The 133,979-nt window shown below is 44.8% G+C and overlaps 2 protein-coding genes across 4 annotated transcripts; one reads left to right on the plus strand and one right to left on the minus strand.

Moving 5' to 3' along the window:
- Nucleotides 1-23,912: 23,912 nt before the first annotated feature.
- Nucleotides 23,913-81,214, plus strand: fam118b (family with sequence similarity 118 member B). Of its 3 annotated transcripts, none has more exons than XM_084327588.1 (8): nucleotides 23,913-24,253; nucleotides 24,921-25,010; nucleotides 25,296-25,548; nucleotides 43,575-43,802; nucleotides 46,431-46,559; nucleotides 48,687-48,984; nucleotides 66,270-66,335; nucleotides 80,463-81,214. In XM_084327588.1, exons 2-8 carry the CDS (start codon nucleotides 24,928-24,930, stop codon nucleotides 80,480-80,482), a joined length of 1,077 nt encoding a protein of 358 aa, XP_084183714.1. In that variant the 5' UTR covers nucleotides 23,913-24,253; nucleotides 24,921-24,927; the 3' UTR covers nucleotides 80,483-81,214. The 3 variants fall into 3 exon arrangements, with proteins under 3 accessions (XP_084183714.1, XP_084183712.1, XP_084183713.1); XM_084327586.1 differs by having other exon boundaries at nucleotides 25,239-25,548; nucleotides 80,463-81,209; XM_084327587.1 differs by lacking the exon at nucleotides 80,463-81,214 and adding an exon at nucleotides 71,360-73,762 and having other exon boundaries at nucleotides 25,239-25,548.
- srpra (SRP receptor subunit alpha) lies at nucleotides 73,864-113,029 on the minus strand. The gene is made up of 15 exons (XM_084327575.1): nucleotides 112,944-113,029; nucleotides 112,678-112,815; nucleotides 110,395-110,478; nucleotides 110,136-110,299; nucleotides 100,085-100,245; nucleotides 99,821-99,983; nucleotides 94,997-95,150; nucleotides 91,880-92,013; nucleotides 91,304-91,425; nucleotides 91,116-91,202; nucleotides 86,224-86,396; nucleotides 85,734-85,947; nucleotides 84,777-84,940; nucleotides 75,554-75,652; nucleotides 73,864-75,153 (listed from the first exon to the last, which is right to left on the minus strand). Exons 2-15 carry the CDS (start codon nucleotides 112,798-112,800, stop codon nucleotides 75,025-75,027), a joined length of 1,971 nt encoding a protein of 656 aa, XP_084183701.1. The 5' UTR covers nucleotides 112,801-112,815; nucleotides 112,944-113,029; the 3' UTR covers nucleotides 73,864-75,024.
- Between the last annotated feature and the right edge of the window lie 20,950 nt (nucleotides 113,030-133,979).

The raw sequence follows: 133,979 nt of genomic DNA on the forward strand, positions 1-133,979 counted from the left end.
ATAACTAACTTGAACTAACTTAATAGGATTGAAGTGATATTTGGCTTAAAAAATCGGTCGCCTGGCAAAAAAAAAAAGAAAAAAAAGCCTGACGATGTGCATTGGGCCGCGGCTCTCTGACGCCTTATTTTCTGGGCCCTGGCCTGAAAAGTTTGGGAACCCCTGGGTTAGCGCAAACTCATCAGCTAATACAGCAGCCTGCTGCAGAGTGGACACTTTCTGCTCACTCAGGTAAATGACAATACGCTCTGGCAAACGATTCTTAAACTCTTCTAATAGAATGAGTTCTCTGAGAGAGTTAAGATCTGAGGCCTTGCTTGCTGCACACCACTTATCAAAGAGAGTTCCCTTCTCTCTAGCAAACTCTACAAAGGTCTGGTTGACAGCTCTCTTGTGACTGCGAAACCTCTGCCTATAAGCTTCGGGCACAAGCTCATATGCACGAAGGATGGCAGCCTTCACAGTATCATACAATAGACTATCTTCTAGGGAAAGTGTTGAACAAACCTCTTGGGCTTTACCAGTCAATTTGCATTGAAGCAACAAAGGCCAGACCTCTCTTGGCCAGCGCAATGAAGCAGCATTACGCTCAAACACATTCAAATAAGTATCAACTTCTGTCTCCCGGAACAGAGGCACCAAAGCAATGTGTTTACTTATATCAAAAGTGTGTGATGAATAAGCTGTGGAGGAGGACATACCAGAGCCTTGTGGAGGAGTCAACAGCGTAGCAGAGTTGGATTCATTCTTTTGGACTCCCAGCTCCAACTCCCGCAGTCTGAGCTCTTTTTCCACCTCAAGCTCCAACCTACGAATGTTAACAGCCCTTTCATTTTCTGCCTCAAGCTCCATTCTACGAAGCCGATACTCCGCCTCACGTGCTTGTGCCTTCTCCTGAGCCTCCATCTGGAGACGTGCTATTCTAACCTTGACCTGGGCCCCTTCTCGAGACCCAGTTGACACAGGAGAGGCCAAGTGAAAAAGTGGCAATGTGACTTTCACACCCGCCTTCTCAGCACTTTCACCATGAGCTTGCTCCTCAGATACAGAAGGCTGTGCTTCAGTAGGTTCACCAGGAGGACTTGCATGTTCATCAGAGACCACAGGTAAAACAAGCGTCCCCTGCTCCAACAGCTTACCTACCACAAGACACCTGATATCATGCTTAAGATGCTTTTGAACCGAGAGTTTAAAATGTGTGGCAATCTCCACTAAGTCTGCCTTGCGGCAGCTATCCAGCTCTTCCCAAGTAGGATTGCTCAAGAATTCCCCCAGATTAAAAGTACTAACTGCCATCTTAAACACAAATTATTTACCATACAAGTGTAAACAAACACAGTTCACCAAATCCATCAACCAACAATGAACACGGGTTACAGAATCCCCTGTGGGTCTAAGGGTAAAGGGCTGTAACATAACAGTTAGTTGACAGAAATGATGGACCACGTTTGTAAACAACAATGATATTTATTGAGAGATGCAAAGGAAGCACACGTAGCTCAAGGGTGAGCCCAGGCCAAAACAACAAACAAACACCACTATACTCCAAATAAACCAATCTAATCTATGGTAAAAGAAATTACATTACCTAAACTACCCTTACCTAACCAAAACAGGAGAAAACAATATCCAAAGGAAATGGCAGCTCACCCCATCTGTGCTTCCTGAGAAAGAGAGACAAAAACACATTAACACTTTGATCGCCATGGTTCAAATTCATAATTTACCATCCCTAGCCAGCTCTATTTGTCTATGGAGAAGTTCCCCTTCTTTGCAGGGCTATAACTTTTTAAATTCTATTGCTAAATTGCCATTATTATGACCCATTCAATGTCCTATATCCATTGTTCAGGGTGTAGCAACGATATACTTTTTCATTCACATATTCATACTAAAATATGGTCTAAAGTATAAGTATGTTTTTATCGTTTTCTGCAGATTTCTCCAGAACTTGATTTATAGCTCCAAATGCATTATATTGATGATCAAATACAGTTTGGTAGCGATCGTTGCCAGATGAAAAATTTCAACTGGACGTGGTTCTAGAAGTTACTACGTATCATCTGATATTGACCGGATGGGCGAGGGGGCGTTTATAATTCCGTGGGCAACGTTATACCATTCGTCTAGTGTGGGTCATATGGTCATCAGAGCAGTTTATATGGAATACGTTAGAATATGTTTATTGAGTTAGGGCGAGCGATTGATTATCCAGTGTGTTGAGATGGGGTCCGGCTACCGATCGCGAGTGCCCGGACGGATTATGGATGAGCACTTCCTGTTTGGCGCGCCCCTCCCTCTTGGCCGATCTGCCGATCGGCCACCGGATGGCGCTCTTGAACCGTTAGACAGTTGAGTGGAGCTCACCAGTACATCTCATGTCTCCGGAGGAGAAATATGATTTCGATCACAGATTTTTGAATTATTGATATCAAAGACGAGTTACGGCGTCTTCGGCAGAATGAGCATGGCTAGGAATGACGTCTAAACACGTCATCGGCGATTAAAGTGTTAATGATACATACAACAAAATGGGAACATAGAACAAAACAATCTATAGGTGACAATGCTCTCTCTGCAGCCATACAATCACAAAGGCACTTTCACTATTACAAAGGCCTATAAACAAAAAGGGATATTATCAAAGTACAATGCCACAAAATAACACTAGGCCTAGCCTCATGCCAGAGAGAGAGAGTGACTGAAGTGAGAAGCCATGTTTTAACAGGTGTGTGGTGATCCATGATTGGGTGGTGGGTGATGGGTGTTGATTGAGTGTTGGAGTCTGGAAAACCATCCACCAATCGGTGCTGTGCTGCTATAATGGAAGGGCAGGCCTGGCAGGGACCAATGGTGGAGGACGGGTGGAGGGAACAATGGCTGGAGGGAGGAAACAAAATGGAGAACACACACACATGGAGACACACACTGGGGAATATATACATTGGGATGTAACACTGTTCATAATTGGCTTCATAATTCACATTGCACCAGCATGCTACTGTCCTAAGCTGTGCTGCATAATAATAGCCTTCTAAACTGGGTACTGCCATTCCTCCTTTCTCCTTTGGTAGTTGTAGAGTCGCATATCTGATCATTGGTCTTTTCCCCCCCCAAATGAATCTTGATATCTGTCTATCCCATTCCCTGAATTGTTTTTGTGGTATTAATATAGGTAAAGACTGAAATATGTATAATAACCTTGGTAATATGTTCATCTTAATGATTTCGATCCTTGAGCTGAAATCTAGGGGCATTACTGTCCTTCTTTCTAGGTCTCTCTTGATTTTCTGATTAATCTGTGTATAGTTTGCCTCGTATAGCCCCTCCACCCCTCTTGTTCACCCCTAAGTACTTGATCCTGTCCATGTCCCATTTAATTTTGTATTTTTCTTTGATCTCTATCGTTGGCGTGTAGTTCAGTGCTACTGTAAAGTCTGTGTCTTCGTCACGTTGAGTCTATCCCCTGAGTAATATCCATATTTTGTCAGTAAATCCATCAGTGTCGGAAAGCTTATGTCTGGTTGCCTCATATATACTATAACGTCGTCTGCGAACAGTCCCAATTTATGTTCTGTTCCCCTTATCTCCACCCCTTTGATGTCTTTGGTCTGTCTAATTAGTTGAGCCAGTGGTTCAATGAATACATCGAAGAGCGTCTGCAAAAGACAACAACCCTGTCTGGTAGCTCTCTCTAGTTTAATCCGGTCCGTCAGACTACCATTTACCTTAATCCTTGCCGTCAGTTCTTGATATAATGCCCTAATTGTTTTCATAGCGTTTTTGTCTAATCCAAATTTCTCCAATACTTTATATAGAAATATCCAGTTTACACTGTTGAATGCTTTTTCTGGATCTAGGCTAACTAATACTGCACTTCCTCCTTCCTTTTGTATCTCCTCTACCACCTGCACTGTCTTCCTTATGTTATCCTGTGTCTGCCTTCCTTTAATGAATCCGGTCTGGTCCTCGTCTATAATATCTGTCATAAATGTCTCAAATCTTTTGGATATTATTGATGTATACATCTTGTAATCTACATTAAGTATGGACACAGGTCTGAAACTGCTACATAGTTCTCTATCTTTCCCTTCTTTTGGAATTGTAGTAATTATGGCTTCTTTCCATGAAGGTGGCATTGTGCCTTCTTTCATCATGTGTTTGAATGCTGCTTCTAATATGGGGCTCAGTTCCTGTCTAAATGTTTTGTAGAATTCAGAGGGGAATCCGTCGATTCCCGGTGACTTACTGCTCTTTGCTTTACTGATCGCATTCCCCACTTCTTGTTCTGTAATCTCTGTGTTTAATATTTCGTTCTGTTCCTTCCCTATCGATGGTAGATATAATTTTCCTAAAAATGTCTCTATCTCCTCTTCTCCTGCCGCTATCGGTTGTGTGTATAGTTTCTTATAGTATTCTTCAAATGTCTTCTCTATTTCAGCTGGTTCTCTTAGTATTTTGTTTGTGTTCGTGTCCCTTATTGTGTGTATTGTGTTAAGTTTTTGTTGTGTCCTGATTCATCTAGCTAAAAGTCTGGTCGCTCTCGGTCCTCCTTCATAGTATGTCTGTTTCATGTAGCTTTCTTCTCTATTTCTGTCAGCAGTTCTTTGTTTATCTTTCCTCTAACTTCCTTTACTTCTCTAAGTGTCTTTTGGTTCTTTGAGCTTTGGTGTTCTTTCTCTAATTCTTTCAGTTTCTTTATCAAGTTCTGGTATGTCTCTATTCTGGCCTTCTTGAGTAATGCCGTATTTGCTATCAATTTTCCACGTATTAGCCTACTACCTTTAGTGCATCCCATAAAATGTTTGGGTCTACCTCTCCATTATCATTTTCTTCTCTGTATCTAATTATGTCTCCTTTTACTTCATTAACCAAACCTTTGTTATTTAATAGTCCTACTTGTAACAGCTGTTCGCCACGGGCACAGTTCTAGGTACGAATGAGGAGAGGAGTAATATGCACAATTGAAGAATAGTGAACCAGAGACAGAATTATAACAATGACCGGTTTATTATTAAATGCACGCTAGCTAGACATACTAAGTTGAAGTATCCCTTTTGGGTTCTTTCTGTAACCTCTCCTTTCGGGAGGGTTACTTCGATATCAAGTCCTAGATTGATTGGATCAACACATTAGGTTTGGTTCAGACGTCTCTGAGGTTATCTCTAGCTAAAAGCTACGTTCAAGGTTGGATATTGGATGTATCCTTTTATCATCCGTAAACTCTATTTCAGTTGATCATTTCAATGGGTAAATGTTTAATTAATTTAAACCTTTAAATGTGCAGGGAATGCAAATACCTTACTAGGTGAAATGCTCCTTTAAACTCTTCCTTTGAAGGTGTAACACAACAAAAGTACCAAATGGAATATTCTAGGTTATGGGAATGCAAATACCTTATTAGGTGAAATTACCCTTTAAACCTTCTTTCTTTACAGGAGAACCATCAGTGATTCAACTATAATCAATGTCATCCATCAATGAGCACACTAGAATCCCATTAACTCGTCCTCTTTACAAGAGAACATCAGTAGTTCAAATAACTTACTGGGTGTATTTACCCTTTAAGTCTCCCTTCTTGTAGGATAATTATCAGTATCCTATCAGATTAAATCAAACCAAATACAAAATACAATATCAAAATAACAAAAGGTGAACGGGGTCGAAGCCCTTGGAATGTCCTTGTGTTCAGGTCAGTTCAATCCGTGGAAGTTCTTATGATTCAAGTTCAATCAGTTCAATCCTAACGGACTGTTGAGGTAACAGGGGTTGAGCAACAGGGGTATTCAAATCAGGCTGGCATTAGCCTTGAGCTATATCAGAGGTTCAGTGGGTTGGCTCGCCATCTTGCATCGTCCGGCACACCGCCTTGTCCCCTCGTGGGCACACGTGGTGATGGGTGGTCTGGACTCCTGGAACTGCTCCCAGGGTGGAACGGGGTGCTAGAAAAACCTGGCCTGCTTGTGAGCAGGCATTCAGAAAATAAAAGCTATTTACCATATTTTATCGCTTCATAATTTTTTCATTGCTTTCAGAATGAATAATCAATCAGGCTACTTTTAGCTATGCTAAGCTAAAGTAGGCTGTCTCATCCCAGCACGTGGGATCATATGCCACATGCTAATTTAGGCTAAAGTGCGCTAGCATATGGAACATTCCCCACGTTCATATGAAACTCTCAAAAACATTCAAAATGTATATAGACCTTGTTCTTATCATACAGCATATCAATACAATTATAAGTACTTCTGAAATGGTTCCTTCCTAGTTTTCATTTAACCAAATTGAGCTTGGGCAGTTCGTGTATAACTCAGAATGAAGCTACGTTAACGTTATTAGCTTGTAGCATTAAGCTAACCATTTTTGCACTCGACAATTGAATAGCACAATTTTGATTGAAACTCACCAAAACCGCAAGCTACAGCTACTTTACTGCAACGCTTCTTCGGTTTTGCAACTGGGGGATCTTTTATAACTGTTTGATAACTGGTTTTATCATGCTATCTCATCTCGTTATCTAGCTCTGTTCAACTGCGTGTTGAATCTCCGGGGATTGTGTCTGCATCTGCGCAGTAGCAAGACTCACCTGCTGTAAAGCAAGGCGTGGCTGTCGTGACATCTATCTCACTCACGTCATCTCACGTCATGATGCAAATTAAAGGGCAATGCTGTAATTCAAAGGACTTGGTACCCAATAATATTAACTACTTATGTTCCTACATAATAGCCTTAACTATTTATGTTCTTATTCAATGGCATTAACTATTTATGTTCTTATAACTTAAATAGTTATGAATCTGAAACCTGGGTTACATGTGGATGTGAATAATGTGTGTATTCTCTATCTAGTGTGTGCATTTCTCTCCATATATTGATGATTCCTAATTCTGCCATTTGTATATTCATATATTGCTAATGTTTGTCCTCCATTTCTTTGTGCTTGTCGTGTCTATGTCATAGTTCAGTACTACATTAAAATCACCTGTATAGATTAGGACCCCTTCCCCTTCCATCTCTATGATAAGCGGCACAGTGGTGTAGTGGTTAACACTGTCGCCTCACAGCAAGAAGGTCCAGGGTTCGATTCCCGCTTGGGGACCAGGTTTCCATGATGCCAGGTACTCAGGTGGGGTATCTCCCAGGCCTTTCTGTGTGGAGTTTGCATGTTCTCCCTGTGCTTGTGTAACGGATATGTGCCGCGATAGTGTGACTACGGCACATAGAAGTAAAACTCACTCCCCAGAGGCATCCAAACTGAGCGCTTAGGAGGGAATTCCTTTCTTGGCGCAGCGGTTTGCGATGCTGGCCCCGGTGCGGACGCCCGGGGTTTGACTCCCACTCAAGGCACGGTCGAAGTAGTGGCAGTTTCAGCGTTGAACCGGCTACAGTGGTGCCGCGACCCGGATGCCTTGGGTGGTGTGAGTTTAGGGGGGGTGAATGTAACGGATATGTGCCGCGATAGTGTGACTACGGCACATAGAAGTAAAACTCACTCCCCAGAGGCATCCAAACTGAGCCCTTAGGAGGGAATTCCTTTCTTGGCGCATCGGTTTGCGATGCTGGCCCCGGTGCGGACGCCCGGGGTTCGACTCCCACTCAAGGCACGGTCGAAGTAGTGGCAGGTTCAGCATTGAACCGGCTACACTTGCAAGGGTTTCCCCCCTGATAAGATAAACCCAATGGAAAAACATGCACAACAGATCGCTAACGCTGTGGCGTCCTTGACGAAGACGGACAGGAGCACTTGGATTGGTCCCCGGGGCGTGGCTCACGTTGACGCCCTATCTGCTCCTGGCTGCCCATGGGGGGAAGGACAACGGGATGGGAAAAGTGCAGAGAGACATTTCATCAGCGACTCAGTGCATGTGTGTGTGTTCCTGTGGGTCGCCCATCTCGCGCGTGTGTGTTAAAACTGCATGACAAATAAAGACTTCTAGTCTAACAATTATTATTATATTATATGATATCAAAGATTGTTTCAAATAAATATTTCTCACTTTCTGGTGGAGCATATACATTCACTAGTGTTACCATTTGACCTTCCATTTTCCCCTTGACCATTACATATCTCCCCTCTTTATCCCTTATTTCCCTGATCATTTCAAACTTCACTGTGTTTTTAATTAGTATAGCTACTCCTCTTCTAAGGTTCTGTTTAAAAGAACTATAAAACAGATTCTCATACCCGAATCTCTTCAGCTTTTCATGCTCTTGTGATATTAGATGTGTTTCTTGTAAGAAGATAACCTGCGCCTCTTCTTTCTTAAGTTTCGTCATCACCTTACTCCTTTTAATCGGATTATTCATATTTACATTCAGCGACATAATTTTGATACCCTTAACTTGTGTCATATTTCTTTTCCAAATGTTCTCCCGTTCTACCCATGTCACATAAAATAATATTTGTGGTTGTAGCCACTGCTATCCCTGTCTGATTTACATACATATAACCATAATCAACATTAACACTTGGAACTTCCATGGTATTTGAGGGATTCAGTCATCTCCCTCTTTCCCCCGCTGGCGGGTGGGGAGTAGTGGCTCTCCTAGTGAGAGTGCTCCCCCTAGTGGCTAAGAAATGCGCACTATACATGTCCAGCTCGTTCTGTGTGCGACTTCCGAGCTCCCGGTCATAAGCTCTGCATTAGTCATTTTCATGTTCCCGTCTATTTGTATTATGTGACACGTGTAATCCTGTGGTTCTTTCATATCCGCCTCAATATATCTCTTGAATGTCCTTTTTTTATTACTTTTGGTATAATTATCTCGTATGTACTTTACCATCTTCTCATTGTATAAGTCCTTTTCATGTTTACCTTTACTTGTATTGTGTGTTTCCCATGTATACCAGTTTAATGTGTATTGTACTTATCCTTCCCTGGATCACCGTGTGTGAGGATTGGTCCGATTCCGCACGCTTCAAGGTACCAATTACCTTCGCGCACCTGAAGTGAGTTCTAATCAGCTCGGTGGAGCCCTTATATACTCTGGTGTTCCTAACGTTCTGTGTCGGGTTGTTTTGGATTACCACTGGCTGCTGCTTGTTTCCTCCCGTGTTGTCCCTCGTCTGTTTTTCTCCAGGACGTCTATTAGAAGTCGCCGCTGTTGCTATTCTCTGCCATCCGTTGGATCTCTGCCTCGTAGACCGCTTTGCGCAATTGCGCCTTGGTGAGTTTTGGAACGTACTTTTTTTGGATACTCTGTTTTTCTCGCATTTTCCTGGACTCGGGACCTTTCTGTTTTTTGTGTGTTTGGGTAACACTGAAGAGGAGCCGCTTGTTGTTGTTACTGACTCAGCTAAACAATACTGGACTGCCTTGTTATTCCGTTCGCTCGTCTTGTTGACATTATCTCTCTCTCTGTTTTCCCGAGTGGATCGTCAAGTAGCTGCAGATCCGCAGAGTCAGAGGCGCAACGCCACAGTGCCGTCTCTGCTCTGAAGACGAGCTGCAGAGCCGCAGACAACTCTGCCAAGAACATTTCTCCCCTTGTGCTTTTTGTTGTTTTCGCTCATTTCTGTTTTGTAAATAAATACGCCCTGGTTATTTCTCCTCGACCTCCCCTCCAAGTCTGTTAGCTTTTCTCTCAACATATTTTGTTGTTCGAGCGTCGCCTTTAGAATTTCTTGTATATCTGTATTCCATTCCTCCGTTTCAGCTGTCCTTCCTTCTAGCATCCTTATATCTTTCTCTTGTTCCTGTAGTTTTCCATCAATTGTCTCGAGTCTCTTATTTATTTCTTCTCTGAGCTCGTCCTGACCCTTCTTTAATTCTTCCCTGAGTCTATCGATGTCGCTCCGGATGCTCTGCGTGTTAGCTTGGTTAGCTATTGCGTTAGCTTGTTGGATAGCTAATGCGCTAGCTTGTATGCTAGTCTGTATGATAGCTTGTAGCTCCGCTACCCAGGCGGGTATCTCTGGTCTGTCGCCCTGCCTCATGCTAGCTTGAATTACCTCCTGCGCCACCTCCTTGTGTCGATAACTTTCCTCCTGTGTTTGTACTTCTTCTGGGGTTCCTTTTCTCTCGCTTTTTCTTGTGTTCATCCTTCCTTTTCTCTTATATCCTTGAATTGTCACTTTTTATTTTGTTTTCGATATTCTTTGACCGGGAGCTCTTTTCTATGGCTGCTCACTCAAACATCTCAAACCGGAAGTCCTGCTGGGACTTTTTAACATGGTGCTGGTATTGGAGTGCCAATACAGTACCCATATGCCTCAGCATTTGAAGACCAGTCGCAAGTGAACGCTGGGGAGCTGAGAGGACGACCTGGAATGATACAAACGTCAAAGTAGTGATTGGTTGAAGTTTGTTGAGGCATGCTGGGGCATATGGGTACTGTAGTAGTTACCATGGAAACAAGCTTAGTAGACCTGTCAGCAGCCTTCGACACAGTCAACCATCAGATCCTCACATCCCTCACAGGAATAGGTTCTAGGTTCTGTACTGGCATGGCTGTCATCCTACCTCGACAACCGCTCCTACCAAGTGTCATGGAGAGGCAGGCGCCCTGTCTGCCCCCCACCCCCTACAGATGGGTCTCCCCAGGGATCAGTCATTGGACCCCTCATCTTTTCTCTCTACACCAAATCTCTGGGTAACATTTTCACTTCTCATGCCTTCTCATATCACTGCTATGTCGAAGACACAGTTGCCACTCAACTCTTCCTCTCCTTTCCTCCCTCAGATACCCAGGTATTTTAACAGATCTCTGCCTGCCTGTCCAACCTTACAATCACAGTGGAGAACATAGCCGTGACTCCGTCCCTGACCACCAATAACCTAGGTGTAGTCCTTGACGACCGGCTGAACTTCTCTGCTCACATCCTCAACAACCAGAACCTGCAGGTTCTTCCTGAGTAACATTAAGGATCCGCTCCTTCCTGACAAAAGAAGCCACCCAACTCCTCCTGCAATCAACAGTCATGTCTTGCCTCAACATACTAGCTGGTTTACTGGCTTGCACCACCAACCTTCAACTCATACAGAACACAGCTGCTCGCCTGATCTCTAATCTACCAAAGTAAACTAAATTGATTGATTGATTGATTGAAAATGTTATTAATAGATTGCAGAATGGGTACAATACAGTACGGCTCAATACACACAATTGTTAAGGGGATGCAGACCAGAGAAAGTCTTTCGTCTTGTTTACATCAGGGTCCCCCATTTTCAATTCATCATAACATATATAGACTACTGTTACATCCAGACATTTATGACATACCAGATCTACAAATATACAGTACTGTTTAAGAGTACAACGCCTGTCATATAGACCCTGGCATTGGAAACTCTGATTAATAGACAGAGTTTCTAAAAAGAGATTATATACATTTGAGAGTATATACATTTGAGGGGGAAGAAACTGTACATTGGAGGAGGTTGGGTAGGTGGGGTGGGGGGACTGTACATTGGAGGGGGTTGGGTAGGTGGGGGGGGGGGAACTGTACATTGGAGGGGTTGGGTTTGGACATTTACAGGGGCCAGTTTCGAATAGCAGTCTCCCATAGGAACTAAATTACTAAATGTAATGTAAACGAGTAAATATTACGATATAAAACACAGTTAAAAGTAAAAAGATTTACCTATATTGGTTTTAACAATATAATAATTAAATAATATATACCTCAGTCCGTCAAAGATGATATATATTTTGTATGTTATTTGCTTGTTTTGATCTGTGAAATGTAAGATGTCTGACTAAGTTTGTACCGTTTGTTTTCTCAATAAAAAAAGCTTAAACATCAGGAATGTCAATTTCAATATTGTAAATTTACAATATTTTCAAAATGTTATATCAAAACAAGCCTCGTTTGTAAGTCGTAAACGATGATATATAACAACGATTATATAACAAACAATATATAACAGATCCACTGAATGACATTCCGGGTTTAAAATGTAAAAAGAGAAGACTCTAAACACGGCAAATATGTAGGGCAGTGGTTCTCAAACTTTTTACACCAAGTACCACCTGAGAACGTAGCTGGCTCTCCAAGTACCACCATATGACCGGCGTTAAAATACAGTATATTCAGCTATGCACAGTTCACACAGGAGGCAAATGTATTCCTAATAAGATTATTTATTGTTAACTTTTGTCAGACACAATGTACAAAGGGGTAGCACTAGAACTAGCAAACTCTTCCACACAACTCGTACAATGCGAGGGGCATTGAGAACATAATAACTAACATTCTCACATAGCAAGTGAGAAAATTAAGAACAACTGCATTTCAGCGGGCAAATACTGCGGCATGGTCAGTACCATTCTGATTGACAAGCTAAAAGCAATTTGTTTTGATAGTCTATCAGTGAGCTGGATGCAATCCTACCTGGAGGGGAGAGAGCAGATGGTGGAGGTAAGGTACCCTATCCCCCCCCCCCTCACAGTAAGCTGTGGTGTTCCACAAGGAAGCATACTAGTTCCGCTACTGTTCCTAATTTATGCAAATGACATGTCGTCAGCTTGTGACTGCAACTTGTTCCTGTTTGCGGACGACTCAGCCCTGCTGGTCTCTGACAAGAACAAGTTTGTTATGGTTTGAAACCGACCCCAACAGCACGGCACAGACAGGTAGTTCAGAGTTAGCCAAAGACTAGGGCGTGTTTATTTCTGAAACAGGAATGAGCGAAATAACAATAAGAACAAACAAAGGGGAGAATGTTCTTGGCAGAGTTGTCTGCGGCTCTGCAGATCGTCCCGGTATTGAGATGGAGAAGTGGCGTAGCGCCACTGCCTCTGCGGCTCTGCAGCTACTCCAGGATCCAACTCGGGGAGGAACGGAGAGAGAGAGAGTGGTCACTAACAAGCCAACGGAATACAGAGGCAGTCCAGTCCTCCTTAGCTGAGTCCAGTATAAACACACGTGACTTAATCTTCAGTGTTACCAACACACAAGTTTAGCTGAGCCCAGTACAATCCCACGTGACTTAATCTTCAGTGTTACCAACACACAAGTTTAGCTGAGTCCAGTACAAAACAAAAACGGCAAATCTTCAGTGTTATCCAAACACACAGAAAACAGAGAATCCAAAAGGTTTGTTCCAAAAACTCACCAAAGCGCAAATGCGCAAAGCGGGCAACGAGGCACAGCTCCAACGGATGATAGAGAAACACAACAGCTGCGACTTCCATAGACGTCCTGAAGAAAAACAGACGAGGTACAACAACGGGGGGAACAGGCAGCAGCAGTGGTAATCCAAAACGACCCGACAACGATTGACAGAAAGACCCGAGTATATGAAGGGCTCTGGGCGCCGATTACAAACAACCGACAGGTGCGTGACGGCAATTGGTACTTGACCTAGAAGCGTGTGGTGGCAATGAGCCAATCCTCCTCACAGTACCTTGAAGCGTGTGGCGGGAATGGGCCAATCCTCACAGTACCCCCCCCTCCACGGGAGCCACCTGGTGACCAGCCCGGCCCGGCCTGTCCGGATGGGAACGATGGAAGTCGGTGATCAGGTCGGGGTCCATGATGAGCTGGCGGGAGACCCAGCTCCGTTCCTTCGGGCCGTATCCCTCCCAGTCCACCAGGTACTGGAACCCCCGTCCCCGCCGTCGGACGTCCATAAGCCGACGGACCTGCCACTGGGGGTGTCCGTCCACCATCTCGGGAGGAGGCGGGTCCGGAGCAGGAGGCATCAGGGGACTGAGGGAGACAGGCTTAACCCGGGACACATGGAAAACGGGGTGAATGCGCATGGACGCAGGAAGCTTAAGACTCACCGCCGCAGGACTGAGCACCTTCAGAACCTCAAAAGGACCGACGAACCGGGGGTTAAGCTTCTTGGCCGAGGATCGAAGAGGAAGGTCCTTGGCGGACAGCCACACCCTCTGCCCAGGGTGGTACGTCGGCGCAGGGATCCGGCGCCGGTCAGCCCCACGACTGGCGCGCTCCGATGACCGGAGCAGTGCAGTCCTGGTGATCTCCCAGACCTGTCGGCACCGGTCGAGATGGTCCTGCACGGAGGGAACTGCCACCTCCGACTCCTGTACAGGGAAAAGAGGGGGTTGGTAGCCCAGGGATACCTCAAAAGGCGAGAGGCCGGTGGCGGAACTGACCAGGGAGTTGATGGCGTACTCGACCCAGGGGAGGAACCAGCTCCAGGAAGCGGGTCTCTCGGCAGCCACACAACGGAGAGCAGACTCCACGCTCTGGTTCATCCTCTCTGTTTGTCCGTTAGTCTGGGGATGATAACCAGAGGAAAGACTGACTGTTGCCCCCAATCCCTTGCAAAAGGCCCGCCATACCTGGGAAGTGAACTGGGGGCCCCGGTCCGAGACGACGTCCTGGGGAAAACCATGGAGGCGGAACACGTGGCTTGTCAGGAGGTCCGCTGTCTCTGCAGCCGAGGGAAGCTTGGGAAGGGCCACGAGGTGAACCCCCTTGCTGAACCGATCCACCACGGTCAGTAGGCACGTGTTCCCCTGGGACGAAGGAAGACCCGTGACGAAGTCCAACGCCACATGGGACCAAGGGCGGCTCGGAATGGGAAGCGGCTGCAATAGCCCGGAGGGTGCCTGGTGGGAGGCCTTGCTGCAGGCGCAGACCGCGCAGGCCAGAACAAACTCCTTGACGTCGTTCCTCATGGTGGGCCACCAGAATCGACGAGCCAGGAAGGAGAACGTGCGATGAACGCCCGGGTGGCAGGCGAACCGGCTGGTATGGCCCCACTGGAGGACCCGGGACCGGACTGAGTCGGAGACGAAGAGGCGATGAACGGGTACATTGCCGGGAGCGGGATGGAAGCGTAGGGCACGCCTTACCAACCCCTCGATGCCCAAGGTGACCACTCCCACCACCCTGGCCTCTGGGAGGATGGGAGTCGAATCCTCAGTGGTTGGAGCCCCCTTGGAGTGTAACCGGGACAGGGAGTCGGCCTTCTTGTTGCGGGACCCAGGGCGAAAGGTCAGCGAGAAGTCGAACCGACTGAGGAAGCTGGCCCACCTTGCCTGCCGGCCATTGAGGCGTTTGGAAGCAGGGATGTACGTCAAGTTCTTGTGGTCCGTCCAAATGGTGAATGGTTCCTCGGCCCCCTCTAGCCAATGACGCCACTCCTCCAAGGCAGCCACTACCGCCAGCAGCTCCCGATTGCCGATGTCATAGTTCCTCTCGGCAGGGAGGAAACGATGTGAGTAGAAGGCGCACGGATGTACCTTCTGGTCCGTTGCCGACCGCTGGGACAAGATAGCCCCTAGTCCAATATCCGAGGCGTCCACCTCCACAATGAACTGTCTCTTGGGGTCTGGGTGGAGCAAGACCGGGGCGGTGGTGAACCTCTTCTTGAGGGAACGGAATGCAGCGCAAGCCGCTGGGGACCAGTCGAACGGCAGGGAGGGAGAGGTTAGCCTGGTAAGTGGTTCCGCCACCTGGCTGTAGTTCCGGATGAATCTTCGGTAGAAGTTTGCGAACCCGAGGAAGCTCTGTAGCTCTTTCCGAGAGGTGGGTTCCGGCCACTCCTCCACGGCCCGGATCTTGCGAGGGTCAGCTCGGGTCAAGCCGCTCTCCACGATGAAGCCCAGGTAATCGACGGAGTCGGAGTGAAATCGGCACTTCTCTGCCTTGACGAAGAGCCGATTGTGGAGGAGGCGCTCCAGCACACGGCGGACATGCTGGACGTGTTCCTCAAGGGTCTTGGAGAAGATGAGGATGTCGTCCAGGTACACCACCACAAACTCCTCCAGCATGTCACGGAGGACGTCGTTCATGAGCGCCTAGAATACCGCCGGAGCGTTGGTGAGGCCGAAAGGCATCACCAGGTACTCGTAGTGGCCCCTGGGAGTCTTGAAGGCGGTCTTCCATTCATCGCCTTCTCGGATACGGACCAGATGGTAGGCACTCCGGAGGTCCAGCTTGGTGAAGACGGTAGCCTGGGTGAGGGGCTCGAAGGAGGAGTTCATGAGAGGAAGAGGGTACTTGTTCTTAATGGTGATCTCGTTGAGTTGGCGATAGTCGATGCAGGGTCGAAGGTCTCCATCCTTCTTCCCAACAAAAAAGAAACCGGCCGCCACCGGGGAGGAGGAAGGCCGAATGAGGCCTGCTGCCAAGGACTCAGAGATGTACTTATCCATCGCTGCCTTCTCAGGGACGGTCAGACTGTAGAGGTGGCTGCCGGGAAGGGGAGCCCCAGAGCGGAGGTCGATGGCACAGTCGTAAGGCCGGTGAGGCGGAAGGGCCTGAGCCCGGGACTTACTGAAAACCTCCTCGAGGTTGTGGTATTCGGGGGGAATAGTCAAGAGGTCCGGGGGCGGCTCACAAAGGGAACTCCGGGGCGAGGGACTGGACGCCGCCTGAAGACACTGGGCATGACAGGAGGAGCTCCACCCCCTGATGGTACCGGAGGACCAGGCGATGTGGGGCTCATGCAGCGCGAGCCAGGGCCGACCCAGGACTACAGGGACAAGAGGGGATCTGGTGATAAAAAACTGGAGTCTCTCAACGTGGTTACCAGCAATGGTGAGAAGGACTGGACAGGTGCGTTGAGTGATGTCAGCCAGGCGGTGCTGGTCCAACGCGAACACCTCCAAGGGTCTCTCGAGGTCCTCAAGTGGAATGTTGGCCTGGGTGGCAAACTCGAAATCCAGGAAACTCTCATCAGCACCCGAGTCAATGAGTGCCTCCACCGTCGCCCGTTGGTCCGCCCAGGCTAGGGTGACGCTCGTCAGACGGTTAGGTGGTGCACGGGTGTGGGAACAAGAAAAACGGCTCACCAGGATCTCCCGGGGTCCCGGCGAGCCTGGTCTTTTGGCCGGGTGGGGCAATTAGAGATACGGTGTCCATCCCGGCCGCAGTAGAGGCAAAGGCCGGACCTGAACCTGGCCTCCCGTTCAGCCTGGCTAAGGTGTGTGCGTCCCAGCTGCATGGGTTCCTCCTCGGGCACCGAACGGGAGGGGAAAGGGCCACCAGTTGCGGAGGGAGCAGGACGGGCCGCAATACCGTCACGAGTGCGGGGGGTCTGGGGAGCGTCTGGGGGTCCCAGTCGGGCTCTCTCACGCCTTCTCTCCCGGAGGCGTCCGTCGATGCGAATTGCGAGGTCGAATAGGCCCTCGAGGGAATCGGGCTCCTCACAGGTCGCGAGCTGGTCCCTTACTGCGTCGTTGAGCCCCCTCAGGAAGGTGAGACGAAGCGCTTGATCGTTCCAACCGCAATCCGTTGCGGCCAGTCTGAACTCCAGCGCGTAGTCGGTGACACTACCACTGCCCTGCCGGAAGGTGCCCAACCGAGCTCCTGGGTCCTGGCCACGAGCTGGGTGGTGGAAAACCCTGCGGAGCTCTGCCACGAAGTCTGGGTAGGAAAAACAAAAATCAGCCCTCATTGACCAGGAGGCAGTAACCCACTGTGCTGCTCGGCCTGAAAGCAGGTTAGTCATGTAAGCCACTCGGGCTCCCTCTGAAGTAAATCGGCTGGGTTGATGAAGGAAAACCAACTCACATTGCATGATGAATGTGGCACAATCCTCGAAGTTACCGTCAAACCAACGTGGTTCAAAATGGCATCCAATGTAATCAAAAAAGTCAACCAACGAACTCGATTCTTGTACCGGATCTCCTCACTGGTAAACAAGAATACCCTGAAGACTCTGGCAGGAGCACTCATTCAAGGGTACTACGACTATGCTTGCACCTCATGGTACCAAAGCACCTCAAAGGCGCTAAAAACAAAATTACAAACATCTCAAAACAAACTGGTCAGACTACTGCTTGACCTTACTCCTAGAACCCACCTCACCCCTGCCCACTTTGACAACCTAGGATGGCTTAGAGTAGACGACAGGTACAGCAACTTGCAATGGGCCTGGTCTACAAGATACACTACACCAGCGGTTCTCAACAGGGGTTCCGCGGCACACAGGGGTTCCGCGGAGAGCTGTCAGGGGTTCCGCGAGATGCCTGGCAATGTTCTTTAAAAATATAGAATGACAACAGTCTTATTTTGAAAATCCTATAGCGGGTCTCATTTATGCCCACGCGCAGCTCCAGCTATAATAACTAGGCTCCGAAAGCTAGCAACATTAAGGTCATTATGATACTCTTATTTTGAAAATCTGTGGTGTCGTGACTCATATCCGCTCCAGCACACAGCCAATAGGATGCATCTCAGGCAGGCTGAGCAGTGAGCAGTAGCGTCTCTCAGCTCAGCAGTAGTAGTAGCGTCTGGATCTGGAACGCGGACATTGAAACACAGCAAGGGTAGTGTTTTTGCGACCCAAAACAAATCCCTGCTGTTTTATTCCGCAACGGGTCAAATGCATATAACATGCTTTGCAATCCTTGCCATTCCTTTATGACCACGTTGTGTTTAAGACCGGAATTAATGTCCCGTTACCATAAGCTAACAACAAGCTAAAAGCCCTGTTCAGAGCGACAGAGAACAGCAGGGTGGGGATTTAGTTGGAAGGATGACTGGGGGGGGGGGGGGCATTCTCCCTCTATGTGTGTGCGTTTGAAAAGATGATGAAGTCAGACTACTATATTATATTGATAGTAAATGTACTGAGGGTGGACAGACAGATTATGTTGATATTTAAACATAAAAAATACAATACATAATAAATGTATCCATGATCATCATGCAACATAAAACAATTGCAGGAACGGTTTGGGAGAGGAAGGTGTTTTAGGTTGCGTGTTCCAAAAAATGTACTTAAAGTTTAAAGCTCAATATATCAAAACGTGGCACTTTATAGTGAACAGGCACTTTATAGTGAATCCAAATTCTTTTTGGATTACAGAAAATTATCCCTAAAGTGCTATCTGTTGCAGCTGCACTGTTTTCCATGAAAATACCATATTTGGATAAGTTTGACCATTTCTAAAAATCTGAAAATCATTATTTAATAAAACACAGAAAAGTATCACCAAGTTACTCTGGATAAAAAAAAACTTTACAGACAACATTGAGACAAAGCTTCCTGACACATCTCCATCCAAACTCTTGGAAGAACTCATTGAAATCTCATCTGATACCACCTGGAGAGCTAGTTTCAGAGTGTGGTGCTGAGTACCAAGTATCTCATGATGCTGCAGTTAAGGTGTTGATACCATTCAGCCCCACATATCTGTGTGAAGCTGGCTTTTCATCCATGACAGCTCTGAAAACAAAATATAGGGCCAAGTTGAGCCTTGATGATGACATGCGTGTTGCCTTGTCAAAGATCTCCCCACGTATTGACCGTATTATTAGCCAGCAGCAGCGGACCTCGCATTGAGCTAGAAATGTCCACTGAGTGAACAAGTGCTTATTTTCTGTATTTATTTATATTTTTTGAGAAATGGTAACTTGGTGATCCTTTTCTGTATTTAAAAAAAATACATGATTTTCTGTTTTTGAGAAATTGTCAAACTTATCCAAATATGCTATTTTTATGGAGAACAGTGCAGCTGCAACAGATAGCACTTTAGTGATCCTTTTCTGTATTTAAAAAAAAACTTTTGTCATCAGATTCAGACAACTTTATTGATCCTGCGTGGGGCAATTCATATTTGCTGATTCACCAACAAGCAACAAAGACAAACAAACAACAAAACATCTCAACGACAGCACGGCAAATAAAGAGTCATTGTATCATCATTGTAGCAAAAAAGACAGGACCGGGAAAGTCTTTATCGTATGTAGGGGTGCCCTGGAATATTTTATTGAACACAGGGGTGCCTTGGCAGCAGAAAGGTTGAGAACCCCTGCACTACACGACCAAGGTACCCATGTAGATGTCAAAATACTTCCCAAAGGTCAGTGAATACCACGATCACAACACCAGAGGGAGCTCCACAAATCATGTTAAGCCCAGATTCGGCTCAAACAAGGGACTAAACACGTTTTGCAATTATGCCACATCAATGTGGAACGCCCTACCCAAAGCTGTAAGTGTAAAGGAATGTGAATCACTACCAACTTTCAAAAACACTCTCAAAAAACACCTACGGGAGACTGCAATTCGAAACTGGCCCCTGTAAATGTCCTAACACAACCCCCTCCAATGTACAGTAAATTACCAAGTATGGTCTTGTCAATATTCCAATGTACAGTTTTGCTTGTACAGTTGTACAGTGTCCCCCACCCATCCCTCCTACCCAACCTCTCCCCACTCCTACCCAACCTCCCCCCAACCACCTCCAATATACAGTCCCCCCCCCCCCCCCCCCCCCCCCCCCCACCTACCCAACCTAAACAAGACGAAAGTCTTTCTCTGGTCTGCATCCCCTTAACAATTGTATGTATTGAGCTGTACTGTACTGTACCCATTCTGCAATCTGTTAATAAACGTTTCAATCAATCAATCAATCAAACACACACACACACAATTATTTTGTTACAAAAACTTAATTTCCTGCATTCTGGTGCAGGCATTTTTTTATTTTTACCCTTTAAATGCCAGTGTTTGTGATGGGCATCACAAATTATTGTAAAAAAAAACACACAAAGTAAAATATTTTCAATATATCAAATGCAAAGTAAATTTTTCTGGTGGAGATTATTACAGGCTAGGCAATGGCATGTGTCAATGATTAGCAACAACACAGATTTTGATGGATTTTTTGTAATGTCAGATTTAACCCCAACTCTTTTCAGAAAAGTGGGAGTATTTAATTTTTTATCTGACATTACAAAAAAATCTAAAAAAATAAATGGTTATGATCAGGGCTGAAGTTGACTTAAAGATTTATGACTGTTTAGACTGCATTACTCTCTGTGATCTCCTGGTTGTTCCCACTTAGGTTATCGAACTATCGCGCTGCCGCAACCAGAAACTGGCCTGGCCTGCTTCTAAGTTCAGTGGCCTGACACTGCAAAAAATAAAAAATGTATCATTTAAAAAAAATATTTTAAATGTTTTCAAGTACCACCAGCAGTACCACTAGTGGTACGCATACCACAGTTTGAGAACCACTGATGTAGGGAGTTTCACGTCTCTCCAGTGGTGCAGTCGTAATATGGGAACTGGTTACACGCCACGTGCACGCGCATACATGTTCCCTCAGTTGCGCACAGAACAGATGATTATTATGCATAACAATGGAGATCAAGCAGCCCCCCACCTTCTCGTAGGTTCCTATTATTATGCAAAGTCTAGGTGAGAAGTGCCGGCCGCCGGCCGGGTAGCTTTCTACAACGGCCGGGTACTTATCATTGCGCGCACTTCTGCCCTGAGTGACTACTAATAACACGCCATGTAACCGCGTGTGTGCACCCCTGCGTCTCTCTCTGTTCCTCCCACAGACCTCCATACCAGTCTACAGGTTTGTCCAGCACGAGAGATTGGCCGCAAAGTCCAATAGGGGATATCTGCAGAGCCGCAAGCCCAATGTCTGGGCGGGGCTTCGTGGCTTGGACTAGGTTTGAGGCGGGACTTCGTGGCTTGGACTAGGTTTGACTGTGCGTGGGCGGGGCTTCGTGGCTTGTACTCGGTTTGACTGTGCAGTAGTCAGTTTGTGCTGTTTATTTTTACAAGCAGTGAAGACTCGACAGCATTTGCATTTCTGTGTTGCAGGTTAGGGTTAGGGTTAAGGTTAGGGTTAGGGTTAAGGTTAGGGTTAGGGTTAAGGTTAGGGTTAGGGTTCAAAATAAACAGCACAAACTGACTACTTCCGGGTTTTACAGGAAACAAAACAAGGTACAAGCCACGACGCCCCGCCCGTGCACAGTCAAACCTAGTACAAGCCCCGAAGACCTGCCCGCGTGAATTTTAAAGGCAACCAACTTGCGTCTATCCACGCCCCCGCGTCATTATGCAGCGGTTATTCCCCCTCTTTTAACATCGACAACTAGCTCAACTGTTTCGCCGCCTTGCTGTGGATCCTGCGGTGCATTGGTGACAAGTTTGATTCCCTTCATATATGAATTGAAAATGGGGGACCCTGATGGAAACAAGACAAACGTCTTTCTCAGGTCTGCATCCCCTTAACAATTGTATGTATTGAGCCGTACTGTATTGTACCCATTCTGCAATCTGTTAAATAAAGTTTTCATTCATTCATTCATTCAATTTTTTTTTCTTTTTTTTTTAACATGCATTCTTTCGCCGGTTAAGTTTAGGCATTGTTTCGGAGTTGGTTAAGGTTAGGCATTGTTTCGGAGTTGGTTAAGGTTAGAAGGGTTAAGTTTAGGCGCTGTTTCGGCGTTGGTTAAGGTTAGAAGGGTTAAGTTTAGGCGCTGTTTCGGAGTTGGTTAAGGTTTGATTGATTGATTGATTGAAAACTTTATTAACAGATTGCAGAATGGGTACAATACAGTACAGCTCAATACACACAATTGTTAAGGGGATGCAGACCAGAGAAAGACTTTCGTCTTGTTTACATCAGGGTCCCCCATTTTCAATTCATCAGGACATATATGACATACATGACATACAGATAGTCAGTACTGCTACATCTATACATTTATGACATACCAGATTTGCAAATACAGTACTGTTTGTGATACAGAAGGAGTCAGGAAAAGGGAGTATATACATTTGACGTAGAAACTGTACATTGGAGGAGGTTGGGTGGGGGGGGGTTGGGTACACTGGGATATTGACAACCATACTAGGTAATCTACATTGGAGGTGGTTGGGGGGGGGGGGGGGGCACACTGTATAAACAAGCAAAACTGTACATTGAGGGGGGGGGGAGACACTGTACAAACAAACAAAATTGTACATTGGACTATTGACAAAACCATACTAGGTAAATGACTGTACATTGGCAAAACTGTACATTGAGGGGGGGGGGGAGACACTGTACAAACAAACAAAATTGTACATTGGACTATTGACAAAACCATACTAGGTAAATGACTGTACATTGGAGGGGGTTGGGTTAGGATATTTACAGGGGCCAGTGTTGAATTGCAGTCTCCCGTAGGTGTCCCTTGAGAGAGGTTTTGAAAGTGGGTAGTGATCCACATTCCTTTACAGCTTTGGGTAGGGCGTTCCACATTGATGTGGCATAATTGCGAAACGTGTTTAGTCCCTTATTTGAGCCGAATCTGGGTTTAACATGATTTGTGGAGCTCCCTCTGGTGTTGTGATCGTGGTATTCACTGACCTTTGGGAAGTATTTTGACATGTACATGGGTACCTTGGTCGTGTAGTGTATCTTGTAGACCAGGCCCATTGCAAGTTGCTGTACTCTGTCGTCTACTCTAAGCCATCCTAGGTTGTCAAAGTGGGCAGGGGTGAGGTGGGTTCTAGGAGTAAGGTCAAGCAGTAGTCTGACCAGTTTGTTTTGAGATGTTTGTAATTTTGTTTTTAGCGCCTTTGAGGTGCTTTGGTACCATGAGGTGCAAGCATAGTCGTAGTACCCCTGAATGAGTGCTCCTGCCAGAGTCTTCAGGGTATTCTTGTTTACCAGAGAGGAGATCCGGTACAAGAATCAAGTTCGTTGGTTGACTCTTTTTATTACATTGGATGCCATTTTGTCACAGGAGAGATTAGCCTCTAGGATGGAACCCAGGTAGGTAATTTCATCTTTCCTTGTGACAATATTGTCACCCACCCACTGTAACTGAGAAGCTGTCGGTCTTGCTGAGTTTGTTATTTGAACCGAAGAGAATGGACTCTGTTTTGCCCATGTGTAATGATAGTTTGTTATCAGCGAGCCATATGCAGATTCTGCCTAGTTCCGAGCTGAGGGTTTTTTCAACCTGTAACTTGTTCTTGTCAGAGACCAGCAGGGCTGGTTAGAGTTTGTCGCAGAGAATGGCAATAGAATGCAGCCTATTTCCGCACTGCAGCTCTCTCGCGCTGCCGCGGTCACATGGGCGTAGTGGCCAATCAGAGAAACGCTGAACACAATTTGGTTGCCTAAAATATTCACGCGACCCGCCACCCGCCCAGACGTTGGGCTTGCAGCTCTGCAGATATCCCCTATTGGCAAAGTCACCGGTGGTCTAGCGCGCGCATGACGTCAGAACAGCCGTCGCGTCCAGGCTGTGTGGACACAGAGGAAATCAACTGAGGACACTTTCTGGCTGAACAGATTTGCTAAGAAAACATCAAAGACACTAGTCGCTTTCTACGCTCTGGATTTGCCATGTCAAGTGAAACAACCCCAAGCACCAGCGTTTAAAACGGATAAATAACTATGCACGGTATCTGTCATTAACGACACGGTTAAAGTTAGAGAACGTAAGACTAAAGTTAAACATAAGACTAGTCTGCACGGTTGTCATTCATTCAGGTTCACCGCAACGTCACGACCAGGACCAAGGGATCTCTTCTTAACGTTACTAAACACTATTACTAACGTGAATTGGAAGTTTATCAGGGTAAGTGTCAAATAACGTCACATTTCTTGACTAACGTTGCCTACGTTAACAAACGACGACGAACTAATAAGGTTAAGAACGCAATGTAAGTTGTTGTAACACAATGTTAGCTAAGTGAGCTACTACTATGTGTGGTTGTCAGACCTGTGAGAAAACGAGCCTGGCTTTAGAAGGGGAAACTCAATATTTAACTTGCTGTGATTACAGATGTATAAACACACCCGGCAAACATAACGATAGCCTTACAATTAAATTGTTGTATTGTTGTATCGCTGTTTATTATTACATGAATCAACAATGTTGTCTGATGTAATAATAAACACGTCATTTCATATCAGACAGGCAAGGTGTGTTGCCTGGGAATAAGGATGTCTGTCTAGTAAAGATAGACTGTCTGGAAATATTACGAAAGGTCTTACATGTTTGAAATGGTTGACATGGATTCCCTGCCTTCAGTGAACCAAATCTTGTATGGTTTTGTTACAGTGTAACACATCTCTGATAAGTCAAAGTCCGTCAATTTGAGGATGTGTGAGGTGGTTTTTGGTTTCTGACCAATCCTAGTTATAACATTTTAGGTGTTACCATAGTTATTATTGTTTTATTGTTTGATTAGTTAGCTCCAACCCTAACAAATGTCATATGGTTAATTATGTTTTTGTTTTAGGAGTTGAATGGCCTCTGTTGTGGCAGTGAAAAATGAGAAGCGACCTGCAACCGATTCTCAGGATGCTGACTCAAATGCAAAAAAGCCCAGGTAATCAAATGTACTTGTGACTTGTACTTTTTTGAACCAGTTGTTTACGTGGCCTTTGTATTTTGTATTGATTTTGTCAATGACGCTGACTAAAATCTTTGTTTTTCTGACTTTTCTGAAATTACCATTCCCACGTCTTTGTCAACCAAGTTAAAGGTGCGTTTGAGTTTCAGACTGCATCCTAGTTTGCTTGAAAATACTCTGTTTAACCTTTACGCTGTCAAAAAGGATTTGGGAAGCCACATCAATGGAACCATCATCACTCAATCTCTACCTGCCCCAAAGGAAACTGCTGCCCAGCCTGAAGACTAAGCGGGCCCCCGAGCTGGTCCTGGTGATCGGCACGGGGGTGAGCTCCGCGGTCGCCCCGCAGGTCCCTGCTCTTCGCTCCTGGAAGGGTCTGATCCAGGCCCTGCTGGATGCAGCCAACGACTTTGACCTCCTGGAGGAGGAGGAGAGCCGGCGGTTCCAGAAGCACCTGCAGGAGGACAAAAACTTGGTGCATGTGGCCCATGACCTCATCCAGAAACTCTCCCCAGTAAGACTTCCGTCTGCTCTCATCCCCCCTTCCCCTTCTGGACACACACGCACACACACACAATTACAATTAGACATATGGACAGCAGACAGCCAGATCACTGTCAGGGACAAGCCAGGGACATTTATTTTAAACGGTTCTTTTTATGAGATAAGGCATCTCAACTCTTACCTAATTAAAATAAGTGGGATTTTTAGTAGTTTTTCTTCTGTATATATATATATATATATATATATATATATATATATATATATATATATATATATATATATATATATATAAAAAGAAGAGCAGGGAGTTTTCAAAGGTTTTTCTTTTTGCTGGTGATTGCTATAAAGGGCAGATTAGGCTTGTTAAATCCCATAGATTATGGAGCAGTTGTCTGGGCACTTTGCTGTTTTGATTTCCATTGACAGAACCCAGCCTGATTTGATAAGGCAAAGCCAGTGGCGTGTTTGCAAAAGCAGCAGCTATGGAACTCGAGCTATTTGAACATCAAATAAGGCCCCTGGCTTCATTCAGTGGTGGGACAGTGCGCACAGTGAATTAACTCGCATCAATTTTGCTCAACAAGCCAACAAACCAATGGGCTGTAAGTAACGGATGGAAAACATTCAAGAGGTAAAATTATTTTTGGATTTCCATATCAGCCCATTCCCTTCATACCAGGTGTGCTGCGAGCTGGACTGGCAGATGTGGGCCTTAGTACAGTTTGTCGATTGTGTTAGTCATGTCTCGTCGCACCTATAATGTCGCTAAAACATGCTTTGTTTCAGCCGTCAGCCTGTTGCCACAAAGGGAACAAACGGCGCTTGTATAGCTTTATCCGTCGTTTTTATTTCCATCCACAATAACACAGACACCAGCCCAGCACGGCTGTTGGCTACAGATCTGGTAGGTTTGAGCGGGCTGCTGTGCAAAAAAACGTTTTATAATCACAGAATAATGTGAGCCAGTAGCCCGCAGCAAAGCTCCTCCACTCACAATGAATAACAGACTGCCCAAACAGGCTGCATAACTCACACGAGAAGACATGAGAACCGGGACGATCCATGTCTATTCACATCACTACCCGTCGGCAAGAATTTATCTTCTTCTTGCACTTATGTTCATTGTTCTTATTGTACCTCAGTGTTGTTTTTCTGTGGCCTAGCCTCAGTGAATCATAGAGTTGCTCCAAGGCAGGGTCAATTGAACTACTCATAACATAAGAATTCTCTTTTCTGTAGACTGCATTATTGTATGAAGTTATCAGAATCCAACACTTGTATCCTTGTTGATGAACTGAACATTTTCTACAGGCTGAACACACGTGTTGTTGTTATTTTGACACATAACACGGCCTGGGCCCCGTTCCATGTACGTGGTTCAACTAAGTCGATCAACATGTCCATTATCCAGCTTCAGTTAACCCGATGTTCAAAGCCGGGATTTTCCTGTTTCACAAAGGAGGATTCAGTCTCGTTAACTCAAGCCAGACTTGAGAGTCAGGCTCAAGTCAGGCTAGATGCGCGCTCCCGTTTTAGGTGGAAAGCCAGCACGTATCGATGGCAGAGACCCTGATTCTCAACGGCATTGATTGATTAATTGATTTAAGACTTTATTGACAGATTGCAATAGGCTCAATCGCCTCGCCGACAAGTTAAATGCGTTATCTATAGGCTAATTCTAAGTCCCTCATTACCTCAATCAATCAGATTATATTTCTTTAAACTTGCCTGCTGGATTGAATAATCAAATGAGATCTTGCTAGCGAAAATTATTAGTTAACTGTTATACAGAATTACGATACGGCTCTCTTACCCATTGATTGATGTATAGTCAATCTTTTACTTATCTTCTCTGTGGTGTAACGGGTTCTTCTTTTGACTTTCACACGGACGACCGGGGTTCAAGGCCCTAGTCTTTTCCTTCTTTTTGCAATATAGGAATAATTCAATTTGGTGCACGTTGAGAGCTATATAAAGAATGACATCCTCAATGCATGTAGATTTATAATATTTTAACTTAAAACCAGGCTACTTTGGCGTATAATCCTTAATATTATATTCAAAAAAATCATATTGGAAACACGGGGATTTGAACCCCGGTCTCTGAATTGGCAGGCATGAGCACTACCGCTGGGCCACTGGGCCAGATGGGATAAATCTATTGTTTATACATTAATGAACGAGAGACCCGTGTTTAGAATATCCGTTGTTTTGAATGAAGTTTATCTCTTTATCCTCATTCATTAATGTGACGTCAACGGCTCATTCAATTTCTCAAATCCGTCAAACAGCGCATCTCATCAGACATCTTAATCCCAGTTACAATTAAAATAACCACATCATGTGTACATCGCACGAGCGAGAGCCACCGTCGCCACGGTATATATAACGTGCATTATTTAGGACAAAGTGAATTTAATATCAGCATTTTGGGTCTATTTTACATTTCAAAAGCCCCCTCTGGAAGAATGGAGCACAAAAACGTAATTCAGAATGGTATAATGCAGATCGTAGACTGTGGGAATAGTTTCAGGAAACGGGCTGTCACTTCTTTGCGGGGGCGTGGCGATAGTTCAGGCTAACTTGAACTTGAACTCTGCTTTCGACCAGGCTCAAACTTTTGGATATGTTGTCATGGTGATTTGGAAAATCCAGGTACATGAAATCGGAAAGTCAGGCTAACAGAGTTATCCAGCTAAAGTTATCCGGCTAACTCGGTTATCCCGGTACATGGAACGGGGCCCTGGTCACAAAGTACCTGAAGAGAAATTAGGTTTTTAGCAAGTTGGAGATCTGCCCTAACCTCAATCAGGTTAATTTCAGGTTAGGCTGTGGGAGTTTAACCTATTTCGATGGAATAGTCAATAGTGTATCGACAATGCAAAGAGAGATGCAGTGAGAGCCAACATATCACCAGTGTTGTGAAGTGGGCACCTCCCTTCACCAGTGTTTCATCAAGTTAGGCCCACGACATCTCTGGACTTGACTCTTAGTTCCAGCATCACAGAACCCCTGGATTAAGTAACATTAAGTATGTCCGTTAGCACCTATTGTCAGATTATGACCCTAATCTTTTGGTTGAACTCAAAAGAGAATGTTTGTGCTAAATCTTCTCACACTGGTAAGCAATTGCGTCTGTTGACCAGTTCATCTACTTGAATTGGGTGAAGTAAAAACATGTTTTTTCATAGAGTGCACAGTCATGGTTTAGGCCTTGGTAGATATTACATTTCTGATAGTGTATGGACTTTCAGCTCATCACTTTGTCTAGCCAGCACCACGTCAGCTGAATATGTCTAAACACTGATCTCTGTTGGTTGCAAGTAGAATCCAGACTGGTGTTTCTGTACCATGCTTGGTTGTTACCAGTGGTGCGTTGGTGATTTCATACCTGGTTGCACTGTATTTTAATAATGTCACGTGCACGCTCGCTCCCGGGCGCGTGCATGCTCTCCCACGCATTAGAGGATGACATATTTTCGGGATTCCGGGAATATGTCATCCTCTACTCTACTCTACCATAATAAAAAAAAGGTTATTGAATTAGTTTAGCTTCTCAAATTAAATTAAATTGAATACAGAAGGAACGTGAGTTTTTTTTATTATGGTAGAGTAGAGTAGAGAATGATGTCATCCTCTAATGCGCATAAATGTTCCCTCGCCTGCGCACAGAATAAAGACCAGCCTAATTGCCTTTAGGAATGGAATGTAACACATTTCATTCACAAGTTTTGTGTGAATGTATCTGACCAACGCACCCCTGGTTGTTACATAAGTCATTTTATAGTCAAAGAGCCTAGAAGGCATGGTGTCTGTGTGCTGTAGATGCTAGTCTTGGATAATGAGTTGCTTCCTGTGGAAAGCCCTCCTGCTGTTTAGCCCATTAGACCTGTAATCTCTAGTCCAGTGGAGCGTTTCCCCTGAGCTAAGCTTCGGTCACTGTGCCCCTGCACTCTCCTCTGCTATTCATAGCAGCCGGTCTCTTCCCCTGTCTCTCTTCCTCTGCCCTTCCAGCAGCCTCTGCCAGATAACATGCACTGTACCGAGGCTCAGCACAGTGTAATAAGATTCATCCTTTACAGACGTAGCCCATAATCTGACAGTAGCCACTCGAGTGACTGGCCTGCAGATCCCTGAGTGTCTGGCCTGCCGATCCCTGTGCTTTCTTTCTATAGCCAATAGGCTCACCTTGCACCTCAAGTTGTAGCCTACCACACAAATGAGCTAACTCTCACTGATGAATGTTTATGTCAATGACATAATGTCGTGTCAATGACCACCTTTCTACCACACACGTCAGCAGCCAGATGTATTTCTTCAGCTAGCAGTGCCCGACCTAGATAGTAAATGACCAGTTTGTTTTTAAAGCCTGTGACAAGGACCCTATATAGACTGTTGCTAGGGATGAGGTCTAATATATCTAAAGCTTCTAAGAATAAGAGTACTGATGAAGAATCACTTCAGGTCAAATGACTGTTTATGAGGGATGTACAGTTGCTAGTACTGGATAGCAGGCTAGACACTAACAGCCATGTTGGTCAGAAATGAAAGCAAAGAGCCTTAATTTCAACATTTATGACAAATGGAAAGATGTTTGATGTCTCTAATGGAGAAAAATAATTATATTATTGACCATATTCACACAGTGGCCATTTTGCTCATATGTCATGCTCTGGTTGGGATTTATTTCCCAAAGTGGGAAGAGGGTGGAAATAAATCCCAACCTGAGCATGACATACTGATACTGTAAGAGCAAAATAGCCACTATGTGAATATGATCAATGATTGTCAGTCATTTTCATCCAGTGACCCTAGTGGTCCAAGTCTTTACTGTTCAGGAACGCTAATGGATGAGATCGCTACTCGTTAGTTTAGGGCAGTGAAAAAGTGGTATTGGTGCATCACTACTGTTTACATTTGAAATAATGATGATATAAGTGTTAAGTCGGCCTAAAATCAAGACTCCTGTTCAAATATGCTTTAATATAGAGCTTTTCATAGATCACAATCACATCATGGCAAGGAAATCAAGCCCATTAAGAGACTTTGATGTGACAAGACTTGGTGTGATATTTCAGTCATGGTCATTTGAGGATCACCCATTGTATAACAAACTGGCTTGTTATGCCAAACGCAATTTGGGTTAGGGTGATATGGATTTTAGGTCAGCCCTATATCAGTGTGTGTGTGTTACGGGTAATTTAAGGTCCCCCAGCCACCCCCACCCCAGTTTTGAAACGATGTCATCTTCTGTAAATCTGTAAACTTCCCTAAACTTAAAAGTCCCTTTTGTTAAAAGCAAATGATTTACCGACCATTTCTGAGGTTGTGAGGATAATGTGAAAAAAAACCATTTGGGCCTTTTATCAGTCTGCCAAAAATCTTTTGGGATCAAGATTAGTCTGAGCTGGACATTTTTGGACAGCACAGATAATCTTGTAGTGGGAGAAGGTAAGGCCATTGTACTTTATTACATTATTACATTAATTATTACAAAAGATTAAAAAAAAATTGCAGAAAATCTACATGGATAAAACAAACTCCCTCAAATAATTGGGTCCCTCAGAGAGTAGTAAAATACTATATACAAATGGTATACAAATGGTATACAAATTGTATTCTACAGACTTCAAGCAAACCTTTGTTTGGTACAGATACTCACAAATCACACGTGATACTTTTTTATGTTTTTCAATGAAAATGTTAATGAGGCAAAAATTACCACTCCCTCTGATATTGTGAATCATATCGCAATTGCGATATCAGTCAAAATAATCACAATTAGATATTTCGTCAAAATCGTTCAGCCCTCAAGAAATTAAGAAAAGCGCATATGATCCACTTTTCCCTGTGCGGGTTGCAGTATATGAAATCACTGCAAAGAAGGTTACTCCAGTCCATTCTTGACTGCCTTCCAAATGGACAGACCCAGGCTTCCCTTCATGACTGATGACATGTTCAAATTACTGAAAGGTAAGCCTTCTAACTAATTTTCAGTAGGAACAATTTGAAAGGGAATTTCTGATATATGGAATTTGAATACCGGTATATCTTATTTCTCAACTAAGTGTGTGTGTATGTGTATTAGGCCTAAAGTATAAATGAAAGAATAGATAAATAGATAAAAGAAATGTGACTACGTGTGTCCTCAAAGGTAATAAACAGAAAGTTGAGGGTTGCACAAGGATTAAGCTTATCTTTGTTTTGTCTTTGTTGTAAGGGCTTATGGAGAGACAAGGACAAGGTCCTGAAGCCACTAACATGCAAAAACTTCTCCTGATCAACACTGACGATTGTTCCCTCCACGAGGAAGCTGGCAAAATCTATGTTGGATTTGTGGCAGGAACATCCGTCAGGCACCTCAGAGGCACAAGCAAAGTCACAGAGAGCCAGGTGCTAGAAATAAGAATGGAGACCCAGGCCTTTCTTACAACTCTCCTCAACTCCTGGCACCAGAACCACCTGCTGTTAAGAGATATGCAGTCTTGACCCCAGGCTGACCTGTGTGTGGAGAAGATGAAAGGAGTCCTTCATACACTGCTTGCTGCAAGCCAATTTGTGATCAAGTCTTACAAGAATTCAGAGAATTCCTCGATGTTGCTACATCATCGTCTGCTTTTACTAATTTTAAACCCAAGTCTGACCATCTTGATGTGCTGCTCCACGAGAACATTGCTGCACAGTCTGGCTGGCGACGTCTTTGGCATGTGATCCAAATTCCCTCGGGTCATGTCCTGACCTGTGGACAAGCCAGTGTGGAGCGAGGGTTTTCTGTGAATAAGCAACTAAAGCAAGTCATGGTGGAGAATATGAAGGAAGATATGATGGTTGCACAGCAGGTCATTGTTGATGGCATCAGGGCAGCTGGTGGCCTTGATAAAATCAATCAACAAGGAGCTTCAGATGTCTGTTTCAAGCACTAGACAAGGCAAATCTGGTATGTCATAAATGTATAGATGTAGCAGTACTGACTATCTGTATGTCATGTATGTCATATATGTCCTGATGAATTGAAAATGGGGGACCCTGATGTAAACAAGACGAAAGTCTTTCTCTGGTCTGCATCCCCTTAACAATTGTGTGTATTGAGCTGTACTGTATTGTACCCATTCTGCAATCTGTTAATAAAGTTTTCAATCAATCAATCCATGTGGCAAACCTTGACGACAAGAGAGAGAAAAAAGCGAATAAAAAGCTGACAAAAGGAAGAGCTTCGCAGATGAACTTCAAGAACTAGAGCAAAAAGGAAACAACTTGAGTGAGTCAGACATTCAACATCTTGAGCAGTATGCAGATGAATTTGCAGAGAAGTCAGCGGCGACAATGAATATGACATTTAGCCTGTGGCACATGGCAAAAAACAAAAGAGCAAGCCTATCAATTGCAATCACTGTCATGGGAATCTATGCCAAAATCAAAATTTGAATGCTTAGTTGAAAATGTGTTCTTCTCATACAAGGACCCAGCTTGCGGTAAGAATGATGCTGAAGCTGTAAATTAATATCACCTGGCACTGTGGAAGCAGTTACATTTCCAATGCTCAGTGTAAGAGCAACGCTACTCCAAAGGAGCCAGATGGTGCAAGTACTTCCTTGTCAAATTTGGAGATAACGCTTCAATCTCAACAACCCTTTGTCACTGATTACAGATGGGAGCAAGTTTGCAGAGGTCAAAGTTCTAACCACCCTTCAGCTGACGTGGTCAGATTTGATAGATTGACCAATATTTGCATTTAGTTACAAAAATAGGACTGAACAAGAAGTATGGATTTTCCCCATTGTTTATAATGTAAACACTGGCATGTCCCTACCAACTACTCCATGGATCCTCAGAATTACTTCTCCTGTAGCCTAATTAACATGTGTTTTAGGTCTTTACCTAGAGAAGTAGTTGGGGGCACCTTATTAATTGTATGTTTCTAGGCAACAAGGACACTGCTGTGCGTGACACAGCATCCAGACAGGGATAGATTAGCCTTCGAGGTCCGTACATTTTCAATTAACCATGTTCTTTTTCTTCACAATTATCTTTGTTATAAGAATGAGCTAGCGAAGCAGTTTTGTTCATGTAGATGTATTGTTTTTTGGAAATAGTCACACTAGTTATCATTGTTGCCACAGAGTTCAGCAACTGGATATGGAATGACAACAGTGAAAGTGGGCGGGACAGAATAATGTGATATGGCCGGTGGAAACACTGGCATAAAGCGGCAAAAACAAGAGAGCAAGCAGCCTATCAGATTTAGACGAGGAAATTAGACAAGAAATTACTAAAAAAACTAAAGAAAATTAAGGTGTAGACCTGGGTGTTGAGTTCAAACTTAAAACACAAACCATGATGGTTGAATGTTAGTTGTTTGCTTGAATGTAGCATCATACTGATTTGTTTTCTTATGGCTGTTGTAGCTAAGGGGCTACACAACCCTGACTGTATTGAAATGCTAGATTAAACCACTACTAAAGAATATTAATTAGCCAGACAGTATAGGTACACAAAATGGCGGACACTCTATTAACTGTGAAGGGACAGTGATACAAAGTTGAATAATCACTTTAATAGTAATAGAAAGCATACATATTATACATAGCGCAGATCTCCTTTAATACGATAATGTCAATGCAACAATGTCAGAGGTAACGATAGTCCTGAACTACGAGTACTCGACCATTGATGCTTGGAATGGAGTGAGAAGAAGCGAGCAGCACGGGGAAAGCAAGATGGCGGGTGGAGACGGTAATTCTCTGGAGCTCCTACTCCAGAGAGCCGCAGACAAACTTGGGATAATCCTGTCGTCGCTGGTGAGGAGGGTCTCGTACGGACCGGGTTCCTGTATTCCTAGCGCCCGATGGCAGGATTAATAGCTATTAGTCCAAAAAGCCTGTTGGCATGGTTGCTAGCTAGTTAGCCCTTGTACACTTAGGCCAACCCGCATGTCGTCTTCAATAGGTAGTTAAATCCAGAACGCCGCTGGGTTCAGCTATAAGTCTCTCAACGTTACTTCGCTCGAACAAGTCACTATACTGTGCCAATAGTGGCTCGACAATATTATGTGGTATCTAATTAGCTGTACAGCTCTCTGTCAAGATACGTTGCTTGCTGTCCTGTTACTGCTGTCAAACATTTCTTCTATAACACACACTCTGTCCAGGCATGTCCCAAGCAACCCCGCGCATGCGCTCACGCTGTCTACGGCGTTAAGAGTGGAACATATACAAATAAGCGAATGATGAATACTGGTAGGTAAACAGATGACGTGAAAATATATATCTTATATATATAAACAATATACAAGTTATACAAAATAATAAACGCAGACTCTATGTGTTAATCTGGACCTTCAGAACAGCCGCCCCCTAATTAGTCGGAACCTAATTAGCAAATAAAATTTGGGGCACAGATTAATATCTAGGGTCAAGTCAATTCCTCCATAATGGGCTATGGGGAGTTGGAAGTAATCTATAAAGTCGATCGTTATCGTCGTCGTCAGGGGGGTCAGGGAACGCAGGGAGCTCTATCAACTTAGCTACTGGTCTGGTATAAGTCCGCCCTTGGACGATGACCTCTGCCGCTCTGACCTTCCCATCCGAACCATTGATTACTCTGCTCACACGGCCGGCTGGCCACGTAGCTCGGGGTAGTGACTGGTCTATGATCATCACGACGGTCCCCACGGTCAGGTTGTCCCGGTCTTTCACCCATTTCTGGCGGGCTTGAAGGGAGGGTAAGTAGTGTAGGAGGAAGCGGGCCCAAAACTGGTCGGCCAGTACTTGGCTGTGTCTCCACATTCTCCGTCCGCTCATCTCGTCCTGTCTGTACACAGTCTGAGGAAGGGCAGGGTCCAGCCGCCCCATCAAGAGGTAGTTTGGGGTGATGGGATCGACGTCAGCAACGTCGCTCGAAACGTAGCCGAGGGGCTTGGAGTTCAGAACTCCCTCAATCTCGGTGAGGACCGTAGCCAGGACTTCATCGCCCACTGTTTGGGCTCCAAGTACGGTGTACATAGCAGTCTTTATTGATCGGACCTCTCTCTCCCACGTTCCCCCGAAATGGGGAGCATTCGGTGGATTGAACTGGAAGGTGACCTGAGCCGGAGCGAGGCAGGTCTTGAGTTCTTCACCCATGTTAAGGAAGCTCGCTCTCAGTTCCGTGTCTCCTCCTCGGAAATTTGTCCCTTGGTCTGACAATAGCACGGAGGGGGTCCCTCTCCTCGCTTGGAACCTCCTGAATGACATGAGGAACGAGTCTGTACTCATCGACTGGAGGAGCTCAATGTGAACAGCTCTGGTGGTCATGCATTTATACACGATGCCCCACCTCTTCTCTGTTCCTCTTCCTCTCTTGACATTGAATGGGCCGAAGCAGTCCACGCCCGTGGAATGGAAGGCCCGCTCGCCGACTCGGAGGCGGCAGGGAGGCAGGTCTGCCATCTTCGGGATAATGGGCTGTGCCCTCCACTTGCGACAGGTCGGGCAAGTTCGTTGGAATCGGCGTACAGCTTCTCTCCCTTGGAGTATCCAGAAGCGCCATCGGATCTCCGCAAAGACTCGCTCGGTCCCCGCGTGGCACACCACCTCGTCGTATTTCTGAATGATCAGGTCTGTTATCCTGTGTCGGCTGCTTAGGACGATGGGATGCTTAACATCCTCGGCCAAGTCCGGGGCCCGTCTCAACCGACCACCCACCCTGATGAGGCCCTGGGTGTCGATTTCTGGGGCTAAGGTGAGGAGTCGACTGTCTGAGGTGACTGGCTTTGCCCTTATCAGACACTCCATTTCCTCTGGGAAAGAGTCTCTCTGCGCCCTCTGCAGCACAAGAAGTTCCGCTTCCTTGTAGGCAGGTGCATCGAGGTCTGTGGTGGGGGGAGCTCCGGGTGGTGCCATAGGAATGTCCTTTTCTGGGCACTCTCCAGAGTTTGACAGTCGTCTAGGTCCGGGCCCGTTGGAGCCGGGGCTTGACTCAGCCCGCAGAACATGGACTTTTTTATTTCTGACTCGTCTTGGTTCGCCTCCCGTGGTGTGGAGATAGGCCACTTCTCCTCCGGGAGCTTGAGGAACTCTGGACCATCACTGTATGAGTTAGGACAGGTGAGGTCGGCTAGGGACATCCCCCGTGTGATGACATCCGCTGGGTTCTGCTTGGTGTCAACATATCTCCAACATTCCGCTCCTACCAGGTCTTGGATTTCGGATACTCGGACTCCTACAAAAACCTTGTACCGACAGGAGGCGGACTGGATCCAGGTGATCACGGTCATGGAGTCTGACCATAGGATGATCTCATGCACCGGTATGGTGAGTTCACTTTGCACCATTTTGGCGAGTTGCGCGCCTACCAGAGCTGCGCAGAGCTCTAGTCGCGGGATCGACTGCTGCTTGCGGGGAGCTATCCTCGAGCGGGCCAGGACGAAGGCTACGTGGACTTCTCCTCCCTCTTCTCGAGCTCTCAGGTAGGCCACTGATCCGTACGCCACTTCAGAGGCGTCGCTGAAGACGTGCAGGTCTATCTGACACGTCTACAGTCGCACGGTAGGGGGGAAGTAACTCTGCGGGATGGCAACCTCGCGGAGTAAGACAAGTTCATCCTCCCACTCTCTCCATGTGGTGGCTAGGTGCTTGGGTATGGGGTCGTCCCAGCCCTGCTCCTTGGCCCACAGTTCTCTCACCAGCATCTTCGCCCGGGTGGTGTAGGGGAGAATACACCCCATTGGGTCGTACTGGCTGGCGAGTGTTCGGTACACACTCCGCCGAGTGGTCAGTCTAGTCGTGGACGTCTCCTGATCCGTCCTCAGAGGTGTGTGTCGGTAGTGAAGCGAGTCCGTCTTGAAGCGCCAGACGAGGCCCAGGGTCATCTCTTGCGCTTCGCCTGGGGTGTGCGCCATCCAGGTCTCTCTGCTAGCGGCTTTAGTCTCTGGAGGGAGGTGCCGGAGAACTTGAGGGTCGCTACTGGCCCACTGTCGGAGGTCGAATCCACCTTTGGCTAACGAAGCCCGTAGCTTCATTAGGATGCTCTCTGCTTCTTCTGGCGTGGATACGCTCTGTAGGTAGTTGTCCACGTAGAAGCTTCGTTCAACGCTGTGTCGGACATCATCGTCAGCTCCGGGGTCTTCGGCCACGTCCTTCTGTAACGCGAACGTGGCGCAGCACGGGCTGCATGTGGTGCCGAAGGGGAGTACCTCCCATTGGTATATCGAGGGTTGTTCGTCGTCGAGCCTCTCCCTCCACAGAAACCTCAGTAAAGGCTTGTCTTCCTCCATCAGTCGAACTTGTAGGAACATCCCCTTGATGTCGCCGCTGATGGCCACTTTGTCCTGACGAAAGCGTATCAGGACGCCGAGGAGGGAGGGTCCGAGTGTAGGACCGGGCAGGAGTAGGCTATTCAGATTCTGCTGTCCAATCTGATGACTGCAATTGAACACAATGCGGTTCTTTCCGTTGTGGGTGACCTTGTGGTGGGGCACGTACCAGGACTCTGTCGTCCCTTCTGCCTCGTGGTCATCGATTTTCTTTATGTGGCCGGCCGTTACCAGCTTCTCGATCTCGGCACGATAGATCGTTGCTTGGCGAGGCGCCGCTCGGTGCTCTGTAGGTAGTGGTGCGTCGCTCCCTTAGGCACGTGCAGAGTGGGCATCCCTTCCCGCCTCAAGAGTGGGGTTGCGTATCTTAGCACTCCGTCGACCTCGACCCTCGTAGTCTTCTGCTCTAGTAGAGCGATGGCATACTTGTCCTCCTTGGACCGAACCATCTTGCGTTCGTTCTTGAATGGCAGCGCGTCTAGTGTCCATAGCCTCTCAACGTGCTGTAGGAGAGTGTTGTCTGTGTCGCTCGCCTTGGTGTAAAGGCAGCTTGTGGACGTTGGTCGGCTGGAAGGCCCGGAGAGGGGGCCCTGGAGCGTCCACACCAGTCGGTTCTTAACCGCGGCTGGGCATCCTCTGGGTCCGATGTGGACCGCATCAGTTGGGACAATGAGGTCCGCGTGGTCGGATCCAATGAGTAGGGTCGGTGTAGCGCCGCTGATGAGCGGTATGGGCAGTTGGCGTAGGTGGTCGTACTTTTCCCTCAGCTGTGGGATGGGGTAATCGTAGCAGGACAAACCTATGTCGTAGCTCGTGAGCGCCTTGCTGATGGCGTACCGCTTCTCAGGCTGGTCGATCGCTGCAATGGTGAACGAGACGTTTTCACCTTTGATTGTCTAAGTCTCGACGAATGGTACGGAGGCTCATGGTCTCCTCTGGGCCCCGCAGGTCCAGCTGGGTCGCGGCGGAGGCGAGGAGGAGTGTCTTCTCCGACCCGTCGTCGAGGACTGTGTAGGTGTCGAGTACCTTGTCCCCGTGACTGAGGAGTACTCGTACCACCTTGAGGAGCACCCTGGAGCTCCCACTCTTCGCGGGGTCGATGTAGAGTACTTCTGCTCTAGAGTTGCTTTGTGGAGCTGGGTTTCGCTTGTTGCTCTCGTGCAGTGCTTCGAGGTGAGCGCCGTCACACTTGCCACACTTCTTCTTAAGGCGGCATTCTGCTGCCATGTGGCCGCGCGCGCAGCGGAAGCAGCGGCGGTTAGCTTTAATCCACTGACTTACTTCGACGGTGGTCAGTTTCTTGAATGCGTCGCACTGTGACAGCCAGTGTTCGTTGTCGCAGTATTGACATGCGATCTTCCATTTCCCCTTGGCGGGGGGGTTGTGACTCTCATTCGGGTCACGGTAGTTTCATTGCCGCCGAAAGCGTTCTTGGCGGAATGGGGGGAGCTTCTCCAATATGCGCTCCACGTTGGAGTTGGCGTACAACTCGTACATCCCCTTCTCTCGTTGGGACCCGAGCATCCCTATTAGGGACTGTACTTTGACGGATAGGTCGTCCAGGGCTCGGTTGTCTTTAGCCGGGGGGAGACGTTCGCTCTCACGTATCTCCTGAATGACATAGTCCCATGTACGTCCGTAACGTCCGTCGAGGGCCGCCAGGGCGTCGGAATAGGGAGTTTGTGAATTGGAGTATGCCAGCGCAATGTTGTGCGCTCTAGTTACCTTGAGATGCTTAAGGAGAATGGCGTACTTGTATGGCTCGTCCTGTACTCCTGACATGATTGTCTCTAGGCACATACGCAGCTCGGTATACTGCGCTCGGTCTTCTCTTGTGAAGTCTGGGAATATGGGGGTCCCAATGTAGGGTGCCATAGATGGCTGTGACACTGACGCACGTGGGGGGAGAGGCATCCGCGGCGAGTCTCCCTGTGCGTTGGGTCGTTGGTTCGTGCTGGGCGGGAACCAGGGGGTGGGTTGCCAGGCGCTAGTCCTCAGTGCCGTCTGGTGCTCGAACTCCCCGCTGGGGCGTGTTGGGGGTTCATGACGCAGCGTGTCGGGACTGAGACCGGGGCTGCGCTGAGCCTCCTGGTCTGAGATGGAGTAGTGCGGGTGGGCTTTCTGTCCTCCCTCGTCCTCAGTCAGGCTTTGTAGTCGCTCGGCTAGTTGCTCGGCAACGTAGGCAGGTTCTTCCCTTTGGGGGGGTCCCATGTAGCTTCGTCGGGTCGGGGAGGGTGCCCTCGACCCTTGGCGTGATGAGCTCCGGGTGGAAGAATGGGGAGTTACATTCTGGAGCGCTTGCGCCATCATTTGTGCTTGTAGGCGGTCTCGTTCTGCCTCGCGCTGCGCATTGACACGGTCTCGTTCTGCCTCGCGCTGCGCATTGACGCGGTCTCGCTCCATGTTTTCTTCAGCCTCTCTTCAGCCTGGAGGCGCCTCTCTTCCAGTCTGAGATGTTCACGCTCACTCTCGCATTGCGCCTGGAGGCGGTCCCTTTCAGCCGAGGCGGTTATCGTGGCGATCAGGACTTGCGCTAGCCTCCTATCGGCCCCGCTTGGGGATGACGCTGATGACCTTGATTCGGAGCTGCCTGGGCTGGGCGGCGACCGGGTCTTCTCACACGCTCCGAGGTCCATCTCGGGGGCGCGGTACTCTTGTCTTCTCACGCGCTCCGAGGTCCATCTCGGGGGCGCGGTACTCTGTGGGTCTATGCCTCGCTTGTCCCCCCTGTAAGCTAAGTTAGTTTCACTTAAACTAGCTTGGGTCTCTACATCTAGGGTTGACTCCTCTGTAAGGTTGGGCATGCTTGAGCTACCAATGTTATCCCTGCTTAGCGTCCTCGTGGATAAGCTATGAGGTAAATCTACAGCGTAGCCCTCCAAGTAGGGAGGGGGCTGACGCTGGCGCCTAGGGCGTGCTAATGGGGGAGATCTGGTTGGAGAGTGTCCGCCGCTGGCCATATTAGCACTAATATTATCACTGATACCCTCCGGCTCGAAGGACCAATTGTAGCTAAGGGGCTACACAACCCTGACTGTATTGAAATGCTAGATTAAACCACTACTAAAGAATATTAATTAGCCAGACAGTATAGGTACACAAAATGGCGGACACTCTATTAACTGTGAAGGGACAGTGATACAAAGTTGAATAATCACTTTAATAGTAATAGAAAGCATACATATTATACATAGCGCAGATCTCCTTTAATACGATAATGTCAATGCAACAATGTCAGAGGTAACGATAGTCCTGAACTACGAGTACTCGACCATTGATGCTCGGAATGGAGTGAGAAGAAGCGAGCAGCATGGGGAAAGCAAGATGGCGGGTGGAGACGGTAATTCTCTGGAGCTCCTACTCCAGAGAGCCGCAGACAAACTTGGGATAATCCTGTCGTCGCTGGTGAGGAGGGTCTCGTACGGACCGGGTTCCTGTATTCCTAGCGCCCGATGGCAGGATTAATAGCTATTAGTCCAAAAAGCCCGTTGGCATGGTTGCTAGCTAGTTAGCCCTTGTACACTTAGGCCAACCCGCATGTCGTCTTCAATAGGTAGTTAAATCCAGAACGCCGCTGGGTTCAGCTATAAGTCTCTCAACGTTACTTCGCTCGAACAAGTCACTATACTGTGCCAATAGTGGCTCGACAATATTATGTGGTATCTAATTAGCTGTACAGCTCTCTGTCAAGATACGTTGCTTGCCGTCCTGTTACTGCTGCCAAACATTTCTTCTATAACACACACTCTGTCCAGGCATGTCCCAAGCAACCCCGCGCATGCGCTCACGCTGTCTACGGCGTTAAGAGTGGAACATATACAAATAAGCAAATGATGAATACTGGTAGGTAAACAGATGACGTGAAAATATATATCTTATATATATAAACAATATATAAGTTATACAAAATAATAAACGCAGACTCTATGTGTTAATCTGGACCTTCAGAACAGCTGTCATGCGAAGGGCATGTCTGTAATTGATTAAGAACACATTGTGGAGCTCAACATATTCTCGTTCGTAAATTTGCATGCAGTGCAGTGTGCACAACCTTGTTGTGCCAAACCGTTCATAATAACTTCAAAGGAAAGCCATGCTAGTACAGTAAATAATTTAAATACACTATAGCATATTTGAGCAGTTATATCAAATATTGTGGGGCAAGAGTATCTTTTTTTAAAGCCCTTTTGAGTTGATAATACAGTTTAAATAGTTTAATAGCAAGTCAGTTCAGTTTTCCCTGATGCTTGAAAGCCGGTGCCAGACTTTGACATCTTAAGTGCCTGTAAAGCTATTTCTGTAATAAAGAGCAATGTAATGACAGTGCATGTACTGTATATGGAGTATTTTAAGTGAATATTAAGATAACTGACAATTAGAGAATGTATACGGTTGCAATTTAATTTAAATGTCAGTGGTCATCATGGAAATTATATTATGGGTTATTGAAAAGTTTAGAATCTTTGTCTGGAAATGCGTGGGAACTCTGGCTCTAATGTAGAACCAATATAATGAACTAGGCTTCGATACATTATTCCCTCTGTAATTGCTTTGGAGATAACACTTCAACCTCAACAACCTTTTGTCACTGATGACAGATGGGAGCAAGTTTGCAGAGGTCAAAGTTCTAACCACCCTTCAGCCGACATGGTCATATTTGATAGATTTACCAATATTTGCATTTAGTTACAAAAATTGCTAGCAGGCAGAGGAGAACTAGGGGCGTGTTCTTTTTCACATCCACTTCCCTTCATGCCTTCCTGAGCCCTCTATCGTATTATGGTAAGGCCTTCTGTTCCTCTTAGCAATGGAGCACAGGAATAGTGACGACGTTAGTGCTGCAGGTACATTGCCACAGCAACAGGTACATAGCCACAGCAACAGGTACATTGCCACAACATAATGTTCACTGAACAGACTACCATGACATCCATTCAGTCTTTATTTAATCTCGATGGATCATTGAGAACAAGCTCTCATTTACAATGATTTCAAGAAAATAAATTGCGCAATATAAAAAGTGCAACAAGAAGAAGAGTAATAAAATTATTAACCAATTAAAAACAAAACAATACAATTATAATAATAACATTAAACAATTTTAAATCATTTGAAACAGCTGCAGACTGACAGAACTATTGGTGATCAAAGATCTAAATTGACCAATGGATATCAGTGTATTGAGTTTCAGAGTGGATTGTAAGATGTTCCATGTGTTGGGGGCAGAGAAGTACCTGAAGTACAAGCCAGTTACTGGAACAAGTATGGTAAAATTCACAGGACCAGCTCAACAGTGTGGAGATATAAGATGGAAGATCGCCAATAATGGCCTTGTATACGAACAGATGCCAGTGACAGTTATGATTTGGCGCTATTTCATTGAATACACTTCATTTAATACACTACTGACCAAGAATTCTCAGACTAGCTTATATATGTCCCAATTGATGCTCTTTATTTAAATGTCTTTGTAGCCTAATATAATGTATTTATTGAAAGATCACAAGGCCTTGTTGTTGAGATTACTGGATGATCTTTAGTAGGCCTATTTTCCACTTCTGCAACATTAGCTTGATGTGAAATTATTACAAGAACACTTGTTTGTATGTAGCCTTATTAGAGGAAGTAACGCAAAAGTAATATAACAAGTTACCATGAAGAGCAAGTAATAACGTAACGTAATCGCACTACCTTTTGAAAGTAACTTCCCTCAACACTATCTTTATCTATGATTTATCTTACAGAGAACGGGTAACGTGAGGTCCACGTTCTTCAAAGACTGCCTGTACGAGGTGTTTGACGACTTGGAGTGTAAGATGGAGCATGCAGGGAAACACCTGCTGCGCTCTGTGCTGCAGCTCATGGAAAGCGGCTCTCTGGTCCTCACCACTAACTTCGACAACCTGCTGGAGATCTATGCAGCTCACCAGGACACCAAGCTGGAATCTCTGGATCTCACAGATGAGAAGAAGGTGGGGCTTGAAAATGCTATTTGAAATAGATTCACGTGATGTTGGAGATTGATTCATCTATGGCTGATCCGATTCTTCAAAGCTGCAATCACTGTCATGGGAATCTATGCCAAAATCAAAATTTGAATGGTTAGTTGAAAATGAGTTCTTCTCAGACAAGGACACACCTTGCTGTAAGAATGAAGCTACAAAGCCTAAAAATGTTAATCGGGACACCGTAAAGTAATATCACCTGACACTGTGGAAGCAGTCACATTTCCAATGCTCAGTGTAAGAGCAACGCTACTCCAAAGGAGCCAGATGGTGCAAGTACTTCCTTGTCAAATTTGGAGATGACGCTTCAATCTCAACAACCTTTTGTCACTGATGACAGATGGGAGCAAGTTTGCAGAGGTCAAAGTTCTAACCACCCTTCAGCTGACATGGTCAGATTTGATAGATTGACCAATATTTGCATTTAGTTACAAAAATAGGACTGAACAAGAAGTATGGATTTTTCCCACTGTTTATAATGTAAACACTGGCATGTCCCTACCAACTACTCCATGGATCCTCAGAATTACTTCTCCTGTAGCCTAATTAACATGTGTTTTAGGTCTTTACCTAGAGAAGTAGTTGGGGGCACCTTATTAATTGTATGTTTCTAGGCAACAAGGACACTGCTGTGCGTGACACAGCATCCAGACAGGGATAGATTAGCCTTCGAGGTCCGTACATTTTGAATGAACCATGTTCTTTTTCTTCACAATTATCTTTGTTATAAGAATGAGCTAGCGAAGCAGTTTTGTTCATGTAGATGTATTGTTTTTTGGGAATAGTCACACTAGTTATCATTGTTGCCACAGAGTTTAGCAACTGGATATGGAATGACAACAGTGAAAGTGGGCGGGACAGAATAATGTGATATGGCTGGTGGAAACACTGGCATAAAGCGGCAAAAAAAAGAGAGCAAGCAGCCTATCAGATTTAGACGAGGAAATTAGACAAGAAATTACTAAAAAACTAAAGAAAATTAAGGTGTAGACCTGGGTGTTGAGTTCAAATTTAAAACACAAACCATGATGGTTGAATGTTAGTTGTTTGCTTGAATGTAGCATCATACTGATTTGTTTTCTTATGGCTGTCATGTGAAGGGCATGTCTGTAATTGATTAAGAACACATTGTGGAGCTCAACATATTCTCGTTTGTAAATTTGCATGCAGTGCAGTGTGCACAACCTTGTTGTGCCAAACAGTTCATAATAACTTCAAAGGAAAGCCATGCTAGTACAGTAAATAATTTAAATACACTATAGCATATTTGAGCAGTTATATCAAATATTGTGGGGCAAGAGTATCTTTTGTTAAAGCCCTTGTGAGTTGATAATACAGTTTAAATAGTTTATTAGCAAGTCAGTTCAGTTTTCCCTGATGCTTGAAAGCCGGTGCCAGACTTTGACATCTTAAGTGCCTGTAAAGCTATTTCTGTAATAAAGAGCAATGTAATGACAGTGCATGTACTGTATATGGAGTATTTTAAGTGAATATTAAGATAACTGACAATTAGAGAATGTATACGGTTGCAATTTAATTTAAATGTCAGTGGTCATGGAAATTATATTATGGGTTATTGAAAAGTTTAGAATCTTTGTCTGGAAATGCGTGGGAACCCTGGCTCTAATGTAGAACCAATATAATGAACTAGGCTTCGATACATTATTCCCTCTGTAATTGCTTTGGAGATAACACTTCAACCTCAACAACCTTTTGTCACTGATGACAGATGGGAGCAAGTTTGCAGAGGTCAAAGTTCTAACCACCCTTCAGCCGACATGGTCATATTTGATAGATTTACCAATATTTGCATTTAGTTACAAAAATAGGACTGAACAAGAAGTATGGATTTTCCCCATTGTTTATAATGTAAACACTGGCATGTCCCTACCAACTACTCCATGGATCCTCAGAATTACTTCTCCTGTAGCCTAATTAACATGTGTTTTAGGTCTTTACCTAGAGAAGTAGTTGGGGGCACTTTATTAATTGTATGTTTCTAGGCAACAAGGACACTGCTGTAATGCTGTATCCAGACAGGGATATATTAGCCTGCGAGGTCCGTAAATTTAGAATGAACCATGTTATTTTTCTTCACAATTATCTTTGTTATAAGAATGAGCTACGAAGCAGTTATGTTCATGTAGATGTATTGTTTTTTAGGAATAGTCACACTAGTTATCATTGTTGCCACAAAGTTCAGCAACTGGAAATGGAATGACAATAGTGAAAGTGGGCGGGACAAAATAATGTGAATATGGCCTGTGGAAAAACTGGCATTCACACGTCTGTACCAGCTACTGCTCCATTAAACCTCTGACTTACTCCTCCTGTAGCCTAATTAACATGGACCTTCAGGTCTTTACTCAGAGAAGTATTATGTCATGTGTACATTATATTCTGCGACTTGGGCACGAGTCGGCCCAAGTTTTATCCCAGACTACTTTGCCTCTCAGGATTGGTATTTATGCTTTGTCTCCATCAGGGCTAATATCCTCTCACTGCTGTTTAAAGTGATTTTACTCCCCGTCCAGCCAGAGCAGGAATGGGTGCAGTGGTCTGTGAAACGAGCCTCTCTGTGTGTGTGTGTCCCAGGTCTTGGAGTGGGCTCAGGAGAAACGGAGGCTGAGTGTTCTGCACATCCATGGTGTTTACACTAACCCCAGTGGCATCGTACTGCATCCTGCTGGCTACCAGAACGTGTTGAGGAACACCGAGGTTATGGTGAGCGTTCAAATTAAACAGATTTTGGGCAGTTCAGGAAAAGAAAGAACAGAAGGATGTACTTGGATCTGAACCACTGTATAATATAATTAGGCCGCAACTAATAGGTGCTCTTTGGTGGGCGGGTACAACACAAACACTGACAAAACACTGGATACATTTTAAATATAAAATATAAATGATCATCACCCTCCTGTCACTGTAAGTGAAAGTACATACGTGCAATTTCAGTGACTTTTTCATGTCCAATATTACTATGGAAGTCAATGGGGAAATCAGACAGGAGAAAGTCACTGTATTGTTGACTTATATTGACAGGAGGATGATGATTTGCATTGTCTTTGAACCCAGAGGGACTGGAATAACACCAAAATAACACCTATAAGTCAACTACATATCATACTGTGTTGAAGTGTACATACAGAAATAAGCACAACAAAAAGGCACAGTTTGACAGGGGAAACTTTTTTGACGTTTATTATTGTGTGGAATGAATATAAAAATAACTGTAAAATGTACCAACCTGCAATAAAAAATGTATGATAAAAAAAAAATAAGACAACAAGGCAAGACAAAAGTAAGGATAACAAATCAATTAAAACATGTCCATGAGCTAGAGGCATCGTAGCAAAATGCAGATTTACCCTGTTCCAAGCAAACTCGAGGGACCTTAACACTTTCAGTGCCCAGCAGGGGCCGCACATTTAGTGCTTGAATGTCCACCATCCGCTTCAATGTTAACGTTAATATCGCCTAATCTATGTTTTCAATTATGGCTATGTGTCTAATCTGCCCGTCGCCCATCAATGACTCATTTTCCAGTCAACATTGTCGAAGCGGATTGTTTTTTTATCGGTTCATTTCCATTTTATAGCATTTTGAAAAGCCCTCGTTTTCAAGAAGAAAAAAATCCCTGATAAACGCTGATGTACTGTAATATTCTAGAACGTTGTAATTTTTCGGCCTATTTATGAATCGTTTTCAAATAAACGCTAGATTATCGATAGTATATGTGTACGTATGCACGCTGGTGCCGCAAGCTGTAAATCGATTATCTTATTTCCTGATCACTCGCACAGTCAAAACAGCCATATCACATATAGGGGGAAAGCTTATATCTCCGTGAAAAAAGGTCTGATTATCCTAAGACTGGTAAAATAGATTCCTTACCTGAGATCAGATGGTATCCAAATGGATTATTCCAATTCCTGATCGCTATTCCAAAAATCGATCCTTTTATTGATGATACAATGCTACGTACTGTAAAGACATATTACACGCTGTCATGAGGGTCCATAATGAATCTGATCGGCTCCGGTTACATGCGTGAGAAGTAAAATGTGGATTCCGGATTTTTTTTTCTCATAGATTTTCATTGAGTCCAATCCAAAAGGGTGCATTACCATCTGGGAGTCGATAGGGGGCGCTTTTTTCACATCTGAGCGCCTGGTGGGGCAGGCTTACCAACGGTAGACTCGGTTGATGAAATATGAATTCAGATCGCTAATAAAAAAAATAAAACGAATATTCTAGTTATGGGCATTCAACCCGCGGGCTGATAACCCGAGAAATCTCGTTATGGGCATTCAATGTGTTAAGGACCAGCCAGTCACTAGAACGGGTTCCATAAGTTAAAAAATTCCATTCCAATAATGATGTTGTATAAGGAGGTAACCTACCAATAAGGGCCTTAAAAATTAACAAATACCATCAGAGGACCAACCAACCTTCTCATAAAGGACATAGTGATGAGTGTTGCATCTATCATTAGTGATGCATCTGAGGGCAGAGTCTAGGGATCTAAGGGTTGAGGCTGCAGCATGTATTGTACTAGTGTCTGCTTTGTTGGTGGGAAAACAATTATAGAAATAATGAATTTTGTGCATAAGAATTTCTTGTGAGTGCTTTTTCTTGATTTAATAATCTTTTAACAATTGAATCTCAATTACAGGTTAGACTTCTCATATTTTGAGTGTATATTATTTTACACATCATTTTTACACATCCTTTTTTGTTCACGTGGGTGCCAAGAATTCTAGAGGCCACTGCACCTACTGTCAGTCATTGCTAGCTAGTCAACACTAGCATTGCTAAAACTAACAAAGAGTTTCCTGTTTTTTTAATCAGCGTGAGATCCAGAAGCTGTACGAGACCAAGTCCTTTGTGTTCCTGGGCTGTGGGCGCACAGTAGACGACACCACCTTCCAGGCTCTGTTCCTGGAGGCGGTCAAGCACAAGTCAGACCTGGAGCACTTCATGCTCGTCCGGCGCGAGGACGTGGGCGAGTTCAAGAAGCTCCGTGATAACATGCTCGACAAGGGCATTAAAGTGATCTCCTACGGCAACGAGTATTCAGACCTACCTGAGTACTTTGAGAGGCTGGCCAATGAGATCTGCAACCGGGACATGTCGACCAATGGCTGGGGTAAGTGAAGTAGTCCTGGACGTCCCCTTAACACATTGAGTGCGTGCCTTCCGGTAAGTGACCTGGCCTTGCCGTCCATTAACCCCATGTAAACGTAGTTGTAGTTTGTAGAGCTAAACCTATATTTTATATTATAGCTATGGGTCTAATAACGCCGTCGATTGTCAGTGAGTTGCTTCCAGTCAACGTGCAAAAAACAGATTATTTTTTCAACCGTTCATTTCTGTTTTATACCGTTTTGAATATGAATATAGTTTGGGTGCTTCTGAGTAATTCCAGGAAAAAGACGCAAAAACAGCATTTTTGTGTAATTCAATAAACACGTCATTTTTCGCCTGATTATTGAATCTTTCTGAAATCAACGCTAAATTATCATTATTATCCTTCCTCGTGCATACATGAAATGTGCCCTGGAGCGCGGCGTTCCCCCCCCTCCCCTCCTGCACCCAATGGCACACAGCCACACACATAAAACACAGATCAATCGCGGTAGAAAGAAATATCAGATCAACGCAAGCTTTTATATATAGAGTCCTTACCTGGTATCTGATGTAATGCAAAATAAAGTATCCAATTATCTGATCGCCATTCCAGTTATCCACAGCGATCATGTCTCCGACGTTGTTGGGCATTGCACATGAACGGGCGGGCGGGGTCAGTTGTCCAAACCATCCCTACAAGCGTGTGTTTTGCCGGAGTGTTTAGGACCCGCCCCCACGCCGCAGCTCGGTAGAGAAAAGATACTACCCCGTTTCTAATGGAGTGCAATAATGGCCGAAGGCATTAGAGGGCGGTTTAAGACCGTCTGCCAGCTCAGACACACTCAGAACAGTATGCACAAGGTGCCCCGCTGAATTATGAATGGCAATAGCAATTAAAATAAATACTGTGATAAAAACGTAGTCAGTGTTTCCCATTAATTACCTCGTATAATGAACCAAAACCTTTTTTTTATAAAAAACTAAATTAATTTTTTTCTTCTTTTTTAAATATAAAGTTTACCAATAGGGATGTATCAGTAGTATTGGTAGTAGTCGTAATAGTAATCCAGTATATATTTTTATTTTCTAAAAAATAAACCAGTTCAACACAGGTAACCACTTTTGCTTCATTTCTTTGATGGCTCAAATGTATGCGCTATAGTCCGGGAGCCATAGCCTGATTTATAGGTGAACCTTGTTTTGTCGGTTGCAATATTTTTTTTTTGCTGTTTCTTGGAGCTTGGGGGTACCTCCTCAAAATACAAGAGGGTGCTCGGTGATATCCCTTGGGCATTTTTAGATATTAACCCCTTCATGCCCGAAAATGCCAAAATCACACAAAAATAGAGATTTATGAAATTGCATGCTGAATATAAATTAAATGCATCAAATTACATTCTCATGTTTTTTTCATACAAGGGGTGATGTGAAATTAATATTAACATTAATATTAACATGTAAAATCTTCAGATATTAACCCCTTCATGCCAGAAAATGCCCAAATCACACAGAAATAGAGATGTATGATATTGCATGCTGAATATAAATTAAATGCATCAAATTACATTCTCAATGTTTTTTTCATACAAGGGGTGATGTGAAATTAATATTAACATTAATATTAACATGTACCATTTTCAGATATTAATAACCCCTCCATGCTCGAAAATGCCCAAATCACACAAAAATCGAGATTTATGATATTGCATGCTGAATATAAATTTAATGCATCAAATTACATTCTCTAATGTTTTTTCATACAAGGGGTGATGTGAAATTAATATTAACCCTTTCAAGCCAGGCTTGTAAAACAACTTTTGTAGCAGTTATAAGCAGTGACACACACACTTAAGTTTGCCTTGTGTTGGTCCATAACTAAATAAAACAAGTGCACACTCACTGGTGTGAAGGACAAATCTCGCAGATGCGTTACATACTGTATTAGGGTCTTGAACATCCTACCCTGAAACATGTACAGAACATTGTGCATGGCAAACCATGCACTTTACAGCTGCACTTCTTCGAGGTACACAGGCCTGGCTTGAAAGGGTTCATATTAATTTCACATCACCCCTTGTATGAAAAAACATTAAGAGAATGTCATTTGATGCATTTAATTTATATTCAGCATGCAATATCATACATCTCTATTTCTGTGTGATTTTGGCATTTTCGAGCATGGAGGGGTTATTAATATCTGAAAATGGTACATGTTAATATTAATGTTAATATTAATTTCACATCACCCCTTGTATGAAAAAAACATTAAGAGAATGTAATTTGATGCATTTAATTTATATTCAGCATGCAATATCACATCTCTATTTCTGTGTGATTTTGGCATTTTCGGGCATGAAGGGGTTAATATCTGAAAATGTTACATGTTAATATTAATGTTAATATTAATTTCACATCACCCCTTGTACGAAAAAACATTGAGAATGTTATTTGATGCATTTAATTTATATTCAGCATGCAATATCATACATCTCTATTTCTGTGTGATTTGGGCATTTTCTGGCATGAAGGGGTTAGCGCTCTCGGCGGTAGCGTTTTTGGGCGGAGCGCTCCCAGCGCATAAAGTTGAAACTAGTTCAACTTTTGGAGAGGAGCGGCGCTCATCAAGGTAACTTTTTTCGACCGACCAATCAACATCGAGCAAGTGGTGGAGCCGCGGCAGTCGCGAGACTCAGGAAAACGCTCTGAGCTTTTTTTGCTTTTCAAATCGGTCCGTCTTGAAAAAAACGTCCCCGGTGGACACAAAGCCTAAGTGTGCTTTCACACCAGAGCTGTTTGGTCCGGAATATCGGACCAGAGTTTGTTTCCTCGGATAGTCCACTTTTTTTTTGGTGGTGTGAATGCTCAGTCGAACTCTGGTGGGGACCAAACACGCGAACACTGGTCCGCCTGAAAACGTAGGTCTCTGTTCGCTTCATCGGACCAAACGTGGACCAAATATAGGAAGTGAGTCACCTCTCACGAGCAGAGCGCTAAATTACTACCTAACCAATCAGATCTGCAATATGAGGTAGCGTCACGAGCAGAGCAATGTGTGTGGACAAGAGGCGGGTTGCTACGTTTACTGTAGGGAGGGGCGACCCATGTTTTTTTTTTTGCTTCGAAAAGAGGGAAATCCTCTCAATATGCGGGACATTTGGTCAAATGGCTGTGCAGTACAACCAAAAGCGGGACACCTGGGCCCTCATTCATCAAGTTTTCTTGGAAAATGTTCTATTTCCACACGTAAGCACATAATTTAGAATGTGTGCACGCACAAAAAAAATGGGATTTATCACACGTGCGTACACAGGTCCTACGCACACCTGTCATGATAAATATCACCTTGCTTCTACGCTGAGGCTTGTGCACACTTTCACGTATTTGCATACCAAAACCGCCCCGATTAACCATATACGGTAATGGAACACCCCCATGAAATGTGGAAAAATGGACTAAACCGAGGGAAGCGTGTTATGAGACAGGCTGACAGACGTGTACACGTACGGTGATGTCGGATATGATATCTATTAACCATTGCTGCCTGGGCAGCGCAAACACTAATAAAGACCGTGCTGGAATATGACTGCCTTTTTCCGTTTTGTTTGATTAATACCCAGGGATTAAAGTTCTCCTCAATTTTATTCCAAATCGCGACGGATTTTCCGTCAATTTTCTACCTGCTGCATATGATTTCTAGAGGCATACAATCTATTTTGATGTCAGTATTGGGTAGCCTATATAAACAATAATACGAGAGCATATACAGGAACAATGAATCTCACTGCCATGTATGATGTAGCCTGCCTATGTGATCAATACATGAACTTGAATTCCATCATGTTTGTGTGCGGGAGCTCACAAGGCTGTTGTCACAATGGGTGGTAGTACAGTAATAACAGTCTACACAATATCACGATGGACCATGCCATGTAGCCTATGTTCTATTATGACATGATCTGTGACGACAAATGTTCTAGAATGTTTGATTATGACATCATACTCTGACAGCATGCCTATGATCAATAAAAACGCGAACTTGAATCCCATCATCATATTTACATAGTCTGTCCACTATCTTTATTACTTTGTTATTCCCCCCCCATCTATGTAAAGCGACCTTGCATGGGTCTCTTGAAAGGCGCTATGTAAAATGAAGCTATTATTATTATTATTGTTGTTGTTATTATTATTATCATGTCTGTGTGCTGAGCTCAGTGAAGTTTCAACGGAGCGAGGTAATCTATTCTAATCAACAAATTGAAGTAGAAAGCATTCCGTTGTGGCCAATCTTATTTGGAAACATGACACAAAATAATAGTATGTCGCTTTTTATTTGAAACAATATTTAATGGCGTTTGGAGGTGGGTGTTCTGCTTCTGCCCCCCATGCCAAACAAGCAAGCCAACCTTTTGTTCCCGCATGAGCCCGTTATAATTACTGTTGTGAAGGATCAGATTAAACCGAATATATATATTTATTTATGGATATATATTTAATAGTATTTGTATATCGTTTGATATCCCTTGTATATTCCTTGTACATATACACGGAATATCCCTTTATTCTACTACAGCCCATAATAGTTAATTCTCTTATTGGACAAAAGGACCAGGCGCCGGGGACCGGCCCCTGGCGTTCAAGTTCAAAGGTACCGACGAGACATGCCCTTACTAGCCCCAGCTCCGCGCAGGAATACGGCTACCGAAAGCAGAGCGGCACTACTTGTCCACCGTGCATATAAATATGGCGCAAGAAATGTAGAATTCCTCTTAGTCCTTTACCCTTCTACCCAACTAAGTAACAAGACGTGAAGCCTCACCCCACGATACCGCGTGCGGTGTAGTACGGCCTGTTTGGCCTTAGAATAGCAGTGAGACCTCGTGCGAATTAATAGCTGAATTGCCAGAGTTTGGCACCGTATTTCTATTAAGTAATAATAGTCTATTTATGGTGCATCGTGCGGTTAGAGTTCTAAAGTGAGCAGCAACCCCATCGCTTCCTCGTGTTATCTAGAGTCTTAACCAGGTTGGGCAGACCACACGTGGTGCTTTCATCCGAGGAGTTCTAGGCGAGGACCGAGTGGACCTGCACATTGGATTACCTACCCCGACGACTGCTGAGCCCTATACGGCATGGAATATCTATTTGCTTTGGTGCTTTGATTTGTGGAGCGGATAATCGCCAACACCGGTGAGTGTTGGATTTACCCCGAGAGGAGCCAAGGTGAGACGGCGCTCAGACCAGACTGAGGTCGCCTCGCTTCTTCTCCGTTGTGGACCTACAGCTGCAGCTGCGGCTATCGTCTGCAGGAGAGCCCAAGTGTATTCATCTGTGGATCAAGATTCTACGGGCACTGTGTTCTGTACCTGAATTCTCCCTAGAAATCGTTGACCAGACGGGATACAGCCGACGGCTCTCCTACCCCCCCTACTGGCTTACAACCGGCAGGACCCTTTACAGTATATCCCGCTATAATCATTAAGTGCCATCGTTATAATTCCCTAAGAGCCAGGTTGTATACTTGCTTCCTGCGTAACCAGAGATTGGACATTCAGTGTTGATTTGCCTACGAATACTCATTTGCCTTACAAGTGCATTCAAATCATAAATGTAATAAGTAACTATTATATGTACCTTTTGCTATATATTAAATATTTGACTATTACCTTTGTGTGGACCTGATTTCATATGTGGGAAAGTGTTCATCATACTTAGATATCATGTACTGTATGGCCAGTAATTAAAGTACATAAAGCGGTAGTGGTTTAATGATACCATACTTATCAATACAGTCAGGGAATTGTACCCCTCAGTTACAATTGGTCCTTCGAGCCGGATGGTAATTAGTGTAATATTAATATAGTGGTATTAATATTGAAATGGCCTATGATGAACACTCCACGAAACGGTCCTCCTAAAGTAGAACGCCCGCAGCGTAGACGACAGCCACCTCAGTACTTAGAGGATTACGCTGCCAGTATACTACCTAGTCTTCTACAAACGGTAAACGCGGTAAAAGTAGAAAGTAAAATTATGTCCGACCCTATCAACCAGGATACCCCGACCACAGAGGCCCTAGTGGGTTCTAATGTAACTGACCAAGCTCACGGTGGGGACCAGGAGGGAACTGACACGACTTTACCCCCCGCCAAGACCGAAGAAGTAGTCCCCCCAGAGCTCCGGGAGGAAGACAACCCTCCAGAGACGGAACTCTGCACGGAACAAGATGAGGAGAGCGCCGAGGAGATAGAGCTCCAGGACTCCCCGCAGGGGAACGCATCCCCAACGAGTACAGCCAGGAGCGGCTCACCTCTACAAGCATCTTCCCCCAGCGAGGCGGAGAGGATGCTGTCACAGGCGTTCTTCGCCAGCCTGACAGCCTCTACCGAACGCGATCGACTTCAGGGTGAACGCGATCGACTTCAGGGTGAACGCGATCGACTCCAAGCACAGACGCTTAGCGAGCGCGAACAACTCCAAGCGCAGCAACGGAGCGAAGAAGAGCACATACGTCTGGAGCTGAGACGCCTTCAGACGGAAGAGAATATGGCAAGAGACCGGGCCGACACCCAGCGTGCCGCTGCCGGTGCCCAAAGAGAAGCAGATCTCACCAAGCGCGACGCCGAGCGCGACAGACTACAAGCCGAGCGCGACAGACTACAAGCGCAGCTAATGGAGCAGCTGATCACCAGGGCAACACCCCCTCCCTCCACAAGGGGTTCCAGGGCCTCGTCAAGACACGTGTCAAGGGCACCCTCCCCTGACCGAGCAGGCGACCTTGAACTCGACCACCAGAGAGAGTCTACACCCCCCTCCGAACTCCTTCCCCGACCGGTCCAAGTGAGACCCAGCTACAAGGAAGGAACGGCGGACACCGCGGAGAGGCTAAATAAACGACTACAGGATCTAGATGACCTGGCAGAAGAAGAAGAGGGAGAAGAGGAGAGTCAAGCCCGACAGCAGCACATTACTCCACAGGACCAGGAGGTCCAGTACAGCCCAGGCTATACCCCCGCGGCTCTGCGCTACAGACCCCCGACTCGTTTCACGGGTGAGCATGACGCACGACCAGTCCCGAGGAATAGCACCTGGACCAGCGGGCCATGGTACCCTGCCAGTACCAGCCCACCAAGAGGCGTAAGAAGAGACTCGCCCAGGAGGCCTCTCTTCCAACGCTCACCGATGTGCCAGCCATCCATGGCGTCATACATTGGCACACCGACGTTTCCAGACTTCACCCATGAGAATCGAGCACAGTACACGGAGCTCCGGATGTGCTTAGAGACAATGATGGTGGATGTCGCTGATGAACGCCACAAGTATGCAATATTATTGAAGCACCTGAAGGTGCCCCGAGCGCACAACATAGCGCTAGCCTATGCCACCTCTACGACCCCATACACCGCGGCTCTAGCAGCGCTGGACCAGAGATATGGACGTATATGGGATTACGTAATACAGGAGATAAGGCATATTGACCGCCTACCCCCAGCAACAGACAATCGCTCACTAGACGACCTGTCTATAAAAGTACAATCCCTAGTAGGGATGCTGGGGGCGCAACGAGAAAAGGGTATGCACGAACTATACGCAAACTCGAACGTCGAGAGGATTTTAGAGAAGCTGCCGCCCGCCCGACAGGAGCGCTTCAGGCGGCAAAGAGACCACCGTGATCCTAACGGTCCCGAGCCATCCCTCCTAGACTTAGCCGACTTCCTGGCGAGAGAAGTCAGCAGCCTATGGCTGGATACGTTCGTGCGGAGCACACCAAGCTCCAGAGAGGGACCTAGGAGAGTAAACGATGGCCGAAGATCGGTGACTGTCATGCACCAATCAGAATCAGTACCGAGCAGCAAGAACCACAGTACCCCCTCGATGAAAGAGAAGTGGAAGATGGTGTGTCCGTACTGCGAGAAGGAACACTGGTTGTCACAATGTGACCAGTTCAAGAAGATGACCGCTGAAGAAGTGAGTCACTGGATAAAGTCCAACAGGCGCTGTTACCGATGTGCGCGCAGTCACATGGCAGCCGAGTGCCGCCTAAAGAAGAGGTGTAGTCGGTGTGACGGAGCCCATCTGGATGTCCTACACGACAGTAACAAAAGAAAGCCTGCACCATCCAGCAGCACAAAGGCAAGTGTTATGTACATTGACCCCGCTAGCAGCAGCGGCGCCCAGGTGCTCTTAAAGGTGGTCCGTGTAACACTGAGTTACCAAGATAAGATCATGGACACTTACGCCGTCCTTGATGACGGGTCAGAGAAGACCCTTCTCCTCGCGTCCGCTGCGGCCCAGCTGGGGCTACGGGGGAGCGAGAACCAGATGACTATTCGGACAATAAGACGAGATCTAAAGACGATAAAGGGCGAGAATGTCTCCTTCACTATCGCAGCAAGCGGGCAGCCCGAGAGACGGTACAGGATTACCAATGCTTTCACCAGCCAAGAAATAGGACTATCGCAGTACACCTACCCCATCGCCAAGCTGATGGAGAAATATGTGCACCTGCGTCAACTCCCCATCCCGCTCATAGACGGTGCCACCCCGACCCTGCTGATAGGCTCCGACCATGCAGACCTCATAGTCCCGATAGACCGGGTCCATACAGGACCCAGAGGTTGTCCTGCAGCAGTCGAGACCCGCCTAGGATGGACATTACAAGGCCCCCTCGCCAAGTCTCCTAACCGAACAGCAGCCACTAGCTGCCTCCACTCCAGAGCGACAGAAGGAGACACCACACTCCTGCAGCATGTCGAGAGGCTATGGACACTAGAGACAATGCCCTTTAAGAACGAAAAGAAAGACATTCGTTCTAAGGAAGATATCTACGCTATAGCCCTCCTCGAGCACGGGACAAAGAGAGTCAACGGCAACGGAGTGATGAGATACGCAACTCCACTCCTGAGGCGAGAGGGAATGCCCACCTTTCACGCCACAAAAGAGGCGACGGAGCGGTATCTATTGAACACAGAGCGGCGCCTAGCCAAAGACCCCGCTCAAGAAGCTGTGTACCGCGCTGAGATTAACAAGCTAATCACAGCGGGACACATAAAGAAAATTGACTGGCGACGTCGTGCGCTGCTCCGCGCCTCCCTGATCAAAGACGGCTTTGATCTCCGGCAGCGGGCCAGCAGCGACCCCCCAGTACTGCGCAGCCTCTCCCCCGAGGACAAGACAGCGAGCAGCGACACCTGGATGGCGACCATCCCAGGAGAAGCCCAAGAAATGACACTAGGACTAGTCTGGCGCTTCAAAACAGACTCGCTCCATTATAGACACAAACCCCTGATCAAGGAGCAGGGAAGGTCGACGGCAATACCGACCACCAGACGGAGTGTATACAGAACACTCGCCAGACAATATGACCCGTTGGGATGTATTCTACCTTACACCACCAGGGCAAAGATGATTGTAAGAGCGCTATGGGACAAAGACCAGGGCTGGGACGATCCCATACCCGAACACCTTGCATCCACATGGAGAGAGTGGGAGACGGAACTCCGCTCACTCCCAGGTGTTAATATACGCCGCAGCTACTTCCCACCCACAGTGAGGCCAGAGACATGCAAGATCGACCTGCACGTATTCAGCGACGCCTCCGAAGTAGCCTACGGTTCGGTGGCTTACTTGCGTGCCCGAGAGGAGGGAGGAGAAATACATACTGCTTTCATCCTGGCTCGCTCAAGAATAGCCCCACGCAAGCAACAATCTATCCCGCGCCTAGAGCTCTGCGCAGCCCTAGCCGGAGCGCAGCTCGCAACGTTAATCCAACGTGAACTCACCATCCCGGTGCAAAGAACAATCTTGTGGTCAGACTCCACGACCGTACTCACATGGATCCGGTCTGATTCGTGCAGATACAAGGTCTTCGTGGGAGTCAGAGTCACCGAGATTCAAGAGTTAACAGAAGTAACCAGCTGGAGGTATGTGGACACCAAACACAACCCAGCTGACGTCATCACCCGGGGAATGTCCCTGGATGACCTCACCCGTCACAACCTCTACAGTGACGGGCCAGAGTTCCTCAAGCTCCCCGAAGAAGAGTGGCCTACACCCACCCCACGGGAGGCGAGTAAAGAGGAGGCAGAGAACAAGAAACCTATGTTCTGTGGGTTGACACACAAACTCGTCCCCACAGACCCGGTTCTAGACGATTGCCTCACCCTAGAGAGTGCGCAGCTAAAGACATTTCTGTGGCACCACCCAGAGGTTCAGCCCACAACTGACATTTCAGCAGCTGACTACGAAGAAGCAGAACTCCTTCTACTACAACGAGCCCAGAGAGACTCGTTCCCCGATGAGCTAGCCTGTCTACAGGGAGCAAAGCCAGTCCCATCAGACAGCAGACTGCTCCACCTAGCCCCCGAGAGCGACGCCCATAGTCTCATCAGAGTGGGTGGTCGTCTGCGGAGAGCCCCAGACCTACCGGATGACGTTAAGTACCCGATAGTCTTGAACAGCCGACACAAGGTCACAGAGCTGATCATAAAGAAATACGACGAGGATGTGCACCACGCAGGGGCAGAGAGAGTCTTTGCGGAGATCAGACGTCGTTATTGGATACTGCAAGGGAGAGAAGCAGTGCGGCGCTTCCAGCGAACCTGTCTAGACTGCCGTAAGTGGCGCGCGCAGCCCAGTATACCCCGGATGGCTGACCTACCTCCCTGTCGCCTCCGACTCGGCGACAAGCCCTTTCACTCCACCGGTATGGACTGTTTTGGCCCGCTGTATATAAAGAGAGGAAGAGGAACCGAGAAGCGGTGGGGTATTGTATTCAAATGCATGACCACCAGAGCGATACATATCGAACTCCTCCCAACCATGAGCACAGACTCATTCCTTATGGCCTTCCGAAGATTCACATCACGGAAAGGAAAACCGTCTACATTATTGTCTGATCACGGGACAAACTTCAAAGGCGGAGAAAGAGAGCTGAGAGAGAGCTTCCAAGCTATGGGCCCAGAACTTAAGACCCACCTTGCTCCATCCCAGATTGACTTCCAGTTTAATCCCCCGAACGCACCTCACTTCGGTGGAACCTGGGAACGAGAAGTACGTTCCATAAAGACAGCCCTGTACGCCGTGCTTGGGGCCCAGACCGTGGCGGAAGAAGTCCTAATGACAGTCCTCACGGAGATCGAGGGAGTATTGAACTCAAAGCCCCTCGGTTACGTCTCAAGTGATGTAGCAGATGTCGACCCAGTCACCCCCAACACACTCTTGATGGGGCGGCTGGACCCCGCGCTACCACAGACAATGTACAGGCCTGAAGAAGCGAACGGCCGAAGAATGTGGAGGTACAGTCAAGTACTGGCTGACAAGTTTTGGAACAGCTTCCTACTCCACTACCTACCGTCTCTACAGACCCGCCAGAAGTGGGTAAAAGAGAGAGACAATTTGACAGAAGGAACAGTCGTCATGATTATCGACCAGTCACTACCCAGAGCTATGTGGCCGGCTGGCCGCGTAAGCAAAGTGATCACCGGTACCGATGGAAAGGTCCGAGCAGCTGAAGTGCTCGTCCAAGGACGGACCTACACCCGACCCGTGGCGAGGCTAATAGAACTGCCAAGGCTCCCTGATACTATTGATGACGACCATGACCCTATGACTTTGTGAATTGACTGACCCTTACAGCGGACATTGAGTAGTGGACAGTGCGGTTAATCTGTCTCTGCTTAGCTAATTAGGTGGGACTAATTAGGGGGCGGCTGTTGTGAAGGATCAGATTAAACCGAATATATATATTTATTTATGGATATATATTTAATAGTATTTGTATATCGTTTGATATCCCTTGTATATTCCTTGTACATATACACGGAATATCCCTTTATTCTACTACAGCCCATAATAGTTCATTCTCTTATTGGACAAAAGGACCAGGCGCCAGGGACCGGCCCCTGGCGTTCAAGTTCAAAGGTACCGACGAGACATGCCCTTACTAGCCCCAGCTCCGCGCAGGAATACGGCTACCGAAAGCAGAGCGGCACTACTTGTCCACCGTGCATATAAATATGGCGCAAGAAATGTAGAATTCCTCTTAGTCCTTTACCCTTCTACCCAACTAAGTAACAAGACGTGAAGCCTCACCCCACGATACCGCGTGCGGTGTAGTACGGCCTGTTTGGCCTTAGAATAGCAGTGAGACCTCGTGCGAATTAATAGCTGAATTGCCAGAGTTTGGCACCGTATTTCTATTAAGTAATAATAGTCTATGTATGGTGCATCGTGCGGTTAGAGTTCTAAAGTGAGCAGCACCCCCATCGCTTCCTCGTGTTATCTAGAGTCTTAACCAGGTTGGGCAGACCACACGTGGTGCTTTCATCCGAGGAGTTCTAGGCGAGGACCGAGTGGACCTGCACATTGGATTACCTACCCCGACGACTGCTGAGCCCTATACGGCATGGAATATCTATTTGCTTTGGTGCTTTGATTTGTGGAGCGGATAATCGCCAACACCGGTGAGTGTTGGATTTACCCCGAGAGGAGCCAAGGTGAGACGGCGCTCAGACCAGACTGAGGTCGCCTCGCTTCTTCTCAGTTGTGGACCTACAGCTGCAGCTGCGGCTATCGTCTGCAGGAGAGCCCAAGTGTATTCATCTGTGGATCAAGATTCTACGGGCACTGTGTTCTGTACCTGAATTCTCCCTAGAAATCGTTGACCAGACGGGATACAGCCGACGGCTCTCCTACCCCCCCTACTGGCTTACAACCGGCAGGACCCTTTACAGTATATCCCGCTATAATCATTAAGTGCCATCGTTATAATTCCCTAAGAGCCAGGTTGTATACTTGCTTCCTGCGTAACCAGAGATTGGACATTCAGTGTTGATTTGCCTACGAATACTCATTTGCCTTACAAGTGCATTCAAATCATAAATGTAATAAGTAACTATTATATGTACCTTTTGCTATATATTAAATATTTGACTATTACCTTTGTGTGGACCTGATTTCATATGTGGGAAAGTGTTCATCATACTTAGATATCATGTACTGTATGGCCAGTAATTAAAGTACATAAAGCGGTAGTGGTTTAATGATACCATACTTATCAATACAGTCAGGGAATTGTACCCCTCAGTTACAATTACACTACTGTCGCTATTTTACAATGAACTATAATGAATTACAGGTCATACAGAAGTTGAACACGCCAGTGTTGGAAGTAATGCACGGAAGCTTATTTCCGAGTTGAAACTAATGCATTAACTGAGGAGCGCATATGCCGTAGTAACGATATTCTACCACTGGGCGTCAGCTAAGCATGCTCAGAGCTGTGCGTAGACATAAGCACAAAGTCAAGTTCAAATTGATAGATCCCACACTTTGCTTAGAAATGGTCATACGCACGGCTTAAGCACATATCTGTGCGTACGTCACGTTGATACATGAGGGCCTGGTCACCCTACCACCGACTGAAAATTGTGACACCTCCACGCTGATCAGCAGTCACACACACACACGCGCGCGCGCGCACACACAGGGGCTCGTAGTCACACACACACATTTCCACACTCTATTGTGTCCAAGGGTTCCCAAACTTTTCAGGCCGCGACCCCCAAATAACTGTGTCAGAGAGCCGCGACCCCCACTATTATAGGAGGTAACCAGGGCCGGACTGGGGAAATCATTCAGGCCAGGAAATATAGTGCAAAATATAGCCCCAGTCAGGCCACTTTTTAAGCAGGGGGTCTGGGGGTCCCCCACCAGGAAATTTTTTGTTACAAAGACTTCATTTCCTGCATTCTGGTGCAGGATTTTTTTTTATTTGTACCCTTTAAATCCAGTGTTTGTGATGGCATCACAAATTATTGTTAAAAAACAGGCTAGCATATGTATGATTAGCAACAACACTGATTTTGATGGATTTTCAGTTTTTTTGTAATGTCAGATTGAAAGAAATACAATCTTTTATTCAACTTCAGCCCTGATCATAACACCACATATTAATTTTATAATTCTAACCCTTTAAATGCCAGTGTGTGTGATGGCATATATTTGCAATATATCAAATGCAAAATAGATTTTTCTGGGGGGGGTTATTACAGGCTAGCATGTGTCAATGATTAGCAACAACAGTTTTTTGTAAGGGTCCCGCCTTCACCAATCACATGCGGCTCCCTCCATCGAGTCTTTTAAATCAAAACTCAAAACCCACCTATATCGCCTGGCCTTCCCTGACTCACTTTGACTCTTGCCTTACTTGTTGACGTGTTGTTCTGTTTTTCCTTTGTCTATCCGTTGATTTTGCAACTAGAAACACTGGCATGGCCTGCTTCTAAGTTCAGTGGCCTGACTGCATAAAAATAAAAAGAAATTAATCATCTGGTGACCCCCCCGCACTTTGGGAACCCCTATAGACGAGCGCCCTTTCTGACCGTGTGACATTGTTCAGAAAGTTTAGTGAGCTTGACAAATTGCAATGTGAATGCAGACGAACCAAATGAAGAATGCAACAATGTTGCAACTTCACCCCCTGAACCGCACAGAGTCCACCAAAACTATATGTGAAAGCGCCCTAAGAACATTGTCCCTGATCGGATTGCCACTTACATTAATGAACACAAAGTAAAAACAGAAGCTGATGCCGCTGTGTTGGCAGATGAGTTTGTACTGACTCACAAAAGTCAGTTTGGTGACTTATCGTTCTCGTGGCGATGGCAGTCGCAAACATGATCAAAACACAGGCAACATATTCTTAAATCGCTCTTTAAGTTTCCTAGTGTGGGTCATGTGTCTTTGGCTCCTTTTTCAAAGTCAGAGCATGGCAGTCCATACCTGATTCAAGGTGCAGTTACTGTCTTGGTAAGAGCCATTGGGAAAATGTGTGCCCTTTGCTGAAAGCTAACAAACCTCAGTGTAAAGGGGGGCTCTGTCAGACCGGTAGCTCTTGCAGCATCTGCTCGAGGAGTTGAGCCAGTTACCAGTAGCATCTGAGATGGCAGAGGTTTCTCACACTAGACCAGTGGGAATGGCAGAACTCAGTATCCAGTCTGCCTGTGGCTAAATATTTAGCAGTAGCACTACAGCGACCTGTCTCTGTGTGTGGCCCTTTTATTACAGCAGTGTTTGTTTCTCTTGTGGGTATTCCACAGAAGGTGCCTGTTAAGATGCTTTGAGATATACAGGAGCGTGGGGCGGCTAAGTGGCACAGTGGGCAAGGCGCTCGCCACTAATGCAGGAGATGCTGGGTTCGAGCCCAGCTCTCAGCATTGCTACTAGCTTGGCTGGTCGTTCATACTAACACAATTGGCAGTGTTAGGGGTGGGGAGCTGGTGGGTGGGGATCGGACGTTGTGGACAGCGACTCCTACAGGTCGGTTGGTGCGCCTGCGCAGCAGAATCAGGAAGTGACAGGGGCGGCGTGACCCTCGCCGCTGAGAGATCGTGCTGTGCAGGTGAAAAGATGCGACGGCTGCCTCCTCGTGTACCGGAGGGGACACGTGATGCAAGGCTTCGTCCACATTGCAGCCGGCCAGTGGGAGGCATGGCCTAACAGCGTTCGAGACAGGGGAGGGTAGAATTGGACAATACGAAATTGGGATGGGAGAAAAATAGAAAAATGGGAGAAAAAGTAGAAAGAAAAAAGAGATATACAGGAGCGTCAGAAGGTCTGTTCCGTTGTGAAATTCATCAAATCGCGGAGGCAGGTGATGCCTTTAAGAACCCCTGCTCTACAGAAGGCCTGGTTAGCTTTAAGAATCCCTGCTCTACAGAAGGCCTGGTTGTCTTTAAGAACCCCTGCTCTACAGAAGGTCTGGTTGTCTTTAACACTTTGAGAGCCAGCCGTGTTTTCCTTTTTACCCCCTTGAATGCCCACATCCACTCCAATGTTAACGTTAATATCGCCTAATCTATGTTTTAAATTATGGCTATGTGTCTAATCTGCCTGTCGCTTATCAAAGACTCATTTTCCAGTCAACATTGTCGTAGCAAATTGTTTTTTTATCGCTTCATTTCCGTTTGATAGCATTTTGAAAATCACTCGTTTTCATGGAAAAAACAACACATTCTATGATAATCGCCTTTTACTGGAATATTCTAGAACGTTGTCATTTTTCGGCCTATTTATGAATCGTTTTCAAATAAACGCTAGATGATCGATAGTATATGTGTACGCATGCACGCTCGTGCCGCCAGTTGAAAATCGATTCTCCTATTTCCTGACCGCGAGCAGAGTCAAACAGCCTATCACATAAAAGCTTATATATCCGTGAAAACGGGTCTGATTATCCTAATACTGATAACATAGATTCCTTACCTGAGATCAGATGGTATCCAAATGGATTATTCCAATTCCTGATCGCCATTAGAAAAAAATCGCTCATTTTATTGATCCATCGTGTATACAGTAAAACACATATTCCCTGCGGCTCCGAGGCTCCAGAGTGAAGCTGGTAGACCCCAGTTACATGAGTGAGAAGTAAAATGTGGAGTGCGGGTTTTTTTTCCCACCCATTGAGTCCAATCCAAAAGGATGATTTACCATCTGGGAGACGATAGGGGGCGCTTTTTTCACATCTGAGCGCCTGGGGTGACTGGATCTCCAACGGTAGACTCGCTTGCAATATGATTTCAGATCGCTAATAAAAAAAATAAAACGAATATTCTCGTGACTGGGCATTCAACCCGGGGGGTAATAACCCGAATAATCTCGGGCGTGGCATGCAAAGTGTTAAGAACCCCTGCTCTACAGAAGGCCTGGTTGTCTTTAAGAACCCCTGCTCTACAGAAGGCCTGGTTATCTTTAAGAACCCCTGCTCTACAGAAGGTCTGGTTATCTTTAAGAACCCCTGCTCTACAGAAGGTCTGGTTGTCTTTAAGAACCCCTGCTCTACAGAAGGCCTGGTTGTCTTTAAGAACCCCTGCTCTACAGAAGGCCTGGTTATCTTTAAGAACCCCTGCTCTACAGAAGGCCTGGTTGTCTTTAAGAACCCCTGCTCTACAGAAGGCCTGGTTGTCTGCTAGGGGTGGGAATCGCCAGAGACCTCACGATACGATACTATAGCGATACTTGCGTCACGATACGATAGTATCGCAATACTAAATATATCACGATACACTGAGTATTGCGATATTAATATTGCGTAAAAAAAAATTATAATTAAATATCGATACTTGGCGTCCCTGTATCGATACAGTATCGCCACGCAAAGTATCGCAATACTACTATGTATCGATTTTTCCCCCCACCCCTATTGTCTGCAGGTTATCTTGCTGTTCATACAGCAGCAACCTCAGTATTGATGTTGATGAATTCATTGCATTGATTAAAGGAGTTGTCCTTGTTTCCCCACAGGGTCTCCACCACAAGACAGAGGGGAGCAGCAGAATGGCGTCAACACATCAAAAAACCTCCTTCAAGGTTAGGTTTGAATGCTTCTCTCTGGTGTCAAAACCTCCTTCAAGGTTAGGTTTGAATGCTTCTCTCTGGTGTCAAAACCTCCTTCAAGGTTAGGTTTGAATGCTTCTCTCTGGTGTCAAAACCTCCTTCAAGGTTAGGTTTGAATGCTTCTCTCTGGTGTCAAAACCTCCTTCAAGATTAGGTTTGAGTGCTTCTCTCTGGTGCCAGCCAAGAGGCATTTCCAGAATTCCATGCTTTTAGAGATAGAAACCATGTTCCAGGCCTTTCCTTACAAACATACACATGACTTTAACAGTATTGCCCCCCCCCCCCCCCCCACCCCAACACAAACATACACATGACTTTAACTCATTGACCGCCAGGGATTAGACGGGCCCTGTTCTAGCACTGCCACGCTTTAAAAGGAGTGCGTCACCTTGTTTGTAGAGCTATAACTATATTCTATATTATAGCTATGGATACAATACTATGGCCCATTTACATCACCTATCTATCGTTCAATATGTGAAAAAAGTACATTCTTCCATCCATACGTTCCTGCGTTATACCGTGGTGAATATAAGTATCGTTATAGCGTGGTCTGGGGTAATTCCCGAAAGGCTGAGTAATAATAGGCTTATACGTCAATTCTACTATAAACGTTTCCTGCCTGTACACGCTATTATTCCCAAATCAAATCTATATCATAGGTATTATGTTTCATCACGAATGCATGAAGGGGCGGGGGGGGGGGGGGGGGGAGGGTTTGATGCTTTGATCGTCACCAACGGCACACATATGTTACGATCGGGGTGAAGACATGGTTGGATCAACGCAGGATTGATATCATATAGCCCTTACCTTCACTAGGATGTACCCCAAAAAGAATATTCCAATTGTCTGATCGCGAGTCCCAGTATTGGTGTCGATCGTGTCGCCAACATAATCCACCGCACATCATGCATCGGGAGCATTTTACACGTCTCAATCCGATCGTTATAACCGCTCCATTCGCCCGACAAAGAAAAGTGAGCCCGGTGACATTTGACCATTGCACAGGCCAAGATACAAGGTTTCAAAGGGTGCTCGATACCGCCGTCTAGCTGGATGCGGCCGGTATTGCACTTTGGCGATCTTAGACTCATTCCCTATGGTAACACAGAGGTCCCCGGATGAATAATGAAAAACGATCAAATAACGTATATACTCGTTGTCAGCGTTCAAGCGTCGGCTCCCAATAACGAGTAAACTCGTATTGCCCCCCCCCCCCCAACACAAACATACACATGACTTTAACACTTTAATCGCCGGAAACGCCGTAACTCGTCATTCCCCGCCATGCTCATTCTGCCGAAGACGCCGTAACACGTCTTTATCAATATTTCAAAAATCTGTGATCGAAATCATATTTCTCCCCCGGGGACCTGAGATATACTGCTGAGCTCCACTCAACTCTCTAACGGTTCAAGAGCGCCATCTGGTGGCCGATCGGCAGATCGCCCAACAGGAAGTCATGTGGATGAAGTGGTGCTCACCCATATTTCGTCCGGGCACTCGCTATCATTAGCAGGACTCCATCTTGACACAATGGATGTCGATCGGTTGCAAATAACTCGACAAACAACATGATTTGGACGTATATACTATTATACAACCTGGAAATGGATTGGGTATTTCTACATCCCATAATATGAATATCTCTACTCCACGCTCATCGCCCAACGGCGCGAGGAAGATACGGTAAGATCCAGCGTTATTTTCCAAGGTGTTCTTTACTAACTGCTCTGATGATCATATCACCCACACTAGATGAATGATATAACGTTGCCCACGGAATTATAAACGACCCCCCGCCCATCCGGTCAACATCAGATCATACGTAGTAACTCCTAGAAGCACATCCAGTTGAATTTTTTTATCTCGCACAGATTCCTACCAAACAGTATTTGATCATCAATATAATGCATTTAGGGCTATAAATCAAGTTCTGGAGAAAGCTGCAGAAAACGATAAAAACATACTTATACTTTAGACCGTATTTTAGTATGAATATGTGAATGAAAAAGTATAACGTTGCTACACCCTGAACAATAGATATAGGACATTGAATGGGCCATAATAATGTCAATTTAGCAATACAATTTAAAAAGTTATAGCCCTGCAAAGAAGGGGAACTTCTCCATAGACAAATAGAGATGGCGAGGGATGGTAAATTATGAATTTAACCATGACGATCAAAGTGTTAACAGTATTGCCCCCCCCCCCCCCAACACAAACATACACATGACTTTAACCCATTCGGTGCCAACCACGAGTATAGTCGGGTTAACTCACCATGCGTTGCGTGCCAATCACAAGTATAGTCGGGTTTTAATCGTTATTTCTTTTATTAGCGATATCCATACATTTTTCATCCATCCAGCCTGACGTTATCATTGGGAATGGGTCTGAGCTCGCAAAGGGCAAATACCGCCGCCTATCGTCTCCCGGATGGTATTGCACATCATTGGATTGGATTGGCTGGGACTGTGCATCAGAAGAAAAAAACTCCGGTCCGGGGTTTCCCTTCTCGGGCAAGTAGTATCGTGTTACCACATTCACTGGGGAGGCTGGGAGCAGCGTCGATTATGTGTTTTGGACTATAACGTTGGATCAATAAACGCGATCAATATTTGGAATGGCGATCAGGAATTTGATTAATCATTTTGCAGAACATCTGATGTGAGGTAAGGACTCTATTTTACCAGTCTTGGGTTAATCAGATGTTCCTTTCTCCGCCATCGGAGCGTGTGTGTGTGTGTGTGTGTGTGCGTGCCGTTAGCGCTGACCAAGGCACGGATAATCTATTTTTCAGCCCGCTTCTCTAGCGTGCATAATGACACATATACTATCGATAATCTAGCTCTAGCATTTATTTGAAAAAATCCATAAATCAGCCGAAAAATGACAACGTGTTTTGTGTATTCCACTAAGGGCTATTATCGCGTATTTCTCTGGAATTACTAGAAATCTCAAACTATACTCGTATTCAAAACGGTATAAAACGGAAATGTACCGATGAAAAAACAATCCGTTTGACATGTTGACTGCAAGCAAGTCATTGATAAGCGACGGGTGTATTAGACCCATAGCCATAATTTAAGATATAGTTTAAGCGTTCGCAAATATCCCCGTCCTCCCATTGACTTCAGTGCTGGCACGCTAGACCTAATTTGGTCATACGGGCGTGGCTCTGAATGAGTTAACAGTATTGCCCCCCACCCCAACACAAACATACACATGACTTTAACAGTATTGCCCCCCCCCCCCCCCCCCCCCCCCCAACACAAACATACACATGACTTTAACACTTTCAGCGACAGAGGGCGCTGTGTACCGTGTGGTAAGGCCACCGCTTTAAAGTACACGGATACATGGCGGTGTTTGCAGGGCTCAAACTATATTAAATATCATAGCTATGGATATAATACTATTGCCCATTTGACATCGAGTATCTATTGTTCAATTTGTGAAAAAGATTTTATTTTTCATCCATACATTCCCCTTTTATACCGTGGTGAATGAGTAGTTTTAGAGTAATCCTGTCTAATCCCAGAAAACGACGCTATGCAGCGTTTAGTGCATCTCACTCAAAACCGTGCCGTTTCTCGCCTGTATCAACAATCAATCTGAAATCAACGCTATATTATCGGTATGTTTCATCATGAATGCATGAAAAGTCTGGTGGGGGGGGTGGTCGTTTTTCCATGCTTTGATCGCCACCAATGGAATACGTTACACACACATTACACACATACGGTCGGATCGCTGTGAATGGATTCTTGGATCAACGCAAGATTGATACCATATATAGCCCTTACCTTGACTAGGATGTACTCCAAAAAGAATATTCCAATTATAGATCGCCATTCCAAGTATTGATGTCGATCGTGTTGCCAACATAATCCACCAAAGAACATGAACTGGGAGTGCTAGGTTCTCCTCAATCCATGCATTATAAATGCTTGTCCTGCCTGACAAGGAAAACCCGGACCGGACTTTTTAGATCGACGTACAGCCCAAGCCAGAGAGTTTCCAAGGATGTGCAGTATTGGACGTTTGCGATCTCAGACCAAAAAAATCATAATACGTTTGCGTGTTATACCGTGGTGAATATTGTATAGTTTCAGAGTGATCCTGGCTAATTCCTGGTAACTGTGTTATGGAGCAAAACGTGCATTTTGCTAAAAGCGTTTGCGTTGCTCGCCTGGACACGCTACTATTTCCAATTCAAAGGTATATAATAGGTATTAAGTTTCATCATGAATGCATGAAAAGGTAATTTTTTTTATGCTTTGATCGCCAGTAACGGCATTCGTTTTGAATACTACATACGTTGATCGGCCGGATCGATATTAAATCATTGTAGGATCAAGGTGGAATTGATGTCATATAGTCCTTACCTTTACTAGGAGGTATCCCAAAAAGAATATTCCAATTGTCTGATCGCGATTTCCAGTATTGATGTCGATCGGGTCCCTGACACGAAGTGGCACAAGATTATGCCTCAAGTGTGCTGAACGCGTTTCGAAGTGGTCGGATGAAGCAATTCACTTGGCTTGGTCTAAATTCTCCGCCCGGACGATATATAATGTAACACACAGTGTGAAATAAGGTTTCAAAGGGTGGGCGATACTGCAACCTAGCAGGATTCGGCCGGCATTGCATACTCGGCATCTCAGAATGAGTCCCAATGATACACAAGGTCCGTGAGACTGTATAAAAGAAAAAAATCGAATAAAAGAAAAAACAATGAAAATTATGGAAAACCCGACTATACTCGGGTTCTGGTGCTCAACGCATGGCGAGATAACCCGACTATAGTCATGGTTGGCCGTGAATGAGTTAACAGTATTACCCCCCCCCCCCCCCAACACAAACATACACATGACTTTAACAGTATTGCATGCGTGTCTGTGAGGATGTGAAGTCTCAGCTGATGCTCCTTGTTGGCCATTGCCTGCTTGTTTAAATCAGTTCCTTCCTTCCTTCTCTTTTTGCCCCAGACAACCATTCTTGACAGGCACACTCTCGGGATCAGTATCAGTCATTTTCCTCCACAGCTCCTTCAATAGAGATCAGTCGTCTACTACTACCACCACTACTACTACGGCTACTCAGGTCTGGTTTCATTCATTGGACCTACGAATCCAGGTCAAGTTAGACCGCGCTCTCAATAATTGACACTGGGTGCTGCAATCCCGAAGATTTAAGTAGAAGAAAGCAGGAAGCCGGACCAGCACTCTCAGGTTTCAACAAGTTTTAATCACAGCCGAATACAAACATGTTTCGGAACAGGTGTTCCTTCTTCATGCGATTAAAACTTGTTGAAACCTGAGTGTGCTGGTCCGGCTTCCTGCTTTCTTCTACCTACGAATCCAGGCAAATTATGGGCCTGAAGAGACCTGTACATTATCGTCTTTTTTTTTTCTTCTCATCAGTTTTGTTAGTTTTGTAAAGGGAAAACAGAAGGGAGTGAACTGTGAACACCGCTGTCCCAACCTGGCAGCGCAGCTGTGCAACGCAAACTGTACTGTATGTAAAATGCATGATTGGAGAGGGCAGTGGAATGGCAGAGTGTGCAGAGGGCTGGAAAGGGATCAGCACTTCATTATGAATCCTGAGCTGGTTAGAAATCCAGCATTGACACAACTTTAGAACCGACGTGCTGCATTGACAGGGGGTCCTGAATATGCCGTAAGCATAGGGGAATGAATGTACCGCAACATACATCACCATGATGACCTTTGACCCCCTCCTCGAGACACAATGTAGCTCTTAACTATGATGCACCCAGCTGAAAATAGTAATTGTGCTAATTGGATCAGAATGTACAATATGATTCTGATGCTAAACTTGAAACCAGGGTTCTTCATACTTAAATAACAGAGTTAGCTGGATAAGACTGTTGAGTTTGATATAAGTGGGATTTTCAGTTCCTTGAAGCAAGTTTTAACCTAACCTGTTGCCAGAGTACCACCTCCTTGAGCTCAAACTTGCAAAACGTTTACTATAATTAGTTTACTATGCTGGCTAGCATTTGACTATTTATGCATTTAAATATCTGCAGAGGTATATATCAGGTCTTTCTTTCCTTCCGCAGCTTAATACCTCCATAAGCCAATCATATGATTGTTCATCATGGTTTTGTCAGCCAATCATATGATTGTTCATCATGGTTTCTTCTATCTACTTGTCTCCTTTAAGGCCAAAAACGGGTGTGTCTAAACAATCCTACATCTACAATTGAGGTTAGCCGGATGCAACTTAGCTATATACCGTAATTCCTCTAATAGTAACCCCGGCTTGTATTTGTTTCAACTGTAGCGGGTACCAGGCTTGTATTAGGAGGAGGCCTGTATAAGAGGGAGGCCTATATTTCAAATTTTCAAACGGATCATAATGAATAAATCAACATTTTGTGTCAGTTTGAACCCAGTAAAATGTATGAAATAGTAAACAGTGCAATTACAGGTGGTCACTGGTCATTTCAACGTTTTCAAAGTGAAATCAAGTAACTAGCTCAGTATGCAGCTCAGTATATTAGTAACCCGGCTTGTATTAGGAGGCCGGCTTATAATTGCTTAGCTCAAGAGCGCACCCGGCCATTAATAGAGACCCGGCTTGTATTTGAGACCCGGTTACTATTAGAGGAATTACGGTAATCAGATACTGCAGACGTGGACCCCCAAATTGATACGCAATAGGACCCCTATGATAACATTGTCCCAGGAACCCCCAGAATAGTCACTCTTATACCTTATTTCACTGTGCTAACTTCCAGTCAAGTGAAATTCTAGTGAAATTAAACTATTGCCCATTTAGCTGGGAACCCCATCAAGGATCCTCCTTGGGGGTCCCCGGACCCCACTTTGAGAACCAGAGTTAAGTGTACGAGGAACAGGGCCCAGGAAACTTAAAGTCCCAATCAGTGATTTCTTTGACATATCCACAATAGGTATATTCAGATACATATTTCATAACTGATCGGTAGATTCGTCAGAATATAGATCCGTTTACAAACATTATAAATGTAAAAGAAACATTTTACAGCCACAAAATACAGCAAATACAATTAAAACTCCCTTTACATGTTGTCTAGTGTTAGTCCTTGTATCAAGAGCTCAATCAATTGGAGAATGTTTGGATCACTGATTGGGCCTTTAATGAGCGGACACGTGTAAATGATATAATATTGTCTTCAAATGAAAGATCAGTAGAGTGGAATTTCATAGAGGGGCACACTGTAACCATTAGTAATCACTCTGCCACGCCTGTCCTGCTGACAGAAATAAACGTTGTATACCGTTCTTTGTAAGCCTTTTTGTATTTTTAATACTTGTGTTTTCGTGACATCTGTATTTATAATGGAAGTGCTGTTTTCAAAATAAAGCCTTTGGTATTCTTCATATTTTGTAACATTTGCATACCTTTTGATGCCATATCTGACATCTAAATGGCAAAATCAAGCAGTTTGCACAGACACTACACACATGTACAAAACAAGTAGCACTTTACAGGCTATCATAGCAGCTTTATTTAGAAATGTTTACATTCTCATAAATTATGACATCTCTTATATAACTCTCAATTCTCTTATTGCACTACTGCAAATTACAGGGACAGGAGATTCTTAGACATATCTGTCCTCTTATAAATGGAGACTAAATCGAATGGGGGGGGGGGGGGGGGGGGGGTAAATAAATTACAGGTCCATAAAACTCCAAAAGTAACCACGCATAGACCAAATAGTCCTGTAAAATCTGGACAACTTTTAAGAACTAAAAAATGAACTTATAATGTACGTTCTGACACCACTCATCTGCAGTGAATAACTTTAGCAAACTTAATAAAAGGGATTGTGAAGATCACTTTATTTTGTACTATGTTCAAAGGGAGATGCATTAAAGTGGGAAGCTATCCACCCTGAAAATGCTCCTCAGCCAGTTATTTTGATTAAGACTATTTGCAGATTAGTAATTCGGAATAAGTATTTTATTCTGACTCAATTCTCTGCAGCAAATGGGGTGGGTTCAGCTACTGACCTCAGCTGTTGTGGTACAGTGGCTAGATGTCCACCCAATGCGATGGCGATGTTCTAACAAGGTGATAGATAGGCACTATGGTCACCAAGCTTTCCTCAGGGACATGCATGTGCTGAAATGTCACATCCAGCAAGACTTTCTGACCCGACGTCTTTTACATGAGGGAAGGGGGGGGGATTGACTGACAGAATAGCAGGAAGAGAATCTATACAAATCGTTGGATGTAAACCAGTAAATCCATAACATGTAAATGCCACATCCATTTGACTGGTTAGAAGTCAGTTAGCTAATGTCTTTGTAGTTTTTTTTTCAGTCATTTGCAAAGCTACAGCACAACTTGAGGTACTTTTCAATTTGGCCCAACTGTTGATAATGCAAAGGGACACTCTTCTGTTGTAGCGCAGCGTTCCGGTCCGTCTTCTTTGACAGTAAACACGTGCTCCATTTATTCTCGGATGGAGCAGGAAGAATAAAAGCGTGTGTGCAACTTGAGTGCATTTTGTGTGACGTAGAGGGGCAGGATAGGATTAGGATGAGAACCGCAGGTTAGCATGATCTGATCAACTTGCAGTGTGGCAACGGTTGGTTGATTTGTCACAAGAATAAACAAACAGACATGCAGCCACTCAAGCCTTCATCAGGGCACTGACCACGGCACGGGGATTGAGGCTACGCAGGTCGTTGTAGGTTTGACCTGTGCCCACAAACACGATAGGCTGGCCTGTGATGTAGGTCATGGAGATGGCAGCGCCAACCTATGGAGGGAGTGGAGTGATTGATTGAAAACGTTATTAACAGATTGCAGAATGGGTTCAATACAAACAACTGCTAAGAGAATGAAGACCAGAAAAAGACATTAATCTTGTTTACATAAGGGTCTCTACTTTCAATTCTGGAGGATGATCAGCTTTAAATTCCAACCACAACATAATGCTGTGACAAACCACAGGTATCAAGCACAGAGGTTGGAAACATCAGACAAATGAACACAGAGCCCCCTTTAATACCCTTATTCTCCTGGTAATTATTGTGCTATAGGCTAATTACAATTATAAAATGTTATTTTTATTTTAGAAAAATGTATATTTAATTTGAATAAAATCATTATGAAAAATAATAATTAACTGATGTTGAATTATTCCTGGTCATTTTTACCTTGTCATCAATTGTGTCAAACTTGGTGAGAACAATTCCATCAATGAGACGAGGTCTGTCGGACATGGAGTGGTCGGCCAGAGCCTGGTTGAACTTCACCTGCAGAGGAAACCACATTGGTTAGAAGTGGAGGCATGGAACCAGGCAGCCATTCATGTTTTTAGCATGTGAAATAAGACTGCTGATTCAACAGGTAATTGTGAAGCAACACTGACCTCAGCAGGACAGTTTAGGAAATGCATGGCCTTCTTTATCATCGAGTGTAAGGTCGCTTTCACACGGGCTGTTTGGTCCGGACTATCGGACCAGAATTCGATAGTCCGGTTTTTCGGGTTTGTGTGAATGCGAGTCGAACTCGGTCCGCAGACCAAACACGCGAACTCTGGTTGGACCAAAAACATAGGTCTCGGTTCGCTTCATCGGATCAAACGCGGACCAAACGTAGGAAGTCACCTGATAAACTATGCATCTTGGGTATATTATTATTACCGCAGCGCGGCATTCACTGCAAAACAAGCACACTGCATCTATCTATATCTAACTGTGCATCTTGGGGTAGAAGGAAGAAAAAAAAACACAGCTGATTATTATTATTATTACCGAGGCGCGCAGCATTTACTGCAAAACAAGCACACTGTGTAAACATGTCTCGTGGACAGACTTGGGCGAAGTGAAAGCCCTAATTGACATGGGCAGAAGACCAAATAAAACAGCTGCTTGTGGGCACTCACAAAAACAACGAGGTGTACAAGTTGTTTAGCGAGAGGATGGCGGTAATGGGTTATAATCGAATGATGGATCAATGCCACCCCTCGTCTGCTACTATCACGCTTCACGCAGTTTGTGTTGACGCGCATTTCACTTCCTGAAGGGGAGGGATTTCCACTCTCCATTGTGTCCAATAGACGAGCGTCCTTTTCGACCGCGTGACAATGTTCAGATAGTTTGGTGCGCCTGACAAATTGCTGTGTGAATGCAGACGAACCAAATGAAGAATGCAACAATGTTGCAACTTCACCACCAGAACCGCACCGAGTCCACAAACTATATATGAAAGCACCCTAATTCTCTCTTATGTGTATTATGACCATTATAAAATGGTATTGTTTGTTAATTATTATTAACAATAATTATAAAACGTATTTATATGTATTTTTGCTTCAATGCATCAAGTCGACAATAAGGTCATGTCTGGATGTCATCTATCTTACCAACTAATTGTAAAATTTTATAGAAAATACAGTGTTAAATGTGGTCAATTAGTTATCATCCGACACTTAAAGGAGCACTATTTCACATTTTGAACATTAATATAGCAGCAAACAACTATTTGCTATGTAAAGATAGTGGAGTAATGGCGTCCTGTGTTTTCTTTTTCAAGCTTCTGTTTGACAGGTTGGAATGGTCGTATCTATGGGCAGTATTAGAAAGGATGGGGTTAGGAAAAGGATTCATTGATATGATTAAAGTATTATACAAAGACCCATCGGCCATGATTACAACAGGTACAATCACCTCCGAAATCTTTCCAGTATCACGGTCTTCCAGACAGGGTTGCCCCCTTAGTCCCGGACTATTCGATCTATCATTAGAGCCTTTAGCACAATATATAAGACAATCCCAATCCATAGAACCAATCGTAATCAAGGGCACACAACACAAAATTAGTTTATATGCGGACGACGTAATACTGTTCATGCAAAACCCCAACACCGCATTGCCTCATCTTCTCAAGTTGATTGAGGACTTTGGAGATTTATCGGGATTTAGGATAAATTGGCCGAAGTCGGCCTTCCTCCCACTTAACGCCCCTGCAAAAAGAAATATAACCTTCCCAGAAGAGATACCGATGGTAAAACACTTTAGATGTTTGGGAGTTGAAATATTCCCTACCATAAGCCAAACGGTGAAGCACAATTACATAAAAATCCAAAACAAAATCAAATACGACCTTGTCAGGTGGTCAAAACTTAAAAACTCAGTACAAGCACGGATATCAATAATTAAGATGGACGTCCTACCTAGAATCAACTTCTTCAGCTCAATGCTACCGTTACCCCCTCCAAAGGGTTACTGGAAAGAATTACACTCCTCCACATACAAATTTATTTGGAATAACAAACCACCACGTATAAAAAGATCCACCGCACAGAGAAACAAAGCAGACGGTGGTATGGCATTTCCAGATTTCCACCACTATTTTAAGGCATACACTTTAAGACCACTGACAACATGGTTTGATCCCCAAGCATCAGTATCCTGGAGAAATGTAGAAGAAAATATAGTAGCTCCACATAGGCTGAAGGACAGTGTACACCAAATTATCAATTAAGCAATGCAAACGGAAATTTGGCCCCATAATCACTCATGCAATCCGGATATGGCGTGAAACACAAAAAAAATACTATCCCACATAAATGGCATAATCATACTCCCTTATTCAATAACAATGCACTCTTGATTGGAAAACAACCTATAAGATTCCCTAGATGGGAAAAGCAAGGCATACACACATTAGGAGACGTTTTCAACAAACAGGGTTTTTGTAGTTTTGATGATATGCAAAAAATGTAATCTCACCAAGTCCTCATATTATTTTTACGCACAGTTATTGGCATGTTTGAAGGCTCCATTAAGGATACCAATTGTACACCACAGATACCACAAATTCTTCTATGAAAGAGAGACATCGAGAGGTTTTGTTTCAGATTTTTATCATCAATTACTAACGGCCTCGTATCAGGCCACGTGAGCGGATCGGCGCGGCCGAGAAATCCGCTCTTCGCTCTTTAAAGCTTGGTCCGCTCCGCTAATCGCTCATGTTGACCCCGCCCCCAAGTCACTCTCCGCTCGCTCCCCGCTCACCTTGAATCGAGCGCTCCCCGCTCCCCGCGCCAGATCGCTCGGCATTTTTTTTTTTTTTGGAGCATGGTGTAAATTAGCTCAAACTACAACAGTCTACACCCCCTGGGCCCCTTAACAATTGTTTGTATTGAGCCGCATTGTAATTGTACCCATTCTGAAATGTTAAATAACGTTTATCCATTCACTAGCTCTATTAACACTTTGGTTGCCTAAGGTTAAATTAATGATATACCATAGATTGCCAGCGCTATTCGTCTATGGAGAAAGTCCCCTTCTTTGCAGGGCTATAACTTTTTAAATTCTATTGCTACATTGCCATTATTAGGGCCCATTCAAAGTCCTATATGTATTGTTCATTGTGTAGCAACGTTAAACTTTTTCATTCACATATTCATAGTAAAGTATGGTCTAATGTATAAGTATGTTTTCATCTCTTTCTGCAGCTTTCTCCAGAACGTGATATATAGCCCCAAATGCATTATATTGATGATGAAATACAGTTTGATGGCAATCAGCGCGATATAAAAAATTCCAACTAGACGTACTTCTAGAAGTTACTACACGTCATCTGATGTTGACCGGATGGGCGAGGGGGCGTTTATAATTCCGTGGGCAGCGTTATACCAATCATCTAATGTGGGTCAAATGTTGATAATATCAGTTATTATCGAAGACGGTAACGTTACACGCTGAAACTCACCCCAGTCTCCGCGCGCCGTTGGGCGATCATCGTCGAGTAGAAATTGTATCATTATGGGATATATTATTACCCGGTCCATCTCCAGCTTGTATAATGGTATATATGTCCAAATCATGTTGTTTATCGAGTTATTGGCAATCGATCGCTATGTAGAGTGACGAGCTAGAGTCACGGGACATGTACCGAGTGGCCGGAAGCAATACGGACGTCTAGCAAAACCTCTAATGCGCTTCCTGTTAAGCGCTTGCGCCGATCGGCCACCAGATGGCGCTCCTGAACCGCCAGAGAGCTCAGTGGGTCCTGCTGGTGGATCTCAGGCCAGCGGAGGGACATTATGAATCCGATCGCAGATTTTTGAAATATTGATATAAAGACGACGTACAGCGTCCCCCGGCAACTTTAGCATGGCCAGCAAAGACGTCTAAAGACGGCTCCCGGCAGTCAAAGTGTTAAGCGATGATAGGCTAGCCGAGCCACAATGCTATGGTCGCTGCCATTAACGTTAGCATGTAAGCTAACGTCAACAACAATGGCGTCGATACTTTTTCTAACAGGAGTGAGTGAAGGAGGAGGAGTGAAGCCTGAACAGGATATCACAGGTTCACCCTTCTCATTGGTTGAAAATGGCCTTCATGTTTGTACATCGCCATCTGTTGCTTTGGCATTGTACTGCATGTATATTACATCAACAGTGTTAACCACTGAGCGACCTGGAGTGGATTGGAGCGGAGGAGAACTCTCGCTCCGGACGTCGCGCCGACTCATTTTAAAACCCACTCCTCGCTCACGTCAAAACCGGCCGCTCCGCGCCCCGCGCCGCTCACGCTCCGATCCGCTCACATGCACTGCCTCGTATGAAACCCTACATCTAGACTCAGTCTGGAGGAGGGATATACCAGACCTGGAGATAGACTTTGACTGGCAAGAAGCCTGGGCAAATGTACGCCTTGCATCAAGGAACCCGGACCATCAACAAATCAATCTTAACTATATTCACAGGACATACTTAACTCCTATAAGACTGAACAAAATGAGTCTTAAACAAGACTCCAAATGCTCCTTATGTACAAATGGGGACGAAGGGACATTTATGCACATGTACTGGGACTGCCCACCAGTTAAGATATTTTGGAAAGAAGTGACCCAGCAATTGTCAAATCTCTTAACTCTGGATATACCTGTACACCTGTGACGTACCTGGGTACGTGGGTTGGTCATTACCATTATTACTGTATTTATGACACCTTCTGAACATCAGGTTAGTATATTTAATGTGTTATGTTGTGTATATGATGTGTGTGTGTTGAACATGAGAGTTAATGCCGTCTCTTCTCTCCCTGTCAGGTGCTGCCCATCCCTACTGAAGAGTGCTGATTGCCTAATGAATAACAGCTGATGGCAGTCACATCAAGAGGGATGGGTAGCCAAATACCTGACAGCACACACACGTCTCGGGGGGCGTCATGGTGTCATTTTGCCAGTGACCAAGTGGAGTGAGGTGGCCTCTGGTTGCCACTGTTTTGTGTAGTGATTATTACTTTGCTGGTTATGCCAATTGCCACGGTATGTGGACTTTTGATTATGTGCTGCCTGCGTGGACCAAACCCTGTGGGGGGTAGGTATATTGTTGGCCATATTAGATTCGTCCTACACGGTGAACTGCATGGTTAGAGTGGTGTTCCTTCGGTCCCAGATTGCCAACCACGTGGCATGTGGTTGTGTGGTTCGGGTTTGCCTTGCTTATTATTGTTCTTCACCTTGTTTGTTCTCCCCTTACCCTTTTCCTTTGTGTGTGTTGTGGGTTGAAATCCCCACTGACAACATCCCTTTTCCCTTTGGGAAAAGGCCGTGGGTTGAAACCCCCACATTACAATAAAACCCAATTTACCATTTGAAAACGTCTTTGTTTACTATCTGCCTACCCGGGACTGTTTTGAACGGCATTTTTCTACTGAGGGGGTTGTTTCTGCTCATGTACCACCTGCCCAGTTACTATCTTATATGGTCGATAGACCTCTGTACATGACAACACCCCTCTGTATTACTGCTGAATGATGTCTTTGAGCATGCAGTACCTCCACAGCTAAAGAGATTGGTTTTATCCGGTATCACAGTGGCTAAAAAGCTGATAGCATCACAATGGTTTCAACCGGAAAAAATGTGCCGTAAGGTCTGGATTCTTACATATCTCGATGTGATTTATCAAGAAATATCAACAGCTAGAATTTTGGGTCTCAATGAATCCAAAATGGCAATGTGGTTAGAAGTGGTGGAGAGAATAAAAGCCAGCATATAATGGTAGTGTCTGGTTAGGAACAAATTATAATGGTTGGATTATCCAATGGGGGGTCCGGGAGGCCTGTAACTGTTCCGCAACAGTAAGTTACTTCCGGGGTAGGCCTGATTGGCCCCGACAGGCACGTGACGCGGCAAACTCAGGACGCGCAACGAGGCTGCTGAGAGCTGTCGCGCGGAAATAGGCTGTCTATTGCCATTCTCTAACACAAACTCTAACCTTAACCAGCTCCTTAACAGCGCCTAAACTTAACCCTTCTAACCTTAAGCAACTCCGAAACAATGCCTAACCTTAACCAACTCCGAAACAATGCCTAAACTTAACCGGCGAAATGAATGCACGTTAAAAAAGATTGCCATTCTCTAAGTCAAACTCTAACCTTAACCAGCTCCTTAACAGCGCCTAAACTTAACCCTTCTAACCTTAAGCAACTCCGAAACAATGCCTAACCTTAACCAACTCCGAAACAATGCCTAAACTTAACCGGCGAAATGAAACGGCGAAAGAATGCGAATGCACGTTAAAAAAAAAAAAAAAAAAAAAAATTGAAGGGAATCGAACTCGCCAGCAACGAGCCGTAGGATCCACAGCCATGCAGTCTTGCCAATTGAGCTATTTCTGGATACTGAATTAGGGGGCGGTTACTGGCATATAATGAGCTCCGCTCTGCCGCTACGCTCCGCGGCAGAGAAAGTTGCGCGTCACGTGCCTGTCGGGGCCAATCAGGCCTACCCCGGAAGTAACTTACTGTTGCGGATAAGCTATAAGCGTCCGGGAGAGGGGGGTACGAGCTGGATCATATGTGTATTTGTATATCCTATTGTGTGTTGTCATGTTTGTTTATGCGTTTGTTTAAAAAAAATAAATAAAATAAAATACAAAAAAAAAGCTTCTCTGTTCCATGTTTTGGTAGACACTCCCGCCTTAAGCCATAGCTGTGAAGGATTAGACCTCGACTTGTTTGTCTCCGTTTTTCAAGATGGCGTCTTGCTCGTAATCTCTTACCACCTAAACGCTTCACTACATTTTAGGTAAGAAAATAGGATATGCAATTGCTGGATCTTAGGCCTTGTCCAGACGACGCCGATTTTGGGTGTATCCGCCAAAGTATTTTATCGCATTCATGTTTCGTCCAGATGGAACCGTGTTCTGGGAGCTTGAATTTTTCTGAGAACGGGTCACAGAGTGAACAAATATTTTTTTTATAATTATTTTTTTGTCTTTTCTCCCATCCCAATTTAGTCGTTCCCTTCCTGGTCGTTGCGCGCATTTCCCCCCCACTTGCCGGCCTAGGGAAGGTTGATAGATACTATCACATGTTTGAAATGTCTCCTCCGATACATGTGGAGTCAGCCAGCTGCTTCTTTTCACCCGACAACGAGGACTGTCACTGGGGGAGCGTAACGCGTGGGAGGATCACACTACTTCCCCCAGTTCCCTTCCTCGCTGAGCAGGTGCCCCGACCGACCTGTAGGAGTCGCTGTTTACAACGACCAGGATACACACCCCACCGGCCAACACTGCCAATTGTGTATGGACAACCGACCAAGCCGGAGGTACCGCTGACAGCTGGATTCGATACCAGTGTCTCTGCGGTGGTAGGCAGACGCTTAGTCCGCTGCGCTACCCAGCCGCCCCCAGAGTGAACAAATCTGAAGATGCAATCAATCAATCAACGCCACCCTTGCATTCCTGTCTTTACAAGCCAGTACGCATCTTTACTGAACCGATGACGCGATAGCCCACCTCTCCCTTAACCCGCATGCGCATTATTAACATAGCTACCTACAACACACAGTAACATTAATACAATAACATGCATCATTGTTTACAATGAACGGGTGGGGCTAGTCGAAAGGACTGGACACAGGGACAAGTTAAACATCAATAAATTAATTTAATACAACAGGTAGTTCGAGCTACACTGTCGTGCCTACGACTGCACCATATTATATATGGCTTTGACACACTCCTGCCGATTAAAATCAGTAGCTCTTCCTCCTTATCGATTGCCTGTAGTTGCGTTTTGCGCATGTGAGCCGCGGTGTCTCTCTCCTCTCCTTTGGAAACTAGTGTTCGCTCAAAAGCACAGAACCGGACGACTAGCAAAAACAATAACACTTCTGGTCGGGGGGTTTCAAAATAAAAGAGCGACGTCTAAAACAGGAAAGACGTTTATTTTGTACATTTGTGGCAGCGATACAGCGTGTTCAGTGGTTTGGACGCACGTTGCACATAATTTCTTGAGATGATTTTACGGAATTTTTTTATTTTTTTTTTTTTCTCTTTCCGATTTTTCTCCCATCCCACTGTTAGTCGTTATGCCAATTCCCAACCCCCTTCCTGGTTGTTGCGCACTTTCCCCTACTGTTGGTCCGAGAGGCCGGAGACTGTCACATGCTTTCCTCCGACGCATGTGCAGCCAGCCGGCAGCCAGCCTGGCCGCGCAGATTCTCACTGGGAGAGTGTAACGTGTGGGAGGCCGCACTACCTCTCACCAGATCCTACCTTCGCTGAGCAGGCACCCCGACCGAACTGTAGGGGTCGCTGTCCACAACGCCCAGGACCCACCCACGGCTCCCCTCCCCCTAACTCAGCCAAACGAGTTAGTATAGCGATCAGCCCGAGCCACGGCAATGCTGACTCTCCGGGAGTCGAGACCGCAGCCTCTTACGGAAAACCTTTTTGAAATGAAAACGAAAAAGATCAGTTCCGTCTTCGTCTGGACAAGGCCTTACTTTATTATTTGAAGTGTGAGGAACGCAAAAGGAGGGAGAGGTGTGGCCCAAGCGCCCCTTTGTTGTCTGATGCAGGTGTGATGGTGCGATATATAGCGGCTGAAACATGTGGTATAAAGCGTTTCTTTAAAAAGGTAGATTATTTTATCCTGAATACGTCTTTTCCATCAAAATGATAAGCACAACTCTGGTATTCACAAATATGCATTCATCCTCATTAAGGACTTTATAGGGGTTCTCCTGCATGACAGCATTCAGTTGCTGGACAATTATGTGTGAAACAATGTTACAATTTTGTCGATAAGGTCAACTAATGGATTTTTTTGAGGACTATTAAATCGATCAAGAATATCTGGGAGTCTCACAATTCATCATGATTATCTTGGCAATATGGAACATTAAGATTCTAGATTGCCATTAACCTTCGTGTTACAAAGCTAGATATTACATGAGTCTTTCTGCTTGGCTAATCTTGGCAATCTCGTTTTTAGTGAGCTAACGATTTATATAGTTCATGAGAAAGTTGAAACCATATCACATACTATATCATTTTTAGAATTAGTAAAATTAATCTTCGGAGGATGTATTTCCCCCTCGCCTCTAGTAGGAAACCCAGAGTCTTACCAGCTGGTCGACGGCTTCATTGCCAACCAGAGCCTCCCCTACAAACAGCACCAAGTCGGGCATGTTGACAGCAATCAGCTTGGCCAGGGCTGTCATCAGGGGGGCGTTGTCCTGCATACGCCCTGCGGTGTCCACCAGCACCACGTCAAAGGCCTGGTTACGAGCTGGCGGGAGGAAACAGAATGAGTTCAGTAACTTACTTTGTACAAAAAAACACTAGGATTCTGGGCACAACATTTCTGTGTCGCCCACGTCTTTTTAAATTCCACTGATAAGTAACTGATAGTCAATTTATAAAGTCTTGTGTAAAGTAATGATTTGGTTTATTATAAAATAATGCAAATAATGTACAGAGCTCAAGCAAAGCTACTCTCGGACGGTGTGCAAATGTTTTTTTTCAATACATGAAAGAAAATATGATTTGAGAGAAGTTTGTAAATGTACTGTTCAAAAAGCAAGGGATTAAAATAAGATGTATTTCCTTGTATTGTTGGGGTTAACTAGTGGAACAATGCTAATATACATTTAAGACTGAGTCATTTGCTTTTGGTTTTCAAGAAATGGCTTGTATAGCTATTTTTGAAGGTTACAAATAAAAAATAAAAATCCTGTTTGAGTTTTAAATTGTTAAGAATATAGGACAGGCATGTATATAAGCAGTATGCTTCAGCCTGTACCTTTTCAGTCACTGCCAAAATCAAAGACTGTGATGATGAATGATTACTGGTATGCATATTGTATTGTGTGTGATGACTGAATAAAAACTACTACTACAATAATTAATAATTATTTAACACAGATTAGAATTCTGAGAACGTAACATTACAACATAACAACTAATGATAATGTCACAGTGAGTACTGGATTGGTCACTGACAGATCTGGAGTTGGAAAATTCAAAGATAGAATTCAGAGGAAACGTTCCAAAGAACATAGCTGAAGGGGTTAATATTCTACCATAGGCGATAGCCTCCATAGCGATCCCAGCGGCGTCTTTGCCGTAGCCCTTCTCATAAAGCTGCACCATTGTGCGTCCCCCGTGCTTCTCTGGAGGGTGCAGAGAGTTTAGGCGCCTCTGATGAGTCCGAAGCTGCTCCACCGCGCCGGCGCGGAACGTGTCACAGGCCGCTATCAGCACGGTAATCCCGTTCTCAATTAGCCAGAAGGAGATCTGCACAGGGAAAGGGGGAATTATTAAACTATGGGATTTTGCCCATTTATGACTCGAATCCTAACGTTCTGTTGTGAGGAGGATAATCTGATGTGTAACTCACCAACCTGTTCTCCGCCGGGGTAAAGCTGAGAGCAGACCTCTGGTGAACTGCAGATGCCATTTCCTCAACTATTTTGCAACTGTATTTGGAGACAGTTGAGGAAATAGTGTCTGCAGTTCAGTACAGGTTCTGCTCTTGTCTGGACCATGTATAGGACAGGTGGTAGGGCTCACCTTGGCCAGGTTGGTGGATTTTCCAACCCCGTTGACGCCACAGAAAGTGACGACAAAAGGCCGCCGCTGGGTCCGTGCCTCCAGGACGTCTCTCAGGATGTCCACTCTGTGTTTGGGCTGCAGGATGTGCACAAGAGAGTCCTGCAGGGCCTGCTTCACTGTCGAGGCCACAGCTACACACACAAACACATGAGAGAACAGTGGAGAAAGACTGTTAGGGTTGCCCAGCATCAGGCATGCCTTAGTGGAGAAAGACTGTTAGGGTTGCCTAAAATCCACTAGAATGCCTCTGCTTGATTGATTGATTGAAAATGTTATTAACAGATTGCAGAATGGGCACAATACAGTACAGCTCAATACACACAATTGTTAAGGGGATGCAGACCAGAGAAAGACTTTTGTCTTGTTTATATCAGGGTCCCCCATTTTCAATTCATCATGACATACACGACACACAGATATACATCATGAGTCATGACATTTATGACATACAAGATATACCAATATACAGTACAGTTTAAGAGACAGAGATCCTAAAAGAAAATATATACATTCGAGGGGGAAGAAACTGTACATTAGGAGGGGGTTGGGTGGGGGTTCGGACTTTTATGGGGGCCAGTTTCGAATTGCAGCCTCCCGTAGGTGCTCTTTGAGGGCGGTTTTGAAGGTGGGTAGGGATTCACATTCTTTGTCCATGTTGGGGGTAGCAAAAATTATTATCACGATTATTTGTCAATATTGAGATCACGGTTATTTTTTTATTTTAATTTTTTTTATTATCTTTTTCACACTCCTTTTCCCGTTTTTCTCCCATCCCAATGTTAGTCGTTATGCCAATTCCCAATCCCCCTCCTGGTCGTTGCGCACTCTACCCCCTACCGTCTTCCTCCGACACATGTGTAGCCAGCCCACCACTTCTTTTCACCTGGCAGCGCGGACTCTCACTGGGAGAGTAACGTGTGGAAGGTCACACTACCTCTCCCAGATCCTTCCCTTGCTGTGCAGGCGCCACGACCGAACTGTAGGAGTCGCTGTTTACAACGACCAGGACCCACCCACGCCGGCTTCCCACCCGCTAACACTGCCAATTGTGTTAGTATGGACAGTCGGCCAAGCCGGAGGCACCACAGCCGGATTTGATCCCACTGGCTCTGTGGTGGGAGCTCACGGTTATTTAACACATTTTTAACAGTGGATTTCTTGAACTTTAAAATAGAATTAAACTGAACAATTTAAACATGACTTAGCTTAAAAACATGACCTGACTTGAAAACATGAACCGACTTAAAAACATGAACTGACTTAAAAACATGAAAAGGCATTCCTTTTCACACGGGTTAACTCGCCATGCGTTGAGTGCCAGGCCTGAGAAAACCCGAGAAATCTCTGGTTTTAATCGTTATTGATTTTATTAGAAATATCCATTCATTTTTCATCCATCCATCCAGCCTGACGTTATCATTGGGAATGGGTCTGAGCTCGAAAAGGGCAAATACCACCGCCTATCGTCTCCCGGATGGTATTGCACATCATTGAATTGGATTGGGTGGGGCTGTGCATCAGAAAACACAAAATCCCTTCTCTGGCAAGCAGTATCTGTTACCACATTCACTGGGGAGGCTCGGAGCAGCTTTTGATTGTGTGTTTTGGTGCTATAAACGCGATCAATATTTGGAATGGCGATCAGGAATTGGATTCATCTTTTTGCAGAACATCTGATGTGAGGTAAGGACTAACCCAGGACCAGTCTTGGGTTAATCAGATGTTTTTTTCACAGCGATCACAACGTGTGTGTGTGCGTAACGTTAGCGCTGAGCACGGCATGGATAATCGATTTTTCAGCCCGCTTCTCTAGCGTGCATAAGTACACATACTATCGATTAGGGATGCCCCGATCGATCGGCCAGCGATCGGTATCGGCCGATATTCAGAATAAATATGAGATCGGTGAATTCCGATAATGCTTTATTTTCGCAGATCGTGAAAACCGATCAATGACACGCGCGGAAAACATGATCCAATTCTCAGCGGAGTTCTCACTCGCTCTTCTCTCACAGCCACACTCTGCTGCTGCACGTCTTGCCCCTCCCACTCACAGACCCGTCATGTCAACAAACCCTTACGGCAAGAGTCGAGTGCATGAGCAGCTCAGAGCTCCTCTTTCAACATAACAAGCATTAAACAAAATGGCCCGTCAACTATTCACTTTAGTTTAATACATGAGGCGTTGTCTAATGTTATCTAGCTACTGATAGCTCCTGATATCAACGTCTGATATCATCAGTTTGGCATTCGTTTTCGCAGGTGCTGGCTAGTGTTGGCTAACTAGCTATCGGTCCGTGAGCTAACGTTAGCTACCTAGCTAACGTTACTGTTTAAACAAAATGATCCAGTCAACTATTCACTTTAGTTTAAAGTTAAAGTTAAAATGACAACGTGTTTTGTGTATTCCACTAAAGAGCTATTATCGTGGAATTTCTCTGGAATTACTAGAAATCTCAAACTATACTCGTATTCAAAACGGTATAAAACGGAAATGTACCAATGAAAAAACAATCCGTTTCGTACATGTTGACTGCAAGCAAGTCATTGATAAGCGAGGGGTGTTTTAGACCCCTAGCCATAATTTAAGATATAGTTTAAGCGTTCGCCAATTTCCCCGGCCTCCCATTGACTTCCTTATTGGCACGCTAGCCCTATTATGGTCAAAGGGGCATGGCACTGAGTGTGTTAAGAACCACTGCCTTAATCAAACTAATTAAATTGTATAAAAGTGTTGGGAATATAACTTCATGTTGAAGTTGATAATGAAGAGTCCACGTTATGAAGCCCAGGTTTGGTCATGTTAACTTTAAAGCCCAACTTGCAGGTTAAACCCTACTCTTCAATTATGGGTAGTTTACATCATTGGTATCTAATTTCATTATTTATTTTTTTCCATTTGATGCCGGAAATGCCACTCAGAGTTAAAAAGGGCCACGCACGAATAACATGCACGCGCGAATCAAAAAAGCTTATCAGAGCTATCAGGGCCATGACGTCACGCGAGGCAACTTTCCCCTACTTCTGATCCACTACAAGGAGTTTTGACGAGTGCAGAAAGCTATTTCCTTGATCTAAATGGACGCCTTACAAGACGCAAATGGGTTTAATCGTCGGAGACTTTGATGGACCAGCTACAACTGGTTGAAACAAGGTAGTTATAATGTTTTTAATGTCGTAAAAAAATAACTACATTTACCACTAGGCAGCCTGTTGTTCAGTACAGCAGCGCTACTGGTCTGTGGGCTGTTGCCTTATCCCCGGGTCATAGTACCAAGCTGGCTATATGGCTCTGGCTAACGTTACCCCGCTAACGTTAGCTTAGCACTATGTCTACTGTCGTGCATGTAAAAGAGTTTTGGGAACGAGTAAAATGTGTAGGTCCTCTTCTCAGACCTGTGGGGCAAAGCACTGCACACACACCATTTTAAATCGGGTGATGTTAGGAGTTTCAAGAATGCTGGCTAGCAAGCTATGCGCCCCGGCATGTTGATATGATAGTAGCCCCTTTAGCCCCACTCGGTGCATCAGTGACGATAGCTATGAGCTAACTAACGCTACAAGCTCAAACACCTTAGTTATAACTACTACTATTGTCGTGTCCATAAGTTCCCTGGCATAATACAGTACTTGTGAGGACAAAGGTATACAAAGAGGAGAGAACCATTTTAAATCGGGTATTCATGCCGGCTGGCAAGCTAGACGTCGGGGCATGTTAGCACAATGGCTACCAAGCTAAACTAAGCTACGTTGGCGTCTGGCGTTGTGGACACAATATGTACAGCGACGCAATGATTTACATTATTACAAATATGGTAACGTGGTTGTGGCTTTTACAAATAGTGGTTGGCTTTGGAGATGGATGGCTATGATCACGGAGCAATAGTGTTGTTAGGTGAAACGGATCATTCATTACTCCTCGGCTAGTAGTAGCAAGGCTCTCTGCCTGCCACTAGCTGTGTGTGACTCTCAGAGCCCCTCGCTGCCCTGCACCTCACGTGACGTCAGCATTAAGATGACACACGCACGTTATTGATCCATGGATTAAAATATCCATGTGCGTGGTGATTGTGTTGGGCAGACAAAATGTTTGATAAAAACGCTAAAACTTGGTCAATTTCAATAATTTTTTTTCCCTTCTTCATGAAAGTCACCGTTGGCCTAGTCCACATTGTTTATTGAACAAAAATACAACCTGCAAGTTGGCCTTTAAGGTTGATAAGAGAATGCTATACTTTTGCTGTATGTTATTAATGTCAATGTTTCACCAAATCTGTAGGTGTCGATGGGGAAGCCGACGGTGGTGTAATGCAAAGTGTGGGATCAGTCCCGATGGCAGTGTATAAAAGGAGGCGTTTCTAGCACGATGGGATTCACTATGGAGCCTCCAGGAGGTGTCGTGGAGGAGCCTGTGATGCGTCTGTGATCACCCAAAAGGTATTCCTTTGATAACTCCAGGACTAATAAAAGAGTATGGTGTAAATTATATTGCACGATATATCTGCTAGCAGCTAGCATGTCGATATTGGTATTTTTTATTTAATTTTTTTTTTACAACTGTCCGATGTTGAACTGATGATTATTTCTGCAGGTTTCTTTTTACTTTGGGTACTTTCACAACATTGAAATGGACTGCAAAAACAGAAGAGGTTATTTTCCACTCTAAAGGTGTTTTCATGTCTTATCTTTTATGTACAAAATTGGATTAGGTCTACCGTTTATTTATACAGACCACATCATATCAGGAAATGTATTAGCGGTATCGGCCAAAACGTCCATATCGATGTATCCTCTGAATTTGACATTGCAAGAAGGGTAAGCAAGGTGAGTGGTTGTCAAGGGTTACTTACTGCTGAAGGTGCCCATGACTTTGCCCTCCAGTTTCTTGGCTACAGAGTCGCAGAGCCGAGAGGAAATGTCAGCTGCTACATTCTTAGCTGTGAGTAAACACAAAGGAAAATGTAAACAATCAATCTAGTTTCAGGCTACGTATAAATGGTCACAATGGGCAGTAACTAAATGGATTGTGATGTCGTACCGATGAGGTGGTCCCTCATCTTGTCCAGCACTGGCTCCATGTCTTCCTGAGTCAGGCTCTTGGAACCCACTAGGCCCTTCAGCATCCCAAACATGCCCCCAAAACCACCACTCTTTTTGGGGCTGTGGAGGAAGCAAAGAACAGAGCAGTGTAGAGAGTTATACATGTCCAAAGAGTTTGAGCAAGCCAGTATAGAATATCAATATAATACCATCTTATAATATCAAACTCCATGGACTACATTCACACGGTGGACATTTTGCTCTTATGTCATGCTCAGGTTGGGTTCCTTTCCACCCTGTTCCCACCTTAGTGATACATTGTAACAATTAAGCATTACAAAACCACAATCTGAAAGATTCAAAAAGACAGTGTGACTACTTAGGGATTCATTTTGTAACAGGAAGTGATACTTCTTCCCTCTATTCTAATCAAATTCTCAAATAGGCATCACCAATTAATTCCAATGCCAATTGTTTGCCAAAGGATAAGCCTGTGCAAGCATAGTGCCACGACTCTGAGGCAAGAATCTAAAACAGAAATCTACATTCTCAACCTAAAAGCGAAGGGTCTTACACTTTCTTGCTCAATTTGGCGACTACCACTCTCTCTTCCTCCTCCTCCTCCTCCTCCTCGTCGTCGTTGTCTCCCTCGCTGGACTCGTAGTCCACAGAGAGCAGGTCTCCCTTCATGGTTTTCAGCTGCATCGCCTGAAACACAGACAGACATGCTCTTGATTTTTAACAGGCTGGATTCTCAGGAAGACTGCAGAAAAACAGCATGAAGTCATGATCATGATCATCATGAAACACGGTTCCTGCAGGTTAAAATTAAGACTTGTTTAAAGACCTTTTATACGCTATTTGGAACATTCTTAACCAATTGTTAATCAGAATATAAAAATCCAAGGACTCCAGCAGACACCGGGAGTGTTCACTTTAATTCATAGTTGTAAATAAGACAAGGCGTTTCGCATCATGGCCTTCCTCATGTTCGCTCTCCATCCCTTCAAACCTAAAGTGGATTTCAACACTCCTGGGCCCTCATTTATCAACAATGCTTAGAAAGTGTTCTATTTTCGTTCTTAAGCACAGAATTTAGAATGTCTCTACGCACAGAAAAATTGGGATTTATCAACCGTGCGTGCACAGGTCCTACGCACACTCCGTGTTGATAAATACCATTTGTTCTTAACGTCTATGCTCGTGCACGATTATCCATAATGGTCATGAAACACCCCCATGGGATGTGAAATAATGGTCTAACCCGAGCGAACTCTGAGAAACTTCACGAGCGAGATTGATCACTGAGGTCTAACCAACTAATTCAACGTATACAGCATTTCCCGTTGTGAACAATCTTATTTAGAAACATGACACACAGAATAATAGTATTTAGCGTTTTATTTTAAACAATATTTAATCGTATGATTATAGAATATAGATATCTTTAGAGAATAAATAAATCCAATGAAGTTGTCAAGTTCACACAGTCAGACAACTCCGCTGAGGAGGAGGGAGCGTGCAGACTGCAGACTATCTTCGGTGCGCCGGGAGCCAAGGATGTTGACTGACCCAGTCCTGCTACAGAACCAGCACATTGCAGAAATAAATGACAAGCTGACCCGACATTAAGCACTGTAATGACTGAAATGAAATCAATTTCAGCATGCCAACTCTGCGCTCTACAATGCCTATTGTGCGCTCGTGAGCCTGTGGTTCTGGTCAGAGTCATTATGGCTTCAGTGGATAACCCTGATCTGCATTTAAGTGATGTTTTAATTATAGATACCAATAACATTACAATTGAATTAAATACAATTAGGCCTGAATGAGTTGTGTTCCTCCCAGCCACCGGCAACGACATTATCAGCCAAATTTGCTCCACGCTCCAATGTGGGTCTCAAATTGCGGTACAAATCAAGGAGAATGTGCGATTGATTTATTGATTGAAAACTTTATTAACAGATTGCAGAATGGGTACAATACAGTACAGCTCAATACACAATTGTTAAGGGGATGCAGACCAGAGAAAGACTTTCGTCTTGTTTACATCAGGGTCCCCCATTTTCAATTCATCAGGACATATATGACATACAGATAGACAGTACTGTCTGCTACATCTATACATTTATGACATACCAGATTTGCAAATACAGTAGTTTGTGATACAAAAAGAGTCCAGAAAAGGGAGTATATACATTTGACGTAGAAAATGTACATTGGAGGAGGTTGGGTGGGGTTGTGTGGGGGGGGGTTGGGTAGGGAGGGGTTGGGGGGTTGGGTAGGGTGGGGTTGGGGGACACACACTGTACAACTGTACAAGCAAAACTGTACATTGGGATATTGACAACCATACTAGGTAATTTACATTGGAGGGGGTTGGGGGGGGGGGGGGGGGGACTCTACTTGGAGGGGGTTCGGGTAGCGAACTCTACTTAATATTATTATGTTCTCTCTCTGCAAATAGACATGCCCTATATCTCTGAAAACATCTGAGCGCACACCGCGAGAAGTATTCCTATAATAACGCTATGAACCAGGCTGAATTCATTCGGAAATACCTATTCCAAATGCTATTTAGGGTTTGACAATAATTACACTAATGTCGCTATTTTACAATGCACTATAGTGAATTACGGGTCATACAGGACACGTCATTGTTTGCATGAAACTGATGAAAGCATAATGCCGTCCGTCTGCAGTCTTCATATTCTACCGCTGGGCGCCAGGTACGCACCGCCTGAGCTGTGCGTAAATATACGCACAAAGTCAAGCACACGTTCAAATTGATAAGTCCCACACTTTGCTTAGAAATGATCGTACGCTGCAAGAGGCTGCGGTCTCGACTCCCGGAGTCAGCATTGCTTGGGGCTTGGGCTGATCGCTATACTAACCCGTTTGGCTGGGTTAGGGGGAGGGCATGTCATGGGTGGGAATCTGGCGTTGTGGACAGCGACGCCTACAGGTCAGGTCTGGGCGCTTGCTCAGCAGAGGCAGGACTTGATGAAGGCAGCGTGACCTCCCACACGTTACACTTCACCAATGAGAGTCCTCGCTGCCAGGTGAAAAAAGAGTCACTGGCTGTCGCAGCGCGTGTCGGAGGAAGCGTGCGGATGACTTCAGGGTTCCCTTGTACCGACCAGTGGGAGAACATGCACACAACAACCAGGTAGGGGAGGGGGGGAATTGGCACAACGACTAAATTGGGATGGGGAGAAAACAGAGAAAAATCAGAGAAAGATAAAAAAAAAAAGGAAAAAAAGAAATGATCATACGCACGGGTTACGCACATATCTGTGCGTACGCACCATTGATAAATGAGGGCCCTGGTGTGCTGCTGGATGACTTTGATGTTGAAACGTTGTATTGTTCCAGCCCTGCTGCACCCTGGATGAAGAGCATGGCTGTGCACACAAGGCACCCACTGATCTCAGATCTGTTTACTACAGTGTTTGTTTGCATTAACAGCCCTTTTACAGTCAAATAATACAACAAATACAATAAAAAAAAAAAAACTAAAACCTATATTACTTGTCTAGTGTTAGTCGTTGCATGAAGACCTCAGCCAATCAACTAGACTCAAAAACATGTCTCCATTCTTATTTTTGGTGGTGGGGCTATCCTTTTTGTCAACCACTACTAAATATAAAACGTACTGTAGCCTTTATCGTGTATTCCAACGGGTTCTTACCGGGTCATTTTGCAGGTCCTGGGCCTGGTCGCTGGCGTCATGGGCGCCATTTCCATTTCTGGAGCTGTAATCCAGTTCGTTGGTGCTGTTGCCCCTCAGTTCCCACACACGCTTCTCCTTCCCTTTGGGCTTCTGGCTGGGCTTGGGGGACTTACTGGAAAACAATTACAGTACCACTTGTATTTACACTGCAGTAGTACTTTCTAAGCAAGACAAAAGGGAGACACAAAACCAGGTTATGGTCCTCCTCCTTTCCACCTCCTATCCTCTCAAACTCCTCAAAGCTGAGAGTTGAAACTTGTGTATGCTTTTTTTTTTTTAATGGAAGGAAAACCCATTTAGTTCATATCAGTGTCCACATTCATAAAAAAATATATATATTTGTAAAATACTAAGCGTATTATCGATACTTAGTCAGACAACATTATAAACTGAAAGTGATGTGCCGATCTGCGCAGACAGCAGAGCTATTATATAGGTCTGTGTGAAGTACAGTCGTAGTGCAGAGTATCCTTAACTTCATGTGGGGGAGAAAAAGAAGGCACTGGAGACAATGCGACACAACGATGGCGGAGGATTTGGCAATCGGATTTAAACCCTGCAGCAGTGAAAGCTCGACTGGAGAGGAACTCAGAGGACCAGTTCCTGTTGGTTTATTTTTAGATCAGAACCCGATGTCAACTCCGTCTGTCCAACAAATGGATACTCCTCCTCATTGAAAATCATTGAAGGATCAAACCTTGCAGTATCAGACTATTTTTTCTCCTTTTACCAAATCAGTGAAGGATACATATTGATGACTGGAGAGTGAGTTTACAGGTGGATCTCTCCGATACCCCTTTTCCACCTAATCTCAAACCAGTCCCCTTTTTTTTTATCGACTTTTTCTCCTTCTTTTCTATTTTTCTCCCATCCCAATTTTCACCTCGCCAATTCTCCCCTCCCCTGTCTCGAACGTTACTAGACTATGCCTCCCACTGGTCGGCTGCAGTGAGGACCAAGCCTTGCATCATGTGTCCCCTCCAGTACACAAGGAGGCAGCTGTCGCATCTTTTCACCTGAACAGCACGATCTCTCAGTGGCGAGGAGTAACGCGTGGGAGGCTCACACTGCCCCCGATACTTCCCGATTCTGCTGTACAGGCGCACCAGCCGACCTGTAGGAGTCGCTGTCCACAACGTCCAATCCCCACCCACCGGCTTTCCCACGCCTAACACTGCCAATTGTGTTAGTATGACGACCGGCCAAGCCGGTAGCAACGCCGAGAGCTGGGCTCGATACCAGCATCTCCTGCGTTTGTGGCGAGCGCCTTGCCCACTGCGCCACTCAGCCGCCCTTATCTCAACCCAGTTCTATGTGTTTTGACAGCCAAAGAACTGGCTCACTGCCAGGAAAACTGGTTCCACAGCAGCACCGTTGGTCTAGAACCAAGAACCACTACATCATCGGCTGGGGGGGGGGGTTATTGAGAGCAACAAGACCAACTAACACTCAGCTCGGAAATAGGCAAAATCTACATATGGCTCGCTGATAACAAACTATCATTACACGGGCAAAACAGAGTCCATTCTCTTCGGTTCAAATAACAAACTCAGCAAGACCGACGGCTTCTCAGTTACAGTGGGTGACAAAACAAGGAAAGATGAAATTACCTACCTGGGTTCCATCCTAGAGGCGAATCTTTTCCGTGACAAAATGGCATCCAATGTAATAAAAAAAAGTCAACTGAACGAACTTGATTCTTGTACCGGATCTCCTCTCTGGTAAACAAGAATACCCTGAAGACTCTGGCAGGAGCACTCATTCAAGGGTACTACGACTATGCTTACACCTCATGGTACCAAAGCACCTCAAAGGCGCTAAAAACAAAATTACAAACATCTCAAAACAAACTGGTCAGACTACTGCTTGACCTTACTCCTAGAACCCACCTCACCCCTGCCCACTTTGACAACCTAGGATGGCTTAGAGTAGACGACAGAGTACAGCAACTTGCAATGGGCCTGGTCTACAAGATACACTACACGACCAAGGTACCCATGTACATGTCAAAATACTTCCCAAAGGTCAGTGAATACCACGATCACAACACCAGAGGGAGCTCCACAAATCATGTTAAACCCAGATTCGGCTCAAACAAGGGACTAAACACGTTTTGAAATTATGCCACGTCAATGTGGAACGCCCTACCCAAAGCTGTAAAGGAATGTGAATCACTACCCACTTTCAAAACCACTCTCAAAGAACACCTACGGGGGACTGCAATTAGAAACTGGCCCCTGTAAATGTCCTAACCCAACCCCCTCCAATGTACAGTAAATGACCAAGTATGGTTTTGTCAATATTCCAATGTACAGTTTTGCTTGTACAGTTGTACAGTGTTCCCCCCCAACCCCTCCTACACCCCCCCCCCCCCCCCCCCCCCCCCACCCCTCCTACCCAACCGCGTGTATCCTTTCCGCAACGGAATTCGGTGCCCGGGTTCCTCTGATTGGCCGCGACCCCCACGTGACCCGCCCCCCTATCCACCGCTCTGCCGTGTGCGGCAGAGCTCGCTTCCTCATTGTTTACATCAGGGTCCCCCATTTTCAATTCATATAGAACGACTACGCCGTAACAAATCATTAAAAAAATATACCGTTAACTGGAATATGTTGTGCCTTTACACATATGTTGGATTATGTAATTGGTTTGTCATGACAAACAAATAAAAAAAATCGCGATTTACCCGCTGGCTACAACAACACTCAGTGACTGCATGTAGTCAGAGCCAGAGCTCAGCGATCACTGTGTGTTGTTGTAGCCAGCGGGTAAATCGCGATTTTTTTATTTGTTTGTCATGACAAACCAATTACATAATCCAACATATGTGTAAAGGCACAACATATTCCAGTTAACGGTATATTCTTTTAATGATTTGTTACGGCGTAGTAGTTCTATATGAATTGAAAATGGGGGACCCTGATATAAACAAGACAAACGTCTTTCTCTGGTCTGCATCCCCTTAACAAATTGTGTGTATTGAGCCGTACTGTATTGTACCCATTCTGCAATCTGTTAAATAAAGTTCTCATTCATTCATTCATTCATTCAGTCAATACTTCCATGCGTATAAATTGAGGAAGCGAGCGAGTCCGCGGCCGCTCGCTCTGCCACGGTGGGGCTCGCTCTGCCGCGTGCGGTGGATAGGGGGGCGGGTCACGTGGGGGTCGCGGCCAATCAGAGGAACCCGGAAACCGAATTCCGTTGCGGAAAGGATACACGCTACCCAACCCCCCCCCCCCACCACCACCACCCACCCAACCACCTCCAATGTACAGTACCCCCACCCACCCAACCCCACCTACCCAACCTCCCCCGATGTACAGTTTTTACGTCAAATGTATATACTCTCTTTTCTGGACTCTTTTTGTATCACAAACAGTACTGTATTTGCAAATCTGGTATGTCATAAATGTATAGATGTAGCAGTACTGTCTATCTGTATGTCATATGTAATAATAATAATAATAATGGATTGGATTTATATAGCGCTCTCTCTTTACTCAGAGCGCTTCACAGAGTCCATTATTCGTTCATACACAGTCATACCGGTGGTGGTAAGCTAGAATTGCAGCCAGAGCTGCCCTGAGGCAGACTCACGGAAGCGTGGCGAATAATCAACGCCTACGGCCCCTCCGACCACCACCAACATTCATTCACATGCATACACATTCATACGAGGCAAGTAGGTTAAGTGTCTTGCCCAAGGACACAACGGCAATGGGATGGACATGGGCTTGAGCGGGATTCGAACCACCAACCCTTCGATCATTGGACGCCCGCTCTACCCCCGAGCCACGCCGCCCTGTACTGATGAATTGAAAATGGGGGACCCTGATGTAAACAAGACGAAAGTCTTTCTCTGGTCTGCATCCCCTTAACAATTGTGTGTATTGAGCTGTACTGTATTGTACCCATTCTGCAATCTGTTAATAACGTTTTCAATCAATCAATCAATCACTAGAGCGCATGTTAAAAACATCAAGCTTCGGTTCGGACATGGTGGTGAAACTCATTGTTGATATACCTATGAAATAAAAACAATTCCTCAGCGAATCTCTTAGTTACATCAAATATTGTGTTGTCAGAACATTCTTATGTTCATAGGTCAAGTATTTAATGTTCACTGTTCGCCACAGTCATCTGCTGATCAACCAGGAAATACGTATGTGAAATGCATATTAGAATCTGATAAATCTAGTGATCCATGCACAAGAGTGATCATTTTTTCCAGCAAAGTATTTAGAATGTTATAATCCTAATTTATATTCTCCTTTGGTTCATTACAATTTACTCAATCATAGGGGATATACATTCCCTGAGGTCCATAGATGTCCCTAGATACCAATAACATGTAAATTTACCTTGTAGAAGTGGATAAATCTTCCGTGTACTTGGGTATGTACTTTTACTTTTCAGAAAATATGGCTAGGGCTTAAGAGGTTAATGAATTTATCATTTAAAACATTTTGGCAGGTCCAAAATGAATGCATATATTCCCCTCCCTACTTTCCCATTTCCCCACGTGGAATGCACCAGATTGGATAAAATGGCATTTAATGGCATGCTGGTGCTTGAATGTTGCTTAGCATTCTATAGCACCTTTAAAAACAGCAGAGGTTGAGTACTTCCATTATTATTATTACTTCCAGATGATATATCACATTCACAGTCTAAGTGATTAGATTGACTTTACAACAGCAAATACCTGGGCTTGCCAAAACAGAGATATATATGGTTCTTCAGTGCAAGGGTTCAATTGATAAATAATTGATTGCTCACGTTGGTTTCTCAACTGGTACCCGTGTGCGCTTGCGGAAGAACTCCTCTTTTTTCTTCTGGATAATCTCCTCCTGGGTCAAAATCTCGTCTCCATTCTCAAGCGTCTTCTCGCTGGCAGTTGACACTTTGACTTGTTCCCCTTTGACAGGCTCAGCTGCAGGAGCTGAAAGAAAACACGGCAGTCACAAGCGGTAATCTAATGAAGCCAACCACGATGTCATAAACCAAAACCGCTGTCATTACTCAGTCTAACATTTCACTTACCCTCTTTTTTGGCATTCTTATTCTTCTTGCCACCCTGTTCCTTTCCTTTATCACCACCTTTCGTTTCGATCATAGACTTCACCGTTTTTTGGGACTTCAGGGACTCTGTGAATGTCCGCATAGAGGTGGGGCCTCGTGCTTTGCTGCTGTCCTCTGCCTCTCTGATGGAAACATGATTATGTATCAACATCAATTTAGTCAGCTGTTAAATTAGGCTTGTATGAACAAATGTGAGGGCATATAGTAGTGTACAGTTAAGTATTCTTAGCTATTTCACATAGTCGATTATTGTATATTGGAGCTTGTCTTGTGTGTGTGTACTAATCCAAGTCTCTAGTCCTTTGTCGTGTTTACTTGTAGTTATATGTTATTATGATGTAAGTATTATGTTGCATGTAGGTTTTTTTGGGGACCCCAGGAAGAATAGCTACTGCAATGCTGTAGCTAATTGGGGATCCTAGGCCTAACAAAAGAAATTGTGTGGTTCCTGTTGGTTGTCAGTTAAGGCCATGGGTAGGTAGTGAAGGATTTGGGGTGCTTTTCCAATGTATGTGATGTATAGATTGGGGGGAGTGACCACAGCTAAAACGGTGCCGGGTCAGAGAGGTCGAAGTGCATGCGGACGGTGGAAGCAGGAGACGGTGGTTCAGTAGAGCAGGGTGATTGTTGTGAGCCACACTGCCAGCGAGAGAAAGTTTGTTGACATTCCTCATTAGAACATCTGAGATTAGAGTGTACTGTAGGCCCAGAGCAGGAGGGAGAGAGGTTCATTTTAATGAACCTTTAATGGTGTTAAAGGTTAAAGCAGTTGTCATGACAACACGTCACATGACAACCAGAAGGCGGGGCCGTCGTTGCGACGACGAACCTCTATAAGTCGAACGGTGTTTCCGGGTGTAAGGCAGACTAGAATCTGACTCAGACTAGAATCTGACCAAGAGCGAGGAGGACTGAGATCACACAGACACTCTCTCCTCTCATTGAGAGAGAGGGGGGGGGGGGGGGGGGAGAATGCCACATCACCAGTAGCTTCGGCTACCACGAGGATGGTCTTAGGCTAACGAACAGGCCTGAACACTATTGGACTGAATCACAGAGGGACAATAGAACACACCGAAAGATCATTAGAATAGACTCTTCAAGGACGATACAATTTGATAACATCTGATAACATCTGATTATGAGGTTCTGTTTATAGCAATAAAACAACGCTTTTCCTCATAAGGTATCTCACGGTGTCGAAGTGTCGAATTCTTACAGAGGTGGAGAATTAGGATGGTTTATGGATTGCACTAACGGGGGAGATAAGGATCTTATCTGCCAGTATCGGAGACGTCAGGACCATTCAAATGACACAACGCAGAGGAATTGGATGGAGAGCCAAACAGACGAAGACGTGATACTGGCCAGTTTGATCAGGATCTTACAGTTGGTGCCGATGACAGCCGGATTTGCAAGAGATTAAAACAACGGGAACAGTTGGTTGTTGATGACAGCCGGATTTGCAAGAGATAAGAACAACGGATAAAGACTTTTTCAATAATGGGGCGACAGTGGACAACAGTCATCAATGTGTGGGAGAATCATGATCGAAGCAAGGCCGGCCAGCCCTGGGAGAGAGCGTCGAGTCGAGCGGTCATGAGGCGGACCAGCGCTGTAGGAGAAACAGCGCTCCGGAGAAAGATGTGAGTTCACTGTGCACACATGGTTGTTTTGATCTTTTAAGCCAAATAAAAATGAACGAAGATAGTGCATCCGTAAATAAGTAGCGACAGAGAAGCCAGCTGTAATAATATGAGCAGAGAGCCATGGTGTTTTGAAAAACCAAGATGGGTTTTATCTACAGGGAATGAAAAACAAACGGGCCGGTGAAGGAAGGCAGTGTTCTAAGGGGTTAATTCCATTTTTGTTGGTCTGTAATATAAGGGTTGTTTTCCTCGCAAGAGGCGGGACTGAGAGTCGGGAGAATCTACCTACGTTTTTCAGACCTACCGTCATTTGGCATTCAGTCTATTTTTGACCTGTTCAGTACTTGCATGTTAGTAGATCATCTATTGTCATGTGACCTGCAGACATCATTATGACCTGTTTGGCCGACGAGACTCTAAGAAACAGTTTGTTTTGTTGTTAGGCCTTGAAAAAGGAGGGCAGCGTTTGTTTGTTTGAGTAGCCATTAGGAGCGAGACAAGATGGCCGCAAAAAGGAGCCACGAGGAGATAACAACAGATAAAGAACCAGGAAGTGACACGTCAACTAAAACACCATCGAGGAGGAGTAGGTCGCCACCTAGTGGCGGAGGGGGGGTAGTGCTGGGGAGTTTTCATTACCCATAGGGGAATATTTAGCACAGAGAGTGGATTATTATTATAATAATAATATTAGATATAGAGTTTAATTATACAATGGATTAAATAAGAATTGCACAGAAAGATGGTGCAGTTATTAGAATGGGTTAATTATGGAATAAAGAGGGAGGTTGAATTCCAGTGGGGCCTTCTCACACCTAATAGATAGGCAGGGTCTTCAGAAGACACGTCACCAGAAGAACTGGCGCGCGCTGGGGGTCAAACTGGGATGAAGAGTTGCGCGGAGTGGGTATCGGAAACTGCAAGTGTCACGCCGGAAGACGACAAACAGGGAACCGCCCTGTAAGATGGATAATAGGTGTGGAGAAGGTGGTAGACTAATAGCAAAACAAGGGAAGTCGAATGTACAGACGACTGCCGGTGTTGTGTTTCTGCTTTCAAGGGGGGAATGACACAGACAGCGATGGAGATGACCAGGAGACAGACTGGAGGAGGAGGAAGCCGCAGGGGCCAGGCACCGACGCCTGGTACACAGATCATCCACGACGAGAGAGAGGAGACGGCGGCGGTGGAGGAGCAGATGTGGAGAGGACAGCCAGAGACACTGAGCAGTAGCAGACCAGGGGAGACATTTTTGCCTAGGGGACCGCGCCCTGGGAGGGGGACCAGCTCAGGAAAGGAGCCGTCACTGAAAGGGGCCCTTGCCCTAGAAGACGGGACCGGCCCAAGATGGGAGGTGTACTGTAAGAGGGAAGGGAGCGCTCTGATTGGGACGTGGGGTACCTAATAGGGGGGCCGAAGGGTTTTAGGTGTGTCGTCTGAAAAGTTGCAATCTGTGTTTTTCTCTGTCTCTCTCTCTCTCTCTCCTCCATGACCGTTGTTTATCCTTTCTGGTTTGGGTGTGATGCGGGTAATGGAACAGCAGACGGCGGGGCCTCATTGTTATGAGTCTATTTTTTGTGTATAATTAATTGAAAAACCAAGTAGTCTGTTGATTCTGAAGGTTGATTAAGAATCAAAGGGGGGAATGAAGGATTTGGGGTGCTTTTCCAATGTATGTGATGTATAGATTGGGGGGAGTGACCACAGCTAAAACGGTGCCGGGTCAGAGAGGTCGAAGTGCATGCGGACGGTGGAAGCAGGAGACGGTGGTTCAGTAGAGCAGGGTGATTGTTGTGAGCCACACTGCCAGCGAGAGAATGTTTGTTGACATTCCTCATTAGAACATCTGAGATTAGAGTGTACTGTAGGCCCAGAGCAGGAGGGAGAGAGGTTCATTTTAATGAACCTTTAATGGTGTTAAAGGTTAAAGCAGTTGTCATGACAACACGTCGCATGACAACCAGAAGGCGGGGCCGTCGTTGCGACGACGAACCTCTATAAGTCGAACGGTGTTTCCGGGTGTAAGGCAGACTAGAATCTGACCAAGAGCGAGGAGGACTGAGATCACACAGACACTCTCTCCTCTCATTGAGAGAGAGGGGGGGGGGGGGGGGGGAGAATGCCACATCACCAGTAGCTTCGGCTACCACGAGGATGGTCTTAGGCTAACGAACAGGCCTGAACACTATTGGACTGAATCACAGAGGGACAATAGAACACACCGAAAGATCATTAGAATACTCTTCAAGGACGATACAATTTGATAACATCTGATAACATCTGATTATGAGGTTCTGTTTATAGCAATAAAACAACGCTTTTCCTCATAAGGTATCTCACGGTGTCGAAGTGTCGAATTCTTACGGAGGTGGAGAATTAGGATGGTTTATGGATTGCACTAACGGGGGAGATAAGGATCTTATCTGCCAGTATCGGAGACGTCAGGACCATTCAAATGACACAACGCAGAGGAATTGGATGGAGAGCCAAACAGACGAAGACGTGATACTGGCCAGTTTGATCAGGATCTTACAGTAGGGAATTTATTTAATAAAAGAAAATCCCACTGCGACTATGGATAGGGAATTTTTTTATTTAATAAAATTGTTCACGACAACCTGGATGCATGTACTCTGCCAGCATGTTTAATATCCATAATACTAAAGGTTAAAATACAAATACACTGTACTACAAAAGTAGTGTACAAAGGTAGTAGTATTAAAAATGCCACCCCTAAATACTACTCACTAAATATCCTGACGTCAGAGAGCTGTGCAAATTGTGAAATACTTGCTTTTTATATATTCTCATTATTGACATGGACTGCACTTTTTTTCATTCAACTTTATTGTAAATTATCATATTTTTTTTAACAAACTCATTAAATACATTTGGGTCGCACATAAATCGGCAGGGTCGGGCGGCAACCGGAACCAAACTATTTATTTTGCATGGCCCTAACATAAACTAAACTAAGCATACAGTATTTAGTCTGGTATTTAGGGGCGACAGTGGCTCAGGAGGTAGAGCAGTCGTCTGGTAATCCAGAGGTTCCCGGTTCGATTCCTGCTCCTCCCGGGCAGCGTGTAGAAGTGTCCTTGAGCAAGACACTTAACCCATATTGGCTCCTGATGAGCAGTTTGGCACTTTGCATGGTTGCCTCTGCCATTGGTGTGTGAATGTGTGAGTGAATGGGTAAAAATGTGTTGTTGACGCCTATCGCAGAGTAGGGGGTTCCCCGATGTTCCTGGCCAAATTCCCAATCAGGTCTCTGACATCAATGCCACCTAATCCTCCCTTCCCCTTAATTGGCTGAATTTAAAAAAAGAATTACTTGCCAATGCGCAACTCTGGCAGAGAACAAACCAGCTGCCTGCAGAAGAAGAAATTAAGAAACGCAGATGGCGCTGGATAGGCCACACCCTGCGAAAGCCCACAAGTACCAGCTCATGTCCGTTAACACTTTCCCAGCCAATCACGTTGTACGACGTGTTTCAAGTTCATGCGAATTCTGCCAATCCACGGCGTACGACGTTATTGAGATCATATTTCCGCCATGGTATTCATATTTCCCTCACGCAGCCTGGTCTGATGCTGTGTGAGCCGGCACAACTCTGCAACGCTTCAATACTGCCCCCTGGTGGATGATCGGCGAGTTGCCAAACCGGAAATGGCCGGTTGGATATCAGTGCGTCTCCTAAATCCGTCCGGCCACCTGCATATCGTCGCGGGACTCTAGCCACACACCGTGGATATGGATCGCTGCCATAACTCAATAATCAACATGATTTGGGCGTGTATTAGTATTATACAAACCGGAAATGGATCTACTCGATCCCCATCAAATAACTGGGATCTTTTTGCTCCAGTCTCATCGCCCAACGGTAAGAGGAGGCTGACGTCATTTTCAGCATGAGTGTTTATTATTATCCATACAAACTGCTCTGATCTATACATCACCCATACTACATAAAGCATTTAACGACGATCACGGAATTAAAAAACGACCCCCCCCCGCGCATGATCAGTGATAACGTTTAGGACAATGTAATAATAATAATAGATCAAATTTATATAACGCCTTTCATAGAACCCAAGGTCGCTTTACAATCAATGTTGAAAACAGTCGAAATGTTTAATATAGCGTGGATCGGTAACAAACGGCATTTGATAATCTATATATGCATTTATGCCTATATCTCACGTTCTAGGAATTACTGCAGAAAACAATAAAAACATATTTATATTCTAGGCGGTATTTTCGTATGAATGAAAAAGTAAAACGTTACTACACCCTGAACGATAGATAATCGATGTTGAATGGGCCATAGTAATGTCAATTTAGCAATACAATTTAAAAAGTTATAGCCCTGCAAAGAAGGTGAACATCTCCATAGACTTACAGTACTGGCAGAGAATGGTATAAGATGCTGAAAGTGTGTGGCAGGGAATGTGTTAAGGCATACATACAGGGATGGTGAGGATTCAAAGCATGTTAGACACATTGGACCCGTTGCTTGTGGAATTTTCACTGCACATAGAAACAGTGTGACTCGCGAGGAAGAGTTGTTGCAGGGCTGTCGAACACAGGGCCGAATAGCTAGATGTCATAGGCTAGCTTCTAAAATGTAAGGGCTGCGCTGTCTATCTCTATTATGAAATGACAATTGCACATCATTGGAATTCCGGGGGCGGGTCTTAGGGTGTTTTCGCATTAGGAACGGTTGCCTCCGTTCCGTTCCCGAGAACAATAGTCCCCCCTCCCCGCTGGCCAACTTTCACACTACCAATCTCGTTTATTTCCCGAGCACACTTGAGGGAGCAACACCCCGATGTTGGTAAAGCTGGCACTGCCACAGACGCGCTATAGCTGGCGCTTCAACCCTTCTTTGCTCTTGGAGAAAGCATTTCGGGATCAAATGATAGAATAGAAATACTTTATTCATCCCGAGGGAAATTTGGCACTACAAATCGCTCACAGTAACCAGTAAACATTTAGGTAGACAAAAACAATGAGATCTCGACTCATTGAGTTCATGGAAACAAATGATACCGGTGATGTCTCTGACGCTACATTGTGGGAGTCTGATCATGGCAGAGGAGAGGCTGATTCTTGCGGTGTCTGACAACCCAGTAATATTACGACTAAGGCTGTCAAAGTTAACGCGGTATCGCCCGATTCTATTAACGCCACTATTTTTTTAACTCAAGATTAACTTTTAAGAAAAAAATAAAGGACTTCACTCAGGTGTATTATTGATGCTCTTATTGATAATATGTTTATTTCTGAAGTGTGTGTGTGTGTGTGTGTATGTGTGTGTGTGTGTGTGAGAGATATAGAGAGAGGGGGGTGAGAGATATGAGGAAGGGGCAAGAGAGAAAGAGTGCTGGGAGAGTGTGTGTGAGAGAGAGGGGGGGGGGGGTGATTACTCAGCCCTTGTGTGGGTGAATGTAACAAGTTCCTAACGTTTTCTTTCCCCTATTATTTTATGCACACATTCATTGTTTTAAATTATTATTTTCTTTTAAGTTATTTTGTGCATCACTCCGTTTTGAATTTGATGCAAATTTGCAATGCATGAGGGTCATCCTTTTGTGTTAAATGGCTGCATAAAGCAAGCATTTGTTGACTCTCATGTTGATAAAAGTATTAAAACTTGGAACTTGAAAAATATCTTTATGGTAGATAAAAAAAAATGCGAATAATTTGCGATTAATCGTGAGTTAACTATGGACAATCATGCGATTAAATATTTTAATCGATTGACAGCACCAATTACGACCTAAGGTATATACGACCTATAACGCAGATGACGCAACAATAAGCACTCCCTGCGCTTTGGGCATTCATATTTTTTATATCCAAAGCGCTCCGCCTTGAAAAAAACACTTTCTGTGGACACAGCGCCTGGTATTGAGAGGGCACATTATATCTTATGATGGAAGGGTCTGAAAAGAGAGAAAGACGTAAGCGCTTGGCTGAAATTGAAACACAGCTTCCCTCGTTGGAGCAGGTTTACAGACTCTCACAATCCCAAACGGACCTAAATAATATTTTTTTTTTAAAGTATGAATACAACTCTATTCTGGGCAAGCAGGTTAGGACCCTCCTTTAAACTCAGACGGAAGCACTTGTTACAGCAAGCCTCTTCCGTGTTTTGGTACAGTTGTGCTCACATTTGCAATCGTTCCGATTCGTTCCCCAGACCACCTTTTCAAGTGGTCCCGGACACAGAACCAGTGGTGGTGCCACGCGGTACCACGCCGTCCCAGCACTTTTCAGAGCAGAAGTACGCGCACGGATGTGCACACAAAAATGCGTTCACAACTTTCACTCGACTCGTCGTCCGTGCGCCAAGTACCGACACTTATCTATCACCTAGTCTTTGCATAACAATAGCATAGCAGGATTCTTAATAGGACTAGTTGTTAAAGATCCCTAAATGATAGCATAACAAAGAACGAGAAGTGCAAAACCAAAATACAAGCCCTGTGGTTCCTCGCGGCCCTCGCAGGAATGGGAGTGGCTGGATCTGCGCTGACATGGCTGACATCATACCTCAATGACCGCTCCTACCAAGTGTCATGGAGAGGGACTCTGTCGGCCACCCGCCCCCTCCGGACGGGTGTCCCCCAGGGCTCGGTCCTAGGACCCCTTCTCTTCTCCCTCTACACTAAATCACTGGGTAACATTATCACGTCTCATGGCTTTTCATATCATTGTTATGCCGATGATACTCAACTCTTCCTCTCCTTCCCTCCCTCAGATATCCACGTCTCTGAGCGGATCTCGGCCTGTCTGTCCGACATCTCCGCCTGGATGACGACCAACCACCTCAAACTGAACCTAAGCTAAACAGAATTGCTCCACCTGCCGGCCAAATCCTCCCCCCTGACCGACCTCTCCATCACAGTCGAGAATGCAGCTGTGACCGCGTCGCCGACCGCCAAGAACCTTGGTGTTGTCCTCGACGACCAGTTGAACTTCTCTGCTCACATCGCAGCGACAACCAGAACCTGCAGATTCCTCCTGAGCAACGTCAGAAGGATACGCCCCTTCCTGACAAAAGAAGCCACCCAACTCCTCGTCCAATCAACAGTCATCTCCCGCCTCGACTACTGCAACGCACTGCTAGCTGGCCTCCCGGCCACTGCCACCAAGCCTCTTCAACTCATTCAAAATGCAGCGGCCCGCCTGATCTCAAACCTACCGAAGTCGGCCCATGTCACCCCACTTCTTAGGGACCTGCACTGGCTCCCCATTGCTGCACGTATCCGCTTCAAGGCCCTCGACCTAGCATACCGTGCGGCAAAGGGAACCGCTCCCGCCTACCTCCGGTCAATGGTCTCTAACTACACACCCTCAAGACCCCTACGCTCTGCATCTTCTGGCCGCCTCAGATCTACTCCTATCCAAGCTCCCGGAGGGTCATCAAAGAGAAGCCGCCTATTCTCAGTCCTTGCCCCACAATGGTGGAATGAACTACCCATCCCAGTTAGGACAGCCGAATCCCGTCCAATCTTTCGCCGTCGACTAAAGACTCACTTCTTCAACCATTATCTGAAATGATTAAAAAAAAAGAAAAGAAAAAAATCTAACCCCGACTAACCTTAATGTCATGCACTTGTCCTAATAAACTAACCTACACTGTAACACGCAACACTGATGAACATTGTTACTCAGCTGATAGAGTTATACCCTTCTTGCTGTCTTGTCGCACAGAACTTGTAAGTCGCTTTGGATAAAAGCGTCAGCTAAATGACTAAATGTAAATGTAAAAGTAATGGTTTGTATTTACTTTTCTAGTTTAAGTTAATTCAATTAAAGAAATTGTAACTACAATATTGTATCTACAATTACATTTAAAACATTGTTTGTTTTTCAACCATATCTGTTGACAATATAATTTCTTTATATATTGAAGGCTACATCCTGCTACTCTATTTCAAGGCAATATTTACAAAAACTAAAACTAGTAATTTCCTATACAAACATGTTTCCTACTATTTATGCATAATAATCATCTGTTCTGTGCGCACGCGAGGGAACATGTATGCGCATGCGCGCGGTAGCCGTCATTTAAACAGAGTACAGGCACTTGTGATATTACGACTGCACCCCCGCACGGAACGGTTATCCGTCCCCGGGGACGGAACGCAGCATTCTCACTACACTACTTTTGGGGCAATCATGCTCGGAAACGGCCCCAGATGCCTAGTGTGAAGGTACTGAAATGTGGCACCAATTGATCTAACGTGAATCGGTACTCAGTAGTACAGAATTCGATACCCAACCCTAGCCTAGGGGGCAGCCCTAAGTTGTACTTTTGGGTTGAGTGAGTAAGTATACAGTCTGCTTTTACCTAAGAAGCACGTTGAAGTCATCCTCAAACCAAAAGTTGTTGCTGAGATGTTTCAGAGCTCCCTTCTGCTCCAGCTCATTTTTATAAAGATCCCTGAAGTGAAGCTGAACGTCATCTATAAACTTGTCCACATACGTCAGCGTCAAGATCTTTTGAAAACCAACCTGGATGGAGACAGATGAGGGAAAGATAGATATGGTCATTTTGTAAGGAACAAGAATATTAATTGGATACTGGCAGTGTAGTTGCACTCACTTACCACAAAAACCAACTCAAACTCATTGTCGAGCTTGTATTTAAGACTCAGGGAATCATGGGTGTAGGAGTTGTTCCCACTTCGTTCCTGAAATAAACAGAACTATGTTATTAGATATTAAAGAGACGCTTAATAAGGAGTGTTGCTGACTGACTGACTAACTATACACAGAGCAGCATTGTGCACCCGGGGACAAAATGCATTTGTAACAGACACATATGGAATATGTAAAGAAATGTCAGTGACTAAAATGTAACTAAGAGAATGGGTCAGACATTGTGTTTATTCCAAAGCACTAGGAGCTAACAACCTGTTTTAGTGTCTTTGTGGACATGCTGGAAAGTGTAAACCTATGTATCGCCAAAATAACACATGTATATTGCAAAGTGGGTGAGCGATATTGGCCAGTGAACTTCTGAGTTTGTATTTTAACTCAAAACTGCGTTACCCATGGGGGGCAGTCTGAAAACATTAGATGACGAAAGAGTTTGTCCACATAAGTTAGTAAGAACATGCTCCTACTTCACAAGTCCCCTGTCCATTACATTACGCAATCAGCTAGGCAGCTAGCTACCATTTGCTGCTTCTCATTACCTCTTCCATGCTGAAACTAGCCATGTGAACCCAACTCTTTGCTACAGGGACTGTATACAGAGTCAGAAACCGATTCACTGAAAAAAAACGGGAGACCTGCCTGGAGGCACTTATCCTATTCCAATATTCTCTAAAAACTCACCACGGACAGTCCATTGATTGAAAATTGTATTAACAGATTGCAGAATGGGTACAATACAGTGCAGCTCAATACACACAATTGTTAAGAGGATGCAGACAGACCAGAGAAAGACTTTCGTCTTGTTTACATCAGGGTCCCCTACTACTTCCCCTACTACTTGACCTTACTCCTAGAACCCACCTCACCCCTAGTAGTCAATCCACTTTGACTACCTAGGATGGCTTAGAGTAGACGACAGAGTACAGCAACTTGCAATGGGCCTGGTCTACAAGATACACTATAAGACTAAGGTACCCATGTACATGGCAAAATACTTCCCAAAGGTCAGTGAATACCACGACCACAACACCAGAGGAAGCTCAACAAATCATGTTAAACCCAGATTCGGCTCAAACAAGGGACTAAACATGTTTCGCAATTATACCACATCAATGTGTAACGCCCTACCCAAAGCTGTAAAGGAATGTGAATTCCTACACACATTCAAAACCGCTCTAAAAGAGCACCTACGGGAGGCTGCAATTCGAAACTGTACACCGTAAATGTCCAAACCCCCCCACCCCCTCCTAATAGACAGTCTCCTCCCCACCGTATGTATATATTCTCTCCCCACCGTATGTATATTTCTCTCCCACCCACCCACCCCCTCCTAATGTACAGTCTCCTCCCCATCATATGTATATACTCTGCCAGGATCTATGGGTAACAGTACTGTATATTTGCATATCATATATATATATGTCACAAATGTAACAGTACTATATACCTGTATGTCATGTATGTCCCTATGCCATAAATGTCATGATGTTGTGTATGTCATAAATGTCTATATGAATTGAAAATGGGGGACCCTGATGTAAACAAGACAAACGTCTTTCTCTGGTCTGCAACCCCTTAACAATTGTGTGTATTGAGCCGTACTGTATTGTACCCATTCTGCAATCTGTTAAATAAAGTTCTCATTCATTCATTCATCCCCCATTTTCAATTCATCATAACATACAGGTAGACAGTACTGCTACATCTATACATTTATGACACCAGATTTACAAATACAGTACTGTAAATCCTCCGTTCTCCACAAATAGCCGAGTTATCAATCCATAATGAATTGTTTGTTGACCAGCTCACACACACTTGTAAAATAAAACGTGGGCACGCGAACTGAGACTAAACAATGCCCCAACAACACACGGGTCGTGTGTTGCTGATGTGACCAAGTGGAGAGTAATATTCCGTCGTAGTGCGCGTGCGCCATGTTTGTCAGAAGCGTGTGGTCACGAAAACGGAGCTGATGATCAAACAACTCACAGTATGGACTAAAAACTCGACTATTTCTGGAAAAGGGAGGCTTTCGACTGTCCCTGGTGAGTTTTGGGAGAAGAATGAAATAGATGAAGTGCCTCCAGGCGGGTATCTCCGTGTTGTTGAGTGAACCGGTTCGCGTAGCACCGAGTCGAGTACACAACAAGGCTAGCTTCCACACTGACACCAGAAAATCACACACATGACAGCTGTCACTGGATGACCGAGCTCTCAGCGAGGCTCACCTGGAGGATCACGGAGCGGATCAACGCGTTGACAGGCCCGGTGAAAGACTCAGTCACCCCGACACCCTGAAAACACCACAGCACTATGCCCCCTTTGCTGAAGATGGTGAAGAAATCTAGCATCTTGCCACCACGCAGCTACAAGAGATAATGCAAAGAAAAACAAAACAAACACGAAGGATATGGTGAAACTGAACATCCGGAATGAATTAATGACCTTGTAAATGTTTAAAGTGACCCAGTTACAATAATAACAGCAATCTTACCAGATAAACTCTACCAGATTAAAGGTTCCCCCACAACTAGTAGCATCCAGCACCACCGCAAAACTGTTTAGACACGTCAGATGCAGAACCCGGAAATGACGCTGTTTTCCGGGAGATTCTTGGCTATGCGGCTGCGCAGCGTGATTTCTTTCCGTAGCCTATGTTTGCGAAGACGCTCTCTGATTGGCTAGCCGCCTACAGCGAAGATCCTCTCTGATTGGTTTACCGCCGAAGGGTCTCTTCCGCCTTGTACATTGATTGATTGATTGAAAACTTTATTAACATTGATTGATTGATTGATTGATTGATTGATTGAAAACTGTATTAACAGATTGCAGAATGGGTACAGTACAGTACAGCTCAATACATACAATTGTTAAGGGGATGCAGACCAGAGAAAGACTTTTGTCTTGTTTACATCAGGGTCCCCCATTTTCAATTCATCGTAACATATATGACATACAGATAGACAGTACTGCTACATCTATACATTTATGACATACCAGATTTGCAAATACAGTACTGTTTGTGATACGAAAAGAGTCCAGAAAAAAAAGTATCCCATTTGACGTAGAAACTGTACATTGGAGGTGGTTGGGTAGGTGGGGGGGGGGGGGGGACTGTACATTGGAGGTGGTTGGGTGGGGGGGGGGGGGGGGGGGGGGGGGGGAGGGGGTGGGGGGGACACTGTACAACTGTACAAGCAAAACTGTACATTGGAATATTGACAAGACCATACTTGGTAATTTACTGTACATTGGAGGGGGTTGTGTGTTAGGACATTTACAGGGGCCAGTTTCGAATTGCAGTCTCCCGTAGGTGTTTTTTGAGAGTGTTTTTGAAAGTGGGTAGTGATTCACATTCCTTTACAGCTTTGGGTAGGGTGTTCCACATTGATGTGGCATAATTGCTAAACGTGTTTAGTCCCTTGTTTGAGCCGAATCTGGGTTTAACATGATTTGTGGAGCTCCCTCTGGTGTTGTGATCGTGGTATTCACTCACCTTTGGGAAGTATTTTGACATGTACATGGGTACCTTGGTCGTGTAGTGTATCTTGTAGACCAGGCCCATTGCAAGTTGCTGTACTGTCATCTACTCTAAGCCATCCTAGGTTGTCAAAGATTGTCAAAGATTCTGCAATCTGTCAAACAGATTGCAGAATGGGTACAGTACAGTACAGCTCAATACATACAATTGTTAAGGGGATGCAGACCAGAGAAAGACTTTCGTCTTGTTTACATCAGGGTCCCCCATTTTCAATTCATCATAACATATAAGACATACACGACATACAGATAGACAGTACTGCTACATCTATACATTTATGACACACCAGATTTGCAAATACAGTACTGTTTGTATATATTCTCTTCTTCAAAGTGGTTATGCTTTGGGCCTTTGGCCCTCTTTCGAAGTGGGTTATGCTTAGTTAGGGTTAGGGTTAAGGTTAAGGTTAGGTTAACCCATTCTCTGCCGGAGCTTATATCCATCGCTGTTTGATCTCTGCCAGCTCTATTTGTCTATAGAGATGTTCACCTTCTTTGCAGGGCTATAACTTTTTAAATTGTATTGCTAAATTGACATTACTATGGCCCATTCAACATCAATTATCTATCGTTCAGGATGTAGGAACGTTTTACTTTTTCATTCACACAAAAATACGGTCTAGAGTATAAATATGTTTATCGTTTTCTGCAGTATTTCCTAGAACGTGAGATATAGCCATAAATGCATATATTAGATCATCAAATGATTTGATTTTTGATTTTGATTTGATTTGAAATCTTTATTTCGAACATGCAATGAATACAAACAAACAATAACAAAAGCAAAACAACTCAATCTACATGTTCGAAAAGGAGTAGGAAGAAGTATACACTTATTTAATCCTACCCCTTTTCCACTACTCAAATGAGTGTACCATTTTAAAACATAAAAAAGAAAATAAAAAAAATATATATAATATATATATGTATATGCAAAACAAAAAACAAAAACTATATATGTAAAACATGAAATAAATAAAATAGAAAACAAAATAAAAATGTAAACACCCGTGAATATCAAGTCCCTTCCTCATCCCTGTACCTTGTGAACATAATTTCCTTATACATCAGTTTGAATTGTCTCATGTTTGGACATTGCTTTAGCACCACATTTAGACTGTTCCACAGTTTCACTCCACATATCGAGATGCAGTGTTTTCTCATGGTAGTGCGTACATTTAGCACTTTTAAATTGTGTTCTCCCCTCAGATTATAACCCCCCTCCCTATCAAAGAACAATTCTTGAAAATGTAGTTTGATACCGATCGACGCCAGATTAAAAATTTCAACTGTACATTATCCTAAACGTTATGACTTATCATGCGCGGGTGAACGGAGGCGGGGGGGGGGGGGGGGGGGGCGTTTATAATTCCGTGGCAGACATTAAATCATTTATGTAGTATGGGTGTCTTTGGGTGATATATTGATCAGAGCAGTTTGTATGGATAATAATAAACAAACAGGCTGAAAGTAACGTCAGCCTCCTCTTACCGTTGGGCGATCATACTGGCGCAAACAGATCCCAGTTATGTGATGTTGATCGAGGTGATCCAGTTCCGGTTTGTATAATACTAATATACGTCCAAAACATGTTGTTTATTGAGTTATGGCAACGGATCGATATCCACGGTGTCTGGATTGAGTCCCGCAAGCGATAACGAGTGGCCGGACGGAATAGGGGACGGACCAAGCACTTCCGGCCACTTCCGGTTTGGCAACTCGTCGATCGGCCACGAGGTGGTGGTATTGAAGCGTTGCAGAGTTGAGCGGAGTCCTACAGCACCAGCCAAGACTCCGTGGGTGAAATGTGAATACCATGACGAAAATATGAAATATTGATCTCAAAGACGCCTTACGGCGTCATTGGCAGATTACGCATGGCGGAGAATGAAGTGTTAACAAGTCATTGGCGAGCAATGGGTTAAGGAACAACATATCAATTGTTGTTGAATATGCGGAAGAGACCCTTCAGCGCTAAACCAATCAGAGAGGGTCTTCGCTGTACGCGGCTAGCCAATCAGAGAGCGTCTTCGCAAACATAGGCTACGGGAAAAAATCATGCGGCTGCGCAGTTCTATAGCAGGTGTTGCATCTGGTCTTCTGTGGGACAGAGTGATGGAAATCAAAGTACAGTAGTTAATTTACATGATAATAATTTAGATTTAAGGCTGTCCTTTTATTTGTCTATCTGCAAGCTCAGAGCTGATCCGGAAGACTATTTGCTTTGCTATTAACCCTTTCACTGCCACTTTCCTGTTTGCGGACGACTCAGCCCTGCTGGTCTCTGACAAGAACAAGTTACAGGTTGAAAAAACCCTCTGCTCTGAACTCGGCAGAATCTGCACCTGGCTCGCTGATAACAAACTATCATTACACCTGGGTAAAACATTACACCTGGGTAAAACATTACACCTGGGTAAAACAGAGTCCATTCTCTTCGGATCAAATAACAAACTCAGCAAGACCGACGGCTTCTCAGTTACAGTGGGTGACAATATTGTCACAAGGAAAGATGAAATTACCTACCTGGGTTCCATCCTAGAGGCTAATCTCTCCTGTGACAAAATGGCATCCAATGTAATAAAAAAAAGTCAACCAACGAACTCGATTCTTGTACCGGATCTCCTCACTGGTAAACAAGAATACCCTGAAGACTCTGGCAGGAGCACTCATTCAAGGGTACTACGACTATGCTTGCACCTCATGGTACCAAAGCACCTCAAAGGCGCTAAAAAACAAAATTACAAACATCACAAAACAAACTGGTCAGACTACTGCTTAACCTTACTCCTAGAACCCACCTCACCCCTGCCCACCAGAGGGAGCTCCACAAATCATGTTAAACCCAGATTCGGCTCAAACAAGGGATTAAACACGTTTCGCAATTATGCCACATCAATGTGGAACGCCCTACCCAAAGCTGTAAAGGAATGTGAATCACTACCCACTTTCAAAACCACTCTCAAAAAATGGGGGACAGTGATGTAAACAAGACGAAAGTCTCTCTCTTGTCTGCATCCCCTTAACAATTGTGTGTATTGAGATGTACTGTATTGTACCCAATGCCATTCTGCAATCTGTTAAAGTTTTCAATCAATAAATCACATGGCAGAAGGTTAACCCTTTACTATCACACAACCGACGGTGATGCTCCATCATTAGCTCCGCAAATGCAGCCTTTATGAGTAAGGCCAAGCAGTAGTCTGACCAGTTTGTAGCATTGTTTTTAGGGCCTTTGAGGTGCTTTGGTACCATGAGGTGCAAGCATAGTCGTAGTACCCTTGAATGAGTGCTCCTGTTAGAGTCTTCAAGGTATTCTTGTTTACCAGAGATTCAAGGTATTCTTGTTTACCAGAGAGGAGATCCGGTACAAGAATCTTGTTCGTTGGTTGACTTTTTTGATTACATTGGTTGCCATTTTGGCTAAGTTCTCTAATGTTTTCATCTAGAGAACACTTTGATAAGATGTCCCATCTGAGAAGCTTTGTGATGTGATTTAATACAGCTATAACTTCAGCGCATGTGGGGAATACAATATAGTCAGGGGAGTGAAACTTATATATTCATTATATATTCCTAATATTTTTGGGGGCCGGATCAAGGACCCCTGAGTGTCCCCAAACTAGGGCTGAACAATTTATCGTTTTTAAATCGAAATTTGGAATGATGCAATTATCAAATTGCAGAAAAAAAAATAACGAAATTTCTTTTTATCTATTTAACCAGGAAGTCCCATTGAGATACAAGATCAGTTTGGGAGAGGGAGGTAAGGGGTTTTAGATTGGGTGTTGTGAAGTTTAGACTTCAGAGAGGGAGTGTAAAGTACAGAAAAAAAGGTACCGGTATCGAGTCCTGAAAAGACCCACCGCGTAGGCCAGATGCAAGCCGCATTTTACAATAAACCTCTGTGGGGCTGCTTAAAAAAAAATATTATAATCCCAAATTTAATCGCAATCGCAATATCTGTCAGAACAATCACAATTAGATTATTTCCCAAAATTGTGCAGCCCTACCCCAAACCCCACTTTGTGTCACGACAACTAGTGGAACCCAATGTGCAAACACAGAGAATTGGTATAACCCAAAATACAGGTACTTTATTGTATATTTGTGGTTGGTAACGCTACAGGGATACTTGTACTGTCCAGGGGCTAAGAGAAGGAGCAGGGTAGTCAGACAAGCGGGAAGTCGTATACAGAATCGGATACTCAAGTAGTTCGGGGTTTTGAGCAAGGAGCGGGGTAGTCAGCCAGGTAGCAAGTTCCTCATACGGTAGTAGGCAAGGAGAGTCATCAGGCAGGCAGAGGTCAGGCAAGGGATCCAGGAGTAGAGACAGCACGGTTGACATCTGCGCCAGGTTTAAATAGGTGCAGCAATCAGCACACAGATGTCCATCAGCTGCTCCCAGAGCTTCCCCACACCTGACTCTGCCTCTGTAATTAGAGAGATAATAGAGAGAGAGTTGCACCTTACCTCAAAGTTTTGTACCTCATTTTCTGCATTGTACCTCACTGTTTACTAATTTTTACTCACTGTACTTCATCATCATCAAATCTTTATTTGTATAGGCAGGTTAGTTAAGAACAAGTTCTTATTTACAATAACAGCCTATTTGGGGGTAAAAAGCCCCCTAGGGGAAAGGGGATGGGGGATAAAATAAAGGAACATTATTAAAAAGGCAGGACATACATACAGAGCAACAACTGAACTGAACAACAACAACAACAACAACTGACAGACAACAGAACAATAGTGGCAGCATGGTGTTAGTTCACGGAGAATCAGCTACAAGAGTGCTCTAGGGAGTTTGTTTCCTTAAACAATCGAATTGAAATAAACGTTTCGTACTTAGACTATACCTAGGTTGCAGTGGAGGCTGCTGACCAAATTTTTAGGTGAAGCACAAATTATTATATTATATTATATATTAAATAATATTTTTAAAACATCCCCCACTGTGTGTCAGTGGACACAGATGAAAACATATTAACATTAGGTGACAGCGGACTTGACCAGATGAAAACATATTAGGTGACAGCGCACCTGACCAGATGAAATCATATTAGGTGACAGCGCACCTGACCAGATCAAAACATATTAGGTGACAGCGCACCTGATCAGATCAAAACATTTTAGGTGACAGCGCACCTGACCAGATCAAAACATAATTAGGTGAAGGTGACAAGGAAGCCACATACTCATACCCCCCCGACACTCAACTAACCGCCTCGGACAGTCCTTCATACCAGTGGCCATCAGGCTCCACAACAGTGGGCAGCGACTGCTGCCAGACATCGACCTAGAACTAATAGGAACCCAAGTAGGACAATAACACTACCTTATGCATACTGCACCTTATGTGGATACTGTGAATAATGAATAATGTATATTTCAGTTAGTTAGATAGTAAATTATATTGACCTATTTGTTTACACTGCTTGTGTTGTTTTCACTACCTGTACCCCCCCCCCCTTCCCCCATGCTGCTATGATGCCTGAATTTCCCCAAGGGGATCAATAAAGGAATATCTTATCTTATCTTAAAAGGAAAGATGAAATTACCTACCTGGGTTCCATCCTATAGAGGCAAATCTTTCCTGTGACAAAATGGGATCCAATGTAATAAAACTAAGTCAACCAACGAACTAGATTCCTGTACCGGATCTCCTCTCTGGTAAACAAGAATACCTTGAAGACTCTAACAGGAGCACTCATTCAAGGGTACTACGACTATGCTTGCACCTCATGGTACCAAAGCACCTCAAAGGCACTAAAAACAAGATTACAAACATCACAAAACAAACTGGTCAGACTACTGCTTGACCTTACTCCTAAAACCCACCTCACCCCTGTCCACTTTGATAACCTAGGATGGCTTAGAGTAGACGACAGAGTACAGCAACTTGCAATGGGCCTGGTCTACAAGATACACTACACCACTAAGATACCCATGTGCATGTCGAAATACTTCCCAAAGGTCAGTGAATACCACGACCACAACACCAGAGGGAGTTCCACAAATCATGTTCAACCCAGATAAAATAATAAAAAAAAAAAAAAAAAAAAAAAAACGTTTTTTTTTAATAAAAGAAAATAGTCATAACTTAGAAATTAGATTGCATAGGTCTATGAATCGATATTGCGATTCTGTTTCGATTAATTGCCCAGCCCTACAGTGTGTACAGTAAGTTAGCTTGGTGATTATCATTGTGATGTAGGCTAAGCTGCCTAGCTACTGTTAGCATACAAGCACTGTAGCCTACTTACGTTTTTTCTGATCCAGATGCATAAATCCACTTCTTCATGTTGCTCAGTTGCTGGTTTATACTTCGGTCCTAATGTTGGTGCAAAGTTTAATTTAGCCTGACTTGTTATAGCTGTACAGCTTACTAACTACTAAACAACAACTTTCTCATAGTCTCAACTTTCACATAGTCAAAATGGGTCCAGCTGCATGTGAGGAGGATAGGTTTAGCTCGGGCCAATCTCAAGTTTCTCAAGTTTCTTTATTATTTGTCATACAGAAGTACAGAATACTTTTATACAAAATGCTTCTTTATGTTACATTTTGTATAAAAGTATTCTGTACTTCTGTATGACAACTAATAAAGAAACTTGAGAAACTTGAGATTGGCCCGAGCTAAACCTATCCTCCTCACATGCAGCTGGACCCATTTTGACTTTGCAATGCAGAAATCTCTGATTGGATTTGCAAGGCTGCCAATCATATTCAACCTCCGTGTATTGGATGTCAAGGGCTGTCAATCAATCAATCCTCCATTCAATGGCAAGAGTTTAACTGCACAGACCGTGCTTAGATGAAGTTAATAGCCTATTTTGATTCGCTGTTATTTATTATTTATTTAACAATGGGTCACACCTGTGAAGTTTTCTTCACGAATAATTACTGCAGGCAATACTGCAGTGCAGGCCTGCTCAGAGCTGTACATTTTGGCCATTTTTGAAGAAAAAAAAAATCACTGGCATTTTTTTTACAGAGGAAAACATTTATAATAAAAAAATAATAATAATAATAATTTAAAAAAAATATATATATATATATATATATATTTTTTTTTATATATAGGTATATGTAAATTAATAATAATTATGAATTATGAGTGAATTTGTGTTTCACGTGTCGTCATAGAGAAACCTCCACTGCTAGGTTGTACTTTAGATTGTATATTGTACTGTATATTATATGTATGTATATTCCTCTTTACTTACTTTTTGACTTACTTTTGACTTACTTACTTTCCTACTTACTTTTTTTTTACTGTACTCTCAGGGGCTCATGCAGAACCAAGCATTTCACTGTAAAGTACGTGTATTTTATTGTGATAATTAATAAACAAACTTGAAACTTGAACATGACAGGCAGGCATATGGTGTGACACTTTGAATCACTGGTATGGATATGTAGACACAAGCAGTTCCTGCTTTTTTATAACTTCCTTTCTGTTATCAGTTCTCTAAAATAGACTTTGCTTCCCTGGTCAGAAATGAGATATAGGCCTATATTTGTTTATTTTTAAAGCCCCTATTGGCAAACCTCCCTCTTACATCACAACACTGTTGGAATGGAATCCGAACCTATACTACATGTTTTTAGGGTTCCTCACGTTTGCTCTGAATTAGGAAAAACTGCTCTTCCTTTGATCCTTCCAACACCTGGAATGCCCTCCTGGAAGCTGAAGGTTTGTCCTTTTCTTGCGTCTTCTTTTGCTTTTCAAATTGCTCAGTGAACTAAATGATGGCTTTACTGGACAAACAATGATATGTAGACTGCAGCTCCCTCTTTCTGCAGTAGTGTCAGTGGAACTAGTGATGCACTAATCTTTACATTTCATAGATTATTTGTCATTTGTGTATCAGTGATTTAACTCTTTGTGGACGATGTGTAGCATTAATAATAAAAAAAAAAAATGAAAGAGACCAGAATAATATGGGGCGGGACAATAATATAATATTGTTTATTCAATATGTTATAAGGGGAAATAATAGGAGTAAACATAGCAGCGGTTAGTTCACTTCCTCTTTGGTCAGAGATGTTTGACAGTGGAACGTTGGACACGTCTGTGTAGGACACTAGGAGTGTGGAGACATGTATGGTAAGTTTGTTGAGTTTTATCTGATAGACTAGCTAATATATCCATGGCTACAGCCAAGGTTGACAGCAAAAACATGTAGGTTATTCATAAATTACAATGCATCCCTAATCTATACCTTTTTTTACTTTTCCCAACAATTATTTACTATTGTTGGTAAAAAGAAAATCCTTGCTCCTTTTCTCTGGTTTGATGATCATCATATCACTCATTGACAGAAAATGGGCTTTAGAGACCTACAGTATAGAGACTTATAGTAATGCGATCTTAGGGAAATTGTGTGGAAAAAAGTAAAGATTGTTTACACTCCACGATTCTTTATGCAGGTGCTCATATTTGATGAACTATCCTTCATGCTTTCAGAGCATTTGAGCACAGATCTACCTATAGATTCAAGAGTTTTATTTGTCACATACTGTACATACCGTCAGTGAAATGCGGGTGGCCATGCCCGCTTCGATTGTGCAATAATACTAATAATAAAATAGACATAAAAAAACAGGTAATAAAATATACATAAAAAGGGCATGATAAAATAGACATGCTAAATTCCTGAGATTGTTAGCTATACGTGTTTAACAAGCATAATTTAATGTTGCCCAGTTGTGGCCTGTTGAGGGGCAATACATATCAAAAGTTCCAAAAACATCTATTGTGTTTGTATTTGTATGATCCACTATATAAACATAGTAATTATAACATACATGGCATTTGATTGGAGGCTATAGTCTCACTTTGTCCCACAGCAACATTAAAATAGTTTAGATTTGTGTATGTTGTTTATCAATATGTAAAAGATGTACTTGAAAGTAACGCAATAGTTACTTTCTGAAGTAACTAGTTACTTTTATAATTTGTAACTGAGTAAGTAATTTAGTTACTTTTTGGAAGAAGTTACTAGTAACTGTAACTAGTTACTTTTTAAAAGTAACTTGCCCAACACTGCACACAACACACATGCTGCAATCACTCACACACAAACGGTCACTTTAAAACAAAATGGAAAGGACACTTAAAGGAATGTGAAAAATAAAGGTCACTTTAAGGAAAGAACCAATGTGGTTCTTGTATAGTATAGTTTAGATATAGCAAGTATAGCATAGGGATATAGAGTTAAAACTGTATATTGTATAGTAGTGTACATAGGACCCAGTGCCTTAACACTTTCAGTGCCACCAGGGGGCGCACGATTTAGTGCTTGAATGCCACCATTGGCGCCAATGTGAACGTTAGTATCGCCTAATCTATGTTTTAAATTATGGCTATGTGTCTAGTCGCTTATGAAAGAATCATTTTCCAGTCAATGTTGTCAAGGCAGATTGGTTTTTTATCGCTTCACTTCCGTTTGATAGCATTTTGAAAAGCACCCGTTTTCAGGTGAAAAACAGCCCATTCTGTGATAATCGCCTTTTACTGGAATATTCCAGAACGTTGATATTTGTCGGCCTATTTATGAATCGTTTTCAAATAAACGCTAGATGATTGATAGTATACTGTATGTGCACGCACGCACGTTCGAGGCGCGCGCTGATAATAGCTGCTTTCATTTCCTCATGGATTTTACAGTGAAACAGCTGGAGCACATATCACAAAAAAGCGTATATCTTCATGAAAACGAGTCTGATTATCCTAACACTGATAACATAGATTCCTTACCTGACATCAGATGGTATCCAACTGGTATATTCCAATTCCTGATCACCATTCGAAAAAATCGATAAGTGTATAGATCTAACATGTATACAGTAGAACTCATGATCCGCGGGGCTCAGAGCCCCCTGAATGAACTCTGGTACTCCGGCTGCATGGGTGAGAAGTGAAATGTGGACTGGAATATTTTTTTTCCCCCATCCATTTTCATTGAGTCCACTCCAAAAGGGTGATTTACCATCTGGGAGACGATAGGGGGCGCTTTTTTCACATCTGATCGCCGGCGGCCCCTGGGTAGGCTAGGGTAGGCTTGCGTGATGCAATATGATTTCAGATGTGGCAGTCAAAGTGTTAACACTTTCTCCGCCAATAACGTCATAGAACGGGTTTCAAGTTCATGCGGATTCTGCCAGATCACGGCGTACGACGTTATTCTGATCATATTTCATATTTTCGCCATGGTATTCATATTTCACTCACGGATCCTTGTCTGATGCTGTCTGAGCCGGCACAACTCTGCAACGCTTCAATACTGCCACCTGGTGGCTGATCTGCGAGTTGCCAAACCAGATATGCCCGTTGGAGCTCGGTCCGTCCCCCACCAGCTGCTCTACGCTAACCTCGACCGGTACCCCAGCTATCACCCCCTTACATCCCCCCTCCCTCTTCTCCCCTACTCTCACTACCTTACTTATACCCACCCCACCAATGCTCCTCATCTTCCTAGCCCTCTCCACCTGCTCCTCACTAACACACCCTACGGCCAGATTCCCATCCCCCAAAACTCTCGCGTACTTTACCTCACCTAATTGCTCGTCAATGAGTTTGGGCAACTCGAACATACCTAATTTCCTCACTCCCCCCTCCCCCTCAAGCCTAACCACTATATGAATCACTTCTGCAACATCATTTCCTCCACCCTCGCCTTCTGACCCACTTGAGCTATCTTCCCTCACTTTCTTCCTCTTACTCCCCTTCCCCTCACTCTTCTTCTCCACCTTCGTCCACCCTTCTCCCCCACTCTCCTCCCCCCTACACTCCATATCGTCACCACCCGACCCCTTACCCTTGCCCTGGCTATTCTCACCCCCATCGCTGTCGTTCCTCTCCTCCTCTTTCTTCCTCTTACTCCCCTTTCCCTCACTTTCCCTACTCTTCTTCCCCACCTTTTCCCACCCTTCTTTCTCACTCTCCTCCCCACTATACTCCATTCTGTCACCACCCGACTCCTTCCCTTTGCCCTGGCTATTCTCACCCCTATCGCTGTCGTTCCTCCCCTCCCTGAGCGCTCGCGCCTCCTTTTGAGCTCTCGCCATGATCAAGTTATACTCCTCAACGCTCAACAATTCCCACCACTTGATGTCACTCCCCTTCATGTCACCGTCGCCGATCAATCCCTTCACTGACTCTGACTCTTTCTCCACTGAAGACTTCTTCTTCTTAGGCCGATGCACCTTAGCTGCCTCCGCATACGACATCTTTCCACAGCAAAACGGTCGGCAAGGCACTTTGGTTGAGAAATGCAGGCTTCAATCTATAATGTTGTTTAGGCGGTGGTTACACCTTTCGTTTCATTTTCGTTTCATTGTCAGATGAGTTTCGCCGCAACGTGGCAGCCTCGAGTCACACTTTCGTTTTTGTCACCTGAGCACACTGATGTAGTACACTGCCAAAGCAGTAGGTGGCAGTAGGTGGCAAACATGAAGGCAATTTCAACCAATCAGAACTTGAATGTGCCTGCAAAGCAAATGTCAACAAGGCGGGCGCCTATGGGCGCCACCATCTTTTGCCTATTTACCCAGTGCAGCACTTCTTTTTCAGCAAAGTCTAATAAAAGTGCAATAAACAAAACGGATACATTCACTGTGTGTTCTGCCTGTCATTTGTTGATGAAACAAAACTAACATCAACACAAGTGACCACCAAGAGCGGATAGTTTAGTCTAAAAAAAGATCGGTAGCTACATTGCATTGCACTGCATGCTAACGTCAATGGAATATGCCATTCTAACAGTATAGCATTGTGGCTAGAAGCTAACGTTAGCTCACGCTAGTTAGCCAGCACCAAACTGATGATATCGGTAGTTAGATAACATTAGAGACAACGCTGTGTGTATTAAACAAAGGTGAATAGATGACTGGGCCATTTTGTTTAATGCTTGTTAAGTTGAAAGAGCTTTGAGCTAACAGGGTCTGATAGCTAACGCTAGCTCATGTTAGCCTGTGGCAGTGCTCAACAAATCGGTAATGCTAGCAGAATGAATGGATGTAAACTTTATTTAACATATTGCATAATGGGTACAATACAATACGGCTCAATACAAACAATTGTTAAGGGAATGCAGACTGTTGTAGCTTGGACTGGGGTCCTTATAACAATAACTTGACAACACATGGTAGCTGCAGCTATTTGGGACACGGAGCTATGTCCCAAACACACACACACTGTTGTCACCGGAAGGGCACGCAGATGGTATCTACTGCGCATGGGCGTTTTCGCAACAACGGCTCCGTGAAGGCTACACGACTGTTGTCGGCGAGTTTTTGGCGTTGCTCAAAAACGCAAACACAATTTAGCGTTTCAGCTAGGGCCACAACGTATCCACCAAAAAACGCCAAAAAAACGCATTTCTGTGTAAAAGGGACATGAAACGTATTCAAAAACGTATAAAAACGAGCCTTATCTGTTCAGTCCTGTTCCAAGATGCATCGCTGAGAGAATTGTTGAATATATATAGACCACAAATGTTCTAGAATGTTTGATTATTACATCATACTGTGACATCACAAATGTTCTAGAATGTTTGATTATGACATCATACTGTGACATCACAAATGTTATAGAATGTTATATTATGACATCATACTGTGACATCACAAAAAATATATATATATATTTTCTTTTTTTTGGTCTTAAATAGTTAAAAAATATCTGTCACTTCTGAAAATAAATTACAAAAAGTTTTTGGAAAATAGCTCTTTATTTGATTAACATAAAAAAGTGTTTTCTATACAGAGAACAGCAATATATTGGTTAAATCAGAAAATTAGTTTTGGAGCAATTCCATGAAAATTTCAACCTCACCATGAAAAAGAAAGTTATAAAAAATCAAGTCCAATTCACTCTGCCTGGACTGGTTCAGAGAAATGGTATCTCCCTCTGTTATCCATTTGAGGATTGAGGTGTTCACGAATCTGATCAAACCTGACCCAGGACTTGTCCTCTTTGGTTGGAAGTGCAGCGGTAAGCCTCCATAAGGGACATGGACATGTGGCGTTTCTGAACCCTCTGCTTGACTCCTTCTCTTATGGTCACTGCATCCTTCATTCCTGGGGCCTGTCTTGAAATGTCGTCCCTGGAATAATACTAATTTACTTTCTGTTTGGTTTTATTTGGGGTTTCTGTGTTTTTTTGGGGTGGGTTTCTTGTCACGATACTCGGCAAAACAATAACAAATACACATGTAGGCTGAGCAGACGCGAGGGGGAGATGGCAGACAGCAGCCGATTAGCAGTAGGCTAACGTGGACACTGCTCTGCCTAGAAGACCAACAATGTGTGAAAAAGTTGTGTCTGGAAATATGTTGGATTTTAATCAAACAATGAGTCATAAAATACTTCTGATTTAAATCAAACAAAGGGGTCATAATCGGACTTAACGACACACATTTTTGATAGTGTTTTTTGTCTATTTCAGACGTGTAACATCCATAACGCAAACATTTTACATCCATAACGGCACTTTTTTGTGCTTTTTGTGTACCTCAAACCCTTCCCTACAAAGTGATAGTAAACATGTTATTATTTGAAAAAGATATTCACAGAGTTTTCATCATGTGTTCAGTGAGTCCGAAAAGCTTGTCAATTTCCGTAACATCCATAACGCTGTGTATTTTGTCTCAAAATCCAAAAGGTCTCATCTTTATCTCAATAAGTGTGACTAAAATGTGTAAATTATACTTCAAACAAAGGGGTCATAATCGGACTTAACAACACACATTCGCAATGTAACATCTGTCACTTGCAATGTAACATCCATAACGGTAACATCCATAACACTTGTAAAGAATACAAAAAATAAGACCAGAATGACTAATTGTTGCTAATATGTCATCTTTATAAAAGTTAGCTTTGCTTAGGAAGTTTGGTTGACATTGCATTCCAGATGCATGTTTTATGACAACTTTTCCTGGAAAACGTTATGGATGTTACATTCGCTGTCCCATAAAGGGGCATTATAACAGCATGCTTCATCTGCCAATGGAAAGACACAAAGTACATAATTGATTCACATATTGATACAACAGCCCTTCATGACCAAAGGTGAGGTTAGAAGAATATCTGTTGATTTCTTTTGGCATTCTGGCCATTCAGAAAGTCATACAATTAGGTTAATCGATTTTTTTTACATCATTGTGTCTCCTCCTGTAGTGTGAAAAAACATGCATTCTCATAAATATTACGATCAAATCTATTTTGTACTTCAAAATATAGACCTTGATGATACATTTGAAATTGGTTTGGTTATGATCATGTTATTTAAATTTTTTCATGGTGAGGTTGACATTTGCATGGAATTGCCCTCTAGCAGTCTTCGTGGGGTCGATAGTGTCAGCTAACGTTGCTATAAAGCTAACCACAACATCCGCATATTCACTGACGTCACTGGAGCACGACCGTAGCATGTCCCAGTCAACATCATCCAGTGCGTCTTGTAACGTGGCTTCTGAGCTCTCGGACCACTGCTTCACCTCTCGCGACATAACAGCCTCACAGGCTCTTTGTTTGTATCCGGGCATGAGGAAAATGGCATCATGATCGGATTTGTTTGTGAGTGTAACTGAGGGGTACAATTCCCTGACTGTATTGTTAGATATGGTATTTAATACCACTACCTCTTGTACTTTAACTTCTGGCCATCCAGTACATGATATAAGTATGATGAACACTTTCCCACCTGATGAAACGAATCCACACAAATGTACAAATCGAATATTTAATATAGCAAAAGGTATATACAACGTTCACTTGTTTACACTTATGATTTGAAATATGCACTTGTATGGCAAATGAGTATTCGTAGGCAAATCAACACTGAATGTCCAATCTCTGGCCACGCAGGGAGTAAGTATACAACCTGGATATTTAGGAAATATAGCGATGGTACTTAAATGATTATAGCTGGATACACTAAGGGGGGGGGGGGGTCCCGCTGGTTGTAAGACAGTAGGAGGGGGGGGTTAGAGAAGCCGCTGGCGGTATCCCATCTGGCCGACGATTTCTTGGGAGAATTCAAAGTCTTGAACACGGTGCCCACAGAACCTCGGTCCACAGACGAATACAGCTGGACCCTCTGGTGGACGGTAGCTGCCGGTCCACAACGGAGAGACGTGAGGCGACCTCACTGGTGTAGAGCGCCGTCTCACCTGGAGTCCTCTCCGGGGGGTAGTTCCAACACTCCGCAGTGTTGGCCGTTATCCATGGAATAATCAAAGCACCTAAAGCATAATCCAAGCCGTGGAAGGCTCGCCGTCGTCCGGGTAGAGTAATCCAATATACAGGTCCAGTCGCCCTGGCCCGGAGCTCCTCGGATGCAAGCACCACTAGGGGTCTGCCCAGCCTGGTTAAGCGTCCAGATAACGTCAGGAACGATGGGGGTACTGATAACTTTATAACTCTAACCGAACGATGCACCATACATAAATAGACTATTATTAGCTTAATAGAATACGTCCAACTCGACGGTATAGTGCCAAACTATGACTATTCAACTATTAATCAACACGATATCTCAATGCCTATTCTGAGGCCAAGTAGGCCTTACTACACCACACGTGCGTCGTGGGTGAGGCTTCGCGTCTGTCACTCTGTTGGAGGGTAAAGAACTGAACTAAAAAGAAAGTTCTACTTTACTTGCGCCATATATATATGCGCTATGAACAAATAGTACCATTCGTATTTCGCCAGACGTATTCCTGCGCGGAACCGGGGCTTGCCACGACATGTTGGGCGGCACGATTGAACTTGAACCTAGGGGTATGGCAACCTGGCGCCAGGTTCTCGTCCAATGGTAGAATGAAACTATTATGGGCTGTTTAGTAGACTAAAGGGATATTCAGTGCATATTGTACAAGGAATATACAGGGGATATCAAACGATATACAAACACTATTTAAATATATATATATAAATAAATATATATATTCGGTTTAATCTGATCCTTCACAACAGCCGCCCCCTAATTAGTCCCACCTAATTTGCTAAGCAGAGACAGATTAACCGCACTGTCTACCACTCAAGGTCCGCTGTAAGGGTCAGTCAACTCACAAAGTCATGGGTCATGGTCATCATCGATAGTATCTGGGAGTCGGGGCAGTTCTATGAGCCTCGCCACGGGTCGTGTATAAGTGCGCCCTTGGACGAGTACTTCAGCTGCTCGGACCTTGCCATCGGCACCGGTGATCACTTTGCTTACGCGGCCAGCCGGCCACATAGCTCTGGGTAGTGACTGGTCAATAATCATGACGACTGTTCCTTCTGTCAAATTGTCTCTCTCTTTTACCCACTTCTGGCGGGTCTGTAGAGACGGTAGGTAGTGGAGTAGGAAGCTGCTCCAAAACTTGTCAGCTAGTACTTGACTGTACCTCCACATTCTTCGGCCGTTCGCTTCTTCAGGCCTGTACATTGTCTGGGGTAGCGCAGGGTCCAGCCGCCCCATTAGGAGTGTGTTGGGGGTGACTGGGTCGACATCTGCTACATCACTGGAGACGTAACCGAGGGGCTTTGAGTTCAATACTCCCTCGATCTCCGTGAGGACTGTCATTAGGACTTCCTCCGCCACAGTCTGGGCCCCAAGCACGGCGTACAGGGCTGTCTTTATAGAACGTACTTCTCGTTCCCAGGTTCCACCGAAGTGGGGTGCGTTCGGGGGATTAAACTGGAAGTCAATCTGGGATGGAGCGAGGTGGGTCTTAAGTTCTGGGCCCATAGCTTGGAAGCTCTCTCTCAGCTCTCTTTCTCCGCCTTTGAAGTTTGTCCCGTGATCAGACAACAACGTAGACGGTCTTCCTTTCCGTGATGTGAATCTTCGGAAGGCCATAAGGAATGAGTCTGTGCTCATGGTCGGAAGGAGCTCGATATGTATCGCTCTGGTGGTCATGCATTTGAATACAATACCCCACCGCTTCTCGGTTCCTCTTCCTCTCTTTATATACAACGGGCCAAAGCAGTCCATGCCTGTGGAGTGGAATGGCTTGTCGCCGATTCGGAGGCGACAGGGGGGTAAGTCAGCCATCCGTGGTATGCTGGGCTGCGCGCGCCACTTACGGCAGTCTAGACAGGTTCGCTGGAAGCGCCGTACTGCTTCTCTCCCTTGCAGTATCCAATAACGACGTCTGATCTCCGCGAAGACTCTCTCTGCTCCTGCGTGGTGTACATCCTCGTCGTATTTCTTTATGATCAGCTCTGTGACCTTGTGTCGGCTGTTCAAGACGATCGGGTACTTGATATCATCCGGTAGATCGGGGGCTCTCCGCAGGCGACCACCCACTCTGATGAGATTATGGGCGTCACTCTCTGGTGCCAGGTGGAGCAGTCTGCTGTCTGATGGGACGGGGTTTCCTCCCTGTAGACAGTCTAGCTCATCGGGGAACGAGTCTCTCTGGGCTCGTTGTAGTAGAAGAAGTTCTGCTTCTTCGTAGTCAGCTGCTGACATGTCAGTGGTGGACTGAATCTCTGGGTGGTGCCGCAGGAATGTTCTTTGCTGCGCACTCTCTAGGGTAATGCAGTCATCTATGTTGGGGTCTGTGGAGGCGACTGTGCTCAGTCCACAGAACATAGGTTTCTTGTTCTCAGCCTCCTCGTTACTTGCTTCCCGTGGGGTGGGCGTAGGCCACTCTCCTTCCGGGAGCTTGAGGAATTCTGGCCCGTCACTGTAGATGTTGCGACGGGTTAGGTCATCCAGAGACATTCCCCGGGTGATGACGTCAGCTGGGTTGTGTTTGGTGTCCACATACCGCCAGCTCGCTGCTTCTGTTAACTCTTGAATCTCGGTGACTCTGACTCCCACGAAGACTTTGTATCTGCATGAATCAGACTTGATCCATGTGAGTACTGTCGTGGAATCTGACCACAAGATTGTTCTGTGCACCGGAATGGTGAGTTCACGTTGGATTAACGTGGCTAGATGCGCTCCTGCTAGGGCTGCGCAGAGCTCTAGACGTGGGATAGATTGTTGCTTACGTGGGGCTATTCTTGAGCGGGCCAGGATGAAAGCAGTGTGTATCTTTCCTCCCTTCTCTTGGGCGCGCAAGTAGGCCACCGATCCATAGGCTACTTCGGAGGCGTCGCTGAAGACGTGTAGATCAATCTCGCATGTCTCTGGCCTCACTGTGGATGGGAAGTAGCTGCGGCGTATATTGACGCCTGGGAGTGAGCGGAGTTCCGTCTCCCACTCTCTCCATGTTGAGGCAAGGTGTGCGGGTATTGGGTCGTCCCAGCCCTGGTCCTTGTCCCATAGTGCTCGTACAATCATCTTTGCCCTGGTGGTGTAAGGTAGAATACATCCCAACGGGTCATATTGTCTGGCGAGTGTTCTGTACACACTCCGTCTGGTGGTCGGTGTCGCAATGTATGACGCCGTGGATGGCTGATACATCGGCGAGCATTGGGGGAGAGGCCTCCTAGGCGAGTCCCCTCTTGCGCCTCTCTGTGGGCTGGTACCGACAGGGTACCATGGCCCGCTGGTCCAGGTGATATTCCTCGGGGCTGGTCGTGCGTCGTGCTCACCCGTGAATAGAGTCGGGGGTCTGTAGCGCAGCGCCGCGGGGGTATAGCCTGGGCTGTACTGGACCTCCTGGTCCGGTGGAGTACTGTGCTGTCGTCGGGCTTGGTTCTCCTCCTCTCCCTCTTCTTCCTCTATCAGATCTTCCAGATCCTGTAGTCGTTTATCTTGCTTCTCCGCAGTGTATGCCGCTCCTTCCTTGTAGCTGGGTCTCGCTTGGACCGGTCGGGGAAGGGGGTCTGCGGGGGGTATAGGCTTGGTCTGTTGGTCAAGTTCAGGGTCGCTTGCTCGGTTAAGAGGCGCTGCCCTTGACCGTTGTCTCGACGAGTTCCTTGAACCCCTGGCGGAGGGAGAGGGTGTTGCCCTGGGGATCATCCGCTTCATTAGCCGCGCCCGTAACTTGTCGCGCTCGGCTTGTAGTCTGTCGCGCTCGGCTTGGCGCTGGATGAGATCGATGTTGCGCTCTGCTTGTCTTTGGGCACCGTCAGCGGCGCGCTGGGCTTCGGCGGCGGCGCGCTCTGCTTCGGCGGCGGCGCGCTCTGCTGCGGCCCGGTCTCTTACCATATTAATTTCCGTCTGAAGGCGTCTCATCTCCAGGCGTATGCGCTCTTCTTCGCTCCGTTGCTGCGCTTGGAGGCGTTCTCTTTCAATGGTAAAATGTTCGCGCTCGCTAAGCGTCTGTGCTTGGAGTCGATCGCGTTCGGTAGAGGCTGTCAGGCTGACGAGGAACGCCTGTTGTAGCATCCTCTCCGCTTCGCTGGGGGAAGGGGGTTGTGGAGGTGAGCCGCTCCTGGGTGAGCCGCTCCTGGGTGTACTCGTTGGGGAGTCCTGGAGCTCTATTTCCTCGGCGCTCTCCTCCTCTTCTTCCGTGCAGAGTTCTCTCTCTGTAGGGTTGTCTTCCTCCCGGGGGTGGTCGGGAACTACTTCTTCTGTAGTGGCGGGGGGTAAAGGCATGTCCGCTCCCTCCTGGTCCCCACCGTGAGCTTGGTCAGTTACATTAGGACCTACTAGGGCCTCTGTGGTCGGGGAAATCTGGTCGTTAAGGTCAGACATAATTTTACTTTCTACTTTTACCGCGTTTACCGTTTGTCGAAGGCTAGGTAGTTGACTGACAGTGTAATCCTCTAAGTACTGAGGTGGCTGTCGTCTGCGCCGCGGGCGTTCTAGGTTAGGAGGACCGTTTCGTGGAGTGTTCATCATAGGCCATTTCAATATTAATAACACTATATTAATATTACACTAGTTACCCTCCGGCTCGAAGGACCAATTGTAACTGAGGGGTACAATTCCCTGACTGTATTGTTAGATATGGTATTTAATACCACTACCTCTTGTACTTTAACTTCTGGCCATCCAGTACATGATATAAGTATGATGAACACTTTCCCACCTGATGAAACGAATCCACACAAATGTACAAATCGAATATTTAATATAGCAAAAGGTATA

Source organism: Notolepis coatsorum, assembly GCF_963971535.1.
Source record: "Notolepis coatsorum genome assembly, chromosome: 1".
Taxonomy (NCBI): domain Eukaryota; kingdom Metazoa; phylum Chordata; class Actinopteri; order Aulopiformes; family Paralepididae; genus Notolepis; species Notolepis coatsorum.

Coding starts and splice junctions, on each gene's coding strand:
- srpra (XM_084327575.1), bottom strand. CDS start 112,800: ATGCTAGATTTCTTCACCATCTTCAGCAAAGGGGGCATAGTGCTGTGG. Junction 92,014..94,996: donor AGGACCTGCAAAATGACCCG/GTAAGAACCCGT, acceptor TCTGTGTTTCAG/GCGATGCAGCTGAAAACCAT. Junction 91,426..91,879: donor GCCAAATTGAGCAAGAAAGT/GTAAGACCCTTC, acceptor CTTCCTCCACAG/CCCCAAAAAGAGTGGTGGTT.
- fam118b (XM_084327586.1), top strand. CDS start 24,928: ATGGCCTCTGTTGTGGCAGTGAAAAATGAGAAGCGACCTGCAACCGAT. Junction 25,549..43,574: donor TCATCCAGAAACTCTCCCCA/GTAAGACTTCCG, acceptor TTTATCTTACAG/AGAACGGGTAACGTGAGGTC. Junction 43,803..46,430: donor ATCTCACAGATGAGAAGAAG/GTGGGGCTTGAA, acceptor TGTGTGTCCCAG/GTCTTGGAGTGGGCTCAGGA.